This window comes from Neolamprologus brichardi, chromosome 15 (assembly GCF_056152115.1).
Source record: "Neolamprologus brichardi isolate AB-2024 chromosome 15, ASM5615211v1, whole genome shotgun sequence".
NCBI lineage: Eukaryota > Metazoa > Chordata > Actinopteri > Cichliformes > Cichlidae > Neolamprologus > Neolamprologus brichardi.
In genome coordinates, this window is record NC_142118.1 from 22046591 (window position 1) to 22184689 (window position 138099).

At 40.2% G+C, this 138099-nt stretch overlaps 3 protein-coding genes across 7 annotated transcripts; 1 reads left to right on the forward strand and 2 right to left on the reverse strand.

The window, feature by feature from the left end:
* The first annotated feature begins 3973 nt into the window (after nucleotides 1-3973).
* On the forward strand, nucleotides 3974-5991 carry LOC148098497 (uncharacterized). The gene has a single exon (XM_087852247.1). It carries the CDS (start codon nucleotides 4113-4115, stop codon nucleotides 5565-5567), a length of 1455 nt encoding a protein of 484 aa, XP_087708373.1. The 5' UTR covers nucleotides 3974-4112; the 3' UTR covers nucleotides 5568-5991.
* Nucleotides 5992-6544: 553 nt separating this feature from the next.
* e2f6 (E2F transcription factor 6) lies at nucleotides 6545-13155 on the reverse strand. Its single transcript, XM_006793510.3, has 9 exons — nucleotides 12904-13155; nucleotides 12181-12480; nucleotides 11476-11510; nucleotides 11231-11286; nucleotides 10778-10964; nucleotides 10378-10533; nucleotides 9575-9689; nucleotides 9204-9354; nucleotides 6545-7116 (listed from the first exon to the last, which is right to left on the reverse strand). Exons 1-9 carry the CDS (start codon nucleotides 13018-13020, stop codon nucleotides 7058-7060), a joined length of 1176 nt encoding a protein of 391 aa, XP_006793573.2. The 5' UTR covers nucleotides 13021-13155; the 3' UTR covers nucleotides 6545-7057.
* Nucleotides 13156-14945: 1790 nt separating this feature from the next.
* myt1la (myelin transcription factor 1-like, a) lies at nucleotides 14946-105155 on the reverse strand. Of its 5 annotated transcripts, none has more exons than XM_006793508.3 (24): nucleotides 104800-105155; nucleotides 85224-85321; nucleotides 84105-84159; nucleotides 83278-83311; nucleotides 75192-75254; nucleotides 59444-59943; nucleotides 55998-56628; nucleotides 54043-54464; nucleotides 52083-52217; nucleotides 47982-48072; nucleotides 43160-43270; nucleotides 41977-42134; nucleotides 40193-40476; nucleotides 37902-38150; nucleotides 30812-30963; nucleotides 28083-28151; nucleotides 27633-27695; nucleotides 27435-27518; nucleotides 25456-25677; nucleotides 25128-25219; nucleotides 23140-23243; nucleotides 22036-22179; nucleotides 20433-20495; nucleotides 14946-18553 (listed from the first exon to the last, which is right to left on the reverse strand). In XM_006793508.3, exons 3-24 carry the CDS (start codon nucleotides 84157-84159, stop codon nucleotides 18413-18415), a joined length of 3867 nt encoding a protein of 1288 aa, XP_006793571.2. In that variant the 5' UTR covers nucleotides 85224-85321; nucleotides 104800-105155; the 3' UTR covers nucleotides 14946-18412. The 5 variants fall into 5 exon arrangements, with proteins under 5 accessions (XP_006793571.2, XP_006793569.2, XP_006793568.2 ...); XM_006793506.3 differs by having other exon boundaries at nucleotides 37902-38126; nucleotides 41977-42200; XM_006793505.3 differs by having other exon boundaries at nucleotides 41977-42200.
* Between the last annotated feature and the right edge of the window lie 32944 nt (nucleotides 105156-138099).

A 138099-nucleotide genomic window follows, 5' to 3' on the forward strand; every position in this document is an offset into this window, starting at 1 on the left:
ACACTACATTCAAAAAAGGGGAAAACAGCATGGTAGGAAAAAAGTCATTTAAAAGTTATTAGTGTAAAAAAAAGAAACATTGGTTATATCATCTCTCCTCCCTTGTCCTAGAACAAACTCCCATAAAGGTTAAACTGGTCATGCCAAAACCAATAGGAAACCACCTGTCTCCATGGTTACATGCAGATTGGCTATTTTCCCTGAACTGAGTGCCAGAAATCCCAGAGCCAAGTGTGTCTCAACATGTTTTCAGTGCGTCCTCTGATGCTTGGGAGCATGGCTGCAGGAACTCCCAGTGTCAACACAAATACAGAAAGAAGACACTGTAACTGCTACAAGTACATTTTTATATAGTCTGAGGATATTTAATGACTAAAAATAATAATAATTGGGAGAAAAATATTTTTGTTGGTTATTGTCCAATGCTTGATAGTGTTATTTTAACCCATTCACTAAGTGCTTTCTGTTTGGTTAGTAAAGAAGATTTACTGGAAAGATCCCAGAACAAAGTCCGTCAGTGCTCAAAGTCCAAAAACAAAATAGTCTTGATACTCTGATGTTTTAGGGATTCAGCCTATGAGTCATATAATAAGGTCTTTCAGCAACTTGTAAAACTGTAGGATCTTTAGTCTACACTAGGCTCCTAAAATGCTGTATCCTAATTTAACTTAACTTTTTTGGGGGGACCACTGATCATAGCTATTCAGGGTCACAGAGGCTAGGCTTTGTGGCATAGTGGTGCAGTGGTTAGCACATAGCCTTACAGTAAAAAGGTCCTGTGTTCTGTGCCTATATGTTCTCCCTGTCCTCCACATTCCTCCCACAGTCCAAAGACGTGTGGGGTTAATTAGTGATTCTAAACTGAGAAAATAGATGTGTTTCTTCTATATTTGTATAGATGAAGCTACCCGACAGTCTATAAGTGATTCAAACCATCTCCAGCTGCAACAGTTTTGCTGAACTCTGGTCTTCATTAATTAATATTTACATGTTTATTAATAATTATGAGCCAATAATATAATGTACATGATACCTACGTAACAAATAGTTTATGCTGGATCTTATCTTATACAGATAAAATAAATGAAATTAAAAGCTATTACATGCTTACATTTGACCTTGGAACGGTTTTGTTGATCATGATGCAGTGATGATGTCTGTCCACTGGGTGGTGTTGTTGTAAAGGGATCAGATGGTTGTAAAAAAAAAAAAAAAAGAAAAAAAAAAAAGAAACGAGCTGGTATCCTTAACTCCAGAGCAACTGTTCATATTTGAAGCCAAGTTTTCAGGGTATTCAAAATCATAACTGAGTCAGGGCAAACAATCATCTTACAACTGCTGCATATTTGATCAAAAACTAGATTTGCTCACAGCTTACATGGAGACATGGTGAACATGGACTTGAATGTGCAGAGTAAAACCAGCTCAAGAGGAGATTGGTCCATCAGGCCAAGCCACATACTCTGCTTATTTTAACACATTTTCTCACAGCAGATTTTAGTCTGTGCTTTCCATCATAAAAAGTATAAATAATAATAAATAATAAAGCTAATTCTACTGTAAAATGTAATAGTCAATAAATAAATTCCTTATTACTGGCTGTGTGTAAGCATAATCTTATGCTGCACATACATTTTTCAGAAGCTTTTATTTTGTCATCAGTCTGTGTCGTTATCTGCCACTTGTACAGAATCGTAACACATTCTGGGTTTCGGAGCCAGTGTTTCCATGTTTCCAGTTTTTGACTTTAAATCTCTCTTCAATATTCTGTGTTTGATTTGAACCTGTTTTGAGTTTTGCTAGGATTATGTGTTTGTTCATATTCTGTATTCATAGTTATCATTTTTAGTCATTCAAGGTTTTCCTGTGCTATGCTCCTTGTGTCTACTCTGCGCTTCTGTTGTCCCATGTTTAGTTGGTGGTTGTTTACCTTTTGTCTGTGTCTTCGTCTCAGTGTTTGTGTCCTGTCTTATTGTGATAGCCTCTGTTCCTGTGTGCATTGTGTTCAGGTTTTTGGCTCACGTGTTTTCTGTTTTGGATAACTTTTGAACCCTGTTTTCTTCAGCCACCTGGACATAAAGGGTCATTTTTGCCTTGGAGTCTTCATTTTAGGACCAAATTCTCCATAAACATGACACACTCTGAACACAGTAGGTCCAGAAGGAAGCCAATGTTTCCTTTCTTGGTTGTGAAGGTTCTTTCAGTCCTTTTGAATAGCTTAAAACAACAATATTATAATACTGGAATCATATGCATTCATAGCTTTTTTCCCCCACTTATTCATCACTTAATATCTGATATTTCACATCTAAACAGATGTGAAGAACAGATTTGCTGGATGAAAGAAATGTGAGCTTGGATTCAGATCAACTTTGTGTATTGTAATTTATTTCTTTGCAATAAGTAGTCAGTGCATTCTCCTCTAGATTGGTTTACCATACATAAGAAGATCGGATGAATAAATGTGGGTGTCCCGTTGTATAAGGCAGGACTCGGAGCTGTGCAATCAAACAGAGATTTAGTTACAACACCAGGTGAGTTATATACATATATAAAGTGATAAGGGAATGAGGGCTCCAGGGATGCCAAGGAGAAGAAGGTAAAGAGTAAAACCTATTTAGTATGAGAGACTATATAGAAGGGTTTAATGCCAGCTTTAGGTCCACATACACTGCAACTGTTACTGCACTCCTGACCCCTATAAATCATTATCATTCAAGTCCAGGTCTCTGAGGAAAGAAAACTGGGAGCTCACAACCTTTCTCTGACAGGTTATAATCACCTAGCCTGAAGATAATGAGAATACTTTCTCATCAGTGACGTTTTGTTTCACTTCCAGTTTATAAAAATATCACGGCTTACGCGTGTACTTGATTATGGACATATTTTTAAAATCACTCTTTCCAAGACATCCTAAATACTGATGGATTAAAAAAACAAAAACAAAAAAAAAAACACACTAAAACCCAATTCGACCAGACCCAGAACTGATCCATAATCAAAACAGGACTACAAGGTGAACTGGATGTCTGTTAACTAACTGATAACTAGAAACTTGTAAGGCGCTAATGTGTAAACACCTAAAGAAGATACTCTCAAAAGGGAACACTAAGTTTCTAGTACCTAAGTAAAATTTATCGCACTGTTTGTTTGTTTGTTTGTTTGTTTTAAATGAAGTGAACCAAATGCTTAAGCACTTCACAAGCGCATGGCACAACACAGAAGAGCCACCTCCACAGGACAAGATTCAGCTGTCCATCTGCATCTTAAGGATAAAGGACACTCTTTCGAGGATGCCAATGTTCACATTTTGGACAGAGAGGACAGATGGTTTGAAAGAGGAGTGAAAGAAGCCATCTATGTCCACTGTGAGCGACCATCTTTGAACAGAGGCGGTGGTTTACGACACCAACTCTCTGCTGTCTATAATCCAGTTTTGAGATCCCTTCCCAGACGCCTTAACGCCCACTCACACCCTGGGCCATCTGACCTCAGGATTTCGCATGATAAGGTGGGGCCAGGTTTCACAATGAACTCACCCGAAACTCTGGCTGATTGGGACCCACACCCAGTTCCACACCTTGGCTCAGGCGATTAGAGGATCATCAGGGGGTCCTTTTGTCCCTCTGTGGGGGGACACTCCCACCAGGCTTATATCTGGGACTCTCCACCATTTGACCTTAGAACTGAAGAAGCCTCTCGGATGAGAGGTGAAACGTCTTCAAGTAACTTAAAGAAGTCCAGACGCTTTTCTTTGCAAGCTCCTTTGACCCAAATGCTTAAGCAAATTAAAGCCCGTTTCAAACATGAAAGGAAAGAGAATCGGGCCATGACGTCAGAAATTCTGACAGCATGTTCTTTGTGGGCGTTACCTATTTTCAATCAGCCAATAGGGAGCGTTGCTGTGGGCGGGGTTAGTTTCAAAGATGAAAGGCAAGAGAATCAGGCCGTGACATCACAGTCAACTCAAATCCTTAATAGCAGGTGAAACCGCACACTGGACAAGCACGTTTCTTACTTACAGTCACGAGCGACTCACTGGATGAACTTTTGTTCTGCTACCCTCAGTCTTATCTCAATATCTGTTTTTAGCTTTGTTAGCTTCATTTCAAATGTCAGAAATTAGCAACCAAAAAGCAAAAGCAGAATTTGTGTGCACTATGCCAAAAAGTGCACTGGACAACCTTATTCAGGTTAGAAAAGCCTTCCAAAACACACTCTCTGAAAATAAACTTTTAAGAGAGGATGCAAAGAGAGCCAGACAGCAAATCAAACAGCTGATGGCCAAAATTTCACTGATGCATGCCAAGCTGGACCAGTATGAGATCCAAGCTGGAGAACTCACTGATGAATCAGTGTCATGCAAAGTGAAAATGACCAGCACCACCAACGAAAAAGGGGATCAGACTTGTTGTGTTTTCATCTCAGGTCAGGAAAAGATCATCACCTTTGACCCTGAGATGAACTGTCTGAAACAGCAGCTTCAGCAGAGGGACAGCGAAATCCTGATCCTCAAACAGGAGAAGGAAAGTCTGTCTGCTGAGCTCGCACAGCTTCAGAAACTTGAGGCCTCTCTGGAAGAAACTCTGTGGAATGACAAAATACACAGAGAGAATCTGGAGCAGGAGAAGAAAGTCCTGGAGGAAGAAAATAAGAAAGTCCTGGAAGAGCAGAAAGTGGTGACGGACACAAAAGAAATGCAGAAAAAAACGGACGAGCAGACAAAAGAATTAGAGGAGGCAAAGACAGAGACAGTAGAAACAGTAACCCCAGAGAGATACATCCTCCAGATGTATCTGAGCGCAGATGAGCTCAACCAAATACAGGAGACAAAGGCTCAAATATCACCATGGGAGAAAGCACTGAAAATGGAGGATAAGTTGTGTGTGAACAGACTGATCCAGTTGGTGGTTTCACAGGCCATAGAAAAAGTCTCCTCTAAATACAAGCTCTTCACAGAGCGCCTCACTCCTGACTGCATCAGCGATCGCCTGATTCAGAAAATCTGGCCTGAAATTGAAACAATAAAACATTTGGATCTGTCCCCAAAACGGCTGAAAAATCTTGACAAGGCCATTCTCAAGGATCTTTGCATAGCACACAACTGCAAGGAAAAGTATTTGATTTTTAATCTGAGGGAACAGCTCGATAACTTTACTGTCCCAACCTTCACCAAACACCTGTTCGCATTACCAAGAAGAGTACTCAGTGTCTCTAAAAACAGACAAGAGTACAAGGAAGTGGTGAAAAATGTCATTGAAGATGTGGTAATGCACACTATGAACCAAAGAAATAAGTCAGCAGATCCAGATATAGTTGAGTTTACTATACAGAGGCTTAACGGTAAGATGTGGAACAAAATTGTGTCCAAAAACTACAAAATGTCCTTGGAGAACATTGAACAACTCAGCCTGACAATATACACTGAACTCCAAGAAACGTGGCCTCCTTCAATACTGAGGTCAAGCAACTCATTGGTTGACAAACTAATCATGGCAACCTTCAAAAAACATGCCAAACTGAGGAGACCAAACATCATCTTTAGGGTTTTCTCATGTGCACGCTAAAATTGAACTGACACGTGCATGTAATTATGTGACAAAACTCTTAAATTGGCTTAAAATATTCATTTAGATTGGGCATCTAAATGAACTTTTCAAACCAGAGTGGTTAAAAAGAAACACTCTTCTCCCAACTTCCTTCCCTCATCACCAACTGGCCGAGGCAGATGGCCACCCCATCCCAGAGCCTTGGTCTGCCGGAGGTTTCTCTCTTTTAAAAGTGAGTTTTTCCTTCCCACTGTCGCCAAAGTGCTTGCTCTAGGGGGCTGGAGTTTTTCTGTATTATTGTAGGGTCTTAACCTTACAATATAAAGCACCATGAGGGAAGTGTTGTTGGGGTTTGGAGTTGCTTCTTACATCAAAATGTCCAATTACAACAGGACATTTGGAGTTCAGAAACAGCTCCAAACCAAGAAAAACAAAATAAAATAAAAACTTAAAATAAAAAAAAACTTTGAATTTGTGCTTTGTTTTATTTGCTGTAAATTTGCTAAGAATGTCATAAAAGATTAGAATTGTGTGTCTCAATATCATGTATCATAGCATCACCCTGTAGTTCAATTTGAAGTGGATGTCATAGTAATGTCTTTCTGTATGTGTGTATAAACCGGTGCTGAAAAAAACACCGGAGACGCTCAAAGTATATCCGGTGTTTGAAGTTAGCTGGTTACATTTGTTTAGATATTCTACTTTGCGTGTTCCAGATCCCCAGAATTGATATTTTCATTGAATGGTCTTTTCTGCCTGTCTGTGCGCCATGCAGTTTTCAAGAAGAAAAAAAAAGCTCCCCACTCCTGGAAATGCATCTAGCCTTCATAACAATATTATTTTAAACACGAGAATTAACCATAAGGCCTTTGGTTACACTTACTCAATTCTCTTTTCTGAAACACCTTAGAGAGAAGAAAAGGTCAGAGGTCACAAAATTCACATATTTAAATTGTTTCAGCTGCTGGTGAAAGAAATGAGCCATCTCCTCAGGTTTATACAAGTTCATTTTTATTCATTACAGCATCTTGGAGGTGTGTTTCTAAATGAAAGTTCAAACCAAGATGAAAATATTCATACATCAGGACATAAACACTGATACAAACTCAAAATACAAAGAGGTAAAATATTTTACAGGAAATGTTCCTCAGTAAATAACTGTTATGCGTTTTACAAGGCCTCCAGAATCTCTGCACTCATCTGCAGAACGGAGGCTCAGCAGCTCAATTTCCCCCCAAAGTCTTTCATACGAAAATGAATCTCCAAACATCTGGGTTAAACTGTCCTCATCCACATCAGTTACACGAAACGTGGTGCCAAATGATCCATAAATAAAGTCCCCATCATGCCAGGACTCAGCTGATGATGTTCAGCTGAATATCATTTAGCTGACAATTCATTTCTGGATCTTTCCAGTCAAAACCGTTTTCAGAAACGTTTTGCAGTTTCTGTTAATGCTTTCAAATTCCTTCTGCTGAACCCTGAAATCAGACGATATCTTCTGGAGATCAGCTGGTAGCTACGTGCTCTGTGTGGGACTCTGTGGGACTCTGTGGAATCGAGGTCTCTGCAACAGCAACAACAGCACCATGACCATGAATTCAGACTACAAACATCAGCAGAGTTACGTTTAGTGTTTATGCTCACCCATAAAAGAAACTGCAGAACCCAAGTGCAAAAACATACTCGAGGTCATTTAGAAAGAGTTTTATTACATAATCAAGCTTTCTGAGCGCACTGAGATCTGATCATGGTTATTGTTCCTGGCCCACTGCTTTCACTGAAATGTTATTCAGTCTAGTGCAGAGGCTCATGAGGAGGGAAGGGCTTTCCTGATGCATCCTCCATCAGAGGGGTATACTACGAAGCAAGTTTAACATATCCAAGCTTTGTTTATGTTAGCTGCTTTGACAAAACCTAAAACCTCAGTCAAAGATTTCATGCATCACAACAGTGGTTGTCGACATTCCGGTGACTCAGGCTTTCTGCTTTAGGACAACTTCGATGCATCACTTCATTCTTAAGAGGAAAATGGATCAACTGAGAGTGATGTCATAATTGAATAGATTTACTACTGAGTGCTCCCATTTATTGTTGTAACAGATCAGCTGCACATTGGAGCTCTGAAGCTTTAATGGACAGAAAGGCTTAACTTTAGTAATGCCAGTAAAGTACAGTTCAACAGGCTGCATGTCTAAATGGCACTTAAGGCATAATGAAAGTAAAAGAGGCGTGACTGGCTGACTTTAAATGGAAATGGAACATAACTTAATCTAGACAGGTTTATGTAATGGGCATAAGTTACCATGGTGATCTAGCTAGTAAAAGAGCCAATAATGTGACCCTAAAAGCTCCGACTTTAGGCTCAACATGCCTCACTAACCCACTGATCTCTCTTTAAAGTACACTCCACAGTTAAATATGTAGGTATAAAAACTAGTGACATAATAAACCCACTGGCAATGATAAATACTAAGAGTGCAACGATACTCGTGTCGATATTGAACCGTTTGATACAGTGCTTTCGGTTCGGTACGCATATGTATCGAACAATACAAAATTATTTATTTATTTTATCAACTTTTCTTCTGACGATGCTGTCTGTGTTGAGAGCTCAGTGGATCTGCGTTCGACTACTCCGCCTAGGCTGCACTGTCGAGCGCGGATCCACTGAGCGCAGCGCAAGCTAGCAAGACAGAAGCTAAGCTCGTTGCAACATGGCAACTGCCTCAACGCTACCCGAAATTGAACCTCCCCACCCTCATTCTGATCTGGCGTTTGGAACTATCTTAGTTTTCATGTGACGTATGACCATGAAGGTAAGCGTGTCAGGGACAAAAGTAAAACAGTATGTTGGATGTGCCACGCAATGCTCAATTGGTGGGAACTAGTGCGTTAGCGCAGTTAGCTTGTTAACGTGTTGACGCCGTCCAGCCCCACGCACGGGGCAATCCGCGGTAACTTGTTAACGGAGATTTGCCGCGTTAATGTCATTTTAACGAGATTAACGCTGACAGCGCTAGTGGGAACACAACGAATATGACTGCACATTTATGCCGACATCATCCTAGTGCAAAGACAAGTGGAAGCAGACAAAAACAACAAGCACGCATGCTGCAAACTTTACCCAAGTCATTTAGACAGCCGTTAGCACATGATTCTCCTTATGGGGACCTGATATGTTTAATATGCTGTTGAGAATATAGCCCAGAAGAAGCGTATAGTATAGCTTTTATTTTGGAAAGAGCCATTTCTCTGTAATAAACTCTTTTCCAAAGATGAGTGATTTCTCCATCAGATATTTATTTTTATTATTATTTTGTTGTTTCAGCAACATTAAATTTAAAGACTGTACTTTTGAGTTAAAATATATATTTATAATTTTAATAAATGACAAATTAAAAAGGCATGAACATTTTTTTGTATCGAACAAAATATTAAACCGTGACACCAAAGTATCGAACTTAACCAAACCGTGAATTTTGTGTATCATTGCACCCCTAATAAATACAGGTCCTGATGGTCATCTGCACTGAGCTCATTTATACACGGTGTGTAGCTCAACACTAAACAGTCTAAATATCAACCTGAACCAGTTCAGTTACAAAAACCTCAGGTTTTATCACTCTGTGTTACTCTGTTTTTTCCTTTTACCTCTGTGCAGTGTGGTCGTCTTTATCCGGCTTTCCTCCAGTGTCACAAAGCAGCCGCTCATCTCTTCTGTCACAGCTTCACCCGTCCCAATATCGCAAGTCATCATCATGATAGGACCTTTCCCCCCCTTCAAGTGGACCTGGATGCTGTCCTGCACCAACACACATGCATGAATGTACCCTGAGTTTCAGCGTATGTTTAGAAAAATTTATCATCAGGTTTTGAAAAACAACAAAAACAATGATTACTTTACACACTATTTTAATCATGCTACATTTATTGGAGTTGAACTCAGATAAAAGAGACCAGATCATCCTGAAAATGAACTTTATCCTAGTCTGTGATATTTTAGTATTTTTATGTTGTTTTACCTCTGTCGGTGCAGGAACCTCCAGTTTGGTTTCCTCTGGAGCTTTGACGACGATCACCGTCTGCTCCTGGAAAGCTTCGAGCCGGCTGATGTCCTCATGGGTCACGTAGGCCAATGTGCAGGAGGACAGTTAAAGAAAACTATCTTCTATTCACTTAACAGTTATTAAAGGGTGGTTGTAGACCTCACGGTTTCATTTCATGCCAATGCCGAAAGTGACATTTTAATCTTTATAGAGTGTCAGGAGTGATGCTCTCAGATGTGCAGCTAGAGTAAATCATCTCATCTAACCTGCAGTAACTAATGTAATGGCCACAAGGGGGCAGTGGAAGCACAAATATGGAATTATAATAAGAATACAATTATAATTGTATTCTTAAAATCTCAAAGGCAAACTCTGCAAACCAGGGGCTGTTTCTGTATCAGCAGGTGTGACACCAAGTGGCATTTAATTAAACTGCAGGTTTTTTCAAGCAGGAAGAGAGGACGTTTTGGTGCTCAGAGGTTTTACAGAAAGCCAGAGGAGTCTCAGCTCTCTTGGAGTTCTGTTTACTCAAGCATATCATACTTTCTTTCTTTTTTTTTAACAAAGAACATTTACATTAATTTCCATTCAAATTGGCAAAAACAAACTTCTTACCTTTACTGTAAATGGCCTAGTCATGCAAATTGACTTGTTTTTAGGCTCATTCTGAGAAAGGAAAAACTTTGACGTGGTTAAATCATGGTTTACATTCAGGAGCATTGTTTTCATTACTTCTGTTCAAACTGTCCTGAGTCCCTGACAGAAATGCAGAAGGATATAGAGCGTTCTGCCACTCGTCAGTCATGTCAAACAGCTGCTGGGCGCAGCTTTTGATGAGGCTGTCAAGTGTGTCCTCCACCAGCTTCAGGTTCTCCAGCTCTCTCTGGAACTTCTGCCTGCTCTTTGGCAGAAAGCTGGAGATTGGACAGCTTCCTCTGGACAGACAACAAGTTAACTGTTACACTGTGTTACACAGACAGCGCACAGGACCTTAAGTTTAATTAAAAAAACAAAAACTAAACAAAACATCTTTAAGCAACCTCTTTCTACTGATAGAAACCCAAGAGATGTCCGTGAAGACCCACAAAGAGACCTACTGTCAAAAAATGTATTTTGTCAGCGTTGAACACACAAAGTATTCAGAACTCAACAGTAAGAAATTAACTTTTGCTCACTCACATCCACTTAACCTTATTGGCCGTCTGCTTCTCAATGATGTTGAAGCCCTCCAGGACGTTGGTGATGTCATAAACTCGTCGCCTGCGGGTCTGCAGGCTTTTCGTCACCTCCCGGAGGTCGATCGTGCCATCGGGCGACATCAGCAGAAGCTCCAGGAAGCGCACTGTCAAAACTCCCAGAGACACATCTGAAACCAACATGACACTCAGAGGCGGAACAAGGGGATAAAAACATTTTAAGTCTACATCTTTCTATGTTATCCACTAAAAGATGTTGCAAACACAGCACAGGTTAGGACTACACACCACGTGGCTGTTAAAGTCCCAAGCCGTGAGTCTCCAGTTGGCTGGCTGAACATTTACTCGATCTTGTCCACTACTTCTCTGTATTTCAAATCTACCCTAACCCTAATAAAAAATCTGAATAAATAATAAATATCAAAGAAGGATGCACCTTGTCGGGTGGATATCCTGGTCTGTATCATCTCTTTTAAATGACTGAGGATTTCCCTGGAAAGAAAGATAAAAAATGTAAAAAATTAACTAAATTCACTTGTCATTTATAGTTAAAATGTTTGAAAAGATAAGAAAAGACAGTGAAATTACAACTTGTCCGCCATTTGTAAAATGTAGCAAGAAAGCAAAAAAAAAAAAAAAAAAAAAAAAAACATTTTGGGTTGTTTTGGGTTTTTTTTTTACCTTTTTGTTCCTAAATTCGTCTTGGCATCTGGTTCCTCAAGTTCAAAAAGTGAAAACAAAGCAGATCAAAGTCAGAATAATTTCATGTCCACCAAAAAGTGATAAAACACCAACTTATTCACACCAAAACATAAGCATCAAGATTAACCCAAATAGAAACGATCAATTACAAGCTGATTGTTTAAATACATGTTTTCAAACACTGTGGTGCTGCTTATACACTCAGTTATGTCTTCAACATAAAAAATATATTCAGTAAGTCACTAGTTTGGAACTGACAAGTAAACAAAATCAAAACAAAAAAGTTTTTAACTTGTGCATCAACATGACATCCCTTTATCACCCCACTCAACTAAGGTCATAATCTGGTCAAAAATTACTCCAAAGTTCCTCACAGTGGTACTGGAGGCCAAATACATTCTAGTACTCTCACTCCCAAATCACAGGTCAACGAGGCCTTTATGTATTTAATATGTGTTTATTGATTTGTGTGATTAGGTTAGTGATTCCACATCAGCGCAGACAAGGTGCTGGAGGGCCTTCAAACCAGCAACTATGAAAAAAAAAAACCAACAACAAACAAAACTGGCAAACTTGGCACTTACAGACCGATGCTGTATGACTCTATACAGGGAACAGCAACCAGCTGTGAACTGGACCTTACTTTATATCACACAAAGAAATGTAGAGATAGCATTTTCTTACCTGCTTATGTGGAGTAGGTCTTTGTGCAAAAGGTATAACAGGAACATTAATGTCCTCGTCCTCTTCCTCCTCACCACCTCCTCCTCCTCCAGCAGCCCACTGATCCTCCTCCTCAGACGACTCGGCCCCCCATTGACTGAGCAGACCCAGGGCTCCGTCCAGGCAGGGGGGCATTATGGGAATGGCGTCGCTGCTGACGCCTTCATCCGAGATGTCCTCTGGCAAGAAGTGGTCTTCACAGATTAGATGCTGCTCTACAGAGTCCTGCTTCTCAGTCTCCCTCAGCGCTGCAAGCCACACCTGAACACAGTTACACAGTTAGTCTTTATTGATCTCTAGTTTGACTGGCTGGGTTTTTACTCCATCACAGATATTGTGATACAGGGCCAAATTGGTAACCTGGTAGTTATTTGTGATTAAAACTGCATTTATCTGGTAGAAATAAAAAGAAAACAATATTTACTCGTCTACTGGCCAAACTAGTTTTAAATAGCGTAAACAGCACAGCTGATTCCATGTTTTGGAAATGGGTTCCTGTTCACTCCAGCTGTGTAGTAAATGAGCTAACACATGTCATCGGGGTTATTTAAACAGCAGCTGTTTAACTGGCATCGTGTTAGCGTCATGTTAGCCGGTAGAATCAGATATAAGAGATGCTAACGATCGCTATTCAAACATGTAGCTTGTAAATATGTTGTAACTCTCAAAGTTTTTTGACCCTACCTGGACACGCGCAGGGTCCTGGGGGAAGTTGAAGAACCTCTTCTTGGGTCTGTTGAAGAGCCCCCGGCTAACATTAACCATGCGGTTCGGACACCCAGAGACGACACACTTCACCATGGTAATCGTCTCTTCACCGCCCAGCCTTAACACACCGAGCGGGCAAAGCGCACATCCGCAGCCCGTTTGTAACCGTTAGCACACGAGGAATAAAAACCCGCCACAGCACGACTGGTTTGTTTGTGTCGTCTTCCACGCCGGAAATGGACATGTTTTCACCCGGAAGTACAACAACGCAGGCCAACGATTGCGATAATGCATGTGCGCCCTCTACCGAACTTATGGTTTTAGATTTATTTATGGATTTAATTTGTTTTTAAAGCTTTATTCACATATCACAGTTTGTTATTTACAATGTTTGTACAGCAAAAATTATGTCCAATTGTATTTAGACAAGTAGACATTGAACTTCAGCAGGCTTGTTTGAAACTTCATAAAAAAGGGACTTATGTGACTTTGAAAGTGGCATTGTTGTTGTTGCTAGACAGGCAATATGCAGATTTCTCAAACTGCTCAGTTTGCTCACACAACAATCTCTAAGGGAGGGGTACAAGGCAGCCTACAGAGAGGAAATCCTGAAGTTGGCAGCATGGTGTTCAGAGAACAACCTGGCACTGAACAACAAGTGTGTGTTCATATGTATATAGTGCTGCAGAAACTGTGCACCTCACCCTCCTTTCTTCTCCCACATGTTCACACTGAGTAGGAGATGCTCTGTATCTCATTGTACATCTGTATAGTGACAATAAAGGCATTTTATTCTATTTTATACTAAACAGCAATTCTGCCTTGTTGCTGGGGCAGCATCATCTCTGCTGTGGACAGAAAGAGACTGAACAGGCAAATCCATGGAGCCAGCTCTGTTCTAGGATGCCCTCTGGACCCAGTGGAGGTGGTGAGTGACCGGAGAATGGAGGCTAAGCTGTCATCCCTGTTGGACAACATCTCCCCCTCCAGCTTGGCTCTATTCTGCCCTCTATCAGTGGTTCAGGATAGTGTTATTGGTGTGATGGCATAGGGGACATTTTCTTCCCAACTTTGGGCCCCTAAGTGTTGCTTGAGTATCCTTTAAATGTTACAGCTTACCTGAGTATATTTGCTGAACATGTTCATTCCTGTATGAACAGTGTACCCATCTCTGATGGCAACTTCCAGCAGGATAATACACCATGTCAGAAAGTTGGTTTCAAACTGGTTAATTGATCATGGCAATGAGTTTGCTGCAAAAAAATGTGCGATCCCATCACGTCAATATGGACAAAAATCACAGAGGATTGTTTTCAGCACCCTGTTGAAACTGTGCCATGAAGAACTAAGGCCGCTCTCAAGACAAAAGGGATCCAACCTGGTACTAGTAAGGTATTGGTAACCTGAAGAAAATCACTGGTTCAGATCAAACACTTACATGCTTGTAGGTGCCACCAGTAGTAGATAGCTCAGTGTAAGATCCTGACCAGCTGCAGAAGCTGTGTATGCTATCCCATTTCTGTTAAGTCCATCAATAAACTACCTAGGACTCAGAGTTAGGGATTGGGTCGATCCCTAACTCCTCCTTATAGAATTTTTGCCCACCTAAACCAAATAAAATTTAAAATATGCTTATCTAGAATGTGGCTAAAACAAAAACCCAGCCTTAACTCTAATGAGTTTCACCAGTACCCAGGTAGATATCCCTGAACTACTTTAGGTACTGAAACTAGCCAGTGCATCCTGGGAAGGCTTGCTTAATTGGAGATGGTCTCAGACTCAAACTACCATTTGTCAAGGTCACACAGATCCTTACATTTTTGCCTTTTCCTACATTATAGTGGTTTTAATGTTTTGGCAACTTGGTGTATATTCTATTTGTCAGTCACAAAGGTAACTGGGCAACTGGATCTCTTTTCATTGGCGTATAAATAATAAAAATCACTAAATGTCTGCCAACTGCACACTATTAACATAACTAACTGTCAACTTTAAAAATGACAAAGTGAAGGTTATAATCAGTGTTGCAACACAAGATTTATTCAGAGCAAGAGATGCCAACACCAGCATGATAAAAATTGTACAAACTTCACAAGTCAAATTAAAATATCACATAGCAACTCATGACCTTAAACATACAGCAAAAATATCAACAGAAACCCATGCTATGTGGTAAGAAAACTGCTGTCGAAAGTTTTGCAAGTAACAGAGAAAAAGGGGTAAAAGGAGAGAAAATGAATGTTGTATAAAAACCCCTTATCTGTGCACTGCTGAAAAGAAATGATCATCTTCATAAATTGATGATTTCACAAATATTCATATGGATTTTCTTTTGCATTCTAGCGTGTCACATGTTAGTGTTGAGATTCTCTATGTAAATAGTTACAGTTTAGCTTTTACATCTGTTATTACAATATCTAGTCTATCGACTGTCTTTAAATGGCAGAATTGTGCTTTTACTCCCATTTCCTTTGTTATCAGTAAGAATAACTGACTAAATAAAAAATACAAGCTGTCAGTCTATCTAACGCAGAAGTTTACTGGCAGGAAGCTGCAGACGCCAAGTTCTGGACGAAGATGTAAAAGTCAGGGAATGAGACTTTGCAGTAAATGTCCAAAGAAGTCTTAAAAGAAAACTCCCCTCTTTGCAGTTTGTTTCTCCCTTGTGTGGAAAAAAAAATACATTAAAAAATGTATTTTAGTATGATGAGACAATTTGTAGTTTTTTACACAAGTAAATATTTTCCCCTCATTTATATTCATATCTAGACGAGCTGGTTATTTGTGCAGGTTTAAATATATCAGCACATACTGCTGCACCTGATTAAAGATTTATCAACATTTCTGTACTTTGAAGTATCAGTTTTCATTAGTACCGCTTGTCTAAAAACTTTCACATGGATACCAGCTGTATCAAGTGTTTCTGCTGGTAATTATGGTGGTGTAATTATGTATCATTTAGAAACAATCCAATAAATTGCTTTCCTTTAAAACATTAAATTGAACTTTTATGCTTGTATAAGTGAGGAAAATTTCACCCTTTCATCACTTTAACTGTCTAACTGCTATTACTAAGCTGTATAGTGCAAGTTCCAAAATTTGTCTTTATCCATGTATTACAATTTCAAACAAATATATTTTAAAAATATACTCAAACATTTCCACCCTAGATTCTCACGAGGCTCCTGGATCATATACAGTGATACTATTCATGTCTTAATTTGGTCCAGAGTGGCTTTACAGTAATATATCAGTCAGCGTATGCAGAGAAGCCCATCAGATGTGCAAATGTTTAAACATTTTGCATTGCATAAACACAGTTTTCCATCATGTTATCTGTTTCTATAAAGAATTAGGTTTGATTTATACTTGTTGTTAGTGTTATTAGTGATTAACCTAAAGTTACACTCGGTTGAATTAATCTTCTGGAAACATTGGGGGTTGTAATCGGCTTACAACATATAATCACGTTTTTATGTACACACAGAAAACATATGTGATTTTTTTCCTTTAAAAGATCCAAATATTTTGGAACTCATTATGGAACCACGCACCCTCCTTCCAGGTCTCAGGAGGTTAAGTCATCCAGGAGTCATCTTACAATGTCTATGCAGAAAATAAAAGGGCACTACAGTTTTCCACTCTGTTGACACCATATTTTGGAAAAGATGGCAGACATATTAAAAAATGATTATTGTCTTATTATCCAGTGCAAACACGTTTTAGAATGTGTCTGCATACCAAAGAAGAGATCCTGAACTGTGATGTTTCAGACAAAAGTTTGACCATGAAGACGTTTTCTTCTGCTAAATCTTGGACTGTGAAATAAAGGAGACTGGGGAGAGACCACAGGGGGAGTTTTCCCTTAATTAAATCAACTCAGTGAAATTTGCTTCAAGTTGCTTTCCAACAGGCATCTCCAGCGCAAAGTCTTATCAAAGTCAGTTTCCACAAACTCGCTGTACAGTTTTTGCTTCATTTACCACGTGATAATACTTTAACATACTCCAATAAAGTGCATGCATGATCGACGGTGTTGAGAAAACATGTTCCATCAGTACTGTGATTTCAGACCGAATGTCATCAGTAAGGCCGATTCAGATCAAATACTCAGTCGGTAAATTCAGTGCACAGACGTCACGACTGCTGGCTCTAGTTTTCATTCATCTTTTTCAATTACAAAGACTTAAAAAAGAAAAAAAGAAAAGCGGTGCTTGGTCATCACGTCGTCTGGCATCATGTCTCATTGTGGCTCAGACAACAAGATGCATGACTGGAAAGACGTTTTCTACAGAACGAGTGCAATTTACAATGAAGGATGGGAACTTTGACCCTGTTAGTCCAGCGGAGCCGTCAGCCTCGAGAAAGAAAAGTCATATCTACAGATCCGTTTGCCTGCTAAGTGCCTCTTAACGGGCAATAAAAACATCAAAACATGGAAACAAAGGTGTCCCTGTGCAAAGTCGAACATGACAGAACCAAAGTCCTCTCACCCGTGTCAGATTCCTAAAACATGATTGTAGTAAAAGGTTTATACAAAACGCAATACATTTATAGTTAGTAAAAAGATCTATCAGCTCTTTTCTAGTTTTATTCATAAGAAATTGCATATACCCAAACAACTTTTTTTCATATAGATTGCATCCCATATCTAAACAAACGCTTTAATATTATCATACCAATATTGCTGACACGTTGTTCTATTAGCTAGTCGAGGTTGATGATTTCAAATAAATTCACAATGGCAGATTGTCTCCTATATTTTCTGCAGCCATTGGTCTTTCCACTGGCACTCCCTCCCACGAACAAAGAAAAAGCGGGCCGCGGAACAGGACAGCTTTGAAACGGAACAACTCCGAAGGGGATGATGGGATTTTGCACCAGAAAGTTTCCGTGTCGTGATGTTTGAAATCTTCTTGCTCATAGCATCGCTTCTTCTCATAATTGCTAAAGATTTACATTAGTGTCCGCTTCCAGACATTAAGAGGAAAACAAAAAGAATTAATGAGCAACTTCCAAGCTCGTGAGAAGCTTTTCAGAAGTGGTTGCTCTTCATGTTCCAGTCGCCGCTCTGCTCCCTGTTAAACCCGTGACGCCCAGTTTGTATTTTTTTTTCTTCTGATGTATGAAAAAAATCGCATTAAAATAAAAAATGATTCAAGCTTACAATAAATAAATACATACATATACACTCGAATGTGCATACATTAGCAGCTATAAACAGTACATCACATTATATTAGGTCATATGAAAATGTACAAAACGTGAATGTTCATTTAAAACCTTTTTTTTTCAAAGCAAGGCAACAACAATCAACATAATAAAAAAAGAGATACCCATGGAGTTGAGAGCATTACCGCAGAAGAAATTAAAGAACTAATGATAGATTACAGCAGCAAAAAACAACCCACTCCGTTCTTTTTCCACTTTTTTCCCCCCATTTGTTGCTTTTGCTTTGCATTTGTTGTTCCGGCCTCAGTCAAAGTTAAACCTGGATGCCCTGCACGGCCTGTTTGATGTTCTCCAGCAGCGCCTTGTTCTCCGGGCTCTGGTACTGGTCCTGGTGGGTGTACATGTCTGTCAGTGTACTCACATAAGTGTCAAAGTTCTGTTCATTCATTGGTTCCTGTGAGGGGAAAGAAACCCATGTAGACACAATCAGGTGGGATAAAGGTGGCGGTTTATTTTCACTCAGACACTGGGGGGAGGTTTGGAAGACAGGCGGGCGGCAGGGGGAGGAAGGGACACCATTGGGAAAGCATGGCTTCACTAAAATACTCCCTTTCTAAAAAGTAAATGTACGATATTTGATGTAATATCAGCCGATTATCTACGAAATGCAACTCCAAACCATGCAAAAACCAGGTGAGAGATGGTTAGCTGGTGGGTATATGAAAGGTTAATGTTTAGCACATGGAGACAAAATTGTGATGATAAAAACTAATGGGATGCTAATGAGCAGATGGGAAAGACATAACTGGAAAGTCACGTTTGCCAACATGAGTTTTGGTGGTTCAAGTACTTCTCCGAGAGAGTGCAGCTTTGGCTTCAGGAATTTTGGTGTGTTATTTAATGATTGCCCACCTTAAATGTCACATTATGTTATAGTGTCACTATAGTCTTTGAGGTCTTCACTGACCTCCATTTAATACTTGCCATTTATAGGTTTTAAGGGACACTAATACAAATGACTATGTTGGTGCCTGAGCCAGTTGCCCTGCACTTAACTGCACTGCTGTCATTGCATCCTGCTAACTTCACACTGACTCAGCCAATCAAAGAATTTGAGTCCAGAGCCTCAAAAAGCCAATGATCCGTCTTTAATTGGCACATAAAAGTCAAATACCCACGTCTCAAGTTAAATGATTCACACACTTTCATTGTTATTAGCCTCTTTAATGGCCATGATTGGTCATAATACCCCCATTAGATGCCCTCCTGTACTAAGAGGAGACAGGAAGGTTGTTATCATCCATTCTAATCACTGAACATTGTAATCCTTAAATGAAGCGATCAACTGAGCCCACTAAGAGGTCTTTCTATTGTTCATTTAAAGGGCTTTAAATGGACAATAAAAAGATTTCAGTTATGTATGCTCTTTAATTAATAAGTCAATTTAGATCTTAGACAACCTACCTTTAATACTAGTATGCCAGAAGACTGCTATCACCCACTGTAATCAGTAGGATAAAAAAAAAAACCCAGTGACATGCCCACCGTTAAATGAGGGGATAATAGACTACTGAGCTACTGAGTGTTACTAGTTGATGGAAGAGGCTGCCTGCGGGCAAATCTATGGGACTGACAGGAGTCGTTTAATGGACTGAAAACAGTTAAAAGATGTGTGTGAATCTGGTTTCAGTGTATGTGCCCACCGAATAATACTCATTTTAGCTTTTCAGTGCTGGTGCAATAGCAAAGCAGATAATGCCGTTCGACTATAGACACCATAAAAAGCAGGACTTGGCTTCTGGGACTGAAAGAAAGAAGCGTAAACCAACTTTCTTTTTACTGGCCACCAGGGGTCGATACCTATGTTTACATACATACTTCAGTTCATAAAGTAATCAAGGGGATTTTACCTCTCTAAGTACTTTCCTGATGAGTTTATAGGTTTAGTTTATAGGTAAGCGGAAAAAAAAACATTACGTCATTAAGGCGCAGATTTGCAGTTAATGTCACGTTATCTAATGATTTATCTATCTAATGATTTCAGCATTTCAGTGCAGTCAGAAAAAACAAAGCAGGAGAATTTCTCACACTCTCTGCTGGGGCTAAATTTGATTTAAAGATAGATTTAGCGTCTCAATATACTTTTTGTCATAAAGAGGAAAAGCGGTTATCTACAGTTGATGTCACTATCAACATGGCTGAGTTGAAAGCTGCAGGATAAATGGATAGCTAGGATGTGCCTATGCCACAGTGAGCTACAGGAATTATAGGAAGGGGGGGATGACAGTGCAGAAGAGAAGGATAATTGGATAAAGGATAAATGGATCTCTTACTCTGGGAGGCATCTGTAAACAGCAGTTATGCTTTACTGGGGCCTCTTTCTGTGGCAGCGGTCTCTACAGGAGAGGGTGTACAGAGAAGTCTATTAGCCCGCTAGACACACAGCGGCGGTCACAAAGCTTCATAAGCTACACCGAGGAGTGAAAAAAACATAATGTCCGCCTTAACAAGTCTTTTCGCCCTGCAGCTCTGTTCAGACTGCAGCAAGCTTCCAGTTTCTGAATAATTTTAAAGTCAGAACGAACTGAAAGAGGTATAAAATGCCAAAAATAAAGAGACAACTGAGAGAACAAACTGTTACACTGCGAGCTAAAGTAGAATCAAAGATTTTAAGTCCTGCAGTGTGAACAGAACTTTGGATTCAGTTCAGTATTTTTCTGGTAATGAGATCGCGTCTTTCTGAGAATTCCTTGTTAAGGCGAATATTTTTCTTACAGTGTGATATGAAGCATTCCCGCCCATTAAAGGAAGAAGGAAAGGAAGCAGAGAGTCCAGTTATCAAGCAACTCCTGTTTTTACTGCTTTAAGAGATTATCCAATTAGCCCCAGTCTTCTTCCGACACTGAGACAACATGACGTTAAAACAGCCATGAGCAACTTCACTGAAAGTCAACCAAAAACAAAAAAGCAACAACAAAAGAAAGAAAACAACGGGCCGTTTCTTTATGTGAAAATCTGTGAGGCGTTTCAAAGCACAGGAGAAGCACAGCATGAACTGCTGGGAGGGAAAAAAAGAAGAAGAAGGTGGAGAACAGAAAGAAGCAGATGAAGAAAAAACCTGAGTGTTGCTAAGGGGGGAAGAAGCTGGAGAAGGCTTTTTAAAAATCCCTGGGTCGAAATCATGAACAGCTGGCCTCAGATCTACATTTCATTTACAACACGTGAAACAGAAAAGCCTCCAACAAACACTCAAAACACAATCATAACATTTTCTAAGTGGCATTACACAAACTGTAACAGATATAATAGGTCATGTCAGACAAAGAACATAGAAATAAATACATAGATTTGCATTTCAGTCCATTTGGAAGTTTTTGCTCTTGCATAAATTAAAAAAAACACTCATTGGCTAATGCATGCTGGTTTATGCACGCTGGTTTTAGGCTTTATGACACTCTCACTGCTCTAAAAACTCAGCTTCAGACAGTTGTTTTTTCTAGTCGTGGGTCTGCATGATGTCGGATAGTGGAACTATCCCAAATATGGTCATCTCAGGCACAGAAGCCCCACCCACCTTTATAAGGGGAATTTTTTTTTAACTGTGACACATTCAAAGTAAAGTCCAAGAATAAAAATAAGATCCACTTTAAACTGCTAAGAAAGCTAACACTGCTCTAAAACTGCTGTATATTTGTTCTGAGATGTAATTATTTATATTTGTCTTTGTATTTAAAGCATGTTGTATACTGACGTTAAACATACAAGATTTTCAAACCAGTAAATTCAAAATTTTAAATATTTAACTGACATTTATAAGTCTCTAGATATTTAAATTACACGTTAAGGAAGCTTATATTTGTGGTAAAAGAATACTTGTCACATTATTAGTCATCCTAGGTTTACTTCTTCATGCCACAGATGATTTTTTTTTCTTACCATGTGTGGAAGCTGGATGTTAGCTAGGCTGTTGATGAGCGACTGGCTGAGGTTAGCCAGCTCGTGCAGCAGGGAGTCGTTCTGCTGCTCGATCACCTTGTTCTCCTCCTCGATGGACTTCAGGTTGGTCTCCATAGTGGTTATCTACCAGATGAGGAAATAAATTAGTAGGAGATCTTTTAAAGCTTTTGTATTAATAGTGACATTAGCAAAATGGCTGGGAAGAGTGCAAACAATCAACCAACATTAACTTCAGACAATTTTAGGAGAACTGAGTCAGCATATTGCCCACAGATGTCCTCTCTCCCATGTAGCACACAGCACTTGCATTTGCACTACTGGAGCTGGTTTAGGGAGCCTCCGTGAAAACCCACAATGCCCACCTGGTATTGGTAAATGCACTGACTGACTATTAGCTGAAAGATCACACGGATTGTTGTACTCAAAGATGGCAGATTAAACACTGTGTCCTGTGTTACTGTGTTACCTACAAGTAAAGTAGGAAAGTCTTGCAGATGAAGGAAGATGCAGATGTTATGTCCGTGCAGGTTCTCAGTCATCCAAGTCACATAACATCTGCATCTTCCTTCATCTTTTAAAAAGAAGGCAGCTCTGGACCAAGAGGCTTCTTCAATTCTAAACATTTTTTAGAACTAACATTGATCTTCAACAAACTTAAAGAAGTTCTCTTCAACTTCTTAAAAAGCATGTTAAACCAAGCAAGATGGTTGCTGAGGGCAGGATTTTCTTATGAAAGTATTTTTTATGAATGCCAAAAGTTCCTCTAACCCTTTCAGATTAAAAGTCTGAGTGCAGTTAAGGTGCAAGATTTATTCTTTGCAAAAATTATTAGAAGAAAAAGAAAACATTGAAGGTTTTCATGAACTTAAAAAAACAGCATCATTTTCAAATAATCAAATAATTTAAATATCGAGGAGAATTTTTTTTGTCAAATAATGTGACAAAAACATTTCTACTGGAAATAGCAGCTTACTGGGACACCTTTATCTCTGTCTATTACAGGACAGTCTAGTTTCTTACCCAACTAGTGTCTTACCTATTTATTTGCATTTATGTTACATTAATAAACAGAGACCATCTTACTTGTGTCCTCAGTTTTATCATGTCTGACTCCACTTGACTGTTGGACTCATTCAGATCTTTGATTTCTTCATCCAGCTGTTTGATTTCTTCATCGTTCTCGATACCTGAAACAAAAAAAACCCAACAAAAATCCATCTCCCCTGACTTAACGGTCAAAGCAGCATTACCGCATTTTATCACATGTAAAATGTCTAATATAAAGAAATTAGTTTTTTTCACTCTTTCAGATATATATATACAGTGGGGCAAAAAAGTATTTAGTCAGCCACCGATTGTGCAAGTTCCCCCACTTAAAATGATGACAGAGGTCAGTAATTTGCACCAGAGGTACACTTCAACTGTGAGAGACAGAATGTGAAAAAAAAAAATCCATGAATTCACATGGTAGGATTTGTAAAGAATTTATTCGTAAATCAGGGTGGAAAATAAGTATTTGGTCACCTCAAACAAGGAAAATCCCTGGCTCTCACAGACCTGTAACGTCTTCTGTAAGAAGCTTTTCTGTCCCCCACTCGTTACCTGTATGAATGGCACCTGTTTGACCTCATCATCTGTATAAAAGACACCTGTCCACAGCCTCAACCAGTCAGACTCCAAACTCCGCCATGGCCAAGACCAAAGAGCTTTCGAAGGACACCAGGAAAAGAATTGTAGACCTGCACCAGACTGGGAAGAGTGAATCTACAATAGGCAAGCAGCTTGGTGTGAAAAAATCAACTGTGGGAGCAATCATCAGAAAATGGAAGACATACAAGACCACTGATAATCTCCCTCGATCTGGGGCTCCACGCAAGATCTCATCCCGTGGGGTCAAAATGATCATGAGAACGGTGAGCAAAGATCCCAGAACCACACGGGGGGACCTGGTGAATGACCTGCAGAGAGCTGGGACCAAAGTAACAAAGGTCACCATCAGTAACACACTACAACGGCAGGGAATCAAATCCCGCAGTGCCAGACGTGTTCCGCTGCTGAAGCCAGTGCATGTCCAGGCCCGTCTGAAGTTTGCCAGAGAGCACATGGATGATACAGCAGAGGATTGGGAGAATGTCATGTGGTCAGATGAAACCAAAGTAGAACTTTTTGGTATAAACTCAACTCGTCGTGTTTGGAGGAAGAAGAATACTGAGTTGCATCCCAAGAACACCATACCTACTGTGAAGCATGGGGGTGGAAACATCATGCTATGGGGCTGTTTTTCTGCCAAGGGGACAGGACGACTGATCCGTGTTAAGGACAGAATGAATGGGGCCAAGTATCGTGAGATTTTGAGCCAAAACCTCCTTCCATCAGTGAGAACTTTGAAGATGAAACGAGGCTGGGTCTTCCAACATGACAATGATCCAAAACACACCGCCCGGGCAACAAAGGAGTGGCTCCGTAAGAAGCATTTGAAAGTCCTGGAGTGGCCTAGCCAGTCTCCAGACCTCAACCCCATAGAAAATCTGTGGCGGGAGTTGAAAGTCCGTGTTGCTCGGCGACAGCCCCAAAACATCACTGCTCTTGAGAAGATCTGCATGGAGGAATGGGCCAAAATACCAGCTACTGTGTGTGCAAACCTGGTAAAGACCTATAGTAAACGTTTGACCTCTGTTATTGCCAACAAAGGTTATGTTACAAAGTATTGAGTTGTATTTTTGTTATTGACCAAATACTTATTTTCCACCCTGATTTACGAATAAATTCTTTACAAATCCTACCATGTGAATTCATGGATTTTTTTTTCACATTCTGTCTCTCACAGTTGAAGTGTACCTCTGGTGCAAATTACTGACCTCTGTCATCATTTTAAGTGGGGGAACTTGCACAATCGGTGGCTGACTAAATACTTTTTTGGCCCACTGTGTGTGTGTATGTATGTGTATATATATATATATATATATATATATATATATATATATATATATATATATATATATATATATATATATATAATTCATATAATAATTCATTTAGGTTAAAGCTTCTTCCGTTTCTTGAGCTCTGACCTTTGCTTGCTCTTTGTTTGATTGTCAACATTTCCACGCCACTCATCCTGGCTTTCTTCATGGCTGAGGTGGCGCGGGGACAACCGGAGAGACTGGGAAAAAAAATAAACCAAATGTATCTCCAAGTTAAAAAATGTATCTTATTTTTGCATAGATAACGTCATACAAATCGCTGCCTTATTTGAAAAACGGTGACCAAAAGCCAACAGCATGTACAGCAGGAGGAGAGGACCTGAATATTGGTCATTATTTACCCCCAAAATTGTATAAATTGTATAAAAAAGTTGGAACTGATGACAAACTTTGTTTAAAGTAAGAAAGATCTTACCTCCGGTGGGTCAGGAAGCTCCCACTGACGTGCCCTGAGCCATCACAGCCCGGGGTCGGGCAGGTCATGCCATCTGTCTTGCCAGATTTCCAGACAAACTGCGAGCCATTGACGTAGCTGTCCTTTTGCCTCTTTGCCGCAAGGGGGCAGCCTGATGCGCTGCGATGAGAAGCGTACTTCCCCGTCACATGACCCTGACCATCACAACCCGGCACTGGACACCTGAGAAACAAGTATAAAGGTCTCAGTTTGCTTTTCAAAAAAAAAATTAAAACACTCCACAGTTCTAACCTAAAGTGAAGTCTTGTCACCTCCAAAAAGCTTTAGTTTAAGAAAAGACTAACGCAGCCAGCCACGCTAACCATCATCAGCTCTTTGATCAGCTGGAAAGAAATACTTTGCTTTAGAAACTGTCCACAGCACTCCATAGGACTCTTGATGAATGGGGGAGGACATTGAGTCACGACTCACTTCCTCATCTACAATCCTCCCCCACCTTTCCAAGGCCTCAAGGCCACAGCAGCGTAACGATGAGCAGGACAAACGCCTATCACCTCCTCAGCTTCCAGACACTCAGCTCTGCCTCCTGCATCCCAAAACGCCCTTCGCTGTGACATTTGGGCTGATTAGAATGAGCCGAGCGTCCACAGGCCGCTCCCCAGCCGAGCTCAGGTTAAGCTTAATTATGATTCTACTGTTAATGATGATGGTGGATGGAACAGAGGCGGCGGCGGCAGCTGGCTACAGACTGACACAAGCTGAACTTTAGATTATTCACAAGGTCGTATTGGCTTAGCATTATGGCTCAGCTTTAACACAAATGTCAAAGGCTCACTAGAGCTAACCTTTATTGGACTTGGTCTGCTGGGAGCCGGAGGTGGAGTGCAGCACTGACCGCAGCTCCCCGCTTTTGCAATATTCTTTGCAAAAGTTAGAAAGGTCAGTCTACATAGGCAGCATTTTAAGAGAGGGATGATGGATGAACCTGTCATTAACAAAGTGCTTTGACCTTGATGCAAAAAAAATGCATAATAATGGGACCTGGAATGTGCTTTTAAGAGGCAACGAAACAAGTCAGTCCTCCCTCCTTGCTGATGATTTGAAAAGTCTAACTGATGCACCTTCTCTCTTTTCTCTAGAAAAGTTGTCAAAAGATGAGAATCCTGTTCTACCCGTTTAAAATACACGGCAACAGTTTAACCTGTTATTTTAATTCTTCATATATCCATTAGCAAGTGCAGCAATCCTCCACAACACCTCCAAAGTCCCCAGATTCCAATCCCACCGACCTCACCAACAAACCTGCACAACCCAAGGAATGACCCCACTTAGAGTTTGACATCACTAAATGTTTTGTTCTCTCTGACTTATTGTATTTTTTGGCAAGGTGTTGTTTTAAAGATTTATTCTCTTAAAATCCAATATCTGCCTTAAAATAATTATTTTACATTTAAGAGAGGAACATAAAGATGCTGATGAGCATGAATAAAACCAACAACAACAAAAAAAACTTTTAAGAGAAACTAGAATTTGCTTTTCTACAGCACTGTTATTGTTCTATAAGCTTTAATATAGTGGTAGGATCCAAAAAACAGGACACCTAAGCCCTGTATTTGTAGACCTTACATAAAATCTATGAGCAACATCTCAGTTACTGGTCTGAAATCTGTTTGTTGTTTTTTTTACTTGTTCTTTGCTTTGTCTCAGACAGTTTAAGAACACCATCGAAGAAGCTGATAGAATATGGCAAAAAACTGTCTCATACATCATAGGAAAATATTTAAGAAGTGCATTAACTTTAAATGAACGCACAACCTTGAATCTAGTCAGATCTTTAAATGTTTAAGAGCTTTGGTAATTTTTTGAGTGGCACTGTCTTTGCCCCTCATTTTGCTTGGGTTTACTTTTAATCTTAGACCTGACACTTTCCAATATTCTCAATATTAAGGCTGTGACATATCTCCATAATATCTCCTTACTTGATTGGCTCCTGATCGTCTTTGTCCTCTTTGCTGTGGAGGATTTTTATGCCACTTTTCTTGGCTCGTGGACAACCGGACAGACTGCAGAACAGAAAATTACTTAAAACATGTGCGTTTAGTGAAGCATGGTTTACTGTTGCTGTTTGTTTGTCTGCGATTGCACGCAGTTGTATATTATACTCTTTACGAATGTACCTCCTGTGGGAGGCATAGTTTCCAGTGATGTGTCCAGATCCATCACAGCCGGGCGTTGGACACCTGAGGAGTAAATACAAGATCAAACAACTGTATTATCACATAATGGTTCCTGTGTGGAAAAAAAATGAAAGACTACATCCACAAAAATGTTTTCTTTTTCCGTGAATGTCTGACATCAGACACTCACAGTTCTCACAAATCAATTACAGTAACACATTAGAGTGGTACCCAAAGCATCACAGACAGGACGGAATGGTTTTAGGAAAACCGATGACGGATGAACCAGAGAAGAGCGGGCTCTAAATCCAACCATAGAAAAAGTTACACACTTTTAAATGAAAGGACACTGAATGGACAGCAGTCGATATTTTTAACATTCTTTCCTTCCCACACTTTCCACTCTGCTGAGAACAACACACCAGTGATACACTGATCCTGTTGACTCACTTGAGTTCTTGTGAGTTAGTGGTCATCATCCCGCGGATGTTCTTGTCGGCCAGCTGACAGCTTGACAACCTGCAGGAGGAGAAGAGCCACTATTACTTTAACACCACAGACAGTTTTACAAACATGCTCTCATCCCAGGGCCACACATAATGTGGTTTTCTCCAACGATGGCTATGTCTCACTGTTACACACAAGAGTTATTTTTCTTTTCTTTTTAGCAACAGTGCCTTGTTGGACTGGCTGCAGGAACATTGGTCACTGTGACATAAAGATCCTGTTTTACAGACCTATGGCAAGCACCTAGGTGGTGCTGGTGAAACTCATCACCAGGATTGTGGCAGCACTGTGCTACTCATGCCAGGTGTCGTTAACATTTGTCATCTTTTGTATTTTGTGTCTGTCCTGCTTATTGTTTGTGGGTTTCTCTGGTTGCTCCACTAAATCTGGGGTCTCTTCCTGTTAAAGCGCAGTTCTTCCTCATTACTGTTGCCAATCAGTCACTTACAGGGGCTTGCCTGACTGATGAGCTTCTCACTATACTGTAAGGCCTTTACTTGGAAAAATGAACTCAATAAGCCAAAGGCTTACTAGCCAGGATACCAAGATTTGTGCTTCCTTTAGAAATTTGAGTTTTACAGTTTGTTTGATTTCTAAGTCATTAGTTGGGTTTAAGTTCAACTATTTGGTTACAAAAACAGCACACAAAAGCACAAGAAAAAGGACTTGGATCTGACAAACACCTTCCTTCCCAAAGACCAAACACCTTCTGCTAAAGACGTTTGATTACAAGGAAAAAGAAGAAAGTGCATCATTTGTGGTGTATCTCTAAATTCTCCACCAGGAACAACCACCTCATGAGCCTCTGTTGGAATTTCATTCATGTTTGGAAAGCAACAGCCTTACTTACGGTCAGTGAACAAAACAGTGGAGCTAACATACACTTCATAGATAGAAGTCCTCTTTCTTGACGGTGTTATGTTAACTGATGGCTGATGATTTTTTTTTTTTGATGATGAAGTAACTGGTTTAGGAAAAAGATCGGGATTTGGAACAAAACACTATTCTTCACACCAAACATGATGAGTCAGGAGTAACAGCCAAAATGTGTCCCAAATTCTGAATGAAAGTAATCTGATTACATGTAGTTTTATACTATGGGTTAAGCTGTTCAGCCTTTTGAATTGCCAGTGTTCACATTTTGGACGGGAAGCCAGATGGTTTGAAATCAGGGTAAAAGCGACCATCCATGTCCACTGTGATTGTCCATCACTGAACAGAGGAGGTGGCTTACAACACCAACAGTGGAGTCTTAAGATCCTTTCCCAGGTGTCAGGTGACCTCTATAGGTCACATGGTAGAATGAGGTTAGGTCTCAAAGTAGTTTCACCCTAAACCCCGGTGGTAATGACCCATGCCGTTTTTCACACCTTGGCTCATCTGCTCACACAGATGATTAATTATGGGTCAACAACCACCTCTTAAGGGACAATCCCCACTATGGTTTAAATACCTGTGACTCTTAACCTAAAGAAGTCCAGTCGCTTCCATCCAAGCTCCTTAGACTCTGATGGCAAAGAATCTTTTCTTTTTTGAGTGTACCATGTTTCCACATTTCACAATCCAAAGTGTGGAAATACTAAAATCTCTACGAGAATTTATTTTTTTTCTTTAAAAATTTTGAATTGAAAGAAACTTGAAGTTGCTGAAACAGGTCAAATAACAAGCAGAAGTAAAACGTAAACTTTGCACCGCAGGAGTGATGAGCCTCTGTAAGGGAACGATTAGGCTAAACACGCATAACAGAGATTTTCTCTGTCCTCACATGAATCCTGCTTCACTCATGCAAAAAATTCACAGCCTGAAGTCTTACTTATTTTGTTTGTTGGTTGTTATGCAGTCTTCAAAGTAATTAACCAGATCAATTAAGGGAAACTGCTCTGGGATGATTTTGATGTCTGACCCTCCTCCAACTCAGACGCCTGCCTCATAGTCGAGAGTTTCAGATTTTATTTGCTTACACGAGCGCCCGTGACACAAGCTGATGAAAGTAAAAACGATTTGGCCAGTTGCCCAAACCCCAAAGAAAAGGCTCGATCAGGACACATGCTATGCATAGCAAAGAAGCGAAGCAAGCTCCTCCACAGTTACTTGTTTATATCACACACTTCTCCTGATATGTGTGTGCTGTGAAGTGTCTGCACTTATTGAGCTACAGTGAGGGGAAAAGCAATATATCAATAAAAATGATGAGAACTATTTTTTTTCTTTTGGCCTGTGAATTCCTGTCATTAATAATCCTGAGCTGTTAGCCTTTGTCTTATTGGCTCTTCAGCAGCTGGCGACAGAAGATGGTGCGAACGCCTGTGTCACATCTGATGAAGCCTCTCAACGAGATCAGAAACACCATGGAGACTAAAACGCGCACTAATGTGCCGATCTCCGTTTCTAAATTTACAAGGTTGCTAATTAGTTTCGTTCCCGCTTCAAACTCGTACTGTTTGTCTTTGCTATCTGCTGATGTTTCAGCGTTATGTCTATATTTATGTACTTTTGTAAGACTGCTGCACCATCAATTTAATGAGACAGGAAAGTGAAGTGACATATAGCGCATCGTGAACCTCAGCTGCCGTTGACTGAGGGTTTCTCGCCGTCCTTCGACCTGAACGTGAGAGTGTTTGGCTCAGAGGCTGCTGGGTAACAGCGTGCAGCAGATAAGAGGTACGACTTACGTGATGAGCTCCTTCTTGCTCTCCTTGCAGGGCAGGTATTTGTGGTGCTTGGGGCTGGGCATGGTCACCTCGGCCGGGTAGTGCTGCTCATCCAGCAGCTCCTGGAAGGGATCCAGCTCGTCGCTCTGGTGTAAGGACGAGAAATAGGCCGACTACAGCGCGTCACTAAAAGCTCTTCGTTTACAAATTTACACAAACTTCACAACACATTCCTATTTCAAACACAGGAGACAACAAGGTTATGTGAAAACAGCATGCATTATCAGGTAATGTTAGGTTTTCCTTAGTCAAAGATAATGTTATCCTCAGTGAAACAGTCGTTAGACGTAACATTAATTAGACATTCCTCATGTCTGAACACACTGCTATGATATATTAAATTAATTTGTGTTCCATAACAACTTTAGAAGTAATTAAAATAAATTTAAAAAGTCAGAATTAAAAGAACATTTTAATTTACTGAAATAAAAAATAACTACAGATGCAAACAAAGAGGGTAATATGTAAAGACATAACATTAAAAAGTCAGACATTAAGTTTGTGAATTTAATGTCAGAATGTATAAATCTTCTATGTCATCTCACAGAATATGTGCTATTGTCATTCATATGTATTTCCTGCCATAAGTAAGAATATTACCCTCCACTGTAGTTTAGCTGATTTTAACCCACAACAGGGCTTCATCTCATTTATGTAAAAAATCAATATGTCACAAAGTGAAAACTTTTTAGGCGTTATCCAAAATGTTACAATCTGAAAGTTTTAAAGGCTAACTTATAAAAATGTGCAGATTACAACATGTACAAATATTGTGTGTTATATATAAAACAGTTAAAATCAGGATTAGGAGAAACAAAATGACTGGAACGATTCTCACATTAGTTACACACAACACATTTATCTCAAAAATTCAGAAGAAAACCTGATTCATTCTACATAAGTTGAATAAAATATGGAGTTTTTCCTTACATTAAGTTTTAAAAAATATTCTATAATCCTCAGGAATGTATTTGGTATATAGATCTTTGCTTAGAAATCTAAAAAAGTGCATTATAATCAGTGTTTTAGAAAACATTTGGCCTTTTTTTAGAACCTCATAAACCTGAATCAGTGTAGTGTGTCAGTGCCCAGAGAGCTACCTGTCTCTGTATATAGCTCTGCTCTCTTTCTCTGTGTGGTGGAATACTTTTAAACATATTGATATAGATTTAATTTTAAGAAACAAATTATAAACATACCAGGGAATTATTGTGGACATAAATCGAGTGCTTTGGCATTTATGTGTGTACGAATAACTAATAAGAAGAGCCTGATTTATAGCATTTAAGTCCCTTTTTAATGTAGCTGTATGAGTCATATCGATTTAGTGTCCCTGAAGTTCTGGTCATAATAAGCAGATCTGTACTGGTTGCCAGATGACTTCCAGATAAATGTGTTCCCAGCACAGGTGTCAGAGGCGTGTCTCTCTGCTGGTTAACCAGGTCGAGCTTCTTTCTGCAGCAGTTTGTGAACAAAAAGCTTTTGTGGCTCTAAGAACACTGCAGTCTGCTCTGCAGTCCACACATCACACCTCCTCAGTCGGGAGCAAAAATCGTTGTGGACTGTCTGGAGAAAATCCCATCAGACGCCTCGCTCTGGGCTCCGGCCTCCTCTGCAATGTCGTGCTTCATTAACAAACGCAATTACTCTCCTGATTAAAACCTTTCACTCCAGCGCTCTAAATCCAACGAGGCAAATGTAGCAATTTGCTGCATGGGTTGCTCTGTGTGATATCAGATCTGTGAGGATTTAAAGCGTGCCGATGATCTATCGTGTTTTACTTATGTATTAGTGCTGTAATTCAGTATTTTAATGCACCGTGTGTGAGCTCCTGAAGCGTTCATTTAGTCTGAACCATGCAGTGCTGCCTCTGGCCACATGGGAGCGCACTGAGCCTTCCGGAGAGCCTGTCTGCATCCACCCTATCAGCCAGGGTTATTTATCAAACTGCACAGAGAAATTTGAACTTGCATGAGATAAAAATGGAAATTCTTGACTTTTACTCCCCAGAAACTTTAGATTAAAACCCATTTATCAAACTTATTTTGTCTCTGTTCACTTAGATCTTAGATTAGTGTTGCAGTGCACCGACAACGTGGATGGACTGCAACGGCTGTGATGAATAGCTGTAACCAGTGTTGGGAAGGTTACTTTTAAAATGTATTCCATTACAGAATACAGAATACATGCCCCAAAATGTATTCTGTAACGTATTCCGTTACGTTACTCAATGAGAGTAACGTATTCTGAATACTTTGGATTACTTAATATATTATCATGCTGTTTACAACTACATGAATGTACTATTGCTGTGATTTATTACTGTTACTGAAGGTCCGCGGCTCTGAACCGTAGTAAAGGGACCTCTGGCTAATAGTCAGTTCGTGTCGGCTCCGAAAACTACCTTTACTTTGTTGTCTGGGTCAACTTTGCTAGCCAGAGACAGAAAGAGGCGTTGAAAAGCTGCTCCAACGGAACTTATTGTTTTTGGAGGAAAACACGAACACGGTGTACAGTCGAGTCTTAATAGCTTACTTACAACTGGGCTCGTCAGGCACTCTTCTTGGCTGCAGTGGTTATTATTATATTTACATGCTTCCAGCTCCCGTTTTTGCTCGATGACAGCTCGTACTTTTCCTTTTTCTCCCTCCCTCGCTCACAGACACATAACGGGTATGGCAGTCCATTCTCCCTGCAGCACGGACTACACTGCCTATGAGGCTACATTCTTTAGAGTTATGCCGGTAGCATTCTGCCTATTAGCTTAGCACAACAACAGGCGCTCTCTCACCCAGGAAACACGCAGAGAGAGAGTGTCACCCTGTAACCATGGCAACCGTAACGCTGCCGCCTGGAACAACAGAACGTAGCTGTCAAACAAAACCCAAACAGTCCTGACCCGCGACAATATGAAACAGGGAAGTACCGCAGTGTAATCCATTTATTTCAACAAAGTAACTGTATTCTAAATACCACCTTTTTAAACGGTAACTGTAACGGAATACAGTTACTCATATTTTGTATTTTAAATACGTAACGGCGGTACATGTATTCCGTTACTCCCCAACACTGGCTGTAACCCTATTTATGCTTGTATTGTATCACAACTTTTTGTTCTAAAAGACTAAAGCCGATTGATCCTTTTGTTCCGTGCCACATTGTAAGATTTTCTCTGATTTATTGCATCTCCACAGCACGAACGACTTCCCTTTTATGTGTGTAATATAAAGTTAATTTCACAGTAGTGTATTAAAGACTGGTAACACAATAACAACAATCTTCATAAATGGAAAGTGGATAATTAATTCAACTTTACAGGTTTTTACAGCCAACAAAAAAATCCAGTGCAGTAGCAGAATAAGTAAAAAGTGGCACTGCGTGAGCCTGAAATTATTTTATAAGGATTACGTGTTATGTAAAGGGGTGAAAGAAGACGTAAAAGTCATATTCCTATTGAAGTCATATTTTACTCCATATTTGATACAAATTTTTATTAGATACTGATATATTTAATATATCTAATATTATATATATTAGATTATATATTAGATGCTGACTTGCTTAGAATAGTCAGATATTGTTTTTTTTATTTACTTATTTTTTAGGAGACCACACCAAGGAGCTGGATAAAAAAAAAGAAAAGTATATTTTCAAAATAAAAGACCCAGTTTCTGCAGACCAAGCAGTAACCTCCAGAGCTGAAAAACGAAGCCAGTGCAGAGGCACCAAAACTGCAGTTCCTCTAATGGCCACTTGAGGCTGACTCCAAAAGTGTATCATTCCCCAGACTCTCATGTTAATATCTCCAACTTTACTGCAGAAATAAGTATCTTTCCCCCTCCATATCAGTGCTTTAAAAAAAAATCATTCATCCAACTGTATAACGGAGTTAGGGGCGTCGCCATCTTCAGTGACAGGTGCTCTGACAAAGCTGCCAGGCCATTACTCAGATCAATAAACTGGACTTCTCTGCCGTGTTTAACAATAAAGTCAATTTTGTTTCTATATAACATTTTAAAAAGGAGTTTTATTTTGAAAGTTTAACTTATCCTTCATCCCATTCTTGCGTCTGACTTTCTGTCCTCCTCATCTGCTCTTCGCATGTCAAAGATTCACCAAAATAGACACATTATTATAAGAACAGCAACACAAACTAAACAACATTTGATGCCCCGAGAAATACGAATGAAACTTTTATCACCAAAAATAATATCTAAAAAAACTGATGCATTGTGCAATATCTACTTAAAAAAAAAACGAAATAATTACTTATTAATGTTTTATTAACGATTACAGTTTATATGTGATGGTTACTATAAAGTGTTATTTAAAGGCTTAAAAAAAGACACAGCTCGACTTTAAAGTTTAAATTACTTATGCTTTGGCAGAATAACATCACTGAGGTAACTCAGCAGCTAACAGCAATAAAGCTCTGTTTCTTTGTTTTCACTCATACACTTCGCTGTAAGTCTCTTGTGTGAGATGTGTGATGGCGTTTCTTCTTTTATATGATTTTGCAATCTCTCTCTTCAACGGTCTTTCTTTATTATTCTTTTGTTGAACTGTGTCTGTTTGGTGGCTCCAGGGTGAGGGGTAAACAGCAGAAACTGAGCGGCGATGTACAATTTTGGCAAGCACCATCGTTCTGTGCCATTTCAATGCCTTGGGTTGGTGAAGAAGTGCATACAAACATAATAAACCCTTCCAAACTCACAAAATTTCCTCTTGCGTATGTAAAGTGATGCAAAAATTATGCGTAACAATCGGCAACCAGAAGTACGCCCTCGCAAAAAATAAGCCCAGAACTTCTCTATGGCCCTTTCTGCTTTGCACCGCAGAATAAGGATTCCCTTCTAACAGCTTATAAACTATGATCATCTTCTAATCTATGCATGAACACATAATATAAACTCTGGGTTCCTTAAATCTCTCAATTTCATGCTTGAAATTATCCTTACTTTGCACGATTAGGGGCCTAAATAAATCTTAAATCAAGTGCTTAAAACCCTTAATCATAACTGTAAAGGCAGAGAGTGCAGCAAGAGCAACATTTAGAGCTTTAGCGTGGCCTAAAAAATATTTAACTTCCACCTCTTCAGGTTACTTATTCAAAGCACTTGTCACCTTAATCCTAAAATGAAAAATTCAAGGTGTCTCTGCCTCCATATCATTAAATATTTTAAGTTTTAATCAAGCATACTGTAGTACAGAAATTACTGTCTACATTAGTTTGTGTCAGTGTAAATATTAATCTGCTCCCTGCTGAGCTACGTTTCTATATAAACTACTTAAAGTGGTGCAGAACCTCCCGTAAGGACGTCCTGCAAGCTGTGTAATAATCTGCCGCAACACAAACTCTAGTCTTCTTTGCTGCATTTAAATCAGTAGATTTTAAATATGTAGTGTAGATGCTGCTAATGTGATCAGTGATTCTGAAAAGTATTTTGCAGAACTTCAGATAACAGTTATTTTGAAAGCCAGCAAATTCCTCATAACTGGTTTATAATTTCCGATGAAGGCTCTTTGAACGAAGTTTATCAGTTGGTACAAATAAATCTAATTGTTTATTTCCTACAAGTCACATAATTTCAAATGAGTTGCTTCAGTAATTTGGTCTGTAAGTCAGTGCATAGCAGGTCAGCTCAACATCTACAACAAGCTAACAAAGTTTTAACAAAGGCTGAATTTTTTTATTTGAGTTTATTAAAGTTAACCTATAAATCTGTTCCTTATTTTCTGTTATATACATACTGCCACAGTGTTGAATGCCCATTTTACACATGGCCAAAGTCTGAAATGATGATGTCAGTGTATGTGCAAGTAGTCCCTTTGAGCTGAAAGCTCAGGATTTCAACTGCTCTAAACACCCAGTTTCAAATGTTTTTTTCTACTCTTGGCTCTGTATGATGTCATTGGGAGGGGTTATCCTTATATGGGCATCTAATGGTAAAGGCACACTAGTAAACCTCCTTGTGATTGTAAGTATTTCTTTGCCACAGCTACTACAGAGTCTCGGGGTGTTGCACACTCAACCTCTAGGTGACCACTTTCAACTGCAAGCAGATGTCACAGATGCAGTATCGTTTAATCACCATACTACACTACGTCACTATTTGTAGAGGAATATCTGAATTTGCATCCATCGATTTTATTCCGCTATTCCACCGCAGCGAAGGCTAAGGGAAGGAGCTAAAAATGCTTTTTTCATAAAGGCTATGAAAAAAAGCTAGAAAAAGGCTGTAAGGCTCATTTTGATCTGTGACTTATGCAAAGCTACTCTAAAAAGTAAAATAATAAAAAGCATAAATTTGTAAAAGGGCATTATAGTCTATTTAACGATATCAGTGAATCGGGAGACCTCTTGTGAGGAAACACTCACAGAAAATAAACTCAACAGTGTCAGGACTTTTTAATTGCCCTTTAATAAAAAGTCAGTATATATAGGAAACTTTAAAATACCTACAAAAACACACCTTCCACCAAGGCCCATGACCTATTTTAATTAAATATGTTTAGACGTGCTTCGTCAGTGCTCTTCTTTTCAACCAAGTTTCATGAAATTTCACTTGGCAGATTTTGAAAAACCTTGCAGGCAGACAAACAGCATCAAAAACACACATTTGAACAGCACTGCAAATAAAACATTTTAAATTGAACGCATCTCCCCCCCCCCCCCCCCCCCCCCCCCCCAAAAAAAAAACCAAAAACCAAAAACAAATTAATAATTTCTGGAAACATCGTCATAACAGAAATGTATTCTAACTATAAACATTTAGGTGTTAATGTGCTTTTATATTATATTTATATTATATTGTGTTGTATTAAATACTGTATTTTATATTATAGCAGCTTTATAATAGGTGCAAACTGTGAATTCTGAGGTTTTGTTCATAACATCCAAATGATAAGTTCTAGAAGTAAAAGTATAATGCCAGAGTTGTTTGTATGTATAATTAATGTATTCATTAACTATATAAGCTGTAATAACAGCATGTTGTATTTAACCTCATAATGCTCTGTATGTGTTGCACAGTGTAGACCTTCCCGTTACCTCTTTGTGGTCCTGCTCGTCTCCCAGACGTTTGATCTTGTTGCAGTCGACAGGCAGGTCCCAGCAGTCGGTGTCGCTCAGCTGGTAGCAGCGGCTGCTGAGCAGAGCCTGCCGCTGGGGAGACATCGGCTGCAGCGGGGTTAACACAGTCCCGCTGCCCTCGGGGCCGCCTGGCTGACCAGCCACATCCACCGCCCCGCTGTCATCCAGATCGCCAACTGGACTCTGAAGAGCAAAGGAATCTGAATACTGGTGAGGTATTCAGAGGGCTTATTTTTGTTATGTGATTATTGTTGCTTTTTTTCAAAAAGCTTATTTTATCATTTCTAACAAGTTACAGGAGGAGGTTACAGGCTAGTATACACACAGTCTCGGTCACAGAGGTTTTAAATGTTTTCAGTATTCAAGTCATTCAAAAAGCTGCTGCCAAACCAGAAGACCTGTGCATATCCTTCTCCATACTAAACTCCTGCTCTGCTGGCATCCAGTTACATTTCCTAGACTTGCAGGTTCCTAAATGTGATGCTACTTTTCTACTACTTTTGATTTGTTTCTTTTTTGCACCTTTACTTTTACTATCACTGTACTCTAACTGTTACTATATGCTAGCCTAAATGATTTTATTCTATTTGTATCAACAGTAATGCCCATAATTACTCCTGTGAAATCTTTTACATGAAAGCTCAGGGGTGAAATTTTTATTAAAATTCAGTTTATTGTAGTTGTGATAGAATGTTCCAGATGCATGTTGATTTTACACAATGGGCATAACAATAAAAATACTAATACTTATAATAATTTGTACATGCTGTCCAAAATGATTCATACTCTTCACCTGCCTCAATATTAGGATTATTGTTTCTTTACAGTGTAGGTATTTTAGGTATTTTCAGCAACGTTAGGCAAGAAATCCATGTCGATTTCTAGAAAAGTCCAAAAGCCGAGAAGCTGAGGGGAGCTGGTAAAAATGCTGCCAGTTCATGGGCAGCACTAGAATGTGCTATGAGTAAGAAGTGAGGAGCTCCGGTCACGTATTTTGATTGTTGTCAAGGATGCCATGGACTACAAAGCCATATCCAAATGATTCCAGGTCCCTGTTCCCACAGAGCATCATTAACAAGAACAAGATATTCCACACAGTCAAGAACCTGAAGAGACATCGTAGAAAGCCCAAAGTTACACGCCATCTGGGAAGAAGTGTGTTATGGGAGGCCAGCAGTAACCCACACATCACAACTAAGGCTATTCTACAAAATCTGAGCAACACCAGAACACAGATTTCAAGAAGATACAGCAGCAAACACTATCCAAGGGGACTCTTCATGGACAGTGACCACTCCTCCAACACAGGCACACACAAGCTCATCTAGTTTCTGTAGCTCTGTGACAGACCTACAATTTTGGTTGTCAGTGTTATGGTCAGATGGGAACTCTTCAGCCACAAAGATGTGGCTTTTTTTTTTTGGTGAAAGAAATGTGAAGCATTCACCCAGAAAACACAGTCTCACTGGTCAAACACTGAGGCGGGAATATCACGGTCTGCGGTCACTTTTCCACAGATGGACCCAGATGAACCTTTTAAAAGCTGAAGGAATCATTAAAATCATTCATCCAGCATTCTTGGGCAGCATGGACCATCTAACCAGATTACAGTCCAAAAACATATGGCTTAACTAGTAAAGGAACAATTTGCGGACAACAATCTAAATATTTTGGAGTGGCCAAGCCAGCGCACCGACCTGGACCCGGTTAGAATTTCTGGAGAGAACTAAAGACCAAGATCATGACAAAGAAACCCTCAAACCTTGAGGACCTGGAGAAGTTCACCAAAATCATCGTGGAGACGTGTAGAAATATATTCAACTGCATAAAGTACTTGGAGGCTGTAGCTACAAATAAAGGCATTTATACCACTGGCTATAGAGAAAGAGTATGAATAATTCTGGAGATGAGATTTTTTGGGAAACCAGTCAAATATAATCATACAAATAGTTAAAAATATCAAACATCGATTTGAACGTTCTTCTTATAGCCTTATGTCACGTTTTTTATAAAATGGTGAAAGAATAAATTTGATGTGTCAATAATATATCTTAAAACCCAAAAGTCCGACACAGGTATGAAGAATTTTAGGCAAAATTACATTTAGATATGTCTTCCTAATGCTCCTCTCTGAGTTACGCTCTCTAGACAAAGCTGCCTTGTCTTATTTTTCCCCATTCCTGCCATTGTTTAGGGATGTGATGTAATAAGGCAGGCATCCCATTTTTACTTGCACCGCCTCAGATTACCTGTGTCAGCAGGTCCTGGGGTTTCCCTCCCAGAGCGTGCGGGAGCTCCCGGCACCGTGTCGACAAGTTAAGGATGGCCGTGGCCGCCATGTGGGCCGCCTCCATGTCGTGGGTGTAGTCAAAGCTACTCTTACTGCAGGTGCTGCTGGCGCTGCTTCCACCTCCACCGCCTCCCCCTCCTCCTCCACCTCCTCCTCCTCCACAGCTCAGGCTGCTGCTGCTGCTGGGAGCGTAGCTGCTGGTCGTACTGCTGGCCGGGCTGGACGTCTTACAGTAGCGCTTAGCTGCAGGGGTGCACACAAGTATGGCTGATTTGTTAGGCTGATGCTGGCTTTTGGCCAAGCTGTTCAGCAGATGGGTTTTTTGCACGGGGTTTAAAATTGCAGAGAGATCCTCTAGCTTTTAAAAATATGCAATAAAAAAGACAGACTGGTGAGGAGAAAGAGCGAGAGAAACAGATTGAAATTTAAGGCTTTCTAGGATTAAGTGGGGAAACAATGAATTGACCAGAACAAGAATCCACTCCAAAACTAAAATTCAAACAAGCTCAGTGCTTGAGATTGTTGAAGTTGTTCAACTTTTTTGGTCACTTTGCCAAAATCAGAGCTCGTAAATCAAGATAACATATCTTAAGACTGTTCCTGCCTCAGCACTGAATTGAAAATGCTTTGGACTGGATGTCTACATCTGATTTTTATTTGGAACAAATTCTAAGAACTGCAGCATTTCCTTCTTTGTGAGTAACATTTGCTAAAAAAAAAAAAAAAAAAAGAATACAATGCCCAGCTGTCCCAGAAAATAACTGACCTTTTTTTTAAAAAAGTAACTACTTACAATATTTGTATCTTCAGTACGTAAAAATGGACTCACAGGAACAATAAGCAAAGTATTTAGAGGCCATTTTTGGTCTGTTTAAAGGATTTGCTGCCAGCTAGAAAACATATATGAACACCAGCCTTATGCGTTAAATAGGGAGACATAGAGTCATTCAACATAAGACAGAGAAACAGATGTTTGGGCAAAGCCAAAGAAAGATGCTGCGTGGTGGTGAATCCGGCCTCAGCAGGCTGGAACGATGCTGATGGAGGGAAGAATGGTGGAAAGGAGGGAGGCAGGGAGGGAGTCGTGACAGAGGGGAGCTCAGACACCTCGTCTAAAAATCTCCCTCCTGCCTGCTTCTCACTAATGGCTCCCAGCCAAAGAAACAGGGCTCGCCTCCATTATCTCTCCTGTTTCACAATCCCTCCATCTGTACCTCCTCCCTCCCTCCATCCCTCCATCCTCTGCTCAGAGGAGGCAGGCTCTTAGCTTGGCATTTCCATAACTCTGCTCCAGCCATGTGGAGAGGCCGAAAACATCAGTGTTTTTAGCTCTATAACAAAAAGACAAGCAGCACAGAGCATGTGTCGTTGTGCACGTTATAATGCTTTTAACATCGGATACAAAATGTTCTCCTCAGAACAGGAAAATGAATAGTAATCCCTAAGAGTGGGATCATCTGGAAGGTTTCTTTTTCCTTTCAAACAAACAAAAAAAGGAATCACAATAAGCCTGACCATGGTTTTTACGGTGATTTTCAATATACCTATAATAAATTTTTTAGACACATGGATCCATCATTAACTCAAATAAATATCTCCAATATTCTTCAAAAGGTAAGAAGAACGTCAGACCCCGTACAAACAAAAGACGCAAATCACCAATCAAAATATACGATAAATTGTTGTCACATGATCTAAATGTGGGACCTATGATTTGCAATTGTGTATGTTAATTCTTCTCACCGTCGTATCCCTTCGGGGAGGTGTCTCGCCCGTGGTGGTGGGACTTGGTCGTCAGACCTCTCTTTCCGTAGCTGCCGTGTTGGGCATCATAGCCGCCATAGTCATAGCTGGTCTTGGAGTATTTCTCCAGCTCCTTCGCCAAGTTGGATCGTGGCGTGCTGGTGGGAACATTGTTTTTGTAGCCATACTCAGGAATCTCCAGCTGCTTCACAAAACACATTGGTCTGAAAGGCAGCCAGAGGGTAAATAAGGCTGGGATCGAACTTCACTGCACCATTTAGCATCCCTACTTCGGATTAAAAAGTGGATTTTTTTTTTATATTTGTTTCGTTTTTTCAAAGAACTAATAACAGTCTGTGTTATTTACCTTTACGCCAAAAATTGGCTGCACCATTCAGCATCCCTAAAAAACTTCGAATGGTAATTAGTGGAAGAAGATGGTGAGTTTCTGTTTTGTGGAAGAATATTTAAGCCCAGCTTTTTATTTAGGTGCTAACTGACATCCTTTCAGCTTTCAATACATTCTGTTTAAGAAAGGCAACATATATTCCCAGATTGCCTTACAACTCAGAAATATACCAGGAAATTGTTGAACCATTTTGCATCATCAAATAGAAAACAATGAAGGTTTTCTTTGTTATGGAATATTTTGCAAGTCTCAAGCTTAAAGACACTATTAAGCTTGCCCTGATCATTTAAGGTGGTGTGAGATGCTCTCCATCAAAATAAGTGCAAACTTATGTAGATTTAATATGTAGAGATAAATGAAATCACAAAATACACTAAATCAAGCTGCCATAGATTTGATTTAAGAGTGTTACAACCACTAATAAAAATTTTGTTTGTGTTTGCTAATTATTCACAGGATAGTTTTTGATTCCGGAATTCCCAGCATATCTGAACTAGTCGCACATGTGGTTGAATGTACTAGTGACCTGCACCTAGATATAATGAGGATTACCAGTTGTTCTGCATCCCCAGTTCCTTATGTTTGATATGATCTGGAGCTGTATGTGTGGGAATTTCATTGCACCATTCAACATCCCAGATATAAAAAACCCCAAAGGAAAAACAACTGCTTCCATAACATACCATATTCAGAGTTCAGTGAGCAATTCGGCATCCCTTGCTAACCTATCAGAATTCAAAATATGCTGCTTTACTGTACTGAAGTGGGCGGTACCTGAGGACACGGTCTGACGCCTGATTGGTCTTACTGCCGCTGTCAGTTGAGTGAGTCTTCTCGTGGACCTTCGCCATCTTCTCTGCAGCAGCGATGGGACAGCCGGACAGACTGAAGGATTAGGGAGGGGGAGACAGCACACGGCCTGGTTACACACTGTACCAACACACGCACGCACACATGCAGCATCTGGCTCTCAATGAAGAGCGGTTCAGCTGTCAGGACCAGCAGTTCAAAATGAATTATGGATTTAAAAATGGCCTACTTTGTGTTGACTTTCCAGATGACAAACTGGTTTATCACTTGACTTTCTGTGTGACTTTTTTCTAAACAGGTATTGCTTAAATTTACAGACAGACATGTTTGTGACTCCTGCTTCTGTACATCACTCAAACTGCAAAATCCTAGGCTGAAAATGAAGCCAGTGCAAAACTGACATTCAGCTAATGTCCACCTGAGGCTGGCTCAAAAAGTTAGTCACTAGTCCACTCCCACATCAATGTACAAATTCAGCCATGCAAGCAGAATGTTTACAGCTTCATATAAGAACAGGCCTCTTGCCTGTGGTTGTGCTGTTGGTACCTGTTAAATAAGTTGTAGTTTGGAAATGGCAAGAAAATAAATTGTCCTGTTTTATTGGGTTGTTATTTATCTATGTCTATGCATTCTTTGATGTCCTCGCTCCAAAAACATCAACATAGTGATGCCCAAAACAATAATGTGAGGCTAGTAAAAGTGGAGACTAGAAACTAAGTGAGGGTATGTAAATGACCAGGTGACAGCATTTTGTATCTCTTTATTGTCCTCCCAATTCACATATTTGCAAAACTGACTAAACAACTATTCATCAAAGATGATTAGCTGACAGAACAGCAGCACAGATTTGGCATATTTTTCCTTCACACATCACTGGCAAAACCTCTAACCTCTAACCATTTTAATGGAGATAGACAGAATATCAAAAATACAGAAAAACACATTCATACAAGTTATGAATTGTTTTGCATGCAAAGCTCCAAACCGAGCGTAACTGATGATCTTTCTTTTATCAACCAATTCAGACTCCCTCGCAGCCTTAATGAAATGTTCCAAAACGGGCCTTTGTCTTTATTTCGTTGGTCACTCTATGTCAGGCTCTTTAAAGTTTAAGATAAGATAAGATAAGATAACCTTTATTAGTCCTACACGTGGGAAATTTGTTTCGTTACAGTGTTTGTATCTGGATCTGGATCTACTCCCGTGACTCTTTATACAGCAACTGAATACTTGGTTGAATAAGTGACTAAATTAATAGTTCTTAGCGGATGCCTCTTTACTAACAACACACACACACACACACACACAGAGTATTCTCCAGTTTTTTGGGAGAGTTTGGTTATCTGTCCCACAAGACACTTCCACTTAACAAAACTGTCACTTCCCACCAACTCCCAGTGATAAGTGTTAAAAGGTAACACCTTCTCCGTTTTTAATCATGAAATTTGTTTTTCTTCCGTAACCAAGTGTAACCTCACAGGAAGCAGAAACACAAATCTAATCCTGCTCATCGGCCGCTGCAGTGATTGACTGATTGTGTGATAGATTAGATTACATTCATTAAACAGCTGCTTTTGGTCTTCTGGGGAAAATAATTAAATGTCATCAACAATCATAAGTGAATTTCTTTAAAAACAAATTAAAATTGCAATAAACAGAAGAAGATTTTTGATGTCGGACGGAAAATTCCATCCTGTGTACTTCTGAGATGTACCAGTCATTAAAATGTGTGACTTGCTGACCCTCATGTGGCGCAAACAGGGGTAAAGGAGAAGCTGATTGGTTGGGGATGTGGCTTCTCCCTCCTGCCACTTTGGGCTTTTCCTAATTGCTTCATACCCACAGAGGCTATGAAACATCGTTAGTACACACACACACACACACACACACACACACACACTCGTTTTAAAGCATGGCAGGGTTACTGTGTGAGTAGTGTGTGACAGATCAGCACGGCAGTGCCCGCTACTGCTGCTGCTATGAAGGCGTTTCCATGGTGACTGCCAGACATGAAAGCTGGTGGCTAACAGTAGCTAAGCTAGCTAGCTAGTGCTTTGTTTCCTTTCCCAGTGGAGCTGTGCTACATAACACACCCTGCAGCCATGTCTGAGTGTGTATGTGTGTGTGTGAGTGTATTCTGTCTGCCAGCACACGTGTGCTGCTGTCTGTGAGCTAATTTGTAAGTGTCTGACTGTGTGTGTGTGTGTCAGGCTGTGTGCGAATGAAACAGCGTGTCATCTAAAGGTCTACGTATGTGTGAGCAAATCACTTTACATAATTCAAAAGTATGTATCTGTGTGTGTGTGTGTGTGTGTGTGTGTGTGTGCGAGTGTGCGTGTGCGTGTGTGCATATGTGTGCTGCCTGCACTTCATGCTCTGCTCTGCCTGTTAAACAGCTGAACTGCTGATGTGATGCAGGTTCTCCTTCTCCAGTCCCTTCTCCACAATTCCACCTAAACCAGAATACATTACAACATTTTGCATGCTGTTGAAAGAAAATGTGACTTTTTTTGTGCCAGAGTTGAGTTAAAAACAAAACTGTTTTTGCAAACTGTTCTTGTTTAGAGGAAAACTCACACAGTGGCAGATAAAACACAGAAACACTAATTATGATTTCACATTCTACGATGATTTTGAGCACTTATTTATATTTATGCAGTTTTAAGGACGAAGCAATAACCAACCAGAAGCATCCAGAAATGAGAACTGAAACCACCACGTCAAAAAGCTGCAGTTCCCCTAATGGCCACTTGAGGCTGCCCCCCAAAATGATTTCAATCACCACAACCTCCCATGTTAAAATGTCCATGTTTATAGCCAGCTACAAAAACTGGGTTTGTTCTTTCTAGCAGTTTTCTCCATTTAAATTAACTCTACAAAGTTCTAATCTTTTAATGTTTTTTTTACACTTAAAGTTTTGTCTTATTCTGGTTGTTTCTGCTCTGAGCGACAGGTAAGGACTCGCTCAACTGGACCTCATGATGATGCTTGTGCTATTAGTGCTTTCTGAAGCATTTATAACACATGACAAACAATGTAACCCACTAACAATTAAATAATAAGAAACACTTCAAAAAGTTTATGAGAGACGTTCTTTAATTTTAATAGTCTGCAACTGAAGATATCTGTGTCTCCAGCCTTTGGATGCACCTGATCAAGTTTGGAGTAATACTGAAAACTGAACTCCTGGTCAACAATATCATCATCATCATAACAGTAACCAAATGTAATCAAATGTAAATTCTGCTTTACTAAATTTCCTGCATTATATTAAAATAAATAAAAAAAAATATTCAATTCTATATTCAGGTTTCTAAAATGGGTGAAAAAACCCTAAGCCAGGAATTTGCTATACTTATAAATACAATTTATTATAGCCCTTTGCTTTCTGAGTGTAGCATCAAGACCAAGAATGTGATCATTTCGTTATTTTGATTTGTAATTCATTCATTTTTATGTGTTTCATTTACTTTTTTCTACATTTTGGGCATACATGTTGCAAACAGAGTTAATAATCCGTTTAGGAGGTGTAATTCTGGACTGGACTGTACTGTACTGAAGTACTTATGTACTTTCCTCCATTCTTTATAAATAAAGTTGTTAATATTAAAGTCTAGAAGAAGAATTATAAGGACTCTGAGGACCAAGCTAGCAAATAACAAAGTCTCAGTTCAATTTTATTTGTATAGCACCAAACAGTCAACAACAGCCATCCAACAGCTTGAACGAGTCAGTAAAGCCCCAGATTAGCACTTTATAAACAAGTCGGTGATGTCACAAGAGCTCTCTCCTTCTTCTATATACAGTCTACAAGTAAAATTGAGCAGCAGTTTTTAATGCTAGACTTTTAACACATTTTTATTTTTCAAAACCTGAAATACTTATTTATAACTTGAGTTTCACTTGCACTCAGGCATTTAGGACTTTGGTACTTCCATCCATCTGTTAGCTACATCTTCTTACCCTGTAGTGAGTTGTGTGGGTGGTGGAGCCAAACTCAGCTTATACTAGGAGAGGGGTGGGGTGACCCAGTCAATCAGAGAGCTATTTTTAATAACCACACAGACAACCAATCAGACTCACATTCACGCCTAGGGGTGAGTTACCAGTCATCATAACTTCCAAGTTTTTGGACTATGTGAACCACACAGAGGGAACACTGAAGTTTACTTACTTAGATTATGTTATCTATACTTTTTTCCCTCATACTGAGGAGTAAAGTTGCACATACTTGTGTTTTTATTCATTTATATACTTACTTTTTATAAGCAACGAACACTTCTGCAGAGGCAATTTAGTGTTGTAACTATTATTTAACTTATGCTGTGGTTAGACTTTGATTCTTAGTTTCCAGTATTTCTGTTAGGGTTTAGCTAACAGCAGGGCTCCATGACCAAACCCCCTGTAGCGATTAATGATGCCCAGTCTGTGGACTTGTTCAGAAATGCTGGTGAAATGCTGATAAAACCAATTCATATCATACCATTAACTATAAGTTACCAGTTCCTACTTAAATCCCTCTTTCTTTGTAAATGCTTCTTACATATTGCACACTAACAAATGATAATAATAAACAAAAATAAAAATAAGTAATACTTCATGTTATGAGTTTGCAGAATCCTTTCAGCCAAAGCAAACATATCAGAGTTTATGGTGTACAGGACCTAAGCATCAGCAAGTAGTTTGACTGGAGATGTGCTCCTGAAACCACACACACACTGACGATATCTGTACGATGGAGGTGTGGATCAGCTGATAGCGGCCCGGCGAAAGGCCACTCACTCACCTGCGATGCGAGTTCCTGTTGCTATTGACATGACCCCGTCCAGAGCAGCCAGGAGTAGGGCACTTTAAAACATTTTCATACATGGCAAGGACTTTGACAGAGAGGAAAAGGTGAGAAAGACAGCCAGGGTTAGGAGCAGACAGGAGAGTTAACGGGTGTTCAGCTCGACGGTTAGGCATGCACAGATTACAGCTGCACGACTGATGCGACAGTGGGCAAGAATTTCACAAAACGGGCATGAATGCTAAGACAAAGTGCGTCAACAGCAGGAAGTCGCCAGTTCTCCTCTTTGTTTCCCTTGTAGCCACCTCAGATTCAGCTGTGCTTCATGTTTTGCATCGGTTTAAGAAACATGCCTCCTTATGGGGCTTATTTTGTCACAAATATCATTAAAGATTAAGGTAAATGTGCTGTGTTTTTTGCCTTTTTCCCCACTAACTTTCCTCTAAACTGCTCTCCGTTTGTAGTTATGATTGCCCCAAGTATTCCCTTCCTACTGAGGAAACACAGCTCTCATTTGCCTTTTGATCACTGCGGTCATGTCATGAAATTTCATGAGATGAGACTGTACTGGATGCAGTAGTTCGTCATGCACTGTTAAGGATGGCTGATGACTCCGCAGGAGGAAGAGGAATGTGTCTGGTAATAAATGAAGGTTTAAAATTCTGTTTCAGATCGTTTTTTTCAAATATGTATAATCTTCATATACAGTTTAAGTTTCTAGATATTGAAAAGCCCAGCAAGCTTTTACCTGTATGTCTGAATATCTTTCTGTATTCTCCATGCAGGTATTTCTTTTTGTCATTTTTACCTTGTTGCATACAGAAGATAAGCTCTATGTAAAAAAGGATGTGAAGTCTCATTTGGAAGGCTGAATGTTTTTGCTGCCAATACATTTTTCTTTTTGTTTTATATACCAGACTGACTTACAACTGGAAAAATAGGCAGGATGATAAAGCGGGGCATGGTTTACAGAAGGGATCACTTGTGATTGACAGATCAAATACGGTCCTCTCTCACCATGCCTGGTCTCAAAACAACACGATGCTAAACGCCAAAATCTTCAGCACAAGGCTTCTGAACAGGCCTCGTTCACAGAGGACAAGAGACTGCTTGGCAACCACTTGGCAACCACCTGGCAACCACCGTTCACTAGGGACAAATGAGTATTCTGACTGGCTCAGTCGCTATCAGTGGCTCCTGCTAGTCACTGTGAAATTGACTGCTGAGACCCAGTCATGCAGGCCTCGAAAATGTGTATTCCCCTATGACGAGTGGCTGGTCAAGATAGCTGGATGTTGCTGGGTGAAATTCGTTATATATTATTATTATATATTATATATTATTCATTATTCGTTCGTTAGAGGTATAAGGTGCCTGAAAAGCTCCTTCTGATTGCGAATTTATCTGCAAGCCTTCCCCAACTAATCGCTAAATGTTGGGAAATTGTAAAAAAGAAAACAAAAAAAAAAACTGTGATTAAAACTGGAAACAGAGAAAATTCACCTTCAGAGTAAAAGTTGCACATTGTGAAATGTGTTGATTTCAGCAGTAAGACATGAAATGGTCTTTGTCTCCAGTTTGCATCACACATTTTTGAGTTTCAGTTTCAGTTTTGAGTGTTTGCAGACTTGGCATCTTTCATTCAAACTGTGGGTGAATGTGGTACTCTGCATATAGCCAAAGCAAGAAGGTTTTTGGTGCAGCACCTTCTTTGCATCATTTTCACTTTGCTACAGCCAGCAAACTCCAGCATCCACTTCCCAAAAAGCTTTGGGAATATCTTTTTTTTCCTCCTAGTGACCGTTAGGTACTAGAGGGTCACATACCGGTCTCTGGGCATGCATGACTGACGACTAACAAACAGTTGATGTCTTATCGATCTTTTATACAGTCTATGTGTTCAATTGTTCCACCAGGGTGAATGAAGCCTCATCTAAACTAATGTAATGTTTTACCTGTGAGTTCAGTGAGCATGCTTCAAGCAGGCTTAGATGGTTGGAAGTAATTTCATGTAGGTCTTTTTTTGAGGATTTTTAGTCAGCAGGTTGATCAAACTGATTCTTCATGCTGTTCACGTTACAACAGCGACACAGAAATCAAAACAAGACTTCAGGCAGACGCGATGAGGAGAATGAAAAGAAAGTAAAGCAGTTCACGAAATTGAACCAAAAAAAGAAAGATAATACTATTTCTGGTGCCACAGTAAACATGAGTATGAACAGAAGCAGCTTTGTGTCCACAACAGCACTGCAGTATGTTTGCTTTAGATAATAAGATACTTTAGTAGAGACTTTCTAACAGATAGAAGTGAGATTACATATACATATATATATATATATATATATATATATATATATATATATATATATATATATATATATATATAAACGTTTAAAGCGCAGTTTATATATATATAAACGTTTAAAGCGCAGTTGGTTTTGAAACTCAAAAACCTTGATAATGTTTGGCAGCAATCAAGGTCTACCTTCTCGGTTGATCAAACATATGTTAAACAAGCTCAGTCGCGCATGATGATTAGACAAGACGTTCACAACTTCTCGTGATCATAACAAAGTTAAAACCAGATTATCTAACATGTCCAACACGACAGAACACAAATGCAGACTCATGCAGGACAGATGCATGATGGTGAACAGCCAACACTGCCAGCACTGTCCGACTTTAACTGTGATACAATCCATCTAACAAGTCATTTGAAGTCAGCATTTATTCGTTAAATCTCCTCAAATTTGAAGTAAAACTAAACAAAAACAGTTCTGACCAGTAAATTATTTCCATTTGGTCCCAAAGACATGGGATTTTGTTTCTCTAAGATATTAAGGGGCAAATTTTGGGGGTAGATGTCTGATGTGAAATGTTTTTTGTGCTCTCAGTCTTATATAACTCTCAGAGGCAGAAATGATCTGACTGCATGAGTAAAACCTCAAAGTGCGCAGCTAAATAAACACAATTCAGCTCAATCGTTAATGTAACACAACAGAAAAAAGAGGTTTGTGACACTGAAGTGCAGCTCCCTTTATTGCCAACTTTGTAGTCACATCAAGCATCAAACAAACTAGAACTCATTATTCATGTTGTATTACAAATATGTGGCAGTGAATAGCAGACGCAGAGAATCTTTTTACTTCTTTTTAACTAAATTTAAAATTTAGACTCATTATTGGATTTCTTTCTTTCCATGTTGGCTTTTCAGACTTTTTGTCACCATTTCTTTTATTATGGGATAACCGTTGGTCACCGTTGACACCTCAGTGGTTTATTTTAGACTAGAAAAATATTGTAACTACATCTTAACACAGAAGGATGACAAATTACAGATTTATGTAGTGCTTACATGTGGTTATTTATACATTTATACACATTAATTTATAAATACTACAGAATATTTATTCATTAATAACTGTGTTTATTATTCTCGAGAACCTTTTTCTGCAGATAGCTTGTGTTTAGTGAATCTTATTGTCTACGGTTACCGTCAGCAACCCTGGGAGTTGCTGACCTCTCCTGTCATCATGTATGTAGTTCATCCTCTTATGAGCCAAAGTGTGACTAATATCATCAGATTAATTACTTGGGACTCCATTGTATGTTAAGACACCTCTCTGGGAAACGGTGAGATGTCTTTGTGAAGTTGAAAAGAAGTCCAACTGCCTTAAAGTCCAGCTTTAAGACCACTCTGGCCTGGATGATGAGCATCTACACAGACATTATAGGCTATGACGATATTTCAGTGCTTCTGATGTAGCCAAGAATGTTTTGATCAGTGATTTGATTATTTTTCAGGATTTTTAGGAAAATCTTCTTTTTATAGAGTAGAACATTAAAAACGTACTACATAAGTACCTTTTATTATTCAGGCCACGGTTTGGAGATTCAGCAAACGTGTCCTTGTCATCTGATGTTTTACTCAACCACTAAGGTGATTCCTGCCTCCAGAGCGCTTTGAGAAATGTCTGCACATATAAAACCACCACCCCCACCAAAAGACTGAAATACCGCTCTGGGTGAAATGACTTGTCAGAGTGCTACTGAGTTTGTGTTGTCAATGCAGCACAACATGCAAGCAGAGGGACCTACTCTCAGGTGGGACACGATCTTTGTGGGGACACCCAGAAAGGCTGCGGTGATGCGGGTACAGCCCCGTCACATGACCGGTTCCGTCACAGCCTGGAGTCGGACACTTGCTCTCCTTCTTCTCTCCCCTGGAAGAGTCTGTGAAGACAAGGGACACCGAAAATTAGACGGAGGTGGAGTTGAGTCAACAGGTAATTGGCGTCCAAGTGTCGGAGCAGTTTTTGGCCATGAAAGGACTGAACACGGACCGTATATGGCTCATGGATTTGGCCAGTAGCCTGGTTCTTAAAAACCACCCACAACTCAGATTTGTTTAGCAAGGCAAACACTGTAGGTGTGATATTGGATCCACTGATGGCTGCTTCATTTGGTTCAAGAAACAATTGATCAATCAGAGCTTATCATGCCGAATTAAGCATCATCCTCCTACATAGATAACTCATTATCTCAGCTAGCAAGCACGGATGAGATTCACTTGGGTGTGCATGCTGCAAATCACTGACTAAGTCGGGACAAACAGAACAAAATAGGCCCTCTCCCAACAAGAAACCACAATATCAGGCTGAATAGGTGAAGCTGTCCTTGCACAGATGCAGACATCATAATAAAAGCCTTCCTTTGGACTAATAACAGCTTCTTATGGGTTAACAAAGACTCTCTCTGTGCTAATGAAACAGTCTGAAGCCCATCTGAGTCTGTAGTGAGGATGATAACCGCACAGTGCCGACTCCCTACCAGTGGTAGTGGGGTTGTATATGAGTGGATTTGGAGAAATAGGCCGCAGATAGCGTCCCACAGATGAGATTTGCTCTTCTAACGGGCCGTGCAGATTGCCATTACTCATGCCTGACAAGTTGGCCGTCTGATGTTCCCACACCGGCCTATTTTAACAACATAAGCTGCTGTCAGTGGAAAACCATGCATCTGCAAAATAAAAAAAAAAACTAAATTGTGTATAGCCCTGAATGCAGAAAATGAGTGCCCATTACCTCGTCTGCAGCCATGTACAACATTTCTGAAATAACACAGCCGGATTTTAACCAAGCCCAGAGGTCAGAAAACTCATTCAGTCCAGCAGTGTCCGTAAAAATGCTCAAATCAGGGAGGAAAAGACATTAAAGTTACTTTTATGTATTATTTTTTTCCTGCTGCAGCACTAATAGCCCCTGGCTGCTGCTGTACTGAGGGTTTCAATAAGTCAGACAGACAAGATAAACGCCCTCTCTGCTGACCCGGGGTCAACATTTTTGAGTTAAATATGGCTATGGTTAAATATGATGTGAAAAGGTGATGGGAAACTGGCAGAATTTAAAGAGAAGCATGATTATTTGACAACTTTGTGAATATAGTAATAGGTTAGAAGGAGCAGGAATGCAAGCAATATCTATTTCTCAGACAGGAGCCACAAAGCGCTAACATACATACACGGCATATAAGCTTACCGTAGGACAAAGAGCAAAACAGCAGTTTTACAAAAGTAAAAGAGGAAACATGGAAGTAAAACCACTACATAATGAACCCTATTCATTACCATCACATATAACCTTTACTGCTGAATTAAAGGCACATTTCTTTTAGGAAGTTTATTTTGATCAGATGCAGCGTGATCGTGTCGAGCTACAGAGGACTGACTGAACTAAATTCGTTTCTCGGTGTCCAGGCTTTTGTGGTAAAAATAGTCCTGGCATGAAAAACCAGATGCAGGACCGTGTGAATGAAGAAAAGACTCCTCGTGAACATGAAGGAACGTTTCCAATTTAAACGTGTTACACAACATCTTACCCTGGAAGTCGAAACAGCAATGACGCCTAAAAGATCCTTAAGTTGGCTCCAAACTACTTAACCGTCCTGACACATGGAACATGGAAAATCGACATATGCTACAGTATAGTTTTCCAAGTTTGCCGAGTGCAGATCGATAATAACACAGACAGGGTCAGTGTGTGGGTTTTTCCTTGCCTACCTTTAGGGTAGTACGCCCTCTTCAACCCATCCTGCTGCATCCTGGACCTGCGCTCCTCTGCAGCGCTACTCAGCCTTGGGCTGTGCTCGCCGTGGCCGCGATGATGATGGTGGTGGTGATCCCGACGGGGCATCGCGTGCTCCGAGGCCATCCGGTCCCTCATGACCTTTGCCCTCTCTGATTCCAGTGCGATGGCCTTCTCCAGCAGCGACAGGTTTCCCTTGGCCATGTCGAAGGTCTCGTCCGAGCGGTCGGAGGCCACAGATGTGGTGTCCTCGTCGCCCTCCTGGCTGCAGCTGGTCGGGTAGCCTCGGGACGCCGGGCTCAGCTGCTCCTCCAGCTTCATTAAGTTCACCATGTCGGAGTAGCTGCGCTCCAGAGACCGGGGCTCGTCTTGTGCACCCTGCTGGCAGCTGTCATACCTGAATGTTTGCACGAATAAAGTCAAGATGCAAATATGTGGAAAGGTTATCAAAAGGATGTTTTATATTTCCTAACTTATTCAAATAAATGAACTTGAATGAAGGGTCACAATTTTGCAAATTCAGCTGTATCCTACAAAAAAGTTTATTACAGTTTTGATTTTATTAAAAAAAACTTTCTGAAATATTTAGGAACTGTTGTTGTTGGAGCTACCTTGAAGTTTAAGAAGCAAGGCTACCTATACAATGTATGCTCAACAGTCAAAGTAAAAAATGTTATCAAATATTAAAAAGGATAAAGTTATGTTTTAAAAGGAGTCAAAAGTAGATCCCGCAACCTTACAAATGAAACCTGTAATTGAATGTTTAATAATTATAAAAATGTAATATTTAAAAAGTTTGTGAAAGTACATTTTCACATTTAAAAAGGAGGACTAATATAAAGATAAATCAAAGGTCTTCTGACCGTGCCCACAAAAAACTGATTAAGGTGTCCGACCTCCCCTTCAAGGCTGTCTCTTTGTGCACCTCTGGACCATGCAGAGCATTATATTCAGAACGATCCCCTGCAGGTGCGCGTTTGATACTTCACTGTCTGACTTCTGTATCACCTTGAGTTTTATTTTGTGGATCATCATTATAAATGTGAGCCGGTGTGAGGCTATAGCTCAGAATGCAAACAGCAATTTTCATTTTTCAGTATAGCATAGTCTGAAATTTTCGAGGAATAGTGCTTTAGTTTGCTTTATCCTACACACCCAAAACCCAAGCTACCCACAAGCTCCCTGTGGTTTGTCCTTTGCATCAAAATGGAATTAAACTTAAAAGTTCACATTTAGAGTCAGTGGAGGACAAGCAGCATGACAGCTGCAAGGGCAAAGAATTAAAGGAATACAGGAAGAGATCCAGAAATGCACAGGAAGACAGCCTTCAAGGGGGAGACAGGCCAAACTGAAAACATAACATTGTTTACATTGCACTGTTTATGCAAATCCTCACACTTCATGCATTACTGATAGTAAATGGTTAATAAACTGGTTCTTTTATGGCGTTTTTCTACTGTGAGCACTCAGAGCACTTTATGCAACTTGCCTCATTCACCCATTCATGGAAGCACTTTTATCTATGCTTTCTTTGCTAGTGATATCTCTGTCCCGCCATTCATGAACAGAAACACGTATCAGAAGGACTACAAGTTTTAGTTTGCCGTTGGCTATGGAAGAAGAGTGCCCTCTACCCTTTCCATGCGTGCATGCTTGCATAAGAACTACTACGTTACTGCTGTATCGTTTAAGTACCATCAGTACCATCTATGCAATTTTGAAAAGCTACCTACTATGTTTTTCCTTGTTTACTTGTAGATGCTCATGTTAAACATGACCAAAGACTTCAATAATGAGGTCAACATATTTCAAAGGCAGGCAGAGGTAATGTGCATATTATTTTAATCTTAAAATCATATCTGTGAACCCTTAACACTGGAACTCCCAGAGAGCAGCCATTTGGCTTTTCTACGTTTAAGAGATTATCTACCTGTTCAGGTGGTGCACCCCCTGGTGGTCTGCTGGATGTTGGAGTTGGTGGTGGAGAACGTGGTGGACAGGACGATCAGACGGCTGAGTCTCACTCAGCTTCCGGGCCAAATCAAAGCACTGATTCCTCAGACACTCTAGGCTACTGAGACACACCTCCTCCTCGCTCTCCTCAGTCTGACCCCTGACTCCCATGCCGGGCCGCCCGTTTGTATGGCTGCCGTCGTTCACCATGGTGTCTTCGGGGTAGCCGTCTTCAGGCAGCATGGCGCCGTGACCCTGCGCCAGAAGCTTCAGGGAGTCCACCGTCTCCCTGACCACGTCGCTGTCCAAGTCCACGCTCAGCTCACCCTTCCTCTCGCCCTGCTCGCTGCCGTCGTCCTCTTCGTCATCGTCGTCTTCCCCGGCGCTGTTGGAGGAGTTGCTGTTCATCTCGGACTCGGTCATGGCCTGGTAGGCAGCATCCTCGGCGATCTTGCCAAGGTTGAGAAGTGACTTGGCAACCAGCTCGTCGTAGTTCTCGTACTCCTCTCCGGTGCCGTTACCGGCGCTGATGGTACAGCTGTTGTTGTTGTTGTCGTCCTTCTGAATTGGAATGAGCTTTGATTGTCCACCGGGTTTGTAGTGGTTCTCTGCAATCAGGAAAGCAAGAAACAAATCCCTTTGTTTTGATACTGTTCAGGAATCTCACAACGCAGCCAAGAAAAGTTTCCCGCAATAACCCACGCTATACGCAACATAAACAGCAGGTAATTTGTGAAAAATGTGAGGGAAAGTGATTTGTTTTGCAGGTAACACAACTATCAGTCCATTTATAGAATCAAAATCCTGCAGATGAAGTGGAAATGAAACCCTTATCCTCTAATCATGTCAGCAGTGCTGATGAACTCTTTTTTTTCCCTGTTATATTCTCGCCTGTATTATCTTCATGCCTCCCAATTATGATCCACTGTTTACCCACAAAAAACATACAACCCAGAGCGGTGCGCGGCAGTGTCGCTCTCTCCGATAAGCCTCGCTGTTGATTTTGGGGACAGAGGCGGCGAATGAGAGCAGAGAAATTGAAAAGGGAGGCGTGTGAGGTGCTCCGATTCAGGAGCCATAAATATCCTCAGGAGGAGAAACCGAGGCAGAGCACATGTGACACGTCCGCCGAGACGAGGAGGCAAACGAGGAGGGGGGGGGGAGCGAGTTAATAACTCAGCAGAGCTCCTCTCCCATTTATTCGTGAGGCACTGTCAGAAGCGATTGAGGACACGGGGGGTGTTTGGGGGGAGAGGAGGAAGCGAGGTGGGAGGGAGAGCGCAGAGCATCTGGTCTACCAAACCCTCCTCAGCAGCACTCATCACTTAGTCCTCTCCTTCTGCAAACCGCATGCAAAAGTGGACATCAGCGCGACACAGAACAAGACCTGAATATCTGCGACATTGCTGCGTTTATCCATCTGTTAATTCGACAGCTTTTTGGCATCTTTACGTGTTGTAGGTTGGAAAAGTTCCACGAATCTGCACAAACACGGTGGCCCCGTCACGGATCGAGCTGCAGTGCTCGCAGAATATCTGGCACACAACACTGAAGGCATGTCCCGGCCAGAAGCACCGGTTTCATGAAAAGTGCAACAACAACAAATGTTTACAGCATTTGTTTAGCAAGCCCATGTGTTCTTTCTGTTGCTTTGTTCTAAGCTTAGCTATAATATTGAGCCTGTCTTTTCCTTCCATGTGCTCTCTGCGTTTTTCTGGGTTGTTCTTTCTCCCTTTTTTTTTTTTACTTACTTCCTGTTTTATTTTAAAGGTTCTCTTTGTTTGCTTTCTCCTTTGTTCCTTCTCCTATAATCATTATAATCTTGACTTCACCTGTGTCTTACTGTCTTTCACTCTTTAGTCTGCAGCTTGTCAGTCTTTGTGTACTCGACATCTGAATCAGTTCTTGCAGTTTTTGATTAATACAAAAAGCTGCTCTTCTCTAAACTGCAAATTTTTATTCTTTTTTCTTTTAATTTCTTTTATCTGCATTGTCTCGTTTTGCTTGTTTTACCCCAAGGCCTTTTGTCGTTGAAATGTGCTATACTGATAAACCATGCATCAGCAGTGGTTCAGTTATTCACTACAGTACTTTTTCATTTAACCACCTGCCACTCCACCTTGATTTTCAGTTCACTTTATGAATTTAACTGCCAGCATGACACTGTTGTACATTCCTTTTTTTTAAATGACTCAAGTGTTGATTATTCTCCAACCCTATTTCCAAAGATGTAAGGACGAAGTGTTAAAATAAAGAGAGAAAGTCGTGATTTGAAAATCATTTAAGTCCTATATTTAATTGAAAGGGACACAAGGACAACCCATCAGCTGTTGAATGGGAAAAATGTCACAGCGTTTTTACAAATATAAACTCATTTTGTCATTTTGAAACAGGCAATGTGTTTTATAAAGGTTGGAACAAAGGACTGGAAAAGCTGTGTAATACTGAAAAACAAATGGTGGTGCATTGCATAAGTAAGTGGGAAGATGTCAGTATCATTATTAGATATACAAAGAGTAACCCAATTTTAAAAAAAAATTCAATTCACATCACGGTTGTGGGTTTTGGACGCAGGATTTTTGAGTTTGGGATTTTGAATTCTTTTTGTGTTTTTATGATCAGTTTGCTTCTTGACTTTCATGTATTTTTGAATTTTTATTTGTATTTGAGTTTAACTATTCCTCAAGGTTTGATTTCTCTTTTTTACTAGTCTCGACAGTTTCCTAGGTGTTATTTATAATTTGTGGATTTTGTAAGTTTTCTGTGTGTTAGGTGTTTGTGTTAGTTATAGACTTCCTACTTGAGTATTCTTCTCTCCTCCTCTGTGTCTTCCCACTTCCCTGATTACCCTTAGAGTATATATAGACCTGTCTACACTCTGTTGGTTGTCTGTTTGTTCCGTGATCTAGTCTTTGTCCACATTTGCTATTCATGGATTTAAGGCCTGTGGACTTTTGTGGACTTTTGCATTCAACCTAAAAAAAAGTTCACTTTTAGTTATTTTGTCTGTGTCCTGTATTGTGTCCTGTACGATTACCTGAAATTTAAACAAATTCTCTAGAATTTTGGGAATTTTATCACATAATGTACTCAAGGCTTTTAAAAGATTCAGAGAATCAAAAATCACTGTGTGGCAATGCTGTAGTTTTTGAATGGCCGTGACCTTCAGACCATTTGGCAGTTAGGCAGTCTCGACCTGTCACTAGATGGAAACATTTGGCAGATTGTGAAATGAAAAACACAACAATGAAGGCCATTAGGCTACGTAGTTGCTGAAACAATAAACTCTTCTTCCTGATTGGAGCTCCAGATCCTGAAAAGCAACTCGTTTAATCTGCACGAACCAAAGCAAAACTATGACGTGGCTCGTGTCCTTCATCTGTTTCTCATCCAAGCAACTAAAGTAACAAACCGCACACTCACCCTGCTGACGACGCTGCTCCTCCTCTTCCTCTTCTTCCTCGTCTTCCTCTCCCTCATCATCTTGCTCCTCCTCGTCATAGCCGTCTTCCTCCTCTTCCTCATCCATCCCGTCTTCCTCTTCCTCCACCTGCTCACCCTCCATTGCTGTATCTGTTCTCTCCACCTCTATCTCCTCTTCTTCCTCTTCCTCCTCCTCTTCTTCTCCCTGCTCTTCGTTGTCCTCAGAGAACTCGTCTTCCACCTCGCCATCTTCTTCTTCTTCTTCTTCATCTCCTTCCCTCTCCCCTTCATCCTCCTCCTCGTCCTCTTCAACTACCTCCCCTTGCTCCTTCCCCTCCTGCCCCACCTCCATGGCTTCGTTCCCATAGCTGCCATAGCTGCCAGCATCCTCCTCCAACTCACCCGGGCAGGAGGTGAGGAAGGGCCTCCTCTTGGCAGCCGGTTCCAGCGGTTGTTTTTCCAGAGCCTTCCTCTTCTTGGCCAGCGGGCAGCCGTAGATGCTGAGGTGGGACAGAGGGCACACACATGATCAGTATCCATCTTTGCTCTCCTATTTACTCTTTGATCGTTTGCCCTTTTGCTGCAAACTGCAACACATTCAGAGGATAAATAAGTTTAAAAACAGCCAAATCTGACAAACACATTTGATCCTGCTGAGCCAGAACACATACCGGCACTTAGCCATAATCAGCTCAGTTTGGCCAGAGAGAGCGCTCGTATTTGGCCTCTCATACCAATGAAGCAGGTAAACTTCCAAGTTTACCATGAAATATGAATCCAGAAGAGTAATACCGATCATACTGTAAATGAAGGGGACGGGATGCAGGAGGCAGATGTGTTATTTATAATTAATACCACCTGATTTCCTCTTAGAAAAATTTAAGAGTAATTCTTAATGTTCTTTTTGTTTGTGCCTCTTGCCTTTTTGTCAGAAGCGTTTGTTTTACAAGTATGATCTCTGTCTGACTTAAAGACAGTTTAACTGTGCACATAAGATGTTTACAAGTATAACAGGCAAAACCCAACTATATTTATGTGCTTCCTCAAAATCAAAAGCTTTTGACCATATTAATTATTGTAAATTATTGACTAAGTTACAAGAGCACGGGCTCATATCTGGAAAAGATGTTAAATATTACTGGTATCCACATCAAACTCTGTAAGTCCAGGGTGGCAGGAGTAAAAAGCAGGGTTTGAAAAGGTGGGACCTTGTTCTGTTCAGTTGGTATGATGAACTTTCTAAAACATTAAAGAAGCAGAATACTGAATGTATGAATGCAGAGAGCATTATTAATCATATGATGCATGCTGATCATTTGTCTCCTTATAGTGGCAGCTGCAGCAGCTGCTCAAGTTGTGGATGTCGACGTGTGATACTGAGTTCAAATCTAAGCGTCCCGTAATATTGATCGCTTTGACCACATTGTTCCCTCATTCTGTTTCAATATCAAGTTTTAAATGTGGTGACTAAAGTCAGATATTAAAGTCACATCATCAGGAATGTTCTGTTATATATGTGTAGCATATAGCTTGATCCACAAGCTTCAAAGATGGGCAAGTGCAACTCAGATACCTGTGATGAGTAATGTTCCTACCTTTCACACTGTGCTGAGAAACTTTAGGTATAAATTTATGTCTCAATTAATTCCTTTTTATAATGTGCTTCTAAACAAAACAGAGACATTCCTCTAGCATCTCAAAAAAAACAGCACAACTTGTGCTGTTGTTACTGATGATTGCTGTTTTGTCTTTTGGATTGAAATTGATTATACGTAGGGCTGGGCTATATCATACCGTTCACGGTAATACTGGTGTAATTTTGGGCAACGATAGGAAAATGAAATATCGCGATAGAATATGGGTAAACGTGCATGCGCAGTGCCTTTGTTTACATACGCACACGGCGGCGACGCAGACTGAGAAGAGCGAAAGTGGATCATTGATTGAAACGGATGAACCAGAATTAGTTTGTAAAAATGCTGCAACTTCAGTGGTGTGGAACTGGTTTAGCTTTCGTCCGTCAGATACACAACAAGGCACTATTTTTGGTAGAACATGCTAGCGGGCCGTCGTTATTACCGTGTTGTTTGGAAAATACGGCACACTTAAAATAAATCCTTGGATTTTTCTGAAAATCGACAGTGTCCCTTATAATCCCGTGTGCCTTATGTGTGAATTCTGGTTGTGCTTACTGACCTCGAAACGGTTTTATGTCGTACATGGCGCTCGAAAATCTGTCAAATGTTTCAGTAGGACTTTGCTAAGCTACGAAGCCTCAGCGCTTGATGGATTGTCGGAGCATTACGGCTACCGTAGTCAGGCGCCTCGCGGAGTGATACGCACTGTGCTTCAACATAATATTACCATATTGTGTGTGTATAACCTCTTTTTAAGTTTTGTGGATATTATGCATGGTTATGCTGAGGATATGTCGGCCAATTTCCACTGGAAATGCCTTTTGGTTAAACTGTCAGCAAGGAATTTGCACTGTTACATTTTTATATAACTTTAAAAAACAGCTGCTAGTTTAAGTGAAAATACATTGATGGGTTTTTTGCACTAATAAAATTGTGGAGTTGTAAAGTATTTTGTCTAATGTCAATTATATCGTCAGTTATATTGTTATCGCAAATTTTCAAATGTATGTCGTGATAAATATTTTTGGTCATATCGCCCTGCTCTAATTATACGTCTACTGTAAAGTTTCGTCCGCTTTATGCGTCTTGCATTTGGATCCTTCCTCCTCTCTCTGAAATCTGTGATGGAAGCTTTTCACACATTTCTGCTCCCGTGAGATAACATATGACTGAATGAATGAGTTCTTTGTGTTTTGGCCTTGAAGAATTGCTGTCTGCAATAGCACACACCTCCTTCATTCCCTTCCTGACAATACACTGCGTTGCTTTTTTGTTGTGAACCTCTCCACAGACAAATTATACATGCATGTACAGTAGGCATGAACACATCCGCACAGCATTTAGGAAAAGCTGTTATCACAAAAAGTTATTATACTGTCGATAGCAAGTGAGCGCAAACAGAAACATTCAAAAAAAGTAGAAAACAATTTTAATAAAATGTTTAGTGTTTGTTAGTAAGGTGAACAGCACGAGAAGTCTTCAGATGAATGTTTTAACACACTGAGCAACATACCAACATTTATGTAACAGAAACTGCTCCAGCAGCAAAATCTAAACCGAAACACATAAATCCTACTGGAAATGTAATAAATATAAAATAAATAAATAAATATAAGAAGTCAAGAGAAATCTATCTTGGAAAAATGTTAAATTGTAATACCTCGTGCCTCTATACATCTTTGAACTGAACAAATGAAATGTTCAGTTCAGACTGAGAATTATTGACCGGGACTCATTGTCAGAATAATATTTAGCCTTGGCCTGCTTGGATAAGTCTAGTCTACTCTCACAGAACACACATGAACAGCATCTTGACTTTTTAATCATGTAAGTATTCAGACATTCATTTACTTACTCTGTGTAGGCACCAGTGCAACATTTATTTAGTCATGCATTTATGGAATTAAAGCATGAAAAAAGAAAGAAAACAATACAAATGACACATTTAAGCAAAGCAAAGTCTTGCTCAGTCTTGTCAGATTTGCCCTGCAAACTATTTCTTTTTAGCTCAAACAAGCAGAGAAACCAAGAGTGTGATGTGTGCGGACATTGTGAGGGTCATGAGTGTGAATGGCTTTGTGTGCACCAGGTTCACAGGTCAAAGAGCTGTGACTCCCACTGCTGTGTGCTCATGTGTTAAGACACTGCAGTGGATTTCCACTCGCTCTCGCTGAGGCCCAGAATCTGCTGCGAGAAAAAAAAACCCAAACAAAGCTTATTCAAGCGGGGCCTCAATTACGCAAATCCCATAATAGTCATTAACTGTTGGGAAAATTCTGCTTTAATTGCTCCAAAACAGTGAGCACAATTATACACGGCTTTAATGTGGATTTTAGGAAATCAATTAGTCCATTTCCATATGAAAGAGCTTATTTTATGTTTGGAGGGCGAGATGGAGGAGGTGGCTGTGTCTTTCTGACAAAAACCGCTGCGTGTTTTTTGCACCAACCTGCGCAAAAGACTTTCTTCTTTTAATTTCACCGGCTCAACAACAATGTAGGAAAGTGCCTATCGGCGTTGGTCTATATTACTGAACTCACTGCTAAATCATTGGCCATGAAGAAACCATCCCAGGAATTTTCTGAGATCATTCTGAAACCTTCCTAAAGCAGTAAAGTGCAAGCAGCTCATTAAGAGAGAGTTTCTTAACCTAGAAAGAACACGTCTGTAGTGTTCCTGTGATCCCTCTGCATTTTCCGAAGGGATGATTTGAAGCCTAGAATTTAGGTTTTGTTGCTACCGAAGCCAAAAAATCCCAGTTTGAGAAATGAGGGATCGTGCGTGGGTGATGCAAACAAGCAGCAACTGCTACAACAACAAAAATCTACCCCTCCTTAAGTATATTTATCTCCCTAATGATAAAAATAACAACAATAAATGTGACATTTCATATCTTCTTCCTCTACTTGGCGGTTCCCTTTAGAGTTCACCACAGACCCCTAAAGAAAGCGGCAACCCAGCCACAGCGGGCAACAAGCCGCTTCCCAAGCCGGGATAAATGGTGAGGGTCAGGTAGGCAAGGGCAGCTGGGCAACATGCGAATCACAAAGAAAGAATCAAAGAATAACACTAAATATGTGTAACATTTATTATATGCAGGCAAAGTATCTAAAACAGTTTTTAATTTTTAACCTTTCTTGATTGAAATGGTTCAAAACCCAGGTGCTAGGCTTTTCACTGTACTGTCAAAAAAATAGGTATAGTAAAAGTCCATTTTTGGCCCTACAGATACAAACACACAAACTCTGTAGGGCTAAATATTGGCCCTCAAGTTACTATATGAACCTTTTTTGAGGGCCAAGTAACTAAATATGTCCTCTATGTAGTAAAAGGTACATAGATCCTAGATTTTAGAGTGATGCATTAAGAGACATGCATGAACAAATTATAAGTTATATAAGTTTAATTCTATTTTAGTCTTGTACATTGGCGGCAAGGTGGTGCAGAATTGAGATCTTTTTCAGCAAATAGGCTTCAGGTTCAGCTCGTTACGTTCTTCTTCTTGTTTCCCCCCACAGTCAAATGACATGCATGTTAGGGTAAGTGGCGACAGTAAGACTAAAAAATTGCAGCACAAATGCCAAGCACAAATGCCAATTAAGTGTGTGAATAATAATAATAATAATAATAATAATAATAATAATAATAATAATAATAATAATAATAATTGGTGCACCCCTACCAATGCCAAGAATGTCAAATTTTGAAGTTTTTGGGGTTTTTTTAAATATCATTTTTTGTACCATAATATTAAGGTTGTACAAAATCTGTCACCACAGGTACACAACAAGGCTAAATAAGGACTTATGAGAAGTCATACAATAAGTTTTTTTATTTTTTTAGAGTTTAGAAAAGACAACACATGCATATTTGTTTTGGCTGAACTACATAGGCTGGCAGTGAAATACACTAATGGTTTTAAAATGTTATGAAACTGTATTATAAACAATTTTAAAATGCTGCTTTATGCTTTAAATGGATAAGTAACACAGTAATGATATTACAGATGTACTGACTATACGTTCTGCTTCCACGTCTCTTAGGTCATCCTCCCACCAACATTTTTCAGTCCTCATCTCTCCAAAGTGGCCATGCTTTCTCTGTGCTTGCCCCCAGGATCTGCAATAGTCTACATACAGTCCACATAAAGTCTAGTCCAGGTGTTAAAAATGCTAGATTAGGTCTTAAAAGCCATCTATTTTTACTCAGTTCATGTTACTCTGTTAAGTTACTGGACTCTGTTTACATTTAACTTACATTTAGTAAGTTACACTGTTAAAAAACAAAAAAACAAATGCTTGTAATTTTCTTCTAACAAAGGTTTCCCTAAATGGTACAATTAAATGTGTGGTTAAAATGTATAGAAGAATAGATAAATAAATGAAATACTGTAAATTTCTTTATCTTAAAACAGTTCACTGAACTGTAGTTTTAAAGATTTCTTTTACTTTACACTTAGTTACATATAACGATTCTTTTTTGTTCTTTTTGCTTTGAAATGCACATAAACTACTGTTCAGAAAAGAAAAGAAAGAAACTTACCGGGACATATTTGTACCAATTTTGTTTTACAGTGTATTCCTTTATTTACGCTATTTGCCACCATGTTTTTGTGGCTTTTACATTTTGTGGTTGTCATGTTTCTCTTGTCGTTTCTTTCAAAGTCTTTAGCACTAGCTATTCGGTGCTGTCACTATCTATTCTGTATGCTTCTTTTGTACAATCAGCTGGAAAGCATTTCGGGTTAACTCCTGCTGTTTTGCAAAACAGCTACACAAATAAAAGTGACTTTATTTGACTACATATATTTTGTTTCTCAAGCAGGAGTAAGTAGCTTCCTATTATCTTATAATCTGAAGACCAAGAAGTAAATCTGTTATGCTAAAAGAAACATTCAGAAGTGACCAAATGAGTGTACAAAATTGCTGAAAATAGACCTGAGTGACATCAATCATTTGATTAAAGCAGATAAAATCCATAAATGGTGTAATGACACACATTTGTAGCTTGCAAAACTCTTAGCACATTGTAGTGCGTCTGTCTGCTATACTTCCTAACTGAATGAAAATACGAGGCCAAGAGTCAGTCAGACAGTTTTTGAAGGAATCAGCCTCATTAGGCGATAATGAGCTCATTTTATCACAAGCAGTCTATTAAAAAATGGGTTTGTTTACTTCTTTGCTTTCCTGTCTCTTTTCATCTGGCAACATGAATAAAGACATTTGAAACAGTCCCACATGCAAACACTGTTTTTTTACCAAATTGAGTCAGAGTCATGCTAGTTCTGAAACATCTCATCAGTAGTATGCTTATTAGCATTAACACAACAGATGCAGTCTGTCTCTGCTGGCACAGGTTTCTGATGCACTGACCTCAGACCAGTGTACATAACCTTAACCCGATGATCTCCAATCTGCGGTCTGTTTATATGAGCTGCCAGAACGGTCTGAAACTCAAACTCTGACGGTGGAAAAACAAAACAGGCAGCTGAATCTGAATCTCCTGCTGTAGCTTCAGCCAATTCTTGCTCTCAAAAAACTGACAAAGAGGGAAAATCTGTAGAGGTAGCTGTGTACCGTCAGCCTGTCCTTAAAAGCACCATGAAAATGCCAAATCCAATCTTTCTGAATGTATACAAGAACGTGACCTGTCCCTTTTTCCTTTTGTTACATTCAGGGAAACTTTGAATAAATGTTTCAACAATACATGTTTTAAAGCATCCTTTGCCATAACTGATGTTCAACAGTGAAGCCTGAGCTTGACCTTGTGTTGGCCATATTCAATAGATCACTGTATTACAGGTTTCCTTGAACCCACTTATATCCCTTAATGTCTTATATTTAGCAATTTTTTCTCACAAATTCTCTACCCCCTTGTTTTATCCATTAGAATATAACGTTTTAGAATTTGTAGGTAACTTTTAGAACAATCTGGGAATAATGAATTACAGTAGTCCAGCTTAGAATTAATAAATCCATGAACTTGTTTTTCAAAGTTACCCAGATAAATGATGTTTCTAATTTCAGAGATATTGTGGAAATGCAACAAAGCAGTCTTACATATTTGTTTAATATGTGCATTGAAGGGCATACCTGGTCAAAAACGACACCAAGGTTCCTCACAGTGTTACTGAAGGTAATGTTATCCAGAGCAAGCATCTTGTTAGACACCATATTTCTAAGATTTTTAGGACCGAGTACAATAACCTCAGTTATATCTGAATTTAGAAGCAGGTCATCCAGGTCTTTATGTCTTTAAGCCATTCCTGCAGTTTAACTAATTGGTGTGTGTTATCTAGCTTCATGGATAGATAGAGTTGGGTGTCATCTGCAAAGCAATGAAAATGTATACTGTTATAATGCTATTATCTAAGGGAAGCATGTACAATGTAAACAGAATTGGTCCTAGGACTGAACCCTGTGGAATGCCATAACTAACTTTAGTGTCTGAAGAGGACTCTCCATTTACATGAATAAAATGGAGTCTATTGGATAGATATGATGCAAACCACTAAACCACTAATAAAGCATGCTCTAATCACTGTAATAAAAGATTATTGTCAACAGCATAAAACACTGAACTCAGGGCTTTTAGGACTGTTCATGAAATGTGATGAATTCTGAATCACCTGCCATCAGTTGGCTGTTGAATGACTGCTTTTTCAAGATTTTTTTAGATAGATGTCTGTAGATTGGTCTACAATTAAATAAGATGCCTGAGTCATGTGACAGCTTTTCAAGTAATGGTTTAATTACCATCATTTTAAAAGTTAGTATAGCTTAATATACAGATGAATCTATGTCTAGTCTGCAAGAAATCATGTATAAAATTGCATCATTATATTTCATTATATAAAATCACTGATTTGGGAAATAAAAGGCATCTATTATTTTATTCTTTATTTACTAAATGCTTTGCATAAATATTTCAACAACATTGGATTTTTTTTTAAAACTCAGATTTGAGTGTAGAAGGAGAACAGAGCGAGCACAGTGATTAAAAGCTGCTCATTCACTACAAACCACTGCAGTGAATATTCCTTCAAGATGACACGCGCACACATGCAAACACGCTTCTCCTCAAATGATCCCTTCGTCTTTTACCTTATAGGCTGTCAGGCTGCCAACTTTCCTTCCTGCCTGTGCATGTGTGCAAGTGTGACCTCGGCCACCTTGCTGTCTCCCGCCAATTAAAATTCCAGTGGTAATTAAAGCAGATCAGAAACGAGGGAACACTGCAGACAAGGGCGAGAGACTACGCATGGTAATTACGGGGAGGAAAAGAGAGCGAGAGAGAGAGAGAGGGAACAAGAGAGGGTGGGTTTACACACCACATTTTTTCTTCATTCTAAACTGGTGTGCTGCAGTCTTGAAGCATTATGATTGAATACATACTGTGGGCTGAATCACTTAATAATTTATTGGTTATCTATATGAGGATCTGGATCTCGGTGCAGTTTAGAATATCCAACATCAGATATTGTTTTCTTAAAACAAAGAATGCAACGCAACAGTGGACTCTACACAGTGTTGCATGACAGCTTATCCATTATTGTGTCTAAGTGGACACTCTGTTTGTTTTGTGGACAGCCAGAGTCCATTACTGCCTCTGTGACACAAACTGCAGTCCATTTTTGTGGCTATGAGGACAAGTGGAGGTGCCTAACAAAGACACCCACATATTTATCATCATTTCTATGAGGACTTCTGTAGATTATCAATTGTTTACAGGGCATTATTTTTTCTGTATGGAAAGGAACAGTGTATTCTGGTCTCTTAAAGTTACACCTGATATTCCTTTTTGTCTCAGTGTCTTTTTAATGGCCAGTAGGTGGCGATTTGCAAATAGAGGTAACATTGTGTTGCAGTCTGTGAGAAAAAATTGATAGTTTGCTCTTGATTATGTATTTAATTAAGCACCTTTCTGAGGAGTTTATGTCTCAATCTCTAGTTTAATGTCTTATTAAATTCTTCATGTTATTCACTGTCTAAGTTTCTGCCCTATTTAAAGTCAAATAGACATTAAAGCAGGGTTCGCTTTAGGATTTAACTCTCATGAGCTGCTATAGCAAATGAACATGCAGTGTCTTTTTCAAAGCAGTAAAATAAAATGCCAATGGCCAAAAAGCTCAGAATGGGAAAGCTCAAACAAAAGCTGGAGTGCTTTATATTGTCTGTGTGTGACAACTAGCGGTTGTCTTTAAGCACACCTTGAATTTACACATTTTTATATCTACATCATGATACCTGAAATGCCTGTCTCTATGAAGCCGTTGGGAAGATTTTTTTCCTTAGTGTCCAATTTTTGTCCATTTTCCTCAAAGTGGACTTTCAAGAGTCCTTAAGGTTACATACAAGTCGACTACTGTCAATGACTAGATGGCTGAAAATTCTAAATATTTTCCATTATTCGATTTAGAGAGTATTCTCATTCAGCTCTTAAACCTCTGATCCACCAAAGTAATGCATGTTCACAGTCTTGAAATGGATTCATGCAAAACTGGCCAAAAAACACTGAATCTGTCAAAATCAATTCATCGATAAATAACAGATGGATCCAACAAGATTCTGCTTGCCATAATTTTCTTCAAACTAAACCTGCTGGTTCTCAAGATACCAAGGGAGAACTGGGCTCCAACCAGCATTGACACCAAGTGTTGGTGTGAAACAAGTACAAGAGTCACTTTTTTTTCACTGAGGACACCTGTGAGGGATTTACTGTCTCTACATGAACACGCTGACTTACCAAAGTAACAAAGAGAGTCAGTTTATTTCAGTTTACCCTGCAGTCAGTCTATCTGAGCTTAAAGCATCAGCGTTAGCTTCAGTTTAATCGTACATATTAATACCTGTCAGCAAAATCAGAAATCATTATAACATGACTGCGGTTCATTTATTATTAAACATTGCTAAGGTGAGACTAACAGTTATATATTTTCCCCATTAACAGGATAAATTATTGTTTATTAAAATCAGCTTTCCATTTGCTATTACTTATGTTAATAAACCAGCAGCTGTGTGATAATTATATCCAAGCATGTGTGGCTCGGTGGGATTAGTGCCCTCAGCTCTGGTGCCAGAGGTGACAGAGGAGATCTATAAGAGACTGGGTGGTGACAGTGATACAAGGAGTTGGTGGGGGGGGAGGTGGTGTGGGCGACACAATGTTCACATCGTATACTAGCAGTTGCCATGGGAGACAGGCTGCATCCCTCCTGGTCCTCATACTGCAGCATCCGCACAGTGCTGTCGCCATGGTGACATCCTCCAGAGAGAAAGCGAGAGAGGTAAAGAGAGAGAGAAAGAGAGGTAGGGGAAGGAGGGAGAATCAGAAGCATGGAGAAAGGGAGAGAGACAGTGACTCTGAACCTGACTGTCTCCTCCCCAAACTCATTCAGCAGCACTGAAAGCACTAACTGCGTCTCTGCCTCAAGGAGTTATTGATCCCAGCAGAACAATAGGGAGAAATAGGGAGAAATTGTGAATGGATCCTCAAAGCAGGAGGTTGGGTTTGGGGAATAAGACGAGACAAAGGGATAAAGCTTACTGCCAACAAATCCCATATAAACACACAAAATCTTCCACATGGGAAACTCAAACTGCACATAAACAGCACACTAATGTAACACATTGTGGTATGTAGTATTCTCTACAGTGATATACACTCCAGGGTTTCTCATGCACACTGTACTTGGACAGGTTGCTTAGGGTTTTTTTTTTTTGTCAGCCACCAAAGTAAAATTTGCAATTCATTTGTATTTTTATCTGTTATGACGACTGAAGGATTGGTGGACAATACCATTATTCTTATTTTGAAATTCAGTCCCTCACGAATCAGCAACCTGTCTTGCACAAGAACGCCGCTCACTTTTTCACGTTCAATGTAATTCGGCTGTCTCAAGTCCCATTTTATGCCCACCATCTTGAACTGCAGCTGGAAACAGCAGCCCTTGTTCTTTTGAGATGCGCTGTGAGCTGGAAGTCCACTCAAACCAAAACCTGAAGCAGCTGGAGAGCTGCTGCCACTGCTTTGTAACTAAGCAAGGCTGCAGAGCAGAACAAGGACTGCCATCGCCTGCTGCAGTCCAGCACTGTACTGGTGTCTGTCCATGAGATAAGAAAATTATATATAATATTATTGACTGACTTAAATAATTAAATGTTGGTTCTTTTCTTATTGCTACTGCCAAAAAATCTTGACAGAACACAGTAGACTGTATACAAAGATGGCCAAATCCTCTGGATCTGCAAAGTCAAGACAATATAGCAGTACCACAAGCTGCAGTTTGTCCAGTGGCCAACAGGGGGTGAGGTTTCTGGTTCCAAATAAAAGGCAGACCTTTGGTAAATGAATGCTCACATGGTTTAAGGTTTCAGTAAAAAGAAAATGATGACAATGGGAATATTATCTAATTTTCTAACTAAAAAGACGGTTGTTTTGTACATTGCAATCCCATTTAGAGTCAAATTAACAATAAAGCATAAAACATGACTGCCACTTCTGCCCCGACGTCACTTTTCAGACCCAGAAACTACATGCAACCTTTATTTGCAGCGCATGTCACACACTCAAGATCATTACAAAAAAGAGTGCAATGTTATTAAACAGTCTTTAATTACATAGAGAAAAAAACAGTGAAATAAAATAAATAAATAAATGAATATTTTCCCTTTCACTGAACTACCTGAATCACTGTGCTGAATTACCAGCAAGCAACAGCAAAATAGAGTTAATCTAGTTTAAATGCATCGACATTGCAACTCCTTAAGCCTGAATAAACACTTTTTGGAGTAACAGTAAAACCAGAGTAACGAAAAAGGATGTAAGGGCAATACTACAATAGTAGCAAATCCCATCTTTGTCGTCTCACCAACATGAAACCGTTAATAAACAGGTGTGCATTTCCTATAATGACACTCTTTTTTCCCCCCGTTTGACTCTTTCTTCGCCCAACACTGAAATTCCCGAGCTTCCTCTGTGCCCTTTGCTGCGCCATCCGTCTGCCCTGCCAGTGATTCACCATCATGCCCTCCTCATTATCTCTTTGTTACCACAGGCTTTATCGAAATGCTGTCCTTAGCTGTGCACCCTCTGCATGCCGCCCTCCCCCACGCACACACAGACCAACCACCTACACTTAAAAAAGATATTTTATGCTTATTTTGGACATACTCCAATGAAATCCAAGTGCTTGGATTTCATAATAAATTTCATAATAAATCTCTCTCTCTATATATAATATGTATATAATCTCTATATATACATTTATTATGAACATATATATAAATTCTCATATTCAGATTTCAAATAGATCTTCTTTGAGGGAAAACCTCTGTGATCCAGTCTACTTCAGTGGAGATACAGCAGGCTTGCTTTGATATATATTTCACCTGGTTTTTATAATTCATACATGTTCTACCAGGATTTGTGCAGAAAAAGTTTGGTGGTTTCATGTTGTTTCACTTCTATGTTTGTGCATACATAACTTTCTCAGGTTTGTTTTTTGTCTTTTTTCGCAAGAAAAAAGTCTTTAATGCTTTTTTTAAATTTTAGAGCTCCGATAATTATGTTGGTAATTCACTATTTCCAGAGGTGATAGAGATCTGAGGCACAAACCATCTGTCCTACAGCCCGAGTGATGTGACCTGAGGACTTCGCAGCGCCACACTCCACCAGATTGGGTTTTTTTTTCTATCTGCAGCCTCGTGACAGAGGGACGAATTTACTGAGATGAAGGCTGTGACCTGCCGATCGAGGAGGTCTGAAACCGTGACATGAGCCCATTTAATGTTGGTAGGATTCGTTTTCTCAGCTGCTGAGTGAGACGTTTGAAGCCTGTGAGCCACCGCCAAGAAAAGTCTGCAACTTTTTTGTTATTCTTTTTCACTTTTCTCTCCATTTTATCTGTTTAAATCCTGTATTGTCGTATTTCACAATATACACAATTTGTATCCATTATTTTACTTAAGTACATGAATACAGAAAGAAAGAAGGGGGAACGGCATAGAAACAGAAAGATACAAAGAAGGCAGCAACCATGTCTTACAACTTCAAACATTGCCAATAAAAATCCATCCCAAAGATCTGCTGAGGTTTTCAATACCATTATGATCTTTTGCCAACATTTTTTTTTTATATATATATAATATCATTTCTAATGTAGCTTCTATGTTTGAGAAGGAAGTGTCTTTCCTTAGTCATAGGGTCAACAATTCCAACTGATCGAGAAAGTGGCCAAGATTGACTGGAATGTATAAATATTCCTGTATCTGCTTTGCATTTCGAGCATATGTCGCTGGACATCAAGTGTAAGCAAGCCCAATCTTGTCTGATCTCAGACGGGAGACCATTGGGAAATACCAGGAGCTATAAGGTTGGGGGCAGCTAGAGCAGGTCAGCTACTAATCAGAAAATTGGTGGTTCAATCCCTGGCAAGATACTAAATCCCAAGTTTCCACCCATGTGTGTGAATGAGGCATGTTGTATCCAAGTGCTCAGTTAGAGCAGAACAGCATCATATAAAAACTAGTCCATGAAGTTTAGAGGGAGAAAAAATAAAATGTAATACATAGTTACAATGTATCTACGTTCCTTTTGCCAAATGATCGTCGGATTATTAAACGCATCATTTTTAAATTGGTTGAATATTTTACAAAACACAGCTGCCTAATGCACCATCTCAGGAGAATCCAAAAAATTCCCTCACTGGGTTCTTGTCCATGATAAATTGGCCTTTGGTAATACAGTCTGTCAGTGGTAGATATGTCCAAAAATTCTCTGTCTTCGCCAAGCCATATTTCTAAACATGTCAGTGAAAGACAGGATCACTCCATCCAAATGAAGGTCTGTTAATTTGAGCTATTGTTTTCAATGCAATCAATTTTACCCTGATCGTTACGGCAGGATTGTGCCATAGCGGCGCACAAGACTGCAATGCCACAGCCCACACATCTGTATGTGTACATTTACCCAAATGGCTCCAGAATGAGCCAGTACTGTCCATTAGTGACTGGGTCATGTCATAAACCATGCAAAAATCTTCAATTGTGATCTATCTTAAGATTTCCAGTGACATTTTAAAAGAATCCTGAACAGGAGGAATTCTGAATCCTAATGATGGCGGATGTGACACAACCTAAGAGTCAATCAACACCCAAAATAGAAAACATTCACGTGTAATGAACCTCTTTACTTTTGCACCTCAGATGATTAGAATATACTGATAATTTGTCCAACACAAAAAGAAAAATCCACAGTTTTGTTTAAGAAACTTACTCTTTGTCAATCTAAAAAATTGCCAAAAACAACTTCTTGATGAGCTTTACTGGCAAAAGCAAGCAGTCAAAAAGTTGTCCAAAAAATTGCCATTAGCTGTTCCCTTCTTGGTCTCTCAGCTGTTGCTAAACTAGTGCATTTCCGATTTCACTTTAAACTCCTGTTGATGGCTCACTAGTAAGCCTTTTCTCTCAGCTACATGACCTTGTAATACCATACAACTCGGTATGTCGTTTACAATTCACAGGCTGAGGTGTTTTATCTGTCTCAGCGGTCTTTGAAGTTGAGGCTCCGGGGCTCTGAAACGGAGGAAACCAGCTGGTGGTGTCATTAACATCTCCTAAACCCCCATTTAAGATGGACTGTTGAAAATTTATGCAAGTATTTCCCTGACTATATTCATTTTTTCCACTTTATTTCAGGTCATATCCTTTTTTAAATTGTCTTTTAGCTTACAACTGTTCATGTCATCAGTTTCATTTTATTTGAATACTCAGTTTAAAGGACCTTGTAACAGATTTTTTTTTTTATTTGCTGTCCAGTGCTTAAATAAAGATGATTAGTTCCACAAGTGTTGGCAGGACCGAGCCGATGACGTGTGCTGATTAGGACGATATCCCAATCTTTCATATATACAGGACACATTTTAGAGCTCCCTCAGACCTCAGCTGCACTGGCTTCATTTAAAGCAGCTTCATATCTCAGGCACAAGGAAAATAAAGACCAGCGCCAGCTCAAAGACACTGACATGACAATATATTACAACACCTAACATTATTCTAAGAGTATCTAAGAGCGTCATTTACACTGTAGAAAATATGTCGAGCATCTCATACCTGCGGTGTCTGGCGTACTTCCCGCTGACATGACCGCTGCCATCACAGCCGGGGGTGGGACAGCTGAGAAGGAAACACACATGGTCAGAAAGAAACAAGCAGCACATCATCTGTCCTTCAGCAAGTCTGGATTTTATTTTTCCTGTACCGCACGCAGACCATCTCAATCCAGCACGCAAAATATAATGATATCTGAGGTTCATCCAGGGCTGCACGTTCAGCCTATTTATATCTATCATTCATGCCCTGCTGCAGTTTTTTTATAGCTTGTATAGCTTCTTAAGACTTTCGTTTACATGTGTTTTTCTGACTTTTTACATACACAAGTATTTCTGTTCTCCTTGTGTACATACTGTTATGCATTTTTTAACAGTTAAGTATGCTTTTTTGCATCAATGACATGCATTGAGAGAAAATATCCTCATAAAGGTTACAATACAGTCAGATTAATGCAAGTTAAATAGATGCTTATAAGTATGTTATTACCTGTTACCACTACACTTACAAGGGTTTTAATCTGAAAGAGTAACTTCTGTACACAAAGCAGTCTCTAATGGCCATGACATTTGTTCAGCATAAAGGTACAGTGAGTTACTTTTTGAGGTTATTTAATAGAACAAATATCGTACACATAAATATACACTGATTAGTGTGTAAGTGTGTCTTCCAATAAACTGAAGCACTCTCATAAACTCAGAATTAATACATTAAAAACACATAGGTGTGGGCACCGCTTTGTGGAAGCTGCCATGTTGTTCCACCATCTTGAATACAGTGGACGAGTTGGACCGCATTTTATGTATGTGGCTAAAGACACATATGCAGTATGGAAAACATGTAGGAAAGGAGAAATCGTAGGTGTTTTACCTGTGGTGGAGGCAAAATTTAAATTCTTGTCTGCACCTTCAGACCCAAGATATGAAGGATCATAGCTAAGTTTTATCATTTGAGAATGGTTCCTCTACAACAAAGAAGTGAAAAAATAAAGGCATGCGACAACCCGACCAGCGCTGGGAAAAAAAATGATATTAAATACAGAGAGAGAAAGATTTTAACCCTTTAAGACCTACCATAGAACCCAGAGCTCATCTTTATATTTTTACATGCTGTAGCGCCATTTTTGGGAGTACTTCAAGTTGCTATACATCAATACAACCATTTTATCCCAAATTCATTCAAGTCCATACCTACATAAATGGCAAAAAAGTGCAATAAACTAAAAAAAAATCGTTTTGGGGGGTTTTTTTTACACATATTTCTAGTTAGAGAAATTTTAGAGAGATATCCCTCAAAACTGTAAATGCAAAAAAATTATTTTGAGTGTCTTCATAGTTTTATTTTTTAGATACACCAATTTTTATATACTGCAGGAAAAATGGACTGAATGGACTGATTCTTATATAGCGCTTTTCTACTCTCCCGGAGTACTCAAAGCGCTCTATACAACATGCCACATTCACCCAGTCACACCCATTCTCACAAGCACTTTATCTATACTTAGTGCTTTTTCTAACTATATTCACGCACATTCATACTCCGATGGATGCATCGGAGAGCAACTTGGGGTTAGTATCTTGCCCAAGGATACTTGGCATGCAGACTGGAGGAGCCTGGGATCGAACCTCCAACCTTCCGATCAGTAGGTGACCTGCTCTACCTCCTGAGCTACAGCCACCCTCAAAAACAAAAACAAATATTATAATGCAAACTTGCAAAAAACACAGGCATAAACTCAAACATGAATTTTAAAAACACCAGCATAACTTCGTAAATGCCCCATAGGAAAAAGAAATACATTTTCCACAAAATTACGTCACTGCCGGTTATCATGCTTGCTCTGCAGTGGCCACCACCACAGCTAAGATTTTACACTTGAATTTCGAGGGATAGGAAACCAGAATTCAGTTGAATGAAATCTGCAATATACTGACATCTAGTGGTGAGATTTCCAACACTCTACCTTTAAAATTATTCAGCTTTGTGTTGCCACCAGTTACTTTGTCCAAGTCAAGATGATCCTCTGGAGAAAAAAAAATGTAGCATAATCCTGTTTATACCATCATCTCTGAACTCCACAGGAGGTGGCTTCTTAGAACAGCAGGATTTATTTTTAAAATTATTTGAGATTGTACAGCAATATCCCATTTTTCACGTGTTGGGGCTCTAGTTCTAAAAAGTAAATGCTGCAGGAGAGAGAGTAACAACTGGGAAGAAATGTGAATTACCACAAAGTCACAATTTATACAGATTTAAAGTGAATAACGTGGACATTAGCACAGAGAAAAGGTAAAAATGGAAAACTACTCACAACCGTGTGAAGCTGGTGTAAACTCAGCATTAGTAACATCCCACATTTGTCCACATTTAGCTTGTTGTGATCTGGACTGTCTTATCTGTGATTTTTTTAATTTTTTTTCACCATTGGACTCCATTGTAGTTCCTCTAAATTCAAGGCCACTGCCTGCTTTTCATTGGATTATTCTTACAGTCGGCAATCAGACAGACAACAGCGCTTCAACTCAGCCTCCTCATTCATTTCTAAATCCACAGGGGCACCAATACAAAAGGCTTCAGCCAAAAATGCAAGGATAACAGTTATTTTTTTTTCCTTCAGCACAATATGATGACCTTTTCCAGCAAAACTGTGCAGTGCTGGCCAATCAAATACAAGCAATTGTACATAAAAGCATAATTCACTTACTAGGCCCCGAAAAACTGACTGAAATACTGACGGCAAACAAATGTTTAAATTTTATTATCACCTTACATCCTGCTCATCAAAGAGGTTACATTTTTTTATATAGCACCAAATCACAATAACGGTTGCCTCAAGGTGTTTTATACTGTAAGATAAGGACCGTACAATAATACAGAGAAAACCCCAACAACCAGAGGACAGTAGGAAGAAAAAACTCCCTTTTAACAGGAAGAAACTGGCAGAGCCAGGCTCAGGGAGGAGAAGCCACCTGCCGCAACCAGTTGTGGTTGAGGCCAGAGATAATAATAACTGATGATTAAATGCAGATTGGTGTATAAACATATAGTGACTGAAAAAGAAACAGTGCATCATGGGAATCCCCCACAGCCTAGGCCTATTTCAGCATACTTGAACTAAGGGAGAATTCAGGGTCACCTGATCTAGCCCTAACTGCTTTATCAAAAAGTAAAGTTTTAAGCCCAATCTTAAAAGTAGAGATAGTGTCTGTCTCCCAAGAGAGGTCACAACAAAAGATTTGGAAGCTGAAATGTCACTAGCAGATCAAAAATCAGTTCATGCTCATTGCTTGCACAGATTAATAAATTTTAACTGGTTATCGCAAACAAGTGTAACTTCTACCTATTATAATAAAGACATATTTATGAACTAATAACAGTTGTACTGAGATGCTTCACAGAAAGATTCTGGAAAGATTTCAGCATGGAGAACCAAAGCTGTTTCTACTGAGAATGAACCTCAGTTGTTTAAGAACCCAAAAGATAAAAGATAATCTTTTTGGAAAAGTAACTTATAGATCTAATCATGTCAAAACTTCCTTTTGCTGATTTTTATGTGGGCTGGGATTATTTTTTTAATGACTGATACATACGTCTTTTTTTTGTGGAGTGGACTTTTTCTTTTCTCAGTGTGGATTTTTTGGGGGGTTTATGTCCTGAATAGATTGTTATTTGGTTTCAATATTTTTTCCATTGTAACAGCAAAAAATAAGGAAAACCATAATAGGCCTATTTTGAAATTTCATGCTTAGGGACCCACAGCACCTAATGGTCTGTTGTGATACAGAAAAACTCCACAGACTCAGACCTGTCTGCTGAAAAACGAGCTTATTTAGAAGGTCCCACCAGAAGGATCCATCCTCTTAACTAACGCAGTTCACACCAACAAAATTTTGAATCACCAGTTAACTTAACACACGCGTCTTTGGAGTGTGGTAGAAAACCAGAGCAGCTGGTGAGAATCCACAGAGAAACATGCAAACTCCATGCAGCCAGCGCGGTGGATTCAGACCCTGTTACTGTGATGCAACAGTGCTAACCACTGGACCACTCCTCCCACTGAAAGAAAAGAAAGTGCCCTATCTAAATTAACAGTTTCACTTTCAGTCTCATCTTCTTGTGACCACTTCCAGTATGGCTGCTGTCTTTGTTTTATTGCTTCATGGATATCCCGTTCAGACACGCGTGCACCTGCGATTTCAGTATGGACCTCATGTGCAGTGTGCAGGAAATTTTGCGAGACTTGGCTCCGTGCAACACTGTCCTCTTTGCCAAAATGAAATTCAAATTTAAGGGATCCAGCGGACATGACAGAAACGCGAATGTTTGGGTCAGAGAGCAGCCTTTGACAGAGCGATGTAAAGTTGTTAGTCATGCTGGAAGCAAAGCAGCACAGCAAGAGGAGATGATGTTTTTGTCCCAGGGATTTAGCTTGTTTGTCTTCTCATTACATGAAAAAACCCACACACAAGCATGCAATGTTTGCAGATTACTTTGCACGTGCATCTCTACTTGTTCCCTTTATGGTTATCAGTCTTCCCTTGCAGCATCATAAAACCCTGTGAAGCACTGGCTGTTGGACAAAACCTTAAAAATCACATCTGTGATCCAATTTTGATTTCCTGGATTATGTTTTGCATCTTTTTTTTTTATCAGCATTTGTTCTGGTTCATTAAGACAGATGTGGAACATTTTCATCTGTCAGCCACAGCTTTAACAGTTCTTATCTCTTTATGTATTTATTAATTAATTAATTTTTTTATTTCTGCATCACAGCTGTAGATTTCTCCCGAGCTCTGAGTCACGCTTTCAGACCTCTTTGCAGTGAAGACACGCAGACTGTGCAGCCAAATCACGCTGCCTGCCTTCAGGGACTCCACACCCAGCACGACCTCTGACCCCGCACTGCAGAGCTCCACCCACCCTTCCACCCACCCAACATCACCTGATCTATATGCTTTGCAACCTCGGGCTAAAATGAGAGCTGCTCGAAAATAGAGGTGAGGCTCACGAGCGCAGGGAGGCAGAGGAGGTGGAGAACAGAGGGGAGGAGGTTAAAGAGGAGGAAGAAGAGTAGGACTGCAGGTAGGTAAATGAGAGGAATTGGAACAAGGAGTGGAAGTAAAAGAGAGGGAAAATGAGAAGTAGGAAGACAAAAAGAGTGTGACGGAGAGGTGAAGAAGAAGGAAAAAACAGCCAAATGGAGGAGGAATGGAAGGAGAAAGAGGAGAGGAGGAGAAGGAGATGGTTTGTTCAAGGTGAGGCAGCTCATCAACCGGTGTGGGAGCTGAGACTGATAGCACTGCATTATTGATCCCACCACAGCTTTGTGTGTGTGTGTGTGTGTGTGTGTGTGTGTGTGTGTGTGTGTGTGTGTGTGTGTGTGTGTGTGTGTGTGTGTGTGTGTGTGTGTGTGTGTGTGTGGTTAGAGCCAAACACACATGGTAAAACTTTTTTTTTTTTACAATGCATCAGTGCGACCTTAACCTTAACGAGCCCGAGTTTGAAATTACAAAAGGTTGTTTCTCTTTTGCGGTGAGATGTTTCCACTTGTTTCCACAGCAGCTGAATATGCCTTTGACTTCAGCATTATTCTCCCGATCACAGTGTAATAATCAGTCTTACTGATGTCAGCACAGTGACATACAGTACTATTGAAATCAGTTTCAAGTCACTCTCATCTGAAGAGCATTTTTAGATTCATTGTGAGATTGAAAGGCTTGCTGTGTGCTAACCCTCCCTGAGTTAAAGTTTAGACACAGTTATGTGACGCGATACAATGGCTTTCTTTAAATCTGCACCCTCTGATCTTCTGTTTCTCTGATTATTGTTTGCAATTATTCAAATCCACTGATTGAAGTTGATTGAAAACGACTGATTACCAACAGCAGGGCTGCTTTAATAAAGAAAGGAGTATCCCATTCCCACTCCTATCATCTATCAGTATGTCTCAGATAAGCGGACACACAAACAGAAAAATGTTCACCCAATCTGTTTTTTTTCACCAAACATCCAGTCATGCATTATAATATCAAATAAAGGGGACCCATTATACTAGCTCTATACTTTTCTTGGAGTATGCGTGATTCATATTTCAAAACTATTCTTCTTTATCTTGTAGTTGTACTTTACGTATCCTGTCAGTTCAGTCAGCTCATCTCCTCAACCCAATTCATCCTTCTTCTGTTTGGCCGGCTCTTCTCAAGGGAGCTGCTCGTCCACAGAGCTCCCGGCACACAGTATTTGTACTGATGTTAATGGCAGAGGAGGTTCAGAGCTCTGCAGTTGTTCAGTCAGCAGAGCATTCTGTGCAGGTTGGCACTCCCCAATCCTGCCACAGCACTTCCACTTGCTAATAACATCAAAATCAGTTGATCATGAAACATCGAGGTGGCGTCCTGTTAAAGCACCACGCTTGACTACAACGACACATTCTTTCACAAGTTGGTTAAGGCAGACTGTGGCTGGGTTCTTGATTTTATACCTGTGTGGCAATGCGGCTGAAAACACCTGAATAAGAGGTGTGACATTGCCTTTTTAAACTTCAGTTAAGCTTCATCATTCTAAGATTAGAATAGGAGCGTGATCTGAGTTAATGCAGAAAAAGCTAACAAAGCTAATAAATTTGCATAAGAAACTGATCTGACACATCAGGTCAGGGTCATGTGACTTGATGCACCCTTTGTCCTCTTCCCCAAAGGAAGAAATGCAAATCACATCGTGGAAGCACATGTTCTTGGCTCAGAAATGGACTGCAAAAGGAGTCAACTTTGAAGGGGATAACAGCTAGATTACAATCAGGTGTGATTTTTGCTTTCTTCCTTTTGTTTTCTGCAGCCAGAAACACATCAGGCACACCGGGATTTAGATGAGAGTTTGTCCCCACAGTGTGCTCATCAAATGTTGACATTTCCTGGGTACAAGCTGAAATTGCAGCCCAATGGTTACACCAGAAGAGAGTTCAAGGGGTCCACCAAAACACCATCCGCAGGGAACTGTAAATGTCCACCATTAGCTGTACTCATTAGTCATCCCAGAAATTACTGCAGCTAAAGTTAAAATTCATCGCTGTGGTGCAGCATTAGCTGCAGCTCTGATTCCCACTGAGCTGACAGATGTGATGTATTTATTTAGCAATTTAAATTAAGTCGTGGTAGAATTTTCATTTCACTCCCCTCCCCCCCAAATCTGCCGCATCACACCGCAATGGCAAATTTATTTGTACATGTTTATCCCCGAAGATTAGTCAGATTAGTCAACGACTGTGATGAAGAAATAAAACTGACGAACACATTTAAGCGATTGGTCATGACGTTCTTATAATATTTTGCAGTATTTACTCTGTGAATCATTTCCACGATTTACTGCTGACTTCGCCCTGTCCGTGTCTGGCCCTCACCAGCACCCAGCAGATTTAAATTCCGGGTGAATCACGCCGAGTTTTCTGCTCCTTCGCTCCGGGCTCACGCGGCACAGGCAGGACATGTTGTTTACAGTAAAGCGCTGACCTGGATCAAACTGGGTTCGACCATAATCTGCTGCACACACCAATATTTGTCAGTTTTACTAAATGAGATTAAGTGAAGCAGAAACCTGCCCTTCTCGCACACACACATTTACACACACACACACACACACACAGGTAGCAGTGGTATTCAGCAGTCACTGTCAGGAGCTGCTGCTGATTCTCTCTAGTCAGTCATCAAAATTTAATGAATTACTGGCTGCATTTAATTTAAATTAGCTGTTTGTGTAATACACAGCGTTGGACAAATTAACACGCGACCGACGGTATTTATTTATCGCCTTCGAGCTCAGCTCAGGCTCAAAAATCTGATGTACTGCATCAGGCCGATTCCTGTATTTCACAGGCTGGACCCCAGCAGCAGACGTGGTGGGCCTGAGAATAAGAACTGCGAAATGATGGATAGAAATGACATATAACTGATTATACAGGAAAAGTCTCTCAGTAATATTTTCTTTGATGAATGCTAGCTGCTGCCTCAATACAAAGCCAAAATGCAATAAAAAAAGAAGAAGAAAAAAGAGCAGTACAGTGATGGATGCATGAGATCAGCAGAGGTTTACCTACCTGAATAACTCCTGTGTTACTGCTTCCACGGCGGCTGCAGACAGGGACACAACAACAAAGATTAATGTTAATGCTTTCAACAGTCACGAGCTAACAATAATAAACACATCCGCTGTAATTGTGCTTCAGATGATCCCACTGTAGTTAGCATGAAGTGGAGGCAGAAATATAACCTGTAAAATATGTTAAAATTTACCCATTTACTAACTGGACATCACTAGAAAGGTATCTTCTAATTTTACTGTTGTAGACAAACGTACTTTCTACAAATATACAAATATATAATACAAAAGGTCACCGAGGATTATAAGAGAAATAATAGCCCATGCTAAAAATGATATATAAACCTAATCCTGCGTGCAGGATTAGGTTTATATATCATAAACCTAACAGGTTAACAGGTTGGGTCCTGCTTTCAGGTATCATTGTGCTTTTCTACCTTAACTGAGATCTTTCTAAGGTACAAACTACATTGACCCGCTTACACACACACACACACATGCATTCATACATCTCTTTATTATATGTCCTTTATCATGCACACAATCACACTGCAATGGATGCATCACAGGCAACTTGGAGTTCAATATCTTGCACAGGGACACTTTGACATGGAGGCTTTTCACAAGGAATAGATGTTGAAAGATTTGTTACATTCAAATTTGTGTGAATAAAAGTTTTGGGACAGGAGCAGCTAACATATTAGATGTCTAAATTGGCTTTTTCCTAATACACGGTGATTCATTCAGCGGTCTTGAGCCACGCTGGCAAAAAAAAAAGAAAGAAAACATTTGTAAAACCTGACAGGCAGATGGACAGACACATACCTCTGACTCCTTTGGATCGCGTTCGATGGCGTTTTTCAACTGCATTCACCTCCATCTGCAGAGGGAAAACGAGTTAGTTTCCTGAAACTGCAGTGGCAGAAGTAGTTGTGTTCATATTTCCGTGAGGCACTGTGCCACCTCTGCTTTAAGCTGTCCTTGGAGATACGAGGACTTTAATTCCCATTTGCAGCATTCACATCAGCATCAAAGTCATTAATTACAAGCGGGAAAGCCAAGTTTCCAAAAGCTCCGACAGATACTGTTTAGACTAAATAGTGCAAACAAAAAGCTAATGTGGATATGTTAAAGTAACATTTCATTTATATAGACAGTTCTGCAGTAAAACAGCTGAATGCATGATTTATAGTTCTGCATTAAACCCACGATAAAGGCTACGGCGTCACTCTATACCCCAGCCTAAACTGTAGCCTGGCCTGCACCCCAAGAATCCTAATAGGTCTGTCTGTGCAAACACATTAAGGTATATTAACTACCACAAAGACCAAACCTCCTAAAAGAAAATGTAATAGTGCAGCAGAGTGAGCATCTGCTGAACATTTAGACTCAATCAGCCCTGATTTCTTCTCTCCTTCCTGTGTTTCAGCTGTTGTTCAGCTTCTTGTGATTGCAGAGGAACCCAAACACACCAGTGCACAAGTTTGCAAATAATGATATCACCAACTACAGCAAGGATTTAATGCATTACTCTATCTTAAGATTTCGGTTTAGGTTCTTTTTTCTCATGTGGCTGATATAAAACCACTCAAACCACCACTTGGAAACCACTCTGAACAACTCTTTATATGGACTACTGAAGCCATTACAACCATACACACCCTGTAGACACACTAATCAGTCAGTCTTTAACCTGCTAGCTCTGTTTCCCTGTTTCCTGCTGAATACTAGGTGAGAGAAAGCCCATCTGATCTGACTCTCTTGAAATTGTCCAGAGTTTGTGCACAAAAAATGGTTTAATTGCAGATATTATCTTCAGATTGCTGCTGGAATTAGAATTTTTGAGGTTTTAGTCCCAGGATCAGAACAAATCAACTATAAAATGCAACCACCGCCATACTTTGAGCCAAAAAGAATAGAAACACCAGTCAGTTGTGACGATACCTGGCTGTAGCTCAGTGTGGCACCTCTGTATCTGCTGTTGGTCCTGTAGCTTTAGACTTCAAATTCAAATCTCAGACACCATCTTCCAGAGTCATGATCTGCAAAAAGACAAAAAACACAACACTTTCTCAGTTCTGCTGCCAGACTTTTGTTGTCTGCAGCTGTTTGCTCTGAGGTAGTTTCCTTTAGCGAGACAGTGTGTGTGGAAAGGTGGCGAACCTCATTGTCTCTGTGAAATGTATAATTATGAAGCCTAATGACATTTCACGACTCGAGAGACTGGTGCCAAACACCGTCTAAACATTTCACTGATATTTTCAAATGTGAGATTTAATTCATCCAGTCAATTAGGTGTTTCTCAAGAGAGGTCCTTGAAAGTCACTGCTAAACACATTTCAGAAACCCGTAGCATGACCTGCAAATTATGGATAATAAGGCCATCTACACAGAAATCTTACCCTGGAAGGTTAACACACTTCAAAGACATACCTGTCTGAATTATCAGCATAAAAGAAGAGCATCTCCCTGCATGTTTGATTAAAAAAAGGTGCAAGTCTATGTAAAGGCATAAAAAACTATGACTCCTAAGGAGCATCTGAGCACAAGCAGCATTTTAGTCAGCAAGTAACAAAAACCCAAAACTCCCCCACGCCTCGACATCGATCACCTTTAAAAGAGTGTCAGAGCCTCCCTGTTTTTAACGCAGAAGAAAAGCACTTTGAAACTGCGCACGAAAGGTCTTCTCCTAATGACTTTGCACGCGTCGGCGTCGGTGTCTGCAGGCAGACATTTGTGTTCCTGAAACAGTCGTGGTATTTATGTGTTTTCGAGGCTTGAATTCCTTCCCATCAACACATTTCTCATCAGGCCGCGTCGACATCTGTTGAGTTTTGCACATGTACACGAAGCTGAGATTTTGCAGGGCTCAAAACTCGACGTTTCGGAAGCAAGAGGCAAGAATAATTAGATCGATCACACCAGAGATCACGTTTCAAGTCCTACACTGAACCACAGATTTATTTTTTTATTTTTACACTTTCACAGTAAATATATTCTGTTAGGGTTTGAAAGTAAAACCAAATTTGGTCACTGTTTTGATTTGTTATTCCTTCTCATGTTTCTCATGTTTATATACTTTGTCTCCCTCGGTTTTGAACATGTGGTACTTTTGCTTGCCTCCCTTGTTTCCACTTCCTGTTTTACATTGAAAAAAATATTCTTGAAGCAAAAACATTTTTAGTAAAATGTAACTGAAATATATATATATATATATATAATTATAGTTTTATTGAAATAATGGGATAATGGGATTCCCATGATGCATTTAGTATTTCTTCTTCAGTCACTATGTGTTAATAGACCTCTCTGCACTGAATCATACTTGTTATTAATCTCTAACATTTCTTTACCAGGTTTCTTCCTGTTAAAAGGGAGTTTTTCCTCCTCACTGTCGCCAAAGTGCTTGCTCATAGGGGGTCATATGATTGTTGGGTTTTTCTCTGTATGTAATATTGTAGGGTCTACCTTAGATTATAAAGCACCCTGAGGTGACTGTTGTTGTGATTTGGCGCTGAATAAATAAAATTGAATTGAAATGATTAATTATTAAGAAAAATATGCTTTGTTATTACCAATCGAGTAGATTTCATCTGGCCAGAATCCATTAAATTGAACCCTTTACGCCTTTATGTAACAAAACTACTACCTCTCCTCATTAGTTTCATCATCATGTGCATCATAGCAGGTCAAGGATTGCACTGGAATATTGTTAAATATAGTTAAATATCAGAATAGATTCATTTTAGGTCAGGTTCTTTGCCTTAAACCTTTTAATGATCTTATTTTGTTGTGAGGAACACCACAGAGAAAACCCATGGATGTAGTGAAGGAGGACATACAGAGGTTGGTGTGACAGGGTGAAATGAAGGCTGATGGTCTGCTCTGGAGATCCTCAAAGGGAGCAGCCGAAGGAAGAAATCTCTTATATGATGTACTGCATTTTTAAATAGGTAGTAGAAAGCTGAGTGCATGCCATCAACACTAACTTGTCCACTGTGGGAATTGTTGAGGGCCACTTAGATGCCAGAGAAAGTATAGTGTGACTATAGCACACAGTATGATAAATGAAACTGGGAGTGATTTAGGGCAATGTTTAAGATTCTCATAATGTGCTTCTTCTGTGAAATATGATGCAATGTTAAAAAACCATTAATGCAGCGCTGAGATCAGTAAAATCCCAACCAAACCAATGCACTGCATCTTTTTGACATTTTAAGCAACGCAAAAACCACATCTTGGGCTGAAATGAGCCCCCCAAAAATCTCCACAGCATCTTGCTGCGAGCATTTCAATGCAAAGAGCAACATAAGACGAAGCGAAACAAGAGTGAAACAACAGTTTGATCATGAAGACGTGAACACAGCAGCTCCGAGTGCGTCTCTCCTCGGCTCCAGTGCAGCTCAGGGGGGTTTGCAGCCTTAATATAAATGTAAATTCTGGACAGCCTCGCCTGAACTCTCAACCAGCTCCCATTATGTTTCCACAGCATACCGAGGCTGGGTGCATCTAAGGCCGCCACTTCACTGAGGGCGCTCCAACGCGCCCTACATCAAACACAGTCTTCCCTCCCTCTGCTGTGAAGAGCTGAGCCGAAAAAAAATTCCTCCACCTCCCTGGAAACTATACGACTGAGTGGGCTGCACGCTTAATGTGCGCGCAGTAATGTGAGTTTGAGCGCGTGCAGAGGGTGCGCTAACCTCACTACTGTGTCTTTATGAATGTGCATTTCCATAGGCTGCATCCTCTTTGTGGTTCTCTTTGTCTTTCTGAGGACCGCGCTCAGGTTTTGGACACGGGGACTTTCAGGACTGCGAGGACATTTCTGGAAAGTGAGGAGATTTGTGGAGAGGTATATTCGTAGACGGCATGAAGGGGGAAATAACAAGTAGTTTTGGAAAGTGAGGAAAACTGGGACAAAATAACAATAATGTGAAATAGAATAATAGAGGAAGGGGAAGTCAGAGACTTTTTTTTGGAAAAGGAAAACATTATTGAAAAGAGAGGACATCTGGAATTGTTAAACAGCAAGTTGTTATAATGAGAAGAGTGAAAGGAATACTGTAAAGAGAGGAATTACAGACATTTTGACACTGACATGAATGAAAGACATTAAGTGGAAAGTGTGAGCTTTTTTAGAAACTAAGGACATGCTATGATGAGACTTTAAAATATGTGAGGAAAGTTGTAATATTTTTGTATTTTTAATCGAGAACATGTTTTGGTAAATAAGAAAGGAATGAGACAAAATGTCAAATTTTGGGAAACTGATTTTAACATTTTATTATTTTTGTTTTCTTTTTCTTTTTCTGTTTCTTAAGGGGAAGGGCATTATTATAAGTCAAGGATAATGAAAATGTTGTTGGAAAGAGGACTTATTGAAATAAGAGAAGCCTTCTGTTGAGTGAGGACAAGAACAGGGAGAATAAAAATACTTCAGAAAACAAGGAATTGAGGAGATTTTGTGGAAACCGATTTTTAATTCTGAAAAAATCAGAACAATTTAAAAACATTTCAGAAAAGGAGGGAAAGAAGAACGTTTTAAGTTAACTTATTATAACTTATTCTTATTTCTGAAAAGTGAGAGCATCTCTACAAATTAGGGAGATTTTGAGTAGAGTCAGAACAGACTGTGTTTGGAAAGAAAACAGATTTTGGTGAACAGCATTTTTAAAAATTAATTTGAATTGTGATTTTTTTTTAGTTATAATTTATCAGATTTTTGGAGAGAAGAAATAACATTAAAGGACTTACTGGGAAAATGGGGAAATTCTGATATCAATATTATCCAATAATCTTATGCTATATGAAAAAGGATATTTTCATATAGCATCATTTTTGGTGAAGACAGTAGAATTATGGAGAAAGAAAGGCTGTTATAGACGTTTGCAAGTGAGGAAAAACATTTTCAAAAAGAAGGGCATATTTGAAATCATTAGAAATTTATTTTTTGAGAGCTATGACATAAATAGCAACATTTACAATGACACCAAGTTGGAAAATTACATTAGAAAATGAGGAACTTCTCGCATTTCCTTAGAAACTTCTGAAAGTCACACGGCATTTGAAAGGACTCAGCTGGAAGGAAAAGTGTGTTGTTTTCATAGGATACACTGTAGGTTTGCAAATGTATATTATTTTAAAATAGCAGCCTTTTTGGAACATCAAGTTTCATAATTTCACTATTTTGTGGTTTTATTAAGGTTATTAGCTATAAAATGCATGTTTATGAAACCCGTGAAAGAAGAGCATACAAACATATGTGTTTGGTTGTCTAATAATAAGCAATATTAAGCTATGGAGTAGTAATTACCGTGTAATAATACAGTGTGCCTCTTAGATGTCCATTAATTTTGCTATAAAAGACCAACCTGAATTAGTAAAGTGAAAAATGGAAAGAAATAGAAGCTCTCAGCCAGCGAGTGTATGTGTCACTGTGTCCTATATGGCTGGATTGGCGCTGTGTGAAGAGGAGCTTCCTGCTGCTTAGTATTCAGTCCAACACTCTGCCTGTCTGGTACAATATGATGCAGAGCTCCCCTATACTGAGGAACACACTTCAATATAAAGCGTGTACCCTCACACACACACAGTCTTCCAAATGCACACAAATTCATTCGAGTTTCACGCACTTTTGGGTTACAGCAGAAATGTACATTACGTACCGGTGTTCTCATTTTTGTTTCACTATTTTTTTTGCCTGAAAACAATCTAAAGGTGCCACATTAAAAAGAAATGGTGGCTGCAGATTGCCCTGTAGGTCAAAGCCATCGCAGCACTTAGTAACTATATCTGTGACGGGCTTATTTTTTTTTAGCAAAACTGTGCCAAAGTTCAATACAATGAGAGAACATCATGAAGGAGGCGGAGCAAGCACCATCAAATCATTTACTTTCTATATCAAGACACCATGGGGTGCAATGTCATAGACATTAAAAGGAGAGGCATGGCACTTAGAGATGGCCTGCCCCCCTAAGGAGCCAATCAAAAACCAATCCTTGAAACACATGAACCAGTCACGTTGTGGCATTCGTGCATGCACACAAAAGAGATGCATGAGGGTTGTATGCATGCTAACCGTGTACTGCAGGAAACATGTGGCTCACTGTATCCATAACATGATCTGCATTTGTTCAGCACCCTGGTGGGAGGAGCCAGAGACCCCTGATCATGTGCAGAGCCTGGATTGAGCTGTTAATGAGACTGTGAAGTTACCTGAATCAGCTGATGTTTTTGTACAATAACTGTACTATGTGTAATGAAGCCATAGAGACCCTTCAAGTACACAAGAGTGGGCTGAAAACTGACGAGTTTTACATGCCTGGCGTATGACTGAAAATCAATCAGTACCACAAAAAAGTGCTTTAAAATTGAAGTTGGGACCACCTTTGAAGCCAAATGTTTGAAGTCCTGGGTTCTACTCCAAGCTGAGGGATTTTTGATACAAGTAATGGAAAAGTCCTGCTGCACTTACTTCAACCTAGAGTGTATAAAGTAATTCCCAGCAATTAAAGAAAACGACAGAACAACCCGAAGACAAGGAATTCAAGCTCAAAAATGTCAAAGGAGGGGCTTAACTTTTCGATCTGTTTCAGTCCTCCACTATGGTCATGAGCGCTGAGTAGTGACTGAAAGAAAGATCAGAAAGTACAAGCAGCTGAAATAATTTTCCTCCACAGGGTGGCTGGACTCACACAGTGAGGAGCTACAGAAAGGAGCCAATTTACGTGTTTCAGGATGCCTCCTAGGTGGCTTCCATTGGAGGATTTCCAGACCCAACCAACTGGTAGGAGACTCCAGAACCGACCCCGAACACGCTGGAGAGATGATTTATCTCATCTGGCCTGGAAATGCCGCCCACATCACCCAGGAGGAGCTGGAAGATATTGCCAGGAAGATGGACGTGTGGACTAATTTGCTTAGTCTGCTGCCACTTTGACCCGACTGCAGATAAGCAGCTGAAAATGGATGAATGGACAGACGGACAGGAAATCACTCAACAACCCGAGGACCCACTTTCATACCTAAAAATGATTGTAAATCATTTGTCATCGCTCCCTAAAATTGCTCTAGTTTCAGGCTGGAGCAGAGAATCTGCTGCACACATCCAAACACTCACAGGCAAATGTTTGTGAGTCCAAACAAACTCACACACACACACACACAGACACAGATCAGGCAGCCAGGTGAGGTGTGTGTTTGTGCCAGAGCCAGACAGCAGCTCTGTGTTTTATTACAGCAGAGAACTTTAACAAACCCAACAAACAGAAACACCTGGTGTGTGATGTGATGCTGCAGTGCACAAACCAAACAGCACAAATGAACAGAGAGAGAGAGGTGCAGTGCTGCCTCGTGTTTGTCTTCATATCATTGCAGAATGTTTTTATTATTCTAGATGTAAACTGCTTTTATTGGTGACCTATAAAATATTATTTATGTGAGCCATGCGAGTCTAGAGCCGATGGCAGCTGCTTGACCACTTAAGGTCTTGCCAAAATATCAGTGGAGCTGTTTGATGGATTGGCATGAAATTTCTGCAGAACGTCTTAATTAAGCGTTCTATTTTTTTTATATTTTAAAGCCTGATTGAGCAGCCATACAGTTGTAGTCCACAGCAAGACAGTCCTCAGCAATTAAAAGCATATTAACCATGCATAGGCATAAAAAATAATGGTCAGTGTCTCTCAGAGTCAGTCCCAGAAGTTGTCTAACAACAATAATAATAAAGTACCATAAAGCCAGTGTTCACATTAGTTTCTTAACTCATTGTAGCAATCTTTTTATTTCTGTGTCTAAACCTGTGATAATCAGGACATCCACCAAAACGAATTCACTTGTGAGACCAGCCCTATTTTTAATTTCTTCAAACATCAGCGAGTGAAATCAAAAAAAAAAAAGTGACTGAAAAATAAAACCACGAGACGTGAACCAAGGTGTCGAAGTTGAAGAACTTGCAACCGACTCCACCGCCACATTTCAAGCCTCCTAATGAGGATTTTGTAGCTTGTTAAAAGACGCTGTCGTGTCCCTGCATTGAGTTTCCAGTTCATCAAGGCACAGATGCCAAAACTTCTGCTTATCTAAAGGGCGTCCAGGCATTGGAATGGGCTATATTTGCAGTCCGTATTATTCCTGTGGCATCAGATAGTGCTATTTGTCCAAGCTGCTTTCTGTGGCTCATGGATGCATAAGCTATCCTTTACCATCTGTAGCCTGATGCAACGGTTAGCGAACAGGGTTACTCTGTAAGAAGTGAGAAAAGGCTAGAGAACACAAAGGTCCCAACAAGAAGATCTCAGAGTCTGACAAACCTGCAATAACAGGATCATTTCCTATCAGCAGGCAATGCGTTAGGACGCTAACGTCAAAGAACATCTTGTGCATAAGCAGATTACATTATGTATAGCTATTTCACTCCATGCTATTTCTATTATTTTAAGATTTATTTTGAGGAATTTTGTCTTGATTTTGACACAGACAGTGGAGAGGAATAAAGTAAAGATAGCAAGAAGCCAAGTGGAGATCCACCTGCTCATTCACCTGAAAGATTGTATTTTCTGAAAGTTCATATTAACACAGTAAAGGTGTGTCTACAAAAGATGACCACATTTACTCAACCTCTGCACTCACAGCCTGCTGGAGATAAATATTTTTGTGCTATTAGGACTGACAGCTGATACGAAGGACAGAGCAGACCCTCACTCTGTTACACTGGTGCACAAACAGTACTGCAGTACAGTTTGTGGTGTAAACAGACACTATTAAAAAAAAGCTGCAGCATTTAAGCCTGGTGTGAAGGCCTCGACTCCTCGTTCATCACCTCCCTCATTCCATTCTGGTTTCCATGGAGACTGGACTGATCGGGTGATTAGCCGCGTCAATTAACCTCTGACCAATCACAGAGAGAGGCTGAGAAGCAGCAGCTCATTGTGAACTGCAGGTTCAGTCACAGCAGAATCCAAAAGCTCGAACGGCGAAATACAACAAACAAAAAACGATCTTCTCGAGTCGATCGTGAAGCGTTTGGCACCGCGTGACAGGCAAATATCACAGAGTAAAATCACTCTGCTGCAAGGTGAGGTTGAGCTGTTGAGATATTTAAGTAAAAGTATGAGAAGCTAATCAGGAGAATTGTGTTTAAAAGAAGTAAAAATACTGTGAGAGTCATTTTCCGCTGCTGCTGTTCACAGTGGAGTCATTTTAATGACTTTTTAGGACTGAAGCTCATTATTATTTTCATAATTTCCAAGCTACTTTTTTTCAGTAAAATCACTTTTATAACTCACAAAATATGAACAAAAGCCTGTTACGCTTGCTCTTGGTAACCGCAGCTCGGAAATAAATGCAGTTTTCTGCCTCGGTGTAATTTTTTCCATAAATGTACGGATACATGAGCCCACTTCACACATGGGCTTGCCAAAGACCTGACTCTCCTGCAGGGTGTGCTGGCCATAATTAACCCTGCTGCACTCCATGTGCCCTCCTGTAAATGTGGGAATCTGAAGTGCCATGTTTCATATCCTCAGACCTGGACGCAAACACCCTGCCGGCCTCCTCCTCCTTCCAGTTAGATGACCAGGTCTGAGGTGTCACGTCAGCACTTTAGAGGAGATAAAACTCCTCCTCAGCCCTTGGAACAGCTTCTGTCAAACATTATTCACTTCATAACTGTGAAGATCCACACACGGACACAGTTTTAAAAGCTGAATTTGGCCTCAAATGATCCCATACGGCAGTGGTTGTCAATCACTGACATGCAGGTATGTGTCTGTTTCTGTTAGACAACTGAAAAACTGATAAAAGAGATACAGCAGAAGGTCATAAAATGCCAAAAGGCTAAAGGCCAACATTAATTCATGGGTGTCAGTGAGTCATCAGATCACTATTATTATCATTATAATCCTGCTTTCATCTCACAAAGAAACTCGCAGCACTCTTATGTAAGTCAGCATCTTAACATGCTATGAATTCTTAACAGGATGACTGTGAGCAACAAGTCGTGCTTCTCGATATCTGGATTTTTTTTCCCAGTAAGATGAGCTCGATTTCTTTCAGGTTCGTGTTGAGGAGGAGGCTTGAAGGATGCAGAAAAAAACTCCACAGGGTAATGTACTGAACGTGAAGGATTTGGCTCGATGGACATTCAGGATCTTCATTTTCAAATAACTTTATCTTGAGGTTTAGTCTTCTCTAAAGCTTACTTAGGGATATGGAAGAATTAAGGAAGGCTCTTACTTCCTGCTAAGGCTCAGCACAAAGTTTTGATCCCTGACAATAAACTTCCAACTTTACTGAAACAAAACTACTTCCAAACCCAGTCCATCAGTGTCAGTCTGAATCATTACTCTATGCTGTTTTCCAGTAACAAAGTACACACTTTGAGTGTGCTTTTTTTGGCTCTTAATAACAAGATAAGTGTGAGTGTAAAGAACATGTAGAGTAACTTGTGCTTCTTACAATGAACACTCCAGAACATAAACAGGAAGCAAAGCTAAACGTTCATTTTGATGCCCAAAAAAGTTGATTCTGTTCATCTGGAATGTTTTCAGCAGGAGAAACAAGTCGTCACTCATCCAAGGGACTTCTTCACCTACGTCCAGATGAACAGAATGAACTTTTTGGGATTTCCTTACCTGGATGATTGAGCATGCATCAAGTCAATTTTGATGAACACAAATTTGAATGTTAGAGCAGGAACTGCTCTCCAAGACATGCAAGACGGGAGTTCTGTCTGCAGTAAGGTGGATTTGAAAGCCTGGCTCTATTCTGAAACTTCCAGTACTTACGTGTTCAGACAAGAAAACACGAAAAAGTGAGGAAGGCATGAGCAAGACCAAAAAATAAGACAGAGCAGTCATCAGTGACCATCGATATGACTCTGATTAAGTCAAATGTAGCATGAAACGGAGGAGTTGAGGTGGGCTGCAAAGAGGCTTGCAGCGACAGAAGCAAATCTATGAAGGCTGAACCAGCTTAAATAATGACCCCCTGTATGGATAAAATAATGACACTACATTACACTCTGCAATGTAGTGTAATTACTTTATCCAAAAAGTATCAAAGACTGGCACTGACCACAAGAGCCTGGAGAGCAATGATGCAAACTTGCTTGCATGTTAGGCTACGTCCACACGTACACGGGTATTTTTGAAAACGGAGATTTTCCGTTTCCATTTTAAAAAATAATCCCGTCCACACGTAAAGGCAGAAATGAAGGAAAACGCTGCTAGGAACATGCCAAAGCAACAGGTGGCAATATATATTCCTAACCGTGCAGAAATGTTGGCCAATCAGAAGTCTAGAAGCCTCGGTGGGAAAAAGTAAACAAAGCTGGGGCATAGAAGCAGAACCAAGTCGTATGTGTGGAGGGACAGTAACTGTGTGTGTATATGTAAGCATTTAAACACTGCAAAGAGTACAATTAACAGTAATAGTATTGTAGAAATTCATTTCACCGAAACAATAACGTGGCGCACAGTGTGACGTCAAAAAATCCGCACACCTTTGACGCTGCGCTTTCTGCGTTTTCTCCGTTTTTCTCGTCCACACGTAAATGCAAAAACTGAGTTTTCAAAAATATCCACCCTGGCCGGAGTTTTTAAAAATATCCATTTTCAGTGACCAAAAACGCCGTTTACGTGTGGACAGAAGGTGCAAACGCATAGAAAAATCTGCGTTTTCAAAAATACCCAGGTACGTCTGGACGTAGCCTTAGTTGCCTGAGTACGGCGACTGACTGACCAAACTTCTAAAAATAAAAATTGTTTATACGTGAAAATGAATTTTATTGTGACATCTGCACTTATTGTAGTTCAATAAAACTACACTATAGGTTGCAATGCACTGATGAGCTAAGTATCTGTGGCAATGTCCCGATCTATCAAATTCAGTTTCATGCTGTTCTGTGTTTTTACTGCAGCACCTTTAAAGCAAGTGAGAGAAATCATCGAGGAGCCTAACAGCAAAGTGGCAGCAGTTTGGAGGCGTTTCAGCTGTGCTACACCAACAGCTTCTCTTTGTATGTCTGCAATTTTTTGTGCTTAAACACAAACTGTGATTAAGTAAGTCAACACGACTGAAGAGCTCCAATGACTGCAACCATTTTAGTCTTTGTTTGGTAGGATAGCGGAGACAAGACAGGGAAAGCTGGAATAAAGACATTCAGTAAATGGTATCCAAGCAGACTTGGACCCAGGCATTCACATTAGCCTTACCGCATATGGTATGGGTCGCCTATTTAACCAACGGGTTAAATAGGCGACCCATACCGGAAAACGGTTGTTGTACTTGTGATAAAATAACCTTGCCCTAAACGTCATGGAAAGATTCCCAGTTTCTTCCACAGAGTGAGGAACTTGGCTTATTGATCAAACACTGGTATTGGATCGGGTAATTCCATAAAGTTAATTACAATGTAACTCAGTGTCAAATTATAGTGTTTATTTGTTTGTTTGTTTTACTTAGGAGGAGCTGGACAAAGTTGGGGCAGTGGAGCCAGTTTCTGTTAACTGGCATAAAACTCAGGTGTAATAATATAGTATAATTTTGACAACTGGCTTGTCTGACAAACGCTATGCAAATCATATAAAGACTAAAACTATTACAAACCGAAGTGAAGCATTTGTTAGAACAGAAAGCACTCAAATGAAACAACCATCCAAGTAAATAAAAATTAAAAATGAATAAAAGTAAGTATGTCTGTGAAGTAAGGAAATCTTATCCAACCTTCAGCAGGTTTACTGGAGCAAAAACAACACTTTGCTTCTAAAAGCAAGAAACCGACGTGTTAGATACCAGCTCACAGCTCACGTGGCCAAATTGCAATCGAATTGTCATTTTTCATCATGTAGACACAGATTTGGCCGCTAACGACTCCTCCACCTCCCATCATTCACCTCTGTGGCAAAGAGCAGCGGGGCGGGGCTGAGTGACTGACAGGATGATGAGTGGATGCGGTCAATGTGTGAAGCTTTAATGATCTGTAACAAGCAGACAAAGCAGGTCGTGAGTGGCTACAGAGATCCACAATCATTACTCCTGCTTGAATTTGTGTGTGTGTGTATGTGTGTGTGTGTGTGTGTGTGTGTGTGTGTGTGGGTGTGTGAAGGAACAGAAAACATCCAACCGAATCTGAGGTGACTCTCTGAATCATTTTTACCTTTTTTATGAAAGGAAGCCTAACAATTAAGATATTTGAGTTTTTCACCCAGACAGACTCCAGCTGTGAGATAAGATTACAGATGTTTCAGGGGTCAGAGGTCATAAAAGATGGAAAAATATTACTAAGTTTTCCGGTAATCAACGCTCTGAGTCGGACTCCACAGAAACCAGCTGTCGGTCTGCTAACATGAATGATTTTACACACACACACACACTCTTCATAGAGAACAGAATCTACCCACACTGAATCACTGAAAATGTGTGTGTCCTTATCCAGAGAGTGTGTGTGCGTCTGTGATTTTTACACTATGAGTCATTCGAGGCTCCACAATAGACTGTGATGAAGCCTTCTGCATCGTGTCTGTGTGTGAGTGTGTGAGTGTGTGTGTGTGACCTCCATTGATCAGAGTGAGGTAATCAGATTGATGGCAGTCTTGGCAGCAGCTTAGATTTAATAAACCGCAGGCAGACAGACAGACGGACAGACATGCAGGCGGGCAGTTCAGATGAGGTCGTGTCAGTCTGACTTGACAGTGTGACATCACAGGGAAAGACTGTCAGATGTTCAGATGTTACGTAAACCTGCAAATGTCGGTGTCATGCCAATGTCTCGTATGGCACTCGTCTTCCTGAGCTGGAATTTTCTGAAAACCGCAAACAATGTCAGTTATAATTCCAGCACAGACCCAGTGTGTTCAAATCACAGAGCATCACGTAATGTTTCCTCTGCCTTTGTTAGACACAAGGCGTCTTCTGGTGTTGGTGCACCAACTGGGAATATTGGCCATGAAGAGATACAACCGTCTTTGGATAGCTCGAAGTGTTAGGTTCACCAGCCAGGGGGCTTTAGTTTGTATTTATTCATGTTTGGTTTTACCACTAGCTGATTCTTATATTCCCACTTTCTCTTGCTGGTTGTGTTTAGGGCAGTGTTTCTCAACGTTGATATGCCAACTTAGAGATCCACCACATGAATGAAGGCTGCAAAGGTAAAATGGCGATGGCAGTGTTGTTATTTGAGCCACTGATAGAACAATAAAAGCAATTTGGTTGCTCCTTGTAACATATCTTTGGGGTTGATGGTGTTTTAGGCTGGCTAAAGTCATTTTTGTACTCGTTTACAGTTCATACACCATTACTGAAATGGCACTGCATGTGTATGTGTTAAGAATGCGAAGTCTTTCATGATGGCTATAAGACAAGAAGTGAAATTTGAAGAAAAGAGCTCATTTTGTTATGTTTTGTGCTGCTATGTCCTACATTATGAAGGAAAAGCCATTTTGGCCCACTTAAAATGACATCGAGCGCTGCCCCTGGACCACCTCATGCGTTTCCTCATTTGTTGAGCTGTCTGCAGACACGACGACCGACATTCTGATATGTGATGTTCTTTATAACCAGGGAACAGTTCGCTATAACATTTGCCCTGTTGAGATTTAATTTCAGCTTCTCCTCCAGTCTTCATCAGCTCTATGGGTGCAGAGTTTTTTGAACCCCAGAGATCCAAATGGTACTGCCATCTATCACATTTTCACAAGGCAACGTGACTTCATGTCTGTCTCCGACAGCTGAATGCTGCTACTAGAAAGCTACTGTCGGCTGTTCCTTACCAAAAGGAGTTGCCACAGTTGGTAGCTCGGAGGATGCTTTCCCTGACCCCACCCCAATAGGAATTTAAGTCTCTGGGTGGAATTGTACCAGCGCCAAAGCCGAAAGATCATGGTTTGGGTTATAACACACCCTGTAATTTTTCACCCTGAAAAACTGCAGGTTGACTGCACCATCTTAGTAATACCATAACCAACAGCATACCAGCTGCTGTACAACAGCATTATTTTACACCCCCAGAATGAGAACAGTCTGACTGCTGACCCACAGCGTCCACTGCAAGAATTCTGCAGTTTTAGTTTTAAATCAAATTTCAGCTCATTTAAGTTCTTTTTTGTGTTTTTTAGTTCTGGTATTAGTTATAGTTTTTATTATATAATGGGTTGATTTAGGAACTGCTTAATGATATAGCGATACAACAATGCCTGGTAATTATTACTAAGTGACAGACTAATTAAATACCAGGATTTCACTTGCAACAGCTACAACTACAATTACCTGCACAGCAGTTTACTTACTTAAATTAGTGGAAGTGAGGCCCATACACCAATAAGCTACAGCATCCACACCCCTAAATTAAGCCTAAACACACATGAATGAATTCAGGTGTTTCAGCTGTTAAGAATGGGGAACTAGGAGGAGCTCCAAACTGTTTTTGTCTATTTCTGCTTTAAAGTTGGACATTTAGATGTCAGGAAGACTGACAAACTGTTGGAGGAAGCCTCAAGTGGCCATTAGAGGAATTGCAGTTTTTGGTACTTCAACACAGGAAGTTTCCCCTTGGTTGTCATAACTACCAAAAATTAGTTTGTGACAGTATTATGCTTTGTTTCTTAAATGACTGGGCTCTTTCGTGTCTGGGTAACCAGTATAGCTTTGGTTTGTTAGATGAAATGTTCCAAACTTTCTCATGTTGCAAACTATCGTTTAAAACTTATTTTGGCTGCTCCCTTATTCACGAGGGGATCCCACAGCAGATGGACCCACATATTTGATTTGGCAGATTTTTACCGAAACAACCCTCCCAGGCATTTTTGTCTCCTCCAAGACTTGAACCCGGGATCTCTCATGTGTCAGATGAATGTGTAAACCACTATATTGTAAACTGTAGTTTGCAAAAATCAAAATTCCTCCAACTTCCCCCACCTTACTGCTGTAAATCTGCATTCAACCACTGATTTGCAAGTCTGTTGCATAGTAAAAGCTTAGTATAACACATGTGAATGGCAGCCTGATGTTCAAAGTGACATCCTCATCCCGGCTGTAAAGAAACTGAGCTGAACTTTCCGAATGCTGCAAATTGAAACACAACAGCTCGTTGAGCACGGAGAGCAGCAGCAGGAATGATTTTATCTGTGATGTGAAGAGACCCACAGGTGTGAATGGAGAATTTATCTGTGACCAGCAGTCTGCTATGACTGGTCAAGTGTAAGCTGAACCTGTGTTTAATATCCTCTGTCACACACAGGTGGTGCTGGGCTGCGGAGATGAGGCAGGTTTATTTTCCTGTGCAGTTATGAACGATCGCCGGGCTCTGGCCTGTCTCTGACTCAGACTCTGCAGAGAGCCGACAGAAAATAAAGGAGTTTTTCTTTCATTACTTCTCAACTGAGTTCACCTGGTGTCTTTGTTTACACAGCAAAACAGCCAGGAGAGAAATCTCCTACGGTTCATGCAGAGCCACAACACCCGGTCTGACAGGAAGATTATATTTCGCCAGGTTTCTTCTCATTCTTCATCGCAGCAGAGAAGAAGACCGTTTACGCAAAACCACATGCTGAGATCAACGACGAGCGTGATCCTAAACCTTTTCACAGAAAATTTCCCATCTGTCCGGGTTGGAGCACGAGTTTGACATCACTGAACTAAAGTCCACTTCATTCCCTCCGACAACAGCAATACGACAAACAACAGAGACGTGGTCAAAGATCAAAGCTCGCTCAGCCAAGAACACTGTGATCACCCAGTAATGATGACAAAAGGTGAAAATACAGACATCTATAAATGTCTAAATACAGACATAGACATACTGTCTTAGGATGAAAAAGTAAATAAAGTTTTGGGCCTTTCCCCCTACACAACCTCACGCTCTAAATTAGCAGGTAGGACAGCAGCAAGTTTTAGAAAACTATCAACTTTCAGCATCTGCAACAACACTTAAAGCACTCTTCAAACACAAATTTAAAAAAATGCATTAAAAAAGGCTACAAAATCATCTAAAAATGAAGGCATTTTTCACAAAAATCTAATGACGCATAATTCATAAGTAGGTGGAGTTTCCCTGACATGAGATATAAACAGTTGTACCATCACAAACTGTCTTGAATAGTGTGCCGACTTGCTGTTGGTGGGTTTTATAACCTAAATCAACTTAAGGTCGGTTAGTGGAGAAAAAACCACTTCATGCGGTGGACCTTCTACAGGAACGGATGCTAACACAGCAAATGATTCACTTAAAAGCACAATATAAACTTTAACCAACAGCTGAGCTAGAATATTTCATTACTTTGCAGAGCACATTCACATGAAATTCATAAAATCTTTCGTCATGTATAGAAGCATCTGAGAGTCTCTCTTTTTTAATACACATTTAGGGAATAAAGCCGCTGGAAACTGGACAAAGATCCTCACGCCTGATCGAGACTACAGTCTCGACACTTTGCTATCCATGCAAAACTATGAACTTCTGCTTTAAATGGAACCAAACAAACACAAGGAATAAAGTATATTTTATATATAAAAGATATCTATGCAAACACTCATCCTACGCTAAGACGGCCTGCCTTTGACCTCTAAAGTTCTCTTTTATATTCACTGGTGGACACCTCAGACAGTTTAAAGAAATCCTGCATTAAATCGGAACTCATTCATGGAAAAGTCCCTAACTCTAACTATACTGTACGTCCAGACAGCGGCCCACCTCTCCAGTTTCAAGGGTCAAGTGTACCTGAAGCCAGGGTCTAAATCCATTTCCAGTGAGATTGATTTAACCCCCAAAATGATTCCCCAGTAGTTACAACAACACTGAGCAGTACTTTTTAAGGCGCTGCTGCAGGAAAGATTTCTAGTTTCTTTAGCTTTTCACCCCCAACTATAAGATCCATATAAGAATAAAGAAAACTACAGACGCAGAACAAACAAACATAATCTGTTAAATGAAATTCCATTACGCTAGTGCATGGTTTTTGTAGAATATTATATTTATCTAATTGAGTAAAGGCTTTAATGTTTCTTTACTTTCTTCACCTCGCATCCTTTCCTCATCACTGACTTGCTCTCCTGTTCCTTTGTCACCTGCTCATTTCCTGATTGAATTCGCCTGTCACACCTTATTTGAGGGCAGCACTCACTTTTTTCACCTTCACACCATCGACGGTTCCAATTTAGCAGTCAGTGTGCATCTTTCTCACATTTCTCATTGTGGCTGAAATTAACTTTAAGTCAGATAATAAACCTTTGTTCACTGGATAATAATCTAATAGCTTATTAATTAAATGCATTCTGATTGGATGCTCACGACGGCAACAAAACCTTCTTATGAACTTCCTAATTAACAACCTGCCTTTGTACCCTGGACTGGGGGTATTTATTTGCACCCTCAGGGTTGGTTCCCTACAGAGGCCGGTGTTGAACCTCTGGTAAGAACTCTGCACGTTAATGTGACGGCACAGAAACGGACCCTTTAAAAAAGGAAAAATTGGGCCCAGGGGTTTTTACAGGTTTATTTTTTATTATTCATTCGTACATGTGGAAATGACATTTGTGAGGCACTTTTCTAGCCTTGCTCACCTCACAACTCTTTATCTTTTTAACATCTTTGGCCAATTTAGAATCACAAAGACCTCCAGAAGATCCAAAGTCCAGGACCTTCTTGTGTGCAAACCTCTGCAAACCTCGGCAAGACGAAAAAGAAGGAAGCTTGTAAGGATATATATTGATTTTAATGAAACAATAAAGTTAATATTTTATATCATAATATTTATTTTTTCTATTTTTTACCAAACAGCTGCACAAATATTATTGCTTGAGAACTTCTATGTGCCTTTTGAGGACCTTAAGAAGAAACACATGGTTACTTTGGCGTCCAGTAATTGGTCCTAGGGGAAACATAAACGTGTACTGTACCTGTCGGGAATGCACTGATTGTGTTAGCGCCTTTAACAGCAACATCTTATTCACCCAGTTTCTTTGGAAAACTTTCAGCTGCACACTGGTTCTTTGTTATTTGTAGTTTGTAGCAGATGATAATCAGGAAGCACAGGAGGTTTCATACCAATGAAGAACTGGGTTTGCTGTCCGGATTTGATGTGTCAGCAGGCTAATTTGCTTTATCTTCCTGTGGATTTGACCCTTGTGTGGAAATGCACTGAAGGAACCTTAATTCTGGGAAAGTTCCTGAAACTTTAGGTGAAGAAAAAAAGAGTTAATATCTGAGTAAAGACACGAGTCATAAATGTTAAAGATGCCCTGATTTTGCTTCAGAGCTTCCAAGCCCCCCAAAATTTCCCCCTGCAGGGAAATCAGGTGGTTCTTATTCAAGAGTTTCAGTGATGTAATTTCCCACGGCTGTACTAACCCTTTTTTAAAATTAAGCAACTTTAATTTGCACACTGGGTTTGACATAAATATGTACAATAAGCTCAGCATAGGCGCCTGCACAGCCAGCAGACTGAAGATAAGCCAGGGCAGATTTTCCTATATAATCCACTGATGGTTGGGTTGGATGATGAAGTCTAAAAGTAATCCAGGTTTCATGTGAAGCTGTCGCATAATCTAAATTAGTCAATTTTAGTATGTATTTTATGTTTTTTGCATTCTTGCCTGGTGTTAAAAGTTAACAATGAAAATGCAGCATTAAGTTACTTTAAGTGTTAAAAATGTAGAAGTCAATAATCTCTTAAGGATTTAAGCAATTTACCTTAATTTTATGGAGATTCTTCCCATGCAGGGAAAAGCAGATTGTTCAAACATGTCAAATTGAAAATAGAGATGTTAAAGGTTCCAAAAGGTCAACACAGACTTCACTTCAGCTCTGCATAAATCATTACAGGAAAATTACGGGATCACTTGGTCACCCAATAGGAATAAACAGCATTACATACAGTGGTCTCAGCCCAGATTATCATATCCTACAGAGGTATCCTATACACTCACCATACAGAACAATACAGGCTTCATGGCACCCAGTAGGAACATTACATAAATATTACAGGGATGTTACGGAGCCCCGGGTCTGTTCACTCACACCTCTAAGCAATAAAAGTGAAATCATAAACGAGCACGATAATGAGCATAAACATAATCAAAGAGGTGGCATAAGGTCACCACAGGCTGAGCGGCTCAAACAGCTCACTGTGGCGCTGCGATGGGAATATCACAGGAATATTAAAGTCAGTACAACGCGTGACAAAAGGCACAGTGAGGCAAAGCGCCACGGCACCATAGAAACAACGCACAACATGACAAACATGTGCAAAATATCATGGGAACAACAGAAGCATGACTGACTCACTACAGGGAGATTACAGAGGTGCCACAGTCAGACAATGTCCCCGCGAAGGCGCACGGAGAGCGGCACAGACACACTCCACAGCCTCGCGCTCTTACGGGAATAATAAGAGGACTGTCAACACAACTGAGCTGTGAAACAACGCGAGCGTGACACTATAGGAAAATTACAGCAGTGTGCTCAACGTAACCGGAGCCGCAGAAAGAGCGAGAATGAGAGAAACCTCAGAGAAGGAAAACATACTGAAATGGCGAAGATGGAGACTCCTCTATCTCTTCTTCCTCCTCTCCTCTTCCTCTCAGGTCTGAAAGTCTGCAGCCTTCTTCCCTCGCTCTCACTCTCTCTCTTTCTCTCTAAAGGTCTCTCTACCACTGTCTCTCTCTTTTGTCGCTGTGATATCTGGCCATGCCTTCACAGGAGGGGGAGGAGGGGGTGGAAGAGGAGGAGGGCGAGGAGGAGAAGGGGGGGCCAGACAGACAGAGAGGAGGGAGAAGAGGATGATGATGTTGATGAAGATGGTGGAGGGAGAATCAGACACTGCAGCAGAGAGCGAAGAAGAAGAAGACGGCGCCTTTACCCCTCTCTCTCTCTCTCTCTCTCTCTCACCTTCTTCCTGATCCTCTTTTCTTTATTTCTCGTGGACGCGCACGCAAGCCCAGCGACGCTCCCGATGGTGTGTGCACGCGCGCGTGCAGGCTCCAAGGATAGCGATGCATTCACCACCACCGCTCCACCTCCTCATCCCTCCTTCTCACTCGCTTTTTTTCTGAATTAATTTCAAGCCTGTAGACTCTGAGAGCGTGTGTGTGTGTGTTGTTTTTGCACCCTGCAGACACACACACACACACAGACAAAAGTCTCTCCATAGGCGTTGAAATGTGTCAGTGTGTAATTCCCTTTGTTCAGCTCTGTGTGAACAAAGAGGTTAGACTCTCTTCATTAGTAGTAGCTGGAGTGGGCCACTACTCACACTGCAGTTTTATTTTGAGAGTAAAATGTTCATTAACACAACTTTTGGGGTGTCACATTGTGAAAGTGTCCTTTTCTCCTTCTCCAGCTTTTATTTGGTACAGATGTGTTGCAGCTTTTCCAGAGGATGAGCGCTCAGACTGTCCAGTGGAACTGCTTCCCTGGTGCATCAAAGAGGCAAAAAGACAAGCATCGCTCGACAAGTGTCATTTTAGAGGATGGCTGCTAAAATAAATGACCTATAACTCATCTAAAGTGGATGCTGTGGGATGTCGGCTCTTTGTTTTGCCTCTACTTGCCTTGCAGTTGCAAGACTCTGTGGTTGTTGCCAGTGATGGGAATAATGGCGTTACAAGTAACGGCGTTACAAGTAACAGCGTTACTAACGGCATTACTTTTTTCAGTAACGAGTAATCTAACTAATTACTATTTCTATCGTTACAACGCCGTTACCGTTACTAAGAAGAAAATGCGGTGCGGTCGCGTTACTATTTTTCAACAAACAGACGGTTGAAGCTATGTTCAGCTTACCGCACCTTATATCAGTTGCAGGGAAGTAGCTGTAAGTAATCTGGGCGCTACAGCTTTAAGCAGCTGCGCGCGCTCCCGCGGACAGCAATCACTTTCTGCCCGACGATCACTTTTTGGCACAACACCTGGAGCTAAGGGGTCAAAACAATTGCATGAGTGCTGCTGTTTGACTGAGGAAGAATAAAGTAGTCGTGGTAAGCCAATCACATGACCACTTTAAGATGACAAAGCAACAATGTGATATTCACCAGTTTTTAAATTGTGTTGATAGGCCACATAAAACCAGAGTCATGATAAACAATATATATTTCCTTAATAGTTTCTTCATGTTTAATGTCTAAGGACAGCGCTAGCAAGCACTCCATGCTTATGACCAAAAAACCCCAAAACAAAACAGAAAAACCCCAGCCTTTTGGTCTTGGTGGAAAAATGCACCATGCCGACCAATCAAAAACTATATGGCAACATGGCATTTGGTTGTTTAAGAAGAGGGGCAAGTTTTAGGAGTGACGGTGAGAGAGAGCGAGAGAGAAAGACAGCAGAAACAGAGAGAGCGAGTTTTGAGATGTGAGAGATTTGTGACATTTAACGTGTTTGGAGTGTGTAGTTAATGTGTTGTCTTTTGTAGTTAGTGTGTAGTGTTGTGGATAGTTTTGTGTTGTGTGTCAGAACAATGAGGTGACTGCTGTCTCCAGGAGTGATATACCTGCTGCTGTCAGACCTGCAGGTATCAGGCTGTGATGTTCTCCTTTATAGTGGACAGAAATATTTGAAGTGGCACAAATAATTTGTGTGGCATCTTATTGAATGCAGAACAGCTGATTGTTATGTAAACAGTTTGAAATTATTATTTTTTTTTAAAAAAAAAGGGGGTAAAAGGTAAATGGCTGCAAATAACTTTGTTGTTTGCAAAACTTGTGCATATGATTTTAAAATTGACATTTTATATTTGCATTTAAAGTTATGAAATTTGATTCATTAAACATGTTTGTGGTTGCTACAGTAAAAAATATAACTTTTTCTACTCTGATTTTGTTTGTTGTCTGATTTTAGATCAATTGTGTTAATACAGTATGTCAAAATGAAAACATAACTGTAAATTCAGACACGCAAGGTTGTGCTGAAAAGATTGATACCAAACAAGGCAAATTAAATAGTTTTTAAAGGTGACATGTAGAGGAAACATCAAAAGTAGTTAAAAATATGCAATTATACCCTGGACCACAGAGGTTTTTTTTTTTTTTTTAAAGTAACGCAATAGTTGCTTTTCAAGTAATTAATTACTTTTAGAATATTGTAACTCAGTTACTAACTCAGTTACTTTTTTGAAGAAGTAACTAGTAACTGTAATTAATTACTTTTTCAAAGTAACTTGCCCAACACTGGTTGTTGCATGGGCTTAATTCCTTAGTCGCCAATTATCCACACCTGACACGGCATGCTGGGTCGGCTTGGGAGGAGCACCTCTTTTTACAGCTGTTGCTCATCATGGTTCTGCTGAAGACGTCTAGTGATGTACATTTTTTAAGGCTCTCTCTATATATACACATTTATAATTGAGAAGAGTATAAATGCATTTATGTAAGCACCAAGTTGAGCAGGCTTGCATTAAAACTTGTATATGTGGTTTCTGGATATTCTACAGTGCAGGGGAATTATGCTTGCTGGAAAATAAGTGGGAAATAACAAGACGCAAATATGCTGACAGGACTATTTAATATTTAACGTATTTTCTTCTGTATTTTGGCAACAATTTATAAAATATTCATAATTTTTATTTTATTAAAATGTGTTTCTGGACACAATTTTCATCAGATTGGTCTCATATGTCAAAAAAACAAAAAAACAAAAACAAAGTGTCCATGTACACACTGATATGCACATTTTTCTTTTTTGAAAGGCAGTTAGGGCCACATTTGGAGGCTGAAGGGGGCATTTCACTGCCAGCACCAGAGTACCAGTTTGAATCCTACATGCATCCTCTGCTTACCTGCATGATTTCAAACCTCTTATCTTATAAAAATTACTGGACTCAAATAAAATGACTGACAACTCATTTTCATCCGATCTGAGAAGTAAAAGTAGAAACAAACGTACTGCAAACACAAAATTTACATCCTATGGAAACAGATTTCATTCTAACTCATCCTTTGAATGCATCTGGACTGATATGAAGGGTGGGGGTGGATTGCGACAGCCTCTCTAAACTCTAGTTTTAAGGATATTTGGATGAATCATTCACTACACTAAAAGTTCGGAAAATACATTCATGTTTGATATGAACATTTAGCTTAATTGTTCATTTCTCCTTTCCTTAGTTGTTTCATAGGTTTGAATTTATAGATTAAACATTAGGACTAGGATTAGGAATTAGCACTAGATGTTTCTGTGAAACTGCAATCTCTGTAAAAGGAACAAAAGGATATTATTTATTTATTATTGGTAAAATAATCAATCCTGTATTTGTGAAAACTAAAATCAGCTTTAGATGAACTACAGCCATCTTTGGAGCAATGCGCTTCCTGGGCAGTGGAATAACAGGAATTAGGAATAATCAGGTTTGGTAATGCTCACCGTGGCCAGTGTGAGTCACATGATGAACGATGGAAATTGTAATGCTGTTTGGGCACTGGGCTATGCTGAAATTGTTGCACAGCCCTGTGCTACCTTGTGGCAGAAGAGTGAAACAGTAGCAGAATATCGAAAATAGTAGCAGAATTAGAGCTTATAAACCTTAAATGCCCCCATTAGACCCCATTAGCTCAGAGCTGCATGGTAGAATTTGAACATGACTTTTTTTATGAAGTTTAAGGTCTAAGGAGCTTGGAAAGAATAAAGTTTAAGACACCAAAAACATCTTGTTGATCTCTCCTTGAACTGTCAGTCATTTCAGTTTGCTTTCCTCGCCTCCACAAACATCACGACGAGGGAGAAGCTTGCTCAGTGCTAGACACTACTAGACACTTGGGCAATTTCCTGGAAGCAGTACCACACCAATCCACCTTTGTTCTTTAGTTTTAAATTCTCTCTTTAGTTTATCCTCATCTTTTCATTCCCCCACCCCTTTAAAGTTCCCTCCTTCCCTCCCATTTTTTAAACTTTCACTTCAATCCATTGCCACGCTGTCTTTTCCCCACCTTTCCCCTGATCCACCGCTTTGTCTTTTAACTGAATCATTGTATTTTTCTCCATCGCTGCGTGTCCTCCTGCACATCTCTGTTATCCCTTCTTCTTCCCTCTCTCGTCTCTCTGCTCTGACAGCAGACCAGAGTGAACTGAGGACAGAGATGGAGGGAGAGAGGCTGGAAGAGAGAGCTTGGTTTGAACAGGCTGACCTAGTTAGACTCTCCTTTCAATAAAACATTGAGCCTGAGAAAAGAAACACACAGGTCTCCCTCTCCCTCTCTCTCTCTCTCTCTCTCTCTCTCTCTCTCTCTCTCTCTCTCACTCACTCTCTCTCTGCTTCCTCAGCTCTCTCTACCTTGACTTCTTTTGGAGAGTTCAGTTTTGGATTCAAGGTTTAGGTCTGGAAACTTGAGAAACAGTTCCTGCGATGCTTGTTAAAGATGTCAGTTTGACTAAATATTAAAACTTACAGTGGCCTTGAAATTTCCAAGAACTGCAATTTATGAGAGAACACAAAGTAAAAACAGTGGCAATCCAGAAAGAAAAACATCTTTTCACCTGTGTGGTATTTACTAAAAATCCTGCACAGAGGAGAAAATAAGAGAGCTGTTTCCAGGGGAAACTAGGGAGTGCCTGGACACGACTGGGATACGGCTGTTGTTGCCATGGTTTGTGACTTATGAAGTTACTGGAGCCAACAGTTTATGTTGCTGCAGAGTTTCAGTGTTTGCAGGACTTGTTTTGTTGTATCGGTCAGTTATTACTGCAGAAATCTGCTATTTCCCAATTTTTTACTTCTCGACCGCCTCTCCACATATGGGCACTTACAGACCAGCTGCCCTACATCATAACCTCCATGTCCCCCCAGTACTGCCTCCTCTTCTCTCCATTTGCTGCCAAATTCTAATTGGTAGAGAAGCAGTTTAAGTGTATATTTTATGATTTTTATTGCTACAATGATAGATGTTGATATTAAACATGTCAGAGATTAAGTGTGTACAAATAATTCCTATGAGCCAGAAGCAGTTTTCTTTTCTTTAATTAGATCTGTATGATGTCAGTGAGAGCTAATATGTTATTATAATATGTGAGCATTGAAGCCCAACCCACCTCCTAATCAAACCTTCTGTTTATCAGAGGGAGCCAATCACAAGAAAGCTGGCTTAAAGCATCTTTTCAAGCCCCTTTTCAAATGCCACACCCTACTCACCACAATTTGTAATCAGTGGGTAGTTCGGTTTAGTTTTACTCCATATGTTTCCTCTGAGCATCCACATCCCTATGGCCCACCCAGCAGTTGAGAGCTACTGGCTAAAAGAAGAGGAGATAAATCCCTTGAGTCGGACATAAGATCAACTGCCCAGCCCCAGTATTATGAACATAATCGTTCATTTAGATTGGGAATTATGCGAAACTACTATGCTATTAGAAATAAGCTTAAGGAAAATGGATCAATGCTGTTAAAGCCAAAACCTGAAAACCACCTACTGAATATTGTGTTAGGGTTAGGTGCTCCCTCTGGGCCGTTGGAGAATGAGTACAGTACCTCTAAGGATGTCATGTGCTGATGGATAGACATGTTCTGGTGTATTCCAAGTGGATGGATGTTTGATTAGATTAGGATCAGGGGAGCTTGGAGCCTGGGTCAAAGTCATTGGGTCTCTGTAATATTCCAGCATGTGACCCGCAGGCTGTGATTAGTAAGCACCTCTGCACTGACATTCACTGTAACATCAGTTGATTAATTTCTGCAACTTCCATGGCTTTAATGTTGGGGTCGATAATCTACTATTTCCATCTATCCATCCAAACTTTTCAAAGTTAGCTATCTTCAGGGAGTTCTGGGTCTATCTGGGGTGGTCTCTTTTCAATTGGGCTTTTCCTGAAAGCTTTCCAAAGAAGGCACTGAAGAGGAACCCCAATCAGAAACTACAACCACCTCAGCTGGATGCAAAGGAGCAGCATCTTTACCCCAAGCTCCCTCCAAATATCAGAGAGTCTCTAAACTCAGCCACCCCACAGAGGAAACTCATTGACCTCATTCTTCCACCCTGAGCTCACGATGAGATGAGGGTTAGAACATAGCTCCTCTGGTAAATTTTAGGATTCACTTCCCGACCCATCACAACAGTCCAGTGCAACACACACAGGATCTTGTTCCAGTTCCAGATCCTGGAACAAGATCCAGCGATACTCGAACTCTGCTTTGGGCAGTAATCTAGGATGTCATATAACCTCTGATAAAAGTTAGAAAATCAACAAAGAGTGGCTGCCAGAAATGTCTTTTTACACATGTGAGGTAAGGTACATAGAGGCACAGGAAGATCACCCACTGTGAGTGAAAGCAGCAGCCAGCAGAAATTTTTTTTTTCCTCCTGTTGCAGATTTATTCTAATCAGAGAGCAGGTGGAGTCCTTAATGTTAGCTTGTTGTAGATGATGAGGTTCACTTTTGTTAATCTGTGTGATCTACGAGACTTTATCCTTTAAATTAGACAAGAACATGCATAGTGCCTTAATTATTTAGTCATCTACTTTAAATCTAAGCTGTTGTGTCACTGATTCGAACTAATGCAGCTGCTTTTAAGAAAGTCTGTTTAATGCTGCTACTGCTGCGGTTCATAATCAGAACAATTCTGAAATTTGCATAAGGTTAGCTTTAACTTTTCTATTTGTAATGAATTTTGTATTTTATAATCTGTAACGTTTCTTGACATCTCTCATATATTATGGAGGTCAGGTTTCTATTTAGTTCTAAACTTTAGCTGCAAAAAGCATCAGGGCAGCGCTTCTGCTCGAGCAGTTCATCGAGAGAGCACAGCGTCTCTCTGCAGAGCAGCACATTCAGCTCCTTTATTTCAACTCTTTACATAAAAAAGAAACACGGGGCTATATGAAAAGACATATGAAAGGCTTTCAAAGACTGAAATTAAATTATTGTAAAAGTGGAGAAAAACTAAAAGTGGTGTACGTGGTGTCTCAAAACCTTCTCCACATCGCCAGGAAAAATAGTTTGGGCTCTTTTATGACCCAGAGATGTATCATCTGCTCCTGTAAAATCCTCATATCAGCTTAGATCCTCATAAGCGTGATTGACCTTCTTTTCTTTCTGAAAGTTTTCTTAAAAGAGAAAAGTTCCCTCTGTTGTTCTCTGTAGTCCCAATGCATCACCAACAGCATCAGCGGAAACTGAGTCGCGCCAGGTGCTCCACCTCGGCTTCTTAAATGATATTTCTGAATTATACCAACATTACCATTGATACACAATGCCATTGTTAAGGTTATCATCAAATATTGTTAGACGTCTTCCAGAGAACATCATCCTGCTTTAAAAAAAAATCGCTTTGGGAACAAAATAAAAACCTGCTGTTCCAAACTTTAATCAAACACAGATGGTAATGTTTTCAGAAAATGTTTAAACAAAAGTTTTCCAGCTCTGCTTCATGTATTCGGAGGTTATCCATCGATCTTACCTTCCTTAGCATGGTGTTGATCTCTGAAAATTTCTGCTGTTTCAGTTGTTGCTGTGGGTCCAAGTCAGTAAATGCATTTTAACTCTGGGCTCTGAGGGTAGGTTATGACTATTAGATGAAATATTCTGCTGTTGATGACTTAGGCGATGACATCATTCCACCAACAACTTGCTGGCCACTTTATTAGATGCACCTTGATAGCAGTGGGTTGGACCCCCTTAGATCTGATTGAATTCTTCTTGGCTCAGATTAAACAAGGTGATAGAAACGTTCCTGAGAGACTTTGCTCCACGTTGACATGAGAGCATCACACAGTTGCTGCAGATGTGTCTCATTCCACCACATCCCAAAGCTGCTCTATTGGACTGAGATGTGACGACTCTGGAGACCATTTGAATACAGTGAAGTCATTTTCATATTCAAGAAGCCAATTTGAGATGATGTGAGATTTGTGAAATGGAGCATTATCGTGTTCAGAGTAGCCATCGGAAAACTGGTAGACTGCAGCCACATAATGATGGATGTGGTCAGCAACAAAACTCAGGTAGGCTGTCTCATTTGAACAATGCTGCCAAGAGAATACCACCATGTTGAAGCGGTCTGGCCATTCTCCTTTAACCTCTGACATCAATAAGGCCAGAGGACTGCTGCTTATTTGATATTTTCCATCTTTCAGAGATGATTGTGTGAGAAAATCCCAGGAGATCTGGAATTCTGAAATACTCAGACCTATCTTGGCCACATTCACAGTTTTCGTCTCGTTCTTCCTCATTCTTATGCAGGGTTTGAACTTCAGCAGGTCGTCTTGACCACGTCTACATGTCCAAGTGAGCTGAGTTGCTGTCACGTGACTGCCTGATTAAATAAGTGCATTAACAAGCAGCTAAACATTTGAGCAGTGTACCTAATAAAGTGACCATTGACTGAATTTTGGAGAGAGGAAACATGCTCTGTCATTCTCACAAAGACATCCCAACAATATTTGTTAACAGTGCAGACAGTTGTCCTGAGTTATTTGCCCAAATGTGCTTAAAAATTTGGGCAAACAACTGACAATGAGAAAAGGGTCTTTGTTTTGTGCACAAGTAACAAACTGTGAAGGATTTCGCACATTGTTTAGAGAGTTGAGACAAAGCAGACGAGAGAAACTGAAAGTCTTCATTAAGATGTCTGAAAAAATAAAGCACCAAAAATGAAGGAGCGGCTGCAAAAATCCAGCAGGAAAACAAAAAAGCTGTTTGACCATCGACTCCTCCAGTGCATTTTCACAATGAAATATGCAAGAATGAAGCCATCCAAAAAAGTTACCTAACAGGGGTTTAATTCACTCAACCTGAGGAACTTCTCCACCAAAAAACTTTTCCATTTACAAATTCTGGATTTAATTCAATATATTGACTAAACCTTGGGATTTTCTTCATTTAAGTGCTGAAACCCCAAAAAGTTTCCCTTGAAGTCCTTTTTCCAAGTTGCTCTCTTTCTCTAATAGTCTCAAGTATGACCTCGATGCCAGCTGCTTTCACATAATCAGGGTTATGTAACATAATGTCTGGCTGTGAAATATTCCTCATTATGAACACTTACAGAATATTTATGTTCCCTCTAACCTTCATGCCCACAGACAAGCTTTGACTGGTCTGCACATTTTTAATTTAAAAAAAAGAAAGTTGTGTTTTGTTGACTTTAGGCAAAGAAAAAACAACTTGAAATAAGCAGAGCCTCGAAAATATTTCTGTTTAAAAAGAAACTCAGTGTAAATACAACAGAGTGAGTGAGGGTCCTGTTTTTTATATTGCTTTTTTTATTGATTTTTGCATTTATTTGACTACAAACTGTTATTTTTATACCGGCTCTTAAAGTGAATTCTGGAAGATTTCAGCCCCCTTTCTCTTTTCACAAACTTTATTATGTTGTTGAAGGAGAAAAATAAATGCTATCTAGAATGAAACACTCTCCAAATTGTCAAGACCCTGGACTTTATCTAAAAGATGGACATATTGTCTGGTTCTATAAAGTGAACCAATGTAGAGGTAGCAGAAAGAGGTGTGATGATTTCTAATGGTCAGCAGGGGGCGACTCCTCTGATTGTCCAGTTTTCTAAAAGTCTATGGGAAAATAATACTTCTGTTCCCTTGACTTATGACCTCAGTAACAACTTTCCTGATGAGTTTATGATCCCAATTGCTAGCTGCAAGCCTCACTGACAGCATCACAGCTTTAATTATGTAAATAATTAATAAAAAGACAACTTTCAGAGTTAAAATGATCCGATTTTGATCTCATGAGTGCCTCAGCTACAAATGGGAGACGAAACAGCAGGTTTTCAGGAGATGATTCCACAATTTCTGAATCCAAATGCAGCACACTGGGTGCTAGTGCACCTTAAATTCAAGTCTCCAAGGTCTACTGTAATGTACTAATGCACCAAAACATTTCTTGCTCACCATCCACCATGCAGTCAGAATAATTGTCTAAAGGCACTTTCACACCTATAATCCGTTTACTGTGGTCCAAATCAGATGACGAGTTTATGAACCTGTCGTTTTTATTCCTCTAGTTTGTTTTCTTTACTCACAGAACAAAATCCAGGTGAACTAAAACCACGTGAGAATGTTCAGTCCACTAATTGGCCAGGTGTGTCTGAGCTGAGATCAACAAGTAAATGCAGGAAGAAGTGTCTGTGTTCTGGATTATTGGAGAACATTAAGAATTCAGTTAATTTCACAGCTAGCTGTTAGCGCATTAGCGCACCTTTGCACATCAATGAATATACAGGAAGGTGTTTAGCTCAAACTTGAAACGTACACCTGGTAGTTGGGTTGGTCTGATCATGTTTACACCATAAACCAGGCATGTAAAACTCATTTTAGGTCATGGCCCACATGCAGCCCACTTTGATCTTAAGTGGGCCGGACCAGTGAAACTGGTCTTTATCAGTAGGGAAAGCTTCAAAAGTTTAAATATCGTTAAAAGTCCAAAATCTATGTCGTCCTTTACATTTTCCAAAGCTCTGCAGTGAGATTGGAGTCTTTGCATAGCTAATTTTGGTCCCCAGGCCTTTTGTTTGACACCTCTTTCACAAACAAACCACAGTGGAGTTCATTTGGAACTGGACTTAGACCACCCCAAGTCTCTGAGTATAGTTGTTTTGGTCCAATTGCGAAACAAACGAAGTGCACCAGCCCTAAACACCCTAAATATAGCAACTCTGGTGAAAACAGTCCCCAGGTGCATGAGAAGGTGACACTTCAAGGGGCAAATGTCCTGTGACATTATGATAGGCTTCGATATATATATATATATATATATATAAAACATTTCAGGTTTTTATTTGTAATACTTTCACTCGATCTTTGTGAATTGTAAATGAAGTCTCTAACACAAACACAAAGTGCAAAAAGTTAAGGCGTCTGAATCGATAATATGAAAATTTACAGTAAAACAGAAGAATGTGACCTTGTCCTCTGGTATCGGCTGCAGCGCACTTTCTCTTCATATAACTCTGACAATAAAAGCAGGCAGGATTATTACTCTGATAGATCACACAAACTTGAGCAAGTTTCAGACCTCTGCAGATGGGTTTGTCTGAAAGCACACACACACACCTTCGCACACACTCGCACACACACACACACACACACAGATCCATCATCCTCACACTGATCTAAGCTGGTTAATCAGATTTCTGTCGTTCCTACCTGTTTGGATCTGTACCAAGACACACGCTGTCGACTCCTCTGGATGAATTCAGGCACACACTCCCTCCCTCCTCTCCCTCTCTATAGGTCTGCAGTGTGTAGGTGTGCAGCAGTGTGTAATAGGTTTTTCAGTGCAGCTCTGCAGCCTGAAGCCTCCACTGGGCTCAGTGGGAGAAAGTCAATTACAGCAGGGCTGAGCCTGGCCTGCGGGGGGGCGTATGGGAGGAAGATAAGAACATAAAGATGGCTGCCGACGAGCGCTCCCCCAGCTGCACGCATGGGCGGCGAGCGCTGCACTTTGCCCTGCTGCATCTTTCCAGACGCAGAGCCAGAAAGCTGCAGCACAACCTCTGAGGAAGGCAGTAGAGGAAGTGAGGTGACTCTTAAACTTTAATATTTCACATCCATATGGTTACACGAGTCATTTATTGATTAGCTGTATCGATCCATACGCCCAATCATTAATTTTGTGCCTTGTAAAATTGCACTTTATTCACAGAGTTTAATAATATATAGTGATTCACTGCATCTTGATGCTTGTTTCCTAAGTTTTGTTTATCATTTGCATCAGTAATGATAACTTCACTGTTGAAATCAAGGTGACATTGCTACAACGGAAACAGCCTGCTCAATATGCATCCTGCTCAAGTCAAAGTACAAAAGTATCATCTAAAAAATACAATATTAAAAGTATAAGCATTCATTCTACAGCTGAGAAACTGTCACCGATTTGTGACATGCATCACTTTTTACTGCTTAAGTTTAGACTATGTGCAAATGCATTCCCCTGCAGCACGTCAGAATATAAATCGGAGGTGTTTTCAGGTTGTTAACGGGTAAGAAAAAAAGGAAACATTTTCATTTTTTGCAAGTCTCTCTTATCCCAGGCATATCTCTTTGTGAAATACTATTAATTATTCATCTTTTCAAACAGTTATAGAAATGAAACCATGTGAGAATTTTAGCAGGGAAATGTTTCTGTGATTAAACTGCTAACCACTCAAATAGAGCTGAAACATGACCAGAATCCCCAAATACTCACTAAAATGAACAGAATCAGCTTAACTGGTCCAAACAGCACTGGGTGGATGTGCTCGAAATCAACAACAGGAGCATAAATGACACAGGCAAGAAAAAGCAAAGAAAATATCAAAATAAAACTGGAAGTTTAAATACGGAAGACAAAATAGAAAACAGAAAAACATGAATGCAGAAACAAAACAAACTATTTTTATTAAATCAGAACAGAAACCAGAACTCAACAAATACTATAAAAGAACCTGGGACAGCGGCATTGTTCTCAACACAGTTCTCCTAATGTGGCCTTTGGCAGGTTTTTGTTGTTGCTCACTTTTGAGATCAGTGATAATAAAGGGGGTAACTCCTGCGTTACAATGTGAGGAGAATGGGCTTCTGACCAAACGTCACCATCTGACGAGCTGCGAGTGAGAATGTGTTGACTGTACCGCCTGCTGGAGAGGAGGAGTTGAAAAGGGCTGCGTGCAAGCAGGGTGTGAGGGATCTGTGAAAATATTCCCTACCTGCTTCCTGTTTCCTGAAGAGTGTTGGAAAGAGAAGCACCAGATTTTATTGATTCATTTATTTATTTTTTTACTGTTCACCACAGTGTGTTCCTGTTTTTTTATATATATATATATATTTGTGGCTTCTCCCCAGCAGACTAGGATAGATGTCCACATTCACTAACAAATCATATCTAGATTTGAAGAAAATACATTCTACGATGTGTCTTTTGAGGATGGATTTGTGCAGTTATGCACAAAGGTTTTTAGTATTGTAATATTATAATATTAATTTATTGTGATGTAATATTTCACTGTGTATTTAAGATATAACTTACTTACTGGTGTATAAATACTGTTGAAATAAAAGCTGTCCAGTCAGCTATATCTAGAAATACACGTAGCACGTCTTTTAACCTGCATATTTCCAATGCAGTGCATATCTTGGGTATAAAGAGTTCTACAGACACATTCAGGATTAAACAACTGTTAAGTCTTTGAAGGTTAATTTAAAAGAAGGTGGACAATCAGGTATTTAACTGTGGTCTGACAAAACCAGAAGCTGAACTCTATGTGAAAATGAATAAATAAATCCTCATTCTGACTGCAGCCCACCTCCCGCAACTCGGAGGCTTTGTTGTTTGTTGCCATGTTTGTTCGGAGCAACCAAAGCTTCTGCTGCAGCCAGAAATGATGCTCTGAGAGCAGTGAACCAAAACGGTAAAGCTGAGGGCCCCGGCAGCCAAACAGCGCGCTGAAAGTCACCGTAAAGCTGCAGATTCAGATGATAATCCTCTGAAGGCTCTCGCTATTGCTGATTTCATATCAGTTTCATGTTAGCATTTGATAAACTGTTATCAGGAAAATGCTGAGGTATAATTAGATATATTGGACACTGCCAATGTGTCTATATCAGGTGAAGGTCTCCACGGTGATATATACAACGTGTGTGTGTGCGTGTGTGTGTGTGTGTGTGTGTGTGTGTGTGTACATCTGAAAGCCTAAAGCTCTCGCTGCACAGGATTAGTAGTCTTGTGAGAGAGCGCCGAGCTCATGGGCGCGCTCTCTCTCTGTCTCTGCAGAAGCTAATAAGCTCCACTGGTTTTCCTCCTGCAGTGAACTGATTACAGCATTATACCTCATATACCCCCCATTCAGCTCCCATTACACCAATGTACCCTCAAATAAAGCCCAACACACTTTATACCTAAATATAACCCACCGCATACCCACCAGAGGGTTAATCATGTTTGTTCCTGCGATTTAAAGCACCACATTACACCCCTGTGTCTCACTATAGACACTCCCGCATCTTATAGCTGAACACGTTTTATTTTCTTAATACTAAAAGGGTAACTCTTGATACTGTGTAGGTTTTAAAATTAACATGTAGGCAAATTCTGTTTGTTTGTTTGTTTTTAAATCTATCAGAGCTTCAAAAGTACATCAGTGAAAACACAATAGATTTTATTCATATTCAGTTCATCAAATACTCAATAGTGAATCAAATGTGGATTAATCCACTCCTGAAAATAGTCCTTAAAATAACTTTATCTGTGTCAAATTTGAATAAAAGGGACCTATTCTTTCTTTATTTAATGCCACACATGCATATATATGTTCACACTGTTACATTGGCGAATGCACATCTCAAGCAAGTTTCAAATAATGAGGTCAGTTTATCCACAAGTAATCTCTGTAAGCCAGAAGTTCAGACTTCAGGCTGCTTTAAATGCTCAGTTTGAGTCTCTCTTTTTTACTCTTGGCTTGTATGATAAAGAAGCATACCAAGAAGCATACCAATAGAATGACATCATCCCCCAGTAAGCCATGAGATCATGTTCATGAACATCAGAAACATGATCGGAGACAAGGGGTGATCATGACAAAGTCCAAGACCCACTCAAAACACGCTTGACTTTGTGCAAAGGACACAGACTCAGTGCTCACTTTAGTTATACAAAGACCTGGTGGCCTATAACAACAGACCTACAACCTCGTACTCTCAGAGTGTACCCCACATGTGCCCTACCAGATCTGTTTGTTACTAGAACTCGATGAACAACTCCTAAGAGCCCTCCAGAAGGTTTGGTCCAGCAGTCAGCTAGACCAGTGGAGTTTTCAGTGCTTTAGGAATTCCACCTGTTATCATCGACCTTATCAGCCACAGCACAAAAGAACTGACTTCTGTATCCAGTATCCATCAGATATCGGCCGAAGTTTCGTAAACACTGCTTTCTTTTTTATTGTCTTAATTCCCTTTCTCCTTGTTCCCAGTGTTTCCCTGCTGAAGTCCCCAGTGGATTCCCTCCAGTTAGTGCACTGAATCCGTGTCCTTTTTTCTCTGTGGAAACTTTGGAAATCACTCACCAGGACTAACTACTCTCCTTTTCCCTCAGTGAACTCCCCTGAGACCTGGAAAGCTCACCTTTGATCTCCTTTTGCCCCTTCCATTGTTAAAGGATTCCTTGTGTTTAAATAAAGAGTGTAAGACCGTCATCTTTATTGGATTTGCATTTGAGTTTATTTGTAACAATCGGCTTAATCAGCCTAAACAATCCTGAAGGAGGGCTTTGAACCTGAAAACAGTCAGGTTTAGTTTGGGGTAAAGAGCATGAAGTGCAACACACATGAAGGCTCGTCGTACTTATATAGAAGTGCAATCATACTTGTGTTTGTTTGGGGTGAGTACCAGGCTTTGGTGTCCTTTTTGTTCCCGCATCCCCAAAAGGTGAGAGCAAACAGGTGATAGACCCCACAATGTCAGCAAAACCAGTGCAAACACCCCAAACTTCTGTCTTTCAAACAGCAAGCCATGAGTAAAGAAACATCTGAACTGCATGACTACCTCCTCTGCCACATCCAACTCTTTCCTCTCCTTCTTGCCCCTCGTCTCCTGTCATCTCTTCTTCCTCCTTTCTACTTTTCACCTCTCTTGCCGCCCCCTCTTTCTTCGTCTTCTGCTCCTACTCCAGACAGAAAGTTTCACCTGTGGTTCCTGAGCTCTCTCAGCCCCTCTCCTGCACGCACATCTCCTCCTAACACCTCCTCAAAGAGCTTACCACCTCCTCCATAACACACACACACACATACGGATCCATATTTGAATTCAGTTATCTAACGTTATTGAGGCCTGTCATGTTGCGGTGGGATGTACGTTCAATGTTCGGATGGGGAGGTCTGGGAATTGCGAGCGTGTGTGTGCATGTGTGTGTAAATTATTCATCACCCCTTGAAATGCAAACGACAGCCGAGGCGAGGGAGCCGCCACGCTATGTAGGTCATTTCCTATCTTGCGCGGCCTCTGTGCTGGAGGAGAGAGAGAAAGAGGGATTGAAGCGAAGCAGCCGGGTGATGAATCGCCAATCAGAGAAGCACGAAAATCACCCCTGACAGGAGGTGGAGGTATCGATGGAGATGAAGTCCTCTTCACTGGTTTTTCTCAGAGACGCAAATATCAGTGTGAATACAAAATTACAGATTCACTTACTTTAAAAAAGACTTGTCAAAGAATAATAAGAAGCTCATGGGAGTGTGTTTTTGAGGCGTTTATAGAGAATGTAGCCACAGAAACGTTTATTAGAAAGTGGATATTTTATCATGGAGACAGGTCATGTTATGTTATATTTTTTAGTCATGTTTTGCAATTGTGGCTCAAAGAGTTGGCAGTTCGTCTTGTAACCAGAAGGCTGCCGGTTCAAGCCCCGGCTCTGACAGTCTCGGTCATGCTGTCCTTGGGCAAGACACTTCACCTACCGCCTACTGGTGTTGGCCAGAGGGGCCGATGGCGCGATGTGGCAGCCTCGCTTCTGTCAGTCTGCCCCAGGGCAGCTGTGGCCACAACTGTAGCTGCCTCCACCAGTGTGTGAATGTGAGAGTGAATGAATAGTGGAATTGTACAGTGCTTTGAGGGCCCCAAAAAGCGCTATATAAATGCAATCCATTATTATTATCATTATGTTTTCAGTTTTATGTTCCTGTTTTTGATTCATTCTTTGCTTTCTGTTTTAACTGTATTCCTTATTCTAACCTCCACAGTGTTTTCCAGTCAGCGTTCTACTGTCTCCGTGTTTCAGTATATGACGTTTGAGTTGTTTCCTGTTTTGATGGTTAAGTTTTGCTTGTGTTCTTTGTATGAAATCCTGTCTGTATGATTACCTGTATTACTTTCACCTGTGCTTACCCAGTTAATCGAACCCACCTTTTGAGTTTTCTTTATGAACTTTATGTCTTTTGTTTTCCTTCATCTGCATTTCTGCCCTTTAGGCACAGAGAGGACCCAGATAATGTTTCAGTTACTTGACTGTTTGATTTTGGAGAGGAAAAAATTAAATATTTCTCATGAACTTTTCCTACAAATTCAAGGATGTTCTACAGGGACGAACCCATCCAAAAACAAACAAACAAAGAAAAAAAAACAAGAAGAAAAACTAGAGGGATGTTGAAATGTTGGACATGTTTTATTTTAATCAATATAAAACTGAAGTTACGATACAGCACCATTTTACATGATGCACAACACAAGAAAATCTATTAATATATAATGTCTTTATTGATTGAACAGAATCAATACACAATATGTTTTTCTGTTGTTTCCAGTTTTCTTATTCTCAATTCTTTTGCTGAGATAAAAAATAAAAGGAGAGCTTGTCTGGACACAAACACACTGTTGCTAGTTGACTTATATCTAATGTTCATGCAATTAATTCCACAACAGCCTGATGTGCAATTATAGAAGCTATTATAGTATAGGTTAGGAAAAGTTTATGTCCCTGCAGTGTTCCAAATTCCAAATTCCTGCTCTAATAACCACTTGGCTGTGAAGCCCAAGTCTTGTTTATATCACAAGACTTGGGCACTGCTTTAAGGGCCTCAAGCTGAATCTTTAAACATCGGTGTCTTGGTGTTTCTAAATTAAACATGACTGATGAGGAGTGGATCTGAACCTGAAATCATACCCTACGCATTATCTCCATATTTATTTTTGTTATCTCACATAATTTGTTAAATGATAATCATTTTGTATAAAGTGACACTTCTTTTCCATTCATTTCTGTACAACTGGACATCCCTTGGGGGCCACAGGAAATGCCCCCTGCTGGCCATTAGAAAGAATTTTGTTCTAAGGCACTTCTGAATTGCCTTTAATTTACATAAGCAAACGCTTAAAGAATTTTATGGACAAGACTTTTTAGCTTGGGTCTCTTAACCCCCCCTCTAAAAAGCCACTTTCATCTGATTGGCTAACTACTTGAAGGCTGTTGAGTGATTATAACCTATAATAAATGGACTAGAGATAAAACTGATCAAATGAAGCTCAAGCAAACCTGTACAAGATCTCTGCCTGCACTGCTGAGTGTTTGAGCTCTTTACATCACTTAAGCATTTGCCCCGCTGTTAGACTCAATTCTGTCATCATCACTGTGGTCCAACAATTTTCTTGCCACCTTCTGCCAGCCAATCAACCTGTGTTCCCAGTGATTTAAACCTCATTGTTCTTCGATCATTCTGCATCTGACCTCCTCCCCATCTCCACCTCATTCTGGGCACTCTGGTCAGGAAGCCTCATCCAAGACTCCAACTGCTTCATCTCCATCACCACCAAAGTCTAGACTCCATGCTGAGACCCAGCACTGCAAATCTGCTGAGGCTCTATCCTCATTCATTTAGATAAGGGATTGAAAATAAATGCTCAAAAAAACACCTGGTGTCAAAGGCCAGTCAGACCAATATTCAAAACCGAAAAAACAACTGGTGAAGTTCAAACACCAGAAGAAGAGAGAGACACTAAGGGGACCTGGGGGAGCTGCGAGTGGTTAGTCCAGACGAGTCGATTCAGTTAATCCACTAGAATTGTCCTTTGCTGCAAAAGAAACTGAAACACAGTGCTCACTTGGATCTCGGGAGGAATTATGCGGAGAGGTGTCTGTCCACTGGGTTGTTCCTTGGAGAGGAGGAGGTCAATGGAGGCTGAGCAGGCAGACGGGGAAGCAGGATTTCGGTGGAAGCTGACCAGCTCAACGGAAACAGGCTGGTTCATGAGTGGAGGAAAGCACTTCTTCAGCCAGCAGGGAGGCACTGGAAACAAAGAAGCAGTACGGTACGTTCACAAAGGAGTTACAAAAGAGCCTGATTACCACACGAACTGGCAGAGACTCGGAGCAGGAGCTGGTCCTTTCATACAGTTGCTGATGAGGTTGATGGAGCACAGGTAGCACGGCTGAAGAACAGTTATAGCAGCTAAGACATCTTTTACATTGGATGTAACAGAGTTTAGTACTCTATAAGTTACTGTGAGTGGCACAGTGTGCAGCATTTAGCACTGTCGCCTCCCAGCAGGAAGATTCCTGCTGTGAATCCAGTCTGGGGCCTTTCCGTGTGGAGTTTCCGTGTTCTCCCTGTGCCTGCTTCTGTTTCCGCTGCGCTTTTTCCCACAGTCCAAAGACATGCATGTTAGGTTAACTGATGAGTCTGAACAGATTGTGGATGTGAGGTGGATAAAGAGCTTAAAGTGTACATAATAACATCCTGTATGGATCTGACTCGTAGTCTAAACGTCTTGAGTCACCAGAACATTACACAGGAGCAGAGGAAGGACGTCACAAGCTCGGTGATGGATTTCTGAACAGCTGGACACCATCCAGGACTTCCCAACACATGCATCATCATTAACGGCTTCTTTCGCAATAAAACAGATCGACTAAAACCGTGACCTCCCTTTCTTTCACTCCCTCCGTCTGCCTCTCCTGGAACACGAAGAATTTTCATTCATCTCCCTAGCAGGGGGGCACGTCTGTTGTCTCCGTGGAAACAGGCAGCCATTTTGGATTCTCACAGGGAAGCTGATGGCGTAAATGCGGCTGCCATCAATCAAACTGTGGTTCCCCGTGGCGACAGGGCTTCTGATATGAGCTGTGACACACATACAGAGTACAGTGTTTGTGTGTGTGTGTGTGTGTGTGTGTGCGTGCGTGTTTAAACCGTGGGCTTGAATGCAAAGAAATACATGTTCTACATGACTCTTATCTTAAGTATACACAAAATAAATGCTATTTTTTATTGTTGTTGTTGGTTTTTAAATATATCAAAACATTTCTAAACATAATTGAGAACATTAGCTGATGGCAAACTTGCTTTTTACCATCAAACCACAATTTCAAAAATCTTTAAACGTGTATGACATTCCCACTAATTTCAGAGAATAACTGGTGGCTGGTGGTTTTGGCTTTAAGGCACATTGATTGTTGAGTCCAGCAGCAGGAGGTGTTTACAGAAAACAAGCTCTGATTAACCTGCTGCACACTGTCTGCTCAGCACCAAGCAGCAGACACAGTCAGAGACTAGCTGGTGAAGCAGCCTGTTCTCGTGCCATTTCATTCAACTACGACAAAAATTTCATCTTTTTGCTTGTGTACAACGAGTTATTCTTTATTTTTCTTGTGGCATAACTGAAGGGACTTTCGTGCCTGCACCACACGCACAGCCTGGCAGCTTCATCAGGTAAACCTGTTTATCTTTACTGGGCAATCACAGGCAGCAAGTCAGTCCATTAGGGTATGTAGACACGGTCAAAATGACCTGCTGAAGATCAAACCTTGCATCAGAATTGGGAAGAAAGGTGATTTTTCAGACTTTGAACGTGGCGTGGTGTTATTGGTCTGAGTATTTTAAAAACTGCAGGATTTTCCCAAACAACCGACTTTAGGATGCTGGGCTCACTCCTATCAGCTACGAACAGACAGCTGAGGCTACTCAGACTCTGAATCTCGATTTCTGCTGCGACACTCAGATGGTAGACTCAGAAATTTGGCAATAATAGCGTAAAAGCATGGATCCATCCTGCCTTGTATCAACTGTTCAGGCTGGTGTAATGGTGTGGGGGATATTTTTTTGGCATACTTTGGGCCTTTTAGTACCAACTGAGCATCATTTCAGTGCCACAGCCTACCTGAGTATTGTTGCTGACCTTGTTCATCTATGTATGACCACAGTGAGCCCATCTTGTGCTTCCAGCAGCATGTCACAGAACTCAGATCATCTCAAACTGGTTTCCTGAACATGACAATGAGTTCAGTGCAGCAACTGTGTGATGCCATCATGTCAATATGGATCAAAATCTCTGAGAAATGTTTCCAGCACTTTGCTGAATCCATGTCAGGAAGAATTAAAGCAACTCTGAAACCAAAGGGGGTACTAGAAAGCTGTACCTAATAAAGCGGATGGCCAATCGTATTTCCCTATCATCTTTTCTTCAGCCTAACAAAGCAGGTGCCCAAATCTATCAAACCAGCGTGAAAACTAAATTAAACAGTGAGTTAAAACATAGTTTAAGTGTAAAGATGAAACATTAAGATAAACGTGTGCATGGCTCATGATCTCTGGTTTGGATGAAATTAACAGTTCATACATCCAAACTCGTGCTCTTGGTGGCCGATGGGTAAAAGATCAAGATTTGGTTTAAAGTTTACCACAACAGCGTTAACCCTGCATATTTAAAAATGTAGCTAGCTCAGTGTGTTCACATGCGATGCCATTGTTATTTGGTTAGGAGTGAGCGCTGTCTCACTCTTGCCTTAACCCAGCACGTCCAGATACTAAAGGACAGCTTGTGCAACTCTGTAACACATAAGAGAGCAGAGAGCTTTGCAGCTCTTCTGCAGCCAAGTAGAAATAAAACATTTATTGATACAGCTTTAATTTTCCTCTTATGGATTTTAATGCCAGTTAGTCTTTGCATTTTTAGATTGCGGTTGGTTTCAATCTCCCATCACCTATTAGCACTGAAATTAGCATGAAATGTGCATGTGGATAGTTTTCTACCCTAGGGGTTTGAATCTTAATGATTTGTGTAACCCTCTGACCTTTGCTCTTGCACCACTTCAGGGCAAATATTGCACCTGTATTGAAGAAATGTCAAAAATCTACAGTAATTGTGGACAAAATTAGCATAAAATTTACTGACAGCATTTAACCTCCCCAGAGGATCACCCTTCAACCTTTCTTCTGGTAACTCCCCGGGGACACACTTCACATTTTTTCTAAGAATAGCTCTCTGTCAGTCTTTCTGTGTTGTAATTTGGGAGTGCGGTTTGTCTCTCTGCAGGGTTTTTTTTTTCTCTCTCTAAGACTTCTGCATAAAGAATGAGGAGAAGCTTTGGAGCTGAATTAAGAAACACAAATCCAGAGAGAGCAGCTGAGTCTGCAGGAGGCTGATTAACATTTAATACAAGTGAGAGACAGACAGAGTGAGACCATGTTACTGAAGGAATTCATTCAAGCTGCCAGAAATGAATGGAAACATCACAACACTGAACAGTAATGAATAAATGAATGCTGATGATTAAATAAAAAATTTTAACATCATTGTACGTAAATGTAAACAAGGCCAGGATGTGCAGCTTTGGCAGAACGGTTAATATTCACTGCACTGACCTTCGGTATATCTGTGACATAGAATGACCGTCCACCAGCTTTCAACAGGAAGTAGAGTTTGCTTCTTACGAGGACGATGGTGACTACATTTGTTCGGAGTGAGCTTTATAAAGTCTGAAAGAGTTACACACAATACCATGGCAGTTAGTGAAATAGTTGCGAATATACACCTACTTATATACACAAAAAACAATCACATGCTGAAGTATAATGAAGGCAGGAGGGTGAGCAGCGGAATAAGTTAGAAAACGTTTGTCCAAAAGATAAAGCAGACGTTTGATTTCACTCGCTGTTCAATTCCGACTCGGACGCTCTCCGGACCACATCCGGCCCTTTTATTCTCCCCAAGGAGCTCAGTGGGAAATCAGAATTCAAACACAAATCAGTGTGGAGTTTGTCCCATTTCAGACACCAAACAGTCTTTAATAAATCAGACAATGGCTTAGTGCTTTTTTGTAAACTTCTTCAAAACTACAATACAACTTTGTACCTTTTATTTTTGAAGGTGACTGCATTTCTTTCCCTCACATTCTGTTCTGGTCAGTAGCAGTAAGTATCCGAGGGGGTTGTTAATCAGTTTTGCCCTCATCTTTTCTGACTGTTTTTTCACTAGTTTTGCATTTGGTTAGCGTCAGGGTCACTACTGGTAGCATGAGGTGATAGCTGGACCCTACAGAGGTTAAACAAGTAGCCCAACTCCTCCACGATGGCACATCAATACGTGTCATTGCCAGAAGGTTTTGCTGTATAATTTTAATTTCCATCAAATGATGTGGCACCCTTTCATTCCTAACATTGCTGAATCCATATCAGTATAGATTTGGAGGATGACTTTTTTCCCATTGAGATCTGATGTGTTTTCAATGTGTTCCTTTTTGAGCAGTGTATTTACTTGCTTGAGTTAAAGGTAAAGCTGTGTGCTTAGTTTGTTTGAATGCCATTCTGAGACTAAACATGCAAAGGAATACAAGAACTTGACTGATGCAGCCCGCGTGTAGACGTCTGAACCTTTTCCAGGAGAGCTGCAAAAGCAACAAGGACTTTTTACTCAGCTTTACACACTCAGGGATGAAGCAGTCATGACCAGCTTGGCGATTTCCCACAAAATCACAAAAACCAGTAAATCATTCTCTGATGGGGAGTTATCAAAGAGTGTTTGGCGGACTGTGCCCCACTGATATGCCCTGAGAAAAAATTATTTGAGAACTGTGTCCCTTTCCTGGCGAACCGTAACAAGACAGATCAAGGACATTGCAGGAAATCTGGAGCTTGAGCTGAAAAACCAACTCGGACTGGATAAAGTGGTATAAAGAATGTGGGACCTGAGAGCAGGAATTAGAGAGTTCTGTGAGAAGAAAGGCATCCCAGGGCTCTCAGATGTCGAACGGAAGGGAGATCCTGCTGTTGGTGCGACTGTCCTTCACATTTCTATGTCAGAAACTGAACCTGACTTTAATACACTTGTTCAAGCCCAAAACCAACCAGATTTTTCTCACTGAATGAACTGAAAAACTAAAGATTAAGCAATTAAACCACAAGCCAAATAGCAATAGCATATTGTTTGTAAGTTAAAAGTCTTTAAGTTAAAACAGTCATTCGGTTTGTTCATTACTGTTTTTGGGAATGTTGATCAAATAGTGATAAATTGTTGGTGTTACTATGCCCTTTTCACATTTTCACTGCCCAAATATAACATCTATTCTCACTAGAGGTGCTTTATCCTGAGGTAAAATGAATATTGAGCAAAGTAGAGTTCATTTTATTGGTGCTGGGTCCCCATACTCATGCAGCCCCTTTGGAAAATTTATTGCCCACTCCTGCACTGGAGGAGGTCTAACTCTTCCTATACAATGGCAACCTCAACCTCTGGATGACACCTTTCAATCAGATGATTCCACGGGTCACCTGGTGAGAGGCAACCTGCCTCCAAACAGTTATGGTCCAACTCTGACTGTCTGTAGTCACTCTCAGACAGTTTGGCAAAGTCTGCGATCTAATTTATAAGCGTAGACTTTTGATTTCCACTGATGAATTTTGCACTGATGAATGCAAACAATCACAATGCATTATTTTGGAAACATCGATATCAAAATGTGCGATTAGCTGCAGGTTGTGTTCTCACTACTGCTCCAAAAATGACTCTCTAGCATCCTCTGGCCACTAGTGAAAAATGTGCATTCTCTAAGCAGTTGGAAAGTGGTTGCTAGCTTATACCAAGGCAAATTGGTACCACAGTGGTATACAGTGCTTCATAGAAAACCTCCTTGTGATTGCTGGTCACTAGAAGACTGGTGCAGTTACCCATAGTTTTAATGGAAGACTTTTGTGCAAATACTTGTGAACTACTCGCTAAGCATGTGTGAAACAATGAAGAAGGTCATTTATGCTGTTTGAAACATGTAGGATTCAGCAGTAACGCACAACTTTTACTTTGAAGGCAGACAGTGTCCATTTCCAATTTGCATCACACTAAGTTTCACTACTGCTTGGTGGTTAGTTAGCAAGTGTTTGCAGAAATGCTGGCATCTTTGATGCAAACTACAGGCAACCCCATCAATCTTCCAGTGACCAAAGCAATTGTTGCACCCTCAGAGAGACATGACTCCATTCTCCTTTTTCTTGCAACTTTATTCTCCTCAGTTCAGGTTTGGAGTTTACAGGCAGCATAGCATATCATCAGCAAAACATCGCTCCCTCACGTCTCAGACACTGTTTTTTTTTTCTGCGCTTACTGATGACATCACACATCTGAACTCTAACCTCCTGGAGCCAGTAAACTGCAAAAATTAACTAGAAATGTGTCCAAAAACAAAACACAATTAAATAAGAATAGTCTTTAAAGATTTTCCCAACAATTCAGAAAAATGTAAGTTTTATAACTACTTTTAGAGCGCAACACAATCACAAATTGGTTTTTGGTGCAGCGATCTGTTTTCAACCGATTTCACTCAGCAACAACCAAAAACCTCCGGCAGCCTCTCATCAGCTGGTTAGGGAATACTCAGTTTCCCTAGTTGAGAGTGGTTGCCAGGGTGCAATGACAATACAGTAGTTGGGACAATCAAAGTAAATCAATAAAACGAACATAAATTCCATATTTCTGTGAAATATGATCTTTCCATAATTACTGGTTTGACGGTCCTGCTTCCGTCTGTCAGCACAGACTGAAAGCCCCTTTAACTGTTAGAACAATAATGACATGACGTAAGTAATCTAAATTCACCGACAGTATTTACATGAATTATCACTTTCTTTTGAGGATTTTCTGAAACTTCTATCAGAATTTAATTTGCATGAAAACTTCAGTGTATAACTTTTCTTGTTGCCCTGGGTTCTGGCTCTCAGGCAATCTGCAGGCTGCCCTGCCTGATTTTATGGATGCTTACAGCCATATTCTCCCGAGCACCCTGGATTATTTAAAGAGCTTGTCTGGGCTGTGTGAAGCCTGAGAAACAGACTCCACTCAAGTTTTTGTTTTTAAGATAAAACGAATTCTGACTAAAAGTGATTTATTTTCACTTACTCTTCTCCAAAGACATGAAGTGCAGGAGACATACCTTTTTATAGTCATGACTACACTAAATTACAATCATTTATTAGCTGGGTTTCTGCAGTGATTTACACAGCAGTTGTAACTGGATCTGAAACCAAACTCACAGCCTTGCTTGATGTTTTCTTAATGCCTTTCATTTCAGTCCCTATAAAGGATTTCAACAAAGCACAAAATCAAAGCAACACACAAAAAATCCAAACAAACAGACTCGGAAGCATGTCTGTTTTCTTTGTTAACACATAAAAATTGCTGCACAGTCTGCAGATGATTTCTACATATGCTGAGGTCTCCGTCAGTGGAAATATGCAAAGAAAGAAACAGAATCATTTAGAAATATTTGGCTCACTTCCTCACCCCCATAAATATCAGCAAGGGCTGTGAGTCAAAATAAGATCAGCATTTCCATCTGCTGTAATTTATATTTGGTGGCATGGCTGTGCTCTGAGACCTCCTCGACGTTCCACATGTGTACATGGAAAGCTAGACATGAGGAGATTAACAGCAAGACTCCAGCACAGGGACAGATCAGCCATCAGGGACAACAGATATGGCACTGAGTGAGAAACGGCATGATAAGGAGGAGCTTCATTCACATCACACACACATTACAGTTACAGTTACAGACTACACTCCTGAGTCATACACGTTTTTCAGTTATTTGCATAACAGAAACATTTCATTGCTTTAAACAATTGATTTTCACTTTTTACTCTGTTAGAACTTCAGTTTCTCTCAAGAGAAAACCCAAGAGTCGCCCACAGACCGGTTGCTCGTCTCAGTAGCCGCTGATGGTGGAAAACAGCTGCAGCATGTGGACAACACTCTGTAGGGTCTTTGTAGGACCAACGCACAACTATGATTTTTTCTGACAAAAACAAGATGATAACTGCGAAAATATTCTGAAGAGATGAGACCCAATCAGAACTTGTGTAGAAAGGCGAGATGAGTTCCAAGCAGAAGTAATCTCCTGTGTAGTAAGAGCGATCCGCCACTGGAAATCTAACTTCCACGCTCCCTGTTTTTCATGAAAACGCGACAAAAAGCTGGCGTTTCTGAGGAAGAGAACAGCTCACATATGGACACATTTTGCATTTGATGTCAACAAAAATGAGATGCTTTGTAAACCGTGTGACTAAAACTAAAAAATGTGGATGCCTAAATTATGATGTTTTAGTCAAAAGACTATGGCAATAAATGAAAGTTTGCTGTCAAAAGTAAGACTGCCATGCGTTGTATTCAAAGAGTCGACTTTGGGCAGGCTGAAGCAGCTTTAAGAGCACATCTTATTTGGGATTTTCTAACTGGATGAGTAAAAGAGCAACCTCAGGAAATTACTCTGTGATCGATTAGTCGAAATCAAACTCAAAACAGAGTGTAACTTCAAAAGAAGACTGTTTATTTATTGTTATGTCTCACTGGTGGAGTCTGAAACCCCCATATTTCACCTTTTGCATTTTAACAGCACTTTCAGATGGAGAAGAAGCTAAAATTCACACAGCGCCGGAGATATTTTCCCTCTTATTCAATTACAATACGCCTACGAAATAATAATTCTTCATATGACTGCATATGACTGGGAAGATCTGGTCCCCCTCAAGCAAGTTATGTGAAACACTTGATGCCGAGTGGAGAAATGAGCCAAAAATCAGTTAATTTATGCAGAAATATGCAGGCCTGTGGCAGACACCACAGGCCTTTACGGAAGCAGACGAAGAGCCGCTCTGCATTGTTGCTGGTTGTGTTTGGTTAAATTAAGACCACATTTCCCATCAGCCCTGTCTTTCCTCCAATAATTTTGCCTCCAACTAAAAAGTCTGATTGCAAAATTCCTGCTGCCAGCTGAGCTGTGTGGATGAAGATGTTTTCCGTTGAGGCAGGCAGGATGTGTGCTTGGGATTCAGGCTGTCTGCCTTTTTGCTGCCGGCTGTCTCACTGGATCTCAGCCTGCTGCAGACCTGAGCAGCATTTTAACAGCCACCAGGCAGCTTGCAGTACCCGCACAGTCCCACTTCTAACCCATGCAGAGCTGAGAGCAGAGCTGGAGAGTAATAACGTACATCCAAACAAGTGACTTGCCATTTGTCGCTGCAGAGAGTTGTATATTTAAAGAAATACTTAACTTCCGGCTGATTTGTGGCCTCCCCCTCACCCACTGTATGCACAAGATGGACAAAGCCACAGGCACCTCACCCATGAGTCTTTCTGCCATCACCCTCTTTTTGTCTTAACCTAGGAATCAAAAGGGCAGAGCAGAGTTGAACGACAAGTCGAGGAACACTCTGTGCAGTGGCAGTCCATCGATTATAAGATAGGCCTGCCCTTAAAAATACTCCACATTATCCTGCTTTTTTACTCTAATTGGGATCATGTTTTACAAATGAGTGTCATGTTTTACTCAAAAAGACTTGAGACTATTGATTGAGACCATAAACCAATAGCTAAAGTGTTTCCTGAAGTCACAGACTAAGGATACAAAAGATTGATTTTCTGGTAGATTTCAATACAAATCACATTTGTTTTTACAAACCATGGAGTCGCCCTCTGCTGGCCATTAAAAATTACATTTCAGGCTCTTCTCCTTTAGTATTAAAGCAATTTTGCAGTGGAGAGACAATGCAGAGTACACAAGAGGCTAATAGAAAAATCTAAAAACAATCCACATATTTAATCAAAGTCTGTCTGCTGTGTTGGAAACAAACACAGCAGACAGTGCTTCAAATCCGCTTCAAAGCTACAAATTCAACCCAGCAGCACAGAAGAGCTGTGCAGTCACAAAAGTATAAAGATTAGTGTCACCAAGTCAGTATCTGACCAAATATGAACTATGGTCACAGTATCCCCTTTTGTCACTGAGTCATGGAAGAATTTCTGCAGAATGTCCAGAAAAGTCTTTTTGCTGAACATTTGGATGTCACGGTAAAAGCAACCTTTCACTTTTTTTGGATAGAAATGTCATCACCTCATCATTTTATCTGATATTATAGAAGAGAGACATGGTACTTGGATTATCGGGGAAGAAAAAAGCTTTTTAAAACATCATGTTTGGAGGGGTCAAAGTCGACTAATTCTTTCTAAGGAGGTTGTTTTATCAGATATGACTTGTTATTCCATGCATGCAGTTTTGTGCAGAGGAGGCATGGTGGGTATATCGGACAAAGGATGTTGAAGACGGAAGAGCACCTGGGCAGGAAGAGAAGAGGGAGACCACAGAGAAGATTCATGCAGAGGTTGGTGTAAAAGAAGAGGATGCTGGTGACTGGGTGAGATGAAGGCAGATGATCTGCTGTGGCGACCCCTGACAAGGGAGCACCAGACATGCAGTTTTAATGTCCTGGTGACTATTGAGATGAAAATTAACTTATTCTTCAAAATAAGAACTTCCCAGACACATGATCACTGGAAAACCACGCAGGGCCATTTCTAAGAGACCACGTATTTACTCTTTTTTTTTTTTAAATTTCCTCATCTGCCTGTACTTTTCTTTACTGTGTCTCCACTCTCTTCAACCACTCAATTTTTACCACCTGGTTTTCTTCTCAGTTTTACCACCTCGTCCTCCCAAAGTTCCTCTCCCCCCTCCTTCTCCTCTCTTTGTTTCTGTCTATCGTTGCCGTATGTTTCCTCAAATCTCTCCCCATTCCCTCGCTGTCATCTCCTTCCTTTCCCACGTCTTTTTTTTCCTCGCTCCTCGCCCTCGCCAGCTTTTTTTCCCCAATTCTAATCTCTTTTTTTTTTGTTCCATCTCATCCGTCCTCTCTTTCGTCTCCTTCCTCCTGTTTCCCGCATTTTGAAACATCAGCGCTCACAGCGGGCTGTCAAACCACCCGCAGATTCTACCCAGAATTCACCTCTTCTCATAATGAGGACGCTGGGCGCTCACGGTGCCGAGTTCAAACGCTGAAAGCAGCAATTAGAAGAAGTTTATGAGTCAGTTTTGGTGAGGAGGTGAAAGTGGGAGTTTGGTGCTTGATGCTGGAGACAGCTGAGTGTTTTCCTCTGATGTAAAATCCTTTTCGAGTCTTTTTCATGATAATTCTGATCTTGTGTTTCTGTTTCAGCGTTTGGTCGCCTCAGAGCCTCCTGAGAGTCACAGTGGGGAATTTTCCACTGGACTATTTTTATGTTCCTCCACAATTACTGTTCCCTTTCCCCTAATAAGTCCTGTAACCAAACAGTGACATCGTTTGTTTGTTCCTGCCCTCTGAAACAACTGGTGCGAGCCAGAAACACAAATTTTGACCAGCACACTGGAGTTTGAGCCCCATCGTGGATTTTTAAGTTTCACTTCCACTCACTGTTTGGTCTGAAGGCCACCAGATGGCAATAGTTGAGGTTTTAAAAAGGCTTCTGGTCCTGTAGAAGTTTATGGGAAAACAGCTTTCTGATATGACCTCTGTAGACATTTACCTGTTTATGGGCTCAGTCCCTCATTCTGGATCCTATTATATATAAAAGTCATGTATTCAAAATTAAATCTGTTTTGTAACACTTGGTTATGCTGTGGTTCAAGATGGAGGTTATCCTTCGTATCTTCTTCAGCTAATGAGAATCTCATGACATTGTCACATCCATTTTTTGGAAACCAATATGATGATGATGCTGAAAACACTCATCCTGAGGCTTCAAAGCTATTTCCATCGTCTCATCCTCAAGTGGCCACTAGAGGAACTGGCACCTTGATTTTGGTGTACATAAAGGTTTTATACCATCATATACATCTACTAGGGGTGCAACGATACACAAAATTCATGGTTCGGTTCGATACTTTGGTGTCACGGTGCGATATTTTTTTGATGCAAAAAAAAATGTTCATGCCTTTTTAATTTGTCATTTATTAAAATTATAAAAATATATATTTTAACTCAAAAGTACAGTTTTTAAATTTAATGTTGCTGAAACAACAAATTAATAAAAAAAGAAATCTATCTGATGGAGAAATCACTCATCTTTGGAAAAGAGAGTTTATTACAGAGAAATGGCTCTTTCCAAAATAAAAGCTATACTATACGCTTCTTCTGGGCTATATTCTCAGCAGCATATTAAACATATCAGGTCCCCATAAGGAGAATCATGTGCTAACGGCTGTCTAAATGACTCGGGTAAAGTTTGTAAAAAGCGTTTTTTGTTGTTTTTGTCTGCTTCCACTTGTCTTTGCACTAGGATGATGTCGGAGTAAATGTCCAGTCATATTCGTTGTGTTCCCACTAGTGCTGTCAGCGTTAATCTGAAATGACGTTAACGCCACAACACTGCAAATCTCCGTTAACGAGCTACCGTGGATCGCCCCGTGCGTGGGGCTGGATGGCGTCAACACGTTAACGAGCAAACTGCGCTAACGCACTAGTTCCCACCCATGTAATTGAGCGTTGTGTGGCACATCCAACATACTGTTTTACTTTTGTCCATGACGCGCTTACCTTCAGGGTCATACTTCACATGAAAACCAAAATAGTTCCAAAGGCCAGATCTGAATGAGGGTGGGGGAGGTTCAATTTGCCATGTTGCAACGAGCTTAACTTCTGTCTCGCTAGCTTGCCCTGCGCTCAGTGAATCTGCGTTCGACTACTCCGCCTAGGCTGCACTGTCGAGCGCAGATCCACTGAGCGCTCAACACAGACAGCACCATCAGAAGAAAAGTTGATAAAATAAATTAAACATTTTGTATTGTTCGATACATATGCGTACCGAACCGAAAGCACTGTATTGAACGGTTCAATATCGATACGAGTATCGTTGCACCCCTGACATCTACATATACTTTACTGTGCATAAAGGTCTATAGCAGGCGCCGGAAACTCCAAGCCATAAGGGCCGGTGTCCTGGAGGTTTTAGATATCACCATGGGTCAAATGATTAGTTCATTACCAGACCTCATGAGAACTTCAAGACATGGTGAGGAGGTAATTTAGCCATTTAAATCAGCTGTGTTGGATCTTTGTGGCCTGTTCTTCCACCGCTGTTCCATAGAAACACTGATAAGTAAATAAATAATATGACCATAATGACACTGCTTTGCAGTTTGGCAGTTAAATTCTACTTTTTAAAAGGCGCCATGTTAAAAAAAAACATGCATAATTATATATATATTACTGCTGTACAAGTAAAATAATTAAGCAATGCATAAATATAAGGTTTAAAATGTTTAATATAGTGACACTATCAAAAGAGGAAAAGGAAAATTTATTACAAATATTAAAGTAACTATAATTTTACTTAGGTGAATTTACTTCACCTGGTCACTACAGATCACAGACAAACACTTTCTTGATGAAGGTCGGGGAGCATTGTTTTTAATTTGACTCCCTTAAAACGTCATTGTCAGCAAGCTAATTGTTGGCGTTGCTTTAACTTTGCTGTTGCTCACGCCTGACTCGGAAAGTCCACAGAGATTTACGTTTGCCAAACACCAAACTCTTGTCACTGTTTGAATGTTGACAACAGCTGCCCACACACTGTGCACTCACAGCCTGGTGGAGCACGTCTTTACTGCGCGGTAAGTAATGCAGAGGTAGATTCATCTATCATGTTAAGAATTCACAGGTGACATTAAAAAGCAACACAGATTATCATATGCCAGCCCACAGCTGGAAGCATCTGTTCACATATAAAGAATACTATAGACGAGACTGTTTCCAGCTATCCTGCCTCAGATAATAAATGTGTACACACACACACACACACACACACACACACAGAGATGAACACTGATGCAGCCTGACAGACAAACAGATGCAGACTCACTCTCTCTCCTCTAGAGCTCCATCTGTGTAATGACATCTCACGCTTGGTTAGGACTCTGCTGCATAATTGGAGCCTTGGCAGCTGATGGATGGCACTGCAGCACCTCCACCCTGACGACCTTGGCCTCACCTCAGCCGTGCTGAGGCCTGCATGGGCCTGAAAACGACCTGTACTTTCCCCCTTTATACAAACCAAAAACAAGCAGCCACCTCCAGCAGCGTCTCGCAGCAGACGTTTAGACGTGCTGCAGTAAGAAAGGCACGAGTATTAACAATGGCTGTTCAGTTTATATACTGTGCTGAGAAATCCAGTACAAACATGTAACTTCTCTGTGCAGAGCTAACTTAAACATGAATATATGCTTTTAAGAAGATGAAGAGCCACAGCCTTGAACAGAGAAGGCTGTTCACGCCAGTTAAACTGCTTCTGTTGGAGCAAATAAAAGCAGGGTAAAAGATGGATGTAGCTTCCACATTTGAAAAGAGACGCCTTTGCCTT

Bases quoted from the DNA above. Each gene is read 5' to 3' on its own strand.
- e2f6 (XM_006793510.3), bottom strand. From the start codon at position 13,020: ATGGTGAAGTGTGTCGTCTCTGGGTGTCCGAACCGCATGGTTAATGTT. The intron at 11,511-12,180 runs GTAAGAAAATGC...TTTGAACTTGAG, and splicing joins GACCTACTCCACATAAGCAG to GAACCAGATGCCAAGACGAA. The intron at 9,690-10,377 runs ATATCCTTCTGC...GTCCTCCTGCAC, and splicing joins GACGAGTGGCAGAACGCTCT to ATTGGCCTACGTGACCCATG.
- myt1la (XM_087852406.1), bottom strand. From the start codon at position 75,430: ATGATAGATATAAATAGGCTGAACGTGCAGCCCTGGATGAACCTCAGA. The intron at 25,220-25,455 runs GTAAGATCTTTC...TTTTTTTCCCAG, and splicing joins AGCTTCCTGACCCACCGGAG to TCTCTCCGGTTGTCCCCGCG. The intron at 18,554-20,432 runs GTAAGAGATCCA...TTCCCCTCACAG, and splicing joins GTTTACAGATGCCTCCCAGA to GAACCAATGAATGAACAGAA.
- LOC148098497 (XM_087852247.1), top strand. From the start codon at position 4,113: ATGTCAGAAATTAGCAACCAAAAAGCAAAAGCAGAATTTGTGTGCACT.